Source organism: Lontra canadensis, unplaced genomic scaffold, assembly GCF_010015895.1.
Source record: "Lontra canadensis isolate GAN:19392208 unplaced genomic scaffold, GSC_riverotter_1.0 scaffold31, whole genome shotgun sequence".
NCBI classification, from domain to species: domain Eukaryota; kingdom Metazoa; phylum Chordata; class Mammalia; order Carnivora; family Mustelidae; genus Lontra; species Lontra canadensis.
In genome coordinates, this window is record NW_022631025.1 from 6779904 (window position 1) to 6923574 (window position 143671).

At 44.8% G+C, this 143671-nt stretch overlaps 2 protein-coding genes across 2 annotated transcripts; one reads left to right on the forward strand and one right to left on the reverse strand.

Annotated features, from left to right (window-relative positions):
- Window positions 1-40135: 40135 nt before the first annotated feature.
- PUM3 (pumilio RNA binding family member 3) lies at window positions 40136-87292 on the forward strand. The gene is made up of 18 exons (XM_032866539.1): window positions 40136-40238; window positions 45137-45228; window positions 46593-46811; window positions 49136-49271; window positions 49878-49953; window positions 51613-51706; window positions 51976-52042; window positions 52839-53013; window positions 54198-54301; window positions 55275-55353; window positions 57608-57706; window positions 58557-58610; window positions 62439-62519; window positions 71132-71274; window positions 79282-79504; window positions 80817-80904; window positions 83223-83313; window positions 87153-87292. Exons 2-18 carry the CDS (start codon window positions 45144-45146, stop codon window positions 87283-87285), a joined length of 1947 nt encoding a protein of 648 aa, XP_032722430.1. The 5' UTR covers window positions 40136-40238; window positions 45137-45143; the 3' UTR covers window positions 87286-87292.
- Window positions 87293-129894: 42602 nt separating this feature from the next.
- On the reverse strand, window positions 129895-141797 carry KCNV2 (potassium voltage-gated channel modifier subfamily V member 2). The gene is made up of 2 exons (XM_032866719.1): window positions 140400-141797; window positions 129895-130176 (listed from the first exon to the last, which is right to left on the reverse strand). The coding sequence occupies exons 1-2, from the start codon at window positions 141795-141797 to the stop codon at window positions 129895-129897; spliced, it is 1680 nt and encodes a 559-aa protein (XP_032722610.1).
- Between the last annotated feature and the right edge of the window lie 1874 nt (window positions 141798-143671).

A 143671-nucleotide genomic window follows, 5' to 3' on the forward strand; every position in this document is an offset into this window, starting at 1 on the left:
AAGAAGAATCAAGATCAACTCCCACGGTTTTGGTCTGAGCAGCTGGTTGCTGTTAACTAAGACCAAGAAGAGTAGGCAGGGAGCAAGTCTGGGAGGGAAAACCAGAAGTTCTGTTTTGAGTTTGTGGGGTGGAGATGGCCACTCGATGTCGAAGCAGAGTGATCAGAGGGTGGCTAACTGTGTGCATGGACCCAGGAGGACAGAGTCTGGAGTCGGGGTTGGAGAGTCCTAGAGCATACAGGTGGTAATTAAAGTCCAGACCCAGATGTGGTCCCTTGGTGTGGAGAGGAGAAGAAAACCAAGAGCAAGGAACTCTAATATGTAAAACCTGGAGAAGAAAGGGTCATCAGGAGACACTGAGCAGTTGGCCCCATAAGGTCAGAGCGGTAGAGTGACATGGGACAAGAGAAGAATTTGCTTCGAGGAGGAGGGAGGAACCGTTTGTGTCGAATGTGGCCACCAGGTCAAATAGGATGGGAGCGGAGATTTGGTCACTGGAAAGGATAACATGGACATTGATTAAGGCCACTGCAGTAGTGAAGAGCGAAGGGAGCAGGGACGAAGTGGAGAAAGCTGGTCAAGGTGGCTCTCCCTGGAGTTCAGGTGTGCAGAACAGCAGGACAAGAGGGTGAGAGCTGGGTCCCTGCATCCCGATCTGCCTTGACAACGTGTGCATGACCTCACATCCTCCCTCTCTGATTGGGCTGGAGCCCCATCTTGCTCTTATATGGGCTGAAGTCTTCTCCTGAGTCTTTGCCCCCTCATCTCGGAACCAACTGTCTGCCAGACTGATCTGAGGACACCTTGCTGCCTACTAGAATTTTCACTTAAAGTAAGACTAAACTACATGCCCTGGAAAGACAAAAGAGGAAGAGACCAAAAGAGAAAAGAAAAACCATTTTATCTTTTCACAAAATCAGAAAAGTCCTGTGTGCTTCACAGCGGTCAGCGACAATGCTGTGATGTCTCCAAAAGGCCTGGCCATCAAGATGAGTGGTGATGGTGAGGACATCAAATGCCTCACGTGAACAGCAATGAAAACCAAGGTGACAGATGGTCACAATGCTGAGAATTAGTAAAATTTAATTTTTGAATTGTCAAGACAGTCACGTGGTTCAAAACTCAGAATGTAAAAAGGATGTACAGTGAGGTCTGCATCCAACCCCTGTCCCCCAGCCTTCCCAACCATGTCTGCCAAGTCAACTAAGTTTCTTGCCCTTCTTCCACACACCCGTGCAAATACACCGGCATCCTTCCCTCTCTCCATCTTTTGGCTGAAATGCTGTTGCACCCTACGTACTCTCCTGCATCTACAAAGCCAGAAGTTGGGCAACACGGAAAGAAGTGGATTTTTGCAGCTTCACCTAACAGCTACTGATTCATGCTAAATATTTTTAGGGAATTTTTTTATTAGGTAGTAGGCATGGTAAATGGAATCTAAATTGAGTTCTCATATGTCTGGGAGCATCTGTTGAATGGGGTGAACCTGTGAGGAGGGGGAAGGTTCCCAGGAGAACAAAAATAGGAAATGTGACATTTGTGCCTAAGCATCCTTATACAAGTTCCCAGGGACTTTCACAGAACCTAGTCATCACTGATGTGTCTGCATCCCTCCCTAGCCCTCCCAGCCCTTCCCAGGGGTCCTTGGCAGGCTCTCTCAGAAGTCCATCAGATGCCAAGATCACCACCTGTCCCCTGTCAGATTGGCCTTGAATTGCCCAGGCCTCCCTCGTGGCTGACCATCCTTGCGAGGCTTCCATCAGGATTTACCATGGAACCAGATCTCCTGCTCCTGGTTTGATGTCCCATTGCCAGCTGCGTGTCTGAGCCCCTCTTCTGCCGGGGGCATGTGCCTCTTGAATGTGAACCAATTCTAATACTTGGGTGGGGGGGAAGAGGACCCACTTTTTTAAATTATCATCTGATATGCCAAGTGAAGTAAAGCTCATTTTCAAATGATCCCCAGTTGCCATAATAGCGTCATGCCTGGACGGCTGTCTTCACAGAAGCAAGGAGGGCACCTTGATGTCATATCCCACCTGATAACAGGAATTGTGGTAGGAAATCAACTTGAGATACTTAGAAGAGCTCCTTAGGATCATGTCAATTAACATGTGTACGTTGCTTTCCTGTTTATAAAGCCCTTTTGTATGTGCGCTGTCATAGTATGTTAGGAGTGATGGTAGCTTTAAGGAGGGAACAGGACCCGAACAATTTTCTTTCCTCAGCTTGGAAACAGGAAGGTAACAGACAGGTTCTCACAAAAGGGGAGAGCAAAGGCAGACCACGATGCTAAGCATGATTGAATGAGCATTACCTGTGCCGAAATGTCACTGGCTGGAAATGTCACCTGCTCAAGAGAGATGCTCTGTGGAGGATGGTCCAGCCAAACTGCAGTCCTTGAACATGTCCTTGAACATGTACCAACGTGTTCAAGACTGAGGGCTGCTGAGCAGCTGTTTGGCCAGAAGAGGTTGTTCCTTCTTTCATTGGAGATCCATAGCTTTGGATCAAAATATCATGACCACAGAGAAACCAGAAGAAAAGACACAGTGGGCCGAGGCCTCCCTGCCTAGTCTCTCTTATGACCCCATTCTTGGAGAGAGATGCCTGATGCCCATCCCCCATTTTGCTGCTTCTTCCCCCCTTTCCTGGAAAAGCACTAATCAGTTCCCTGTCCAACCTGCTCTCTCATCCAGTGGTTCGGGAATAATTATCTTCCTAGCTGTTGATGACTCAGTAATGGCTTCATTGATGAGAACTGCATTTCCTGGAGAATTGGTACTCATGGTTCTCTTTGTCTCCGAGGCTGAAATGCACAGTGTGCCCGTACAAACTGGGGAAGAATTCTGCTTGATTAATGCCATGGCAATGAATGCCAGGCAAAATCATGATTCAGCACATCTAGTGACTTTGACTTGCCAATTCTGAATAAATATTTTCTTGCTGGGACTTTCCACAAAGAGTCCTACGGAACTGGCTCGAACACAGCTTTGTGTCTCTGCTCTCCAGCCGCACTGCCGCTGCCTATCAGATTCCCTTGCATACAGCAGGCGCTCGATAGATGTTTACTGAATGGAGGTTTTCTTAGTTGGAATGTGATGAGGCTCCACCGTTGAACTGACGCAGTAGGCTGGGCTTTCGCATGAACTCCTCCCGTAGGAAACCATTGTCCTGGGGAGCAGACAAGAGGGGAATTGTTGAGAGGTCTGATTTCTCCACTCCTTGGGGGTAAGCGTAAGGACATGTGTGGGTGTTGATGGCATGCATGGCTAGAATGTGACCAGCCTGGTTGTGTGTGTGCCCACAGACATTAGGACTTTATTCCAGGTCTGTAGGAAGTTCCCAGCACGTGACTCTTTGCACCAGAAGCTAGCACGAGGACTTCTTTCTCCTCTGACAGTTCTGTCCTCCAGGCTCCCCTTGCTCCGGTATGCTCATCCATCTTAATACAGTCATACCCAGATGCTCCAGGTAAAAACTGACCTTATTTCTTGGAGAAAAACAGACCGGCCATGCTGGGCAGGATGCAAGGTAGAGGTTAGCCCTCCAAAATGAGGACCAGGGACGGACCAGAGAATGGAACAAGAGCAGGAAGACTGTCATTGAGATGAACACTGGCCTAGCAATACTGGTACACATTTGGGGAGCTTTTTTTTTTTTTCTGGAAAGTTCTAATAGTGCATAGTCTGTAATCACCCTAAACCCTAACCTGGCTTAGAGATGAGGAGAGGAGCAAGGATGGGAGACAAGAGGCAGGAAAGGAGAATGAATGCAAGAAGTTTAATTAGAGGGAGAGCAGAGAGGGGATCTAAAAATGGAATCAATCAAAATAGTCAAGATTTATCAATAGCTCTTTTCCTAGGTGGAAATGGATCTATTTACCTTTCTATCTCTGCTTCTCAGCCCATCCATGCATCTAGGATGCCTTTTTCTCAAAGGGTTTACGTTAGTTTTCAAGGCTACGTTGTAGATGATGATATAATATAAACCATGAGAGACTGTGAACTGAGAAGCAAACTGAGGGTTTTGGAGGGGAGGGGGTGGGGATTGGGTGAGCCTGGTGGTGGGTATTAAGGAGGGCATGGATTGCATGGAGCATTGGGTGTGGTGCATAAACAATGAATTTTGGAACACTGGAAAAAAAAATAAAACTAAAAAAAAAAAAACCTAATTGAGCAGAATAACAAAGAAATACTAGGATGAGGACAAAATGGAGCTAGGAGGTGCACTGGCCACACACGCTTGCTGGACTGGATCATGGCCTGTGGCAGAGGGAGATAGTGGTACCCAGAACCACAGAGAGCATCTTACTAAACATAAGGCTCTGGCCTGTGAGATAGGTCTTCCTCTTCAGACCTGCCTCTCTGGCTGTGTATGGCCCAGACAAGCACACCCAGCTGGGCTCTGTGGGTGGCAGGGAGAGGGCAGAGCTAAGTATCTGGGATTCTGAGGGTTGCAGCTGTTAAGACCCAAATGCAAATATTGCTTCACCTGCATAAGACATATGGACCCGCCCAACTAGAGAAAATACACTGTCAGAAGTTATAAAATATTAATTTTTTTTCAGATCTCAAAAACTAGCAAATCTTAAAATCTTTTTTTTTTGAGTTAAGGCAAAAAAACAAAACAAAACAAAACAAAAAAATAACCCAAAGAAACAAACAACAACAACAACAAAAACCTGGAATTTAAAATCACAGTGACAGGGCCTATGAGATTCTTTTCTTGTCTGACATCTCCCTCTACTGACAGGACCTTCTCTCTCTTTTCCCAGGCAACCCAGCAGGGTTGTCTTTTGAAAGTGAGACGCCCATGAAATAGTTTTGTGTCCTTGCTCACAGATTGGAGGGGACAAGGGAGAAGATCATAGGTTCTGCTTGGGACTTGGGGAACTGGGCCATCGGAGTACAGTCAGCAACAGGACATGATGTCCAGAGCTCAGAAGAGGGGCCTCAGACAATGCAAGGAGTGGCAGAGTGGCTGTGGGGAGAGGATGATAGAGGAGAGGAGAAGGGGATGCCCTCCTTTTGAGAGTCTTTCAGACATCAAGGTCAGGGAGATGGGTGGGAGCAAAGCAGCTCGTTCCTCTGAATGAATACTTTCTACACAGAGCCATCCATCTCCGGCTTGTATGATCCCAGTGTTGGGAAGCTCATTCCTTCGTTGTCGAGAATTTTTTTTTTTTTTTACGTTGTTCATTGTGAGAAAGTTACTACTTCAGGTGAGCTGGGATCTGCTCCCCCCACGTACCCCTCATTTTTATCATTCTGCTCTTCTGTGTGATATGGACGCTCACCCCCCACATTTACCCGATGAGGGCTTCCCCGTGAGAATCCCACGACACAAAGCTGGCTACGTGGGTCATTCACCCAATTCAGAGTCTATACCTCCTCTCCCCTCCCCTCTTTCCTCCCTGGAGAGCAGAGGCTGTGTCTTACCCCTCTTCCGCCCCGGCCTCCAGCCTGTCACACCGTTCAGGAAGGCATGGTCTCTTCAGACATCACATCAACTGAGTGAGCTAGACAGCACTACCCACCCACTTACAGATGAGGGACCTGAGGCTCAAGGAGACACGTAACTTGCACGAAGCCCCATAGCACATGTTTGGAGGAGCCCCACTTGGGGTCCACGTCTCCTGGCTCTCAGAGCCGGGGCGCTTAAACCAACGTGATTCTCCCTGTTTTGTCTGTAGACAACACCAGCCATAGGGGAAACAAGAAAAACCCTACATCAGTGTCCACTGCGAGGAACCAAACTGTGATAATACCTACCTGAAAACTGGTCATTTGGGGGCGTGGGGCTTGTAGACGAAACTAGTAACGGTCTCCGGAACCAGGTTTCTTCCCTGTCGACCCTACTGACACTTCGTGATCTCAGCGCCAGCATCCGGCAAACCCTTCTCCTTCCAGCTTTATTCCGTCAGCTAAGCCGTTCCCACAGCACCTGCTACCTGAGCCCACTGGCAGCACCGCCTCCTGCCAGCCCTCCCGGGAAGGCCCCAGCCTCACAGGACTCCTGCTGTCCTACAGGTATTTCCAGCTCCCCGAGTTCTGTTTGGGCTTCCCCCAGAGAGCCGCAGGCTCCTGCCGGCCGTATTTGGGGTGTAACTGGATCTCCACTAACCACTCCTTAACCTTAGGTGATCACTTAACTCCTTGGAGCCTTGTGTTTCTTACTGTTAAAAAGGGAATAAGACCCAATGGTCTGGTGTGATTGAGAAGTGAGTCAGGTGTCCGGTACGGTGCCTGCCGCACACCGGAGCCGCTCAGGTTGCCATCCTCAGCCTGGTGGGAAATGGAAAAATCTGCCATCATTGTTGTCACTGAGGGGGATGAACGATGAGGGGAAAGAGAGGGAGCAAATGGAGAGCAAAGTCAGGGTGAGAACATGTAAAATGCAGTTTCATGGAAGCCACAGAAAGAGTGTTCTTCCGGGTTCCTATTCCCTAGTGGGCGTTCATGAGTCTCTATCTCTGCTGTGACTTCCAAGTCTTGTTCTGTAGAAAAGTGGAGAGAGAGACGGATGCTGGAGAAACCGAGCAAGGGCTTAAGGGAAAAGGCAATTATTGCTATCTGGAAGGGTCGGCAGGAGGAGGAGACGAGCAGCAATCCAAGGGCAGTGGGTTTTGTCAAGTACATGGTGGAGAAGAGCTCCCTGAACCCGAGGCAGAGGGAGCCTCTGAGGGAGGGAATGAGTGAGTGATGCCTGGGGTTTCACGAAATGATTTTGATAATGTTAATATCATTCCGTGTGTCACCCTCATGCCTTTTTGCTAATGGTGGGAGGAAACTTGGGAAGATCATGCAATACTTTTAGCCGCTCCCCACCCCCCCACTTTAAACACGAACATTAGGTCAAAATCCTTCCACCTGCGACCATCGGAGGCTCTCTAAACTGCCAGGCTTTTTCCGAGTGCCCTCCAGCTGCATGGGATCTGAAATAAGGCGTCAGTCAGAAACGACTCGGAAATACGAGTGTTGGGTTGCAAGCTGGTCATCAAGGACTTGGAGATGGGTAAATGTGAGTTAAACATTTGAACCCATCCAGGGGCGCCTCCTGAGATCCATATGCTCACGTTGACTGAGACGGGATGGAAACCCACGTATCTGTTCCCCTCAGCTCCTTACCTAGAGCCAGGGCCCCAGTGCCTGAATGCTCGTGGCTGGGATAATTAGCCGAAGCTTCGCAGGGCTGGGCGGTGAGTACCCAGCTGGCCGCCAACCACCAATCAGGGCTTCTTCCACTTTAATGTGCATGAGAATCCCCCCCTCAACCGGGGGTCTTGCCAAAATGAGGATTCTGCCTCAACTAATGGGGGTGGGCGGATGGGGTTGCTGAGAGTCCATATTTAACCAGCTCCCAGGTGATGCTGATTCTTACGCTGCTGGGCACCAGCACAAAGGACCCTACTTTGAGAAGCAAGCTACAGCGTGTCTGACACCGGTTTGCCCACACCCACCTTTGTGACATATGATGGGGACCTAACGCACTCTTGGTGTCAGTTCAGTTCTGGGACTGGCTTCCTTCCCTGTCCCAACCCACCACCAGTCCCTGCTAGAAAAATGCAATACACGGAAATTGAGTTGCTTAGAATTCTGAGTTCACAGCTTAGAGGTATTTCTTCTCTGTTTGCTTTGGGAGGAAAATGTTTTTTCTTCTTTTTTGGATCCCAGAGTTCTTGACGCTTTTTTCCCCCTCCCTTCATGGTTTGGCACACACCTACCTTTGTTGATTTGGTATTTCCTCTGTGGATAAACTTCCTGGCTTTGGAAAAAGCCTCCTTCTTTTATGAGGCACTTTTAACCTGCAGGATTTCCATTTAGCTTAATTGGCATATTTATGTATTGAGATGGGTACCTAGAGGGCTTGGGCCACAGCACTTTTGTATAAATCGAAAAAAATGAAATGAGCTGTTCTCACAGTTGTGTGCCCCTCAGTCACGGAGTGCGGTAAAAGGCTCATCATTTACAGGCTGCGAGCATTCGGGGAGATCAATAGGCATAATGCAGCCCGGAGTCATTTAGAAAAGCAAAACTCGGGATTTTCAAAGCCCAATTATTTCAGGAGCCATTACTAATTCCCTGTTAAATCCTTCCTGGGCCTCCATTCCCTTGCCATGTTAAGGAATGGCCTTCGAAACTCCTGATGGATTATCCCCCCGAGAGGACGTCGGAGAACCTTCTCCTGATGGCCGGACCGTTTGTAACCTTGGAGGAGTGGACTGTGCCCGGCCAGCCCCTTCCGATCGCAAGCCCCGGCAGCAGACTGGGACTTTTCCGGTCCCTTCTGAAGCCTAGTTCGCTTTGAAGGCAACTGAGGGGATTGATTCTTATTGGGTTCATATACCTATGGCTAATGGCTTATAGATTTTTACATAGTCTGGCCCCGCTAGGCATGGCGGTTAAGTCTCTATTAAGGTTGACAGAGAGGAGAGAAGGTCAAAGGAACTGGGACACGTGCGTGGCTTTCCTTCAAGGCTGAGCGAGAAAGGACTCCTTAACAGAAAAGTCTAGCCACCTGAGAAGTTGAGAAAGAGGAACCGTTTGGGGGGCACTGGAGGAATCCGGCCCCTGAGTGCAAGAACGCGTGCTGCCCCAGAGGGCCGGGTGAGGGCAGCAGCGCAGGGGCCCGGCTTACGCGCATTCGTGGAGACAGATAGAGGGGAACCAGCTGCTCTGGGGGTTCCCAGCATCTGCCAAGATGTCTACGGGGAGTTGGGTGGTGGTCCCAGAATCTGAGAATGTGGGAGGGGGTCTTTGCTGATGTAATTAAGGGTCTCCAGCTGAGACCTTTCTGGATTATCTGCTTGGACCTTAAATGCAAGGACAAGTCTCCTTATAAGAGGTGAAGACACAGACGGGGAGAGGCGAGGAGAAGTTGAAGGCAGAGGTTCAGGGATGTGCTGCAGCCGGTGAGCCCCGAGGACTCTAGGTGAGAGGTGCCAAACCGAGCCTCCCTCAGAACCTCCAGAAGGAGCCAGTCCTGTCGAGAGCTTAATTTTGGACTTCCGGCCTCTAGAACTGTAAGGGAATACATTTCTGTTTTTTTAAGCCACCAAGCCTATGGTGATTCGTTTTCAGCAGCCCTAAGAGACCGACGAAATGACCCATACTAGGGCGGCTGGCTAATTCTTCCACAAGGAACCATGGAGAAACTCAAGAACCAAGAGGAAACATGGGTTCTAGAAACCAGTGTCCACTAAATGTGAGGAAGGAGACTGAAGGTTGTCTTGGGTCAGGGTGGGACAGGTGGGCAGCGGCAGTAACAGCCATGAGGGTAGGTGGAGGTAAGCGGGTGAAATCCGGCACTCCCCTCTCCTCCAGGTCACTGGAGAAAGTGCTGACTGACCCTTCCCATTTTCTCTGCCCAGTAGGGAGACAGACACCAGAGCCTTGCAGGGGTGGGTGGGGAATGAGAGGGGTATTGAGAAATCTTAGAGTGCCCACTCTGCTTCTCCTCCTCAATCCCAGAGCTGTTGCTTACAGCTGGGGTTGGGGGGCTCCCTGCCCCCTGCTGCTTCCCCCAAGTTTTTAAAGATGCCTTCCTAACCAGAGGGGTCACATCATTTGATAGCAAATGGAAAATACCGACCATGGTTCTGGGGTGCCTGCGGCTCCCCCATTGGGCTCAGCATCCTCCTCTCCTCAAACTCGTGGGAACTCCCATGCCCTGTAGATGCCATCCAAAGCAGGAGTGCTGGAACAGGAACTTAAAGTGAACGTGAAAAATTCCTATCATAGCAGAAGATAGATACATGAGACAACAAGAAATAAAAACAAACAACAACAACAAAAACAAACAAAAAACAGGTGAAAACTGGTATTTTGAAGACAGAATATAACAGATGGAATAAATAATACAGCTGAAGAATAGAGCAGTGGGTTCGATTGGGCTGTAACAATAACAAAGACCGACAGTGGGTTGATAACCTCACTGTTCGAAGAACCTGTGGAAATCGACAACAAAACCCCTTAACACTCCAGTTTTTAAAAACATGTGAAGGAGAGGAGCAAAAATTCCCAACAGAAATAGAAAAAAAAGGGCCAAGAAACATGAACAAAATCCAAGCTTACTAGAAATAAAATACATCTAAGATAAAGCAGTAAAATACTGTTTTACTCCCAAATGGTAAAAAGTGTAAAGCAATTACAGTGATCCGTTTTCAGTGTCTTTGATGAGGGTTTAAATGGAGTGATCCCTGGCAGAGTCAAGGGCTTCACGGGTCATACAGACTTTCTTGTCCTACCTGAAGGCAGGGCTTGGGAGGAACTTGGAAAAGAGCATGACTGCACTGGGGCCTGGAGATGAGGCCAAGCATGGAGGCAGGGCGGGCCAGCAGGTAGGTTCTGTTCTTAAGCTGCAGGTTCATAGCTTCCCTGGAGAACAACTTTCACACAGGAATTGAGATCTTCTTGGCTTACTTACGATCTGAGATCTAGACAGAGATGCGAGCAAAGACTTTTGTGACACCTTTTGACTTCTGACCTCTGCTCTGTTAGGGGAAGCTTCCTTCCCTGTTTTCTCTTCTGGCCCTCAAAGGCAAAGTTTCTCCGTCCTCCCATTCTGGGATTTCTTGTAACCTGTTCACTTTGCTCAGGCTTTGCTAAACTGCCCGATGAGGGTTGCCTTCTGGCAGCCATATTGCATGATGAAGCAAGCTTGAGGGGACCAGCCATGGCCCAGGGTGGTGAGGCTGAGGAAGGAAGATGCCTGCATTCCTGGTGGCAGTGACTTGCCTTACCAGCCTTGTCCTGCCTACCTCTAGGTCTTTTTTTTTTTTAAATTGCAGTAAAGTTAACAGTGTTATTATAGTGTCAGGTGTACAATATAGCATCTTAACAATTCTATACGTGAGTCGGTGTTCACCATGATTAGTATACTTTCCATCCCCTTCACTTATTCCACCCATCCCCCCGCCACTTCCCTTCTGGGAACCACTAGTTTGTTCTTTGTATTTAAGAGTCTGTTTTTCTGTTTGTGTCTTTTTTTCTTTGTGTGTTGGTTTTGTTTCTTAAATTCCACATATGAGTGAAATCATACGGGATTTGCCCTTCTCTGACTGACTGATCTGTTAGCGTTGTACTCTGTGGATCCATCCATGTTATGCAGATGGCAAGATTTCATTCTTTTATATGGTTGAATACTATTCCTCTGTGTGTGTATGTGTGTGTGTGTACACCACATCTTCTTTATTCATCTATCGGTGGACACTTGGGCTGCTTCCATAATTGGGCTATTGTAAATAATGGTGCAGTAAACATAGGGATGCATATGTCTTTTCAAATTAGTGCTTTTGTGTTCTTTGGGTAAATACCTAGTAGTGGAGTTACTGGATCATGAGGTGATTCTATTTGTCATTTTTCGAGGAACCTCCATACTGTTTTCCATGGCGGCTGCACAAGTTTGCATTCCCACCAACACTGCATGAGGGTTCCTTTTTCTCCACATCCTCGCCCATACTTGTTGGTTCTTGTGTTTTTTATTTTAGCCTTTCTGACAGATGTAAGGTGAGGTGGTTTCTCATGATTTTGATTTTCATTTTCCTGATCGTGAGTGATATTGAGCATCTTTTCTTGTGTCTGTTGGCCATCTGGCTTGCTTCTTGGAGAAATGTCTGTTCATGTCTTTTGCCCATTTTTAAATTGTATTCTTCATTTTTTTGTTGAGTTGTTCTTTGTTGAATTGTATCAGTTCTTTATATATTTTGGATATAACCCTTTATTAGATATGTCATTTGCAAATATCTTCTCCCATTCAGTAGGTTGTCTTTTAATTTTGTTGATTTTTTTTCCTTTCCTGTGTAGAAGCTTTTTATTTTGATATAGCCCCAATAGTTTATTTTTGCTTTTGTTTCTCTTGCCTTCAGAGACATATCCAGAAAGATGTTACAGCTGATGTCAGGGAAATCAATGCCTATACTCTCTTCTAGGATTTTTATGGTTTCAGGTCTCACATCTAGGTCCTTAATCTATTTTTTTTCAAGATTTTCTTATTTTTCAGAAAGAGAGACAGAGTGTCTGTGTTCACAAGCAGGGGGAGCAGCAGGCAGAGGGAGAAGCAGGCTCCCTGATGAGCAGGGAGCCTGATTCAGGACTCCATCCCAGGACCCTGGGATCATAACCTGAGCTGAAGTCACCTGCTTAACCAACTGAGCAGCCTAGGCATCCTGGTCCTTAATCTATTTTGAGTTTAACTTTGTGTGTGGTGTAAGAAAGTGGTCTGTTTTCATTCTTTTGTATGTAGCTGTCCAGTTTTCCCAACACCTTTGTTGAGGAAACTTTCTTTTTCCCATTGCCTATTCTTGCCTCCCTTGTTGGAAATTAATTGACCATATAATCATGGGTTTATTTCTGGGCTCTCTGTTTTGTTCTATTGATCTGTGTGTCTGTCTGTGCTAATACCATACTGTTTGAATTACTACAGCTTTGTAGTATATCTTTGTAGTATATCTGTATATACTGTATATATATATATATCAAGTATATATCTTGAAATATACCTCCAGTTTTTATCTTTCACTTTTTTTTTTAAAGATTTTATTTATTTATTTGACAGAGAGATCACAAGCAGGCAGAGAGGCAGGCAGAGAGAGAGAGGAGGATGCAGGCTCCCCGCTGAGCAGAGAGCCCGACGCAGGGCTCGATCCCAGGATTCTGAGATCATGACCTGAGCTGAAGGCAGCGGCTTAACCCACTGAGCTACCCAGGCGCCCCTAGTTTTTATCTTTCAAGATTGCTTTGGCTATTTGCAATCTTTCGTGGTTCCATACAAATTTAAGGATTATTTGTTCCAGTTCTTTGAAAATTACTGTTGGTATTTTGATAGGGATTGCATTAAATCTGTAGATTGCTTTGGATATTATGGACATTTTAGCAATATTTATTCTTCCAGTCCATGATCCTGGACTATCTTTCCATTTATTTGTGTCACCTTCAATTTCTTTCATGAATGTTTTCAGAGTATAGTGCAGTGTTTTCAGAGTTTCTTTTGTCAATGTTTTCACCTCCTTGGTTAAATTTTTTCCTAGGTATTTTATTATTTTTGATGGAATTGTAAATAGGATTGTTCTCATAACTTCTCTTTCCGCTACTTCATCATTAGTGTATAGAAATGCACCATCAAACACAATTAAAAGTTGAAGGCTTTTAATAAAGTTTTTGAGCTTAGCTGCACTCGTGAGCGTGCTTGCCATAAATTTCTCTCAGGTTGCAGGTATTTGGGTTACATCCATTTCCTGAAATACTGTGAAACTTACATGAATCATCAAGTAGTTTATTTTCTAGATGGATTTTTCAAATCCAGATGTTCTGTGGCAGCTCCGGAGCAGATGGTCGATGACGCGTGGAGAGGTCTTATCCAAGTAATACACAAGGGTGAGCAGATGTGGGTTTTCACAGTTGAACCGGATAGAACATCTGTAAAATACATTTCCTCCAGTTTTCCACATGTAACCCAACCTCCCCCTAATGACTCTTAGTGGCCTCCATATTTATGTGAGCGAACTGGTAAAAGATGAGCCTGACCAACCTCAGTGGCCAAATATGGGTGGGCTGCCGAAACAGAAGAGGTGAGGCAAGTGGCCCCGGGGAGCGGGGCCTGTGTGATGTGGTTTCCACAACACCAAGAAGATTCTTGCTTCCTCTCAGGCATCTCAGGCTGGAACCTAGACTTTCTTCCATGAATTTTTGTCACTTTACTTAGAACCTTGTTGAGAAGAGACTAGAAGGGAAAGGATTGAATTGCTAAGAATGGGCAGGGAGAATAATTTCATTATTAGAACTTCTTCCAGATGTCTGAGGAATTTGGAACGGACTATTTTTAATCAAAAAGCTGCAGCTCTGAAATTCATGGCTTCTAACCTTCTAACATATCCCTCATAACATCATCGACATACCATTAACCAGATCTTTTCCGTTGGTAGGTCCTCCTCACTCCCACCTCCCGGTTGCTAGGAATGTTTACAGAATCAAGTTCATTAGTGTGTGTTTAAAGCTTCCTTACCAGTTGGCCTAGCAGGGTCTCTTATGCCCCAGAGATTCCCGTCTTGCCTTTTGGGATATTGTCTGAGAAAATAAGATGCTCTCTCTCCATATTCCTTTTCCCTACCAAGATCTCCAGGGGGATGGTCAAGTTGTATATCACTCTGTAGCGTTCTAACAGATTGACTCTCCGCACAGATGCAGACCCTTTCTCCTGCAAATTTTACCCCAGTTTTCCTAATGCTAAGTTATGTCAATGTTCTTATATAGAGACAGCATACAAATGTAGTTAGAGCTTGTGAAATTCCGTTAGATGTCTTTGGTTATTGTTTAGATACAGATATCACTGGGGAAGATAGGAGTTTTGCAGGCAATACAAATATTCTTGAAATGGAGACTCAATAAAAAGTTAGGAGGAATAACAGGAGTGCCCTGGGTGCCTGGAAAGATGAGGCCGAACATCACCAAGGAGGAGAGGGAAGGGCTAGGAGGAGCAAGGGAGGTGACAGGAACCCCCAGAGAGGCTGGCATGGAGTGACAAGGGGGAAGGTACCCTGGCGCCCAGGCACTTTGCTGTTTTATGTTATCTGGTTCCTCAAGTCACACGAACTGTAATGTTGGTCTGAATGATCCACCGAGGGCATTGGTGAGTGAGACGTGAAGGCATTAAAGAGAATTCATCTCATTCCCGCTCTAATAGATATGTAGAAAAAATTATTGTTTCACTGGAAAAGTAGGAGAGGGTAATTCTCTTTTAATTCAAATCTTCTGCATCTAGAAGAAAGCAACAACAGTTGCATAAGTGAGCGTGTTGTTATGAAATGGATTTGGATGGAAATATTTCCTAGGGACAGTGAGTGGGAAGAGGGAGGGAAGAATGAAATGAAGCCAAATACATCTCCGTTTTCATTACTGAAGATTCAGCACAAAAGCAAAGACACAAGACCTGAGGTCCTGGTGCAGGGACAGACAAGTAGATGGTGGCGCAAAATAGAAAACCCAGACACAGATTCATACATAAATTATCACTTAATTTATAACTAAAGAGCCACTGAAAAGTCATAGGGGAAGAATGCCATCTTAAATAAATGGTGTTATAACAATAGAATGTCCTTAAGTGAGAAAAGGAGGAAGGAGGGAAGGAAGGAGGGAAGGAAGGAAAAGCCTTGATTTTTACTTCAAACTGTTCAGAAAAATCAGCTCTAGGGAATTAAAGCTCTAAAAGTGAGAGGCAAAACAATGAATCTTTTATAAGACAATGTAGTAGAATATCTTTGTAATCACAGAGTACGAAAATATTAACCAGAACACGGAAGGTGCCATTGAAGGAACATATTAATAAATTGGACTATATTAAAATTAACACTTTGGTTCACCAAAGGTTACCATTAAAGAACGAAAATGCAAACCGCAGAGTGGAAAAAGATATTTGCAACACATTATTCAGAATATGTGAAGAATTCTTACAGGCAATAAAACAACTCTGTAGAAAACATGAGCAGAAGGCTTAAGCACTTAACAAATGTGGGAATCCAAATAAAAATGTACTCACCTTTGTTAATACAGAGGCCACATAAATCAAAGGCACAATGAGGTGTCATTGCACATGCTCCAGACTGGCTGAATTAAAAAATCTAACAATGTCAATTGTTGGTGAGAGCATGGAGCAGTGCACGAAACTTCACGTGCATCATTGATGGGAACGTGAGTTTGCATTTCCACATCGGAAAATAGTTTGGCACTATTCCATAAACTCGAGTTATGCATCCTCTTGATCTCACAGTCTTACTTCTAGATACCCTAGAAAATGTTTGCATAAGTGCATTAGGAAACCTGTAGACTACCCAGAGCCACAGTAGTCATAATGGCAAAACCAGAAAAAAATGACCACCAGAGTCACTTAATCAAAATGGATAAGTTGTGGAATTTTTGTACAGTGGTATTCCATATAGCAACAAAAATCAAATCACCAACACAACAGGTGTTGGTGACGATGTGGAGAAAGGGGAACCCTCTTGCACTGTGGGTCGGAATGCAAAGTGGTGTGGCCACTCAGGAAAACAGTATGGAGGTGCCTCAAAAGTTGTAAAACAGAGCTACCCTACGACCGAGCAGCTGCACTACTGGGTATTTACCCAAAGATACAAAGTACTGACTCAAAGGGATACAGGCACCCTGACATTTATACCAGCATTATCTACAGTAGCCAAATTATAGTAACAGCCCAAGTGTCCATTGATTAATGAATGATAAAGAAGATGTGAGATATCTCCATAATATTCCATTATACATACATTTATATATACATTTATGTATATAATGGAATATTACTCAGCCTTAGAAAAGAATTAAATCTTGCCATTTGCAACGACATGGATGAAACTAAGAGAGTATTATGCTAAGTGAAATAAGTCAGACAAAGACAAACACCATATGATTTCACTCATATGTAGAATTTAAGAAACAAAACAAAGGAGCAAAGGGGAAAAAAAGAGAGACAAAGCAATACAGATTCTTAACTAGAGAGAACAAACTGATGGTTACCAGAGGGGAAGTAAGGGAGGGATGCAGAAATAGGTGATGGGGAATGAGGAGGACACTTGTCAGGAGACAACAGGAGAGCACTGGGGGACGTATGGAAATGTTGAATCACTGTATTGTCCACCTGAAACTAATATAACACTGAATGTTAATGAACTGGAATTTAAAACAGTCACAAACAATATGAATAATTTTTTTTTTTTTTACGTTGGGCAAAGGAAAGTAGACACAAAATTAATCTTGTCTTCATCCGTTGAGGTTGCTATAACAAAACGCCACAGACCAGATGGCTTATAAGCAACAGAAATTTATTTCTCACAGTCTGGGAGCTGGAGTGCAGATCAGGGAGCCTACACAGCAGGGTTCTGGTGGGATCCCTCTTGGAATTACTTCTTGTTGTCTGCCACATGGCAGAGAGCACACAAGGAGGCCAACTCTTTTGTGACTCTAAGAAGGGCCCTAATCCCATTCAAGAGGCCTCACCTTTGTGTCATCATCTAACCTCAGATGCCCCCGTAAAAGTCCCCACCTTCTGATACCGTCAGGGTTTCAACATAGAAATTCAGAGAGAACACAAACACTCAATCCATTACATTCCCTACGATTCCATTTTTCTGAAGGTCAAGAATGGCAAGAACTAAGAGATGGTGTTGACGGATTCATATTTATTTGGTCAAAGTGAAGAAAAGCGAAGAAGCAAAATAGGGAAGTGATGAAAATAAAGGGGGTGGGGGAGGCAAATGTAGCCCGGAGGGACCTTTCCACTGCTAGAAATGTTATATTTCTTGACACTAACAGTAGTTACTTTACATTCATTCATTAAGCTGCATATTCATTTTTTGTGAATTTTTGTATATGCGTAAAATTTTTTCCAAATAAGTTTAAAAGAAAGGAAAGGAATGGAAAAGACTTACTTCTTCAGGCAGCTCTCTGAATCGGGAGAATGGTGGGGGAATGGCAAATTGATAAATGACCACACTTCCAACAGCGTACCTAATACTTTTGGTGTTTGTTTCCCACTTGTGTTAATACATTGTTTTTCATCATACGTCCCTCCTGGGCAGTAACAACTGTGTCAAGTGATCGTGCATGGAAAGCGTATCTGATTTTCACAGTATTTGTATTTCATACAAAATAGTCAGCACACATCAGTTCTTCTCTTTGCACGAGGAGACATGACTAAGAATGTCCAGAGCAGCATTATTCAGAATGGGAAAAAACTGGAGAAGGCCTCCCTCAAAGTGAAATTGATATAGCCTGTCGTAGTGTGTGTACAGCCACAAAATAAAGGCTATATCCAACAAGCTTGATCAGTCTTTTCTAAAAATGTTGAACAAAAGAGGAAAAATGAAAAAGGATTCATTTTCTATGATCCCATTTTCATCAAGTCTAGATACATGCAACGTCTAAATGATCATGTTCAGAGGTACACACCAACATGGAAAAACTGTGAAGAAAAACCAGGAAGTAATGAGCGTGGGCCAGGCAGAGGAGGGCCTGACGTGCGCTAACACTGTTCTAGACTCAGGAGATAGAGCAAGCCTAGAATCTCCTTCCCTAACAATGCTCAATAATTAGTTTCTAAAACAGGAGCATCTCAGGATTGGAAGGAACCTTACAGATCACTAAGCAAAATAACCCTTCGATTTTTAAAAAATTTTGTTAATTTATCTGACACACAGAGATCACAGGTAGGCAGAGAGGCAGGCAGAGGGAGAGGGGGGAAACAGGCTCCCTGATGAGCCAAGAGCCCAATGCAGGGCTCGATCCCAGGACCCTGAGATCATGACCAGAGCCAAAGGCAGAGGCTTAACCCACTGAGCCACCCAGGTACCCAACCCTTTGATTTTCTTATTTCAATTTTTATTATTGTATTTCAAAACAGGTAAGAGACTTCAATAGAGGGTTGTCAAACTTTTTATGTTGTTGGATATGTATTTTTATTTTTTTTTAAAGATTTATTTATTTGAGAGAGAGAGCCCTGGGAGGCGCATAAGGAGAGGGAGAGAGAGCCTCAAGCAAACTCCATGCTGAGCACAGAGCCTGAATCCCATGACCCTGAGATCATGACCTAAGCTGAACCCAAGCGTCAGATGCTTAACTGATTGCACCACCTGGTGCCCCTAGGTAAAGTCTATTTAAAAACTGGCCACTATTATCATTACCATTGGTTTGTAAAAGATGGCCTTTTGCCCTTACAAAGTAAGATAAAGCAAGAACCAAAAAATATCAGAATAAGTAATAGTCCTTTAAGTGGAGTAAGTTAAGGTTAATGATGCACGTTGCCTCTGTCTTTTCTAGGGACTTTGTACAAATGTTATACTGGCCTCCCACCCATACCTAGACTAGCCTACGGTGCACCCTGACCTCATCTAGCACCCATCTGATACTGGAGCCTTCCTCCCGCAGTCCCTGAGGAGCACTGCTAGAGCCTATCCACGCTTGAAGACCTCGGAGCGTGAGAACTCACTCCTTCCTAATGACATGTCTTCATCTCTGAACGTCTGTGACTATTTGAATGTTCTTCTGTTTGCTGGACCTAATTCCAGTTCGTTCTTTTTCCCTTATCGGTCCTAGCCCAGCAGCGGCGCATCCTGTCCAGACTCCGCTTTCTCGTACCGTCCTCCTCACCATCTCAGCGGTTTATCTCCCTCTGACTCTTGCTCCCCCTCATCTTTCAACGCCCCCAGGCCTTCTGTCTGTAGTTCATATACACATCTCAAGTCCTCAGCAGCCTTGTCATTCCGCTTACAGTGTTCCAATTTGCCCATTCCTTTAAAAACATGGCATTCCAAACTGGGTGCAACTTTCCTGGTAGTCCGCCTCGCCCAACGCAGAGTAAACCCATCCTCTCGCTTACTCGGGATATTAGACGTCACTCAGCCCAGCCTGAAATCACCCGGATCAACCCTCGGGTTCTTGATAACCCACTGGATGAAAACAAGCTCCTGTGCCCGCGTGAGTCTAGAAATTGGCTGGTGATAAAAACAAGGGTAGGATAACAGATCTTAAAATCTGGAAGGTAGGAGAATGGCCGGTGATTTATTTTTAAATGCTCTCAATTCCCCTCATTTGTGCTTAGCCTGCATCTTTCCATTTGTCAGAAAACACATCACCCTGAGTGCTGCCCTCCGGCGCCTTTTAGAGGAGTCGCGCGGGTCCAGTGTGGCTCCTTCTGCAGAGTTACTGAGCCGCCGCCCGTCCCGGGTAACTGCTCACTGGCTCCCCCTCCTGGCACCAGAGTCTGTCACAGCGTCTCCCGGCGGGCTGGCTCTTCTGGGGACACTGAGACTTGGCTTCCCAGTCTGTGATTTGCGGAACCTCCTTTTTCGCCTCTTAGGAAATGTAAATGACGTGGGTTTTTCACGTAGTCTCTTGTGTTACTCACGTTATCCGTTAGGTTCCAAAAGGAACAGCTCAAGTCTCAGCAAACTACACCTGGATTTGCCTGGACAGAGACGCAACACGAATGAAGGTAAGATGATTAAATATCCTTGTCTGTCTTGGCATCATGAGAAAGTACGACAATTTGCAAAGAAATTATCAGTAGTAAAAATGCCAACTTGCATTTGGACTACTAAAAGATTACGTATTTTTTGTGTGTGTATATATATATATATCCCAGCCTGTAATATTTTGCAATGTGTATGTAACTCCTTATGATATACATATATATTCAATTTCATATTTAAAAGAAATTCACACAATAGAAATTCACGAACATTTGACAGAGTATGAAATATAGGATTTCTTTCTTCGTACTTCAAAAAAAGAGGAGAAAAACATTTGTTTTAAATAAATATTTCCTAGCCTATCTAACAAGGCAAAAATTTATTTGCATTACATAAAATGAAGATATTTATGTTCATATCACTTGTAATTATCAAAGCTCATCCTCTATTTTATTCCTTTAATTCTTAAGAAGTCACCTTCTTTCCAGACTGCCATTCCACTCCATTAATAGTACCCTGTACAACTCCCTCAGGGTGTTTTTCTACTTCTAGAGTCTATAAAACACAGTGGCAGGGGAAAAGACTGAAAATCTGAAATGCTGAATTATTTGCATTCCCATTGCATTCCAAACTGGTTCACTCCTTTAACAAATTATGCATCTACAGATAGTGAACATCTACTCTGCACTTAGCTCTGTTCTAGGCACTCGAGAGATCGTCATGAAGAAGCCATTCCTTCCCCTGTGAGGCCTGCATTTTCATGTGGGAAAAGGAAGATCACAAAGTAAATACACAAATAATTTCGAGTAAGGATCAGAGCTATGAGGAAGATAAAGCAGGGTAGAGGATGGAGACTAATGAGGGGATTTGAGGTAGAATGATCTAGAAAAGCTCCTGCTGCCATACTTTCTGTTACTTTAATGAATGGGCTTTGCCGACTTTCATCAGTTACCATGTCCTCCCTCTTCCTCCTCCATCTCTCTCCAGGGAGAGTAGAAGGGGAAGGAAAAGCAAAGGACAAATGACTGAGCGTTATTTCTGGGACAGAGGGAGACTAATCTTTTCTTTGGATAAAGAAATAAGGGGAGGAGCAAAGAGGTCCCCCAAAGTGGCTTTGGCTGCAGTTGCTGAAGGAGAGATAATAAACTCCAGGATGAGAAGATGGTAAAGAAATCTTAGAGCTTCAGAAGTGTGACAAGAGGGACATCTGGGTGGCTCAGTCCATTAAGCGTCCAACTCTTAGTTTTGACTCAGGTCTTGATCCCAAGGTCATGATCTCAGAGGTCCTGAGATTGAGTCCCCCATTGGGCTCTGAGCTCAGCAGAGAATCTGCTTGTCCCTCTCCCTACCCCCGCCTTTCCCCCCACTCTTCTTCTCTTTCTCTCAAATAAATAAATTTTAAAATCTTTAAAAAGAGGTATGACAAGAAAGGATGAGGAGAGGAAGAACTTTAGGGCAGGGTAGCACAGGGAGAGCAGGGAGGGAAAAGGCGTGTTGGATCCCCATCTCAACCGTTCCTTCTTTAACTTGAGCCTGGCTAGCTGGAGTGAAGTTTTGCTTCCTTCAGTTGGCAAATGTGCGCTAGACACATTCAAGAGACATTGAGCCAAAGATTATTAACCTAGGGTCTTGCAGTCCTCAGGAGGTCCCTGGATAGAATTCAAGAGATTCATGGACTGGTTTAAAAAAGAAGAAGGGGGCACCTGGGTGGCTCAGTGGATTAAAACCTCTGCCTTCAGCTCAGGTCATAATCCCAGAGTCCTGGGATCGAGCCCCGCATCGGGCTCTCTTTTCAGCAAGGAGCCTGCTTCCCCTTCTCTCTTTGCCTGCCTCTCTACCTACTTGTGATCTCTGTCTGTCAAATAAATTAAAAAATATATATTTAAAAAAGAAGAAGGAGAGAGAGGAGGGGGCGGGAGGAGGAGGAGGAGACAGGGAAGGAGAAGAAGAAAGGAAGGGGAAATAGTCTTTGCTTTCATTAAATTCTAACTAATATTAAGCAGTTTCATCAAATACGACTGTAGGCCACCAACATCCCATCACGCTTGTTGCAGATAGCTTGGGGTACGTTTTTGTGCATTACTGTGTCAAAAGCACACTGACAGGAAGCCTGCCCCTGGACCTTATTCTTTGCTGCATTAAGAAGCACATATATTATCTCTCACATTTTCTTAGATATTCCGATAACCGCATTGCAGCAGAATTGGCTTCCTTTGCCACCCTGTGCCTTCTGTTTCATGCACTTAAAAGCAGGATGCCGTGGAGAGTTGAGAAGCTGCCAAAGGAGCAAAGAAGCCCCGTATTGGTCCCTATAGAGAGCTTGACTGGGAAGAACAAAATCTTCAAGTCACTCGTGCCAGGGGAGCCTGCAGAACTGCTGAGGAAGCGACAGGACTACGTTCAGCCCTTTGCTGTGGGGCTCCAGGCGCTCGACTTCAGGAGAAATTAATGATCACTTGCTAAGAATCCTGGAAGCCATTCCCTGGGTCTGAGCAGTCGGGCAGTTCAGGGCAAATGGCGCCATCTGGTGGCAGGTGTTCGCCCTCGGACGCGTGCTTGTATTTGTCTCGCAGTTAGGAACGTTCAGGGCGGACGGCTTTGGCCCAGGGGTCAGTATACGGGGCTCTACCCTGTTTCCCTGCATCACGTCTGTCCCGTCCTGCCAGTTCCCACTCTAACAGGTGCAATGCATGGTGTTGGTCGAGGAAGGTTCTGCAGAATCACATCTTAGGTCTCCTCTTTAGAAATGTTCAGGCAGGGCCAGTGATTGGCAGTACTTGAAGTCCCAGTCACACAGGGCTTCAGTAATGGTGAATGAAGGTCTCTCCCCCATCAAGAAAGCATTTTCATTTTCTTATTTGTGATAGCAGCTGGAGCATTTCCAGTGCCAGGTGCACAAGGAGGTCGAAGGGCTGCAGGGGAAGGGGTTTCTGTCTATCCAGAGGCTTCAGGTGGCATTGACCTGAGTGGGTGGACTCTGGCTTTCTGATACATGGACACTGGACTGGCTCCCGTGCTTCGGTCGACTTGTCCTTGAATCATCAGTTTTGATGCCAGAGTCTTTCGTGAAGGCTGGTACTTCTCCGCACCTCCCCCAGCACTTCTCCCGGCTTCCCCTGCTCCCTCCCTGTCTTAGCTCCCATCCTTCCCTCTCAGATTATCAGGACAGTGTCCTATCTGGTCTCTCTTCATCTACCTTTGTCCCCCTAAGTTCATTCTCCACATAGCAGAGCAGATGATCCAGCAAAGACAAAGTCCCATCATCCACTCCTCTGTCCAAAAATCCTTCTCACTCTGAGTAAAGATAAAAGCCTTCACGCTACCCTACAAGAACCTGTAATCAGGCCTGCAGACAACTCTCCGATCCTCTCTCCTACTACACTCACTCTCATCAACAATACTGGCCTCGTGGTAGTTCCTCAAATCAAATGCGTCATGTCTCTGCCTCAGGACATTTGCACTTGCTTTCCCCTCTGCCTAAAACAGGGTACCTTCAGGTGCCAACAAGGTTCATTCTCTCACTCCTCCCACAGGATCAGAGGCGCCCGTGCCCTTTCTTTGTTTCATTTTCCCCTGTAGTATTTATCACCATCTAACGTTTTACATCTTTTACTTATTAACTTTTCATTGTCTTCCTTCTCCTGCTAGAACATGATTTCCATGGCAGCACTGACTATTGTCTCTTTGGTTTATTGCCACATCCCCTGTGTCTAAAAAGTGCCAGTCACCAAGCAGAAAATCCAGTGTCTGTTGGATTGAAGACCCCTGTTTCCTGCCATCAGGGAATCACACTCTGCCTGGAAGACGGACCTTCTTTCATTGCCTGCAGTGGGATCGGTCCCGACCCCTGACCCCAGACTCACCGAAAGCAAACCCCCAAATAGCAGAATGGCCCAAATCTACTTTTCATGTCATATTTGAACCAACCTTGGGACATGAGGGTCACTCAATGAGACATTTTCAGATACTTGGGAAAAGTTACAGTATATGAACGGAGAATGCTCACCTAGGAGGGTTGTGATTTAATTTCTCCTTGGGAGCTTTTTAAATATACCAGTGCTTAGAGCCCCTCCGCTAAGGGATTCTGATGCCATCAGTCTGAGCTGCGGGGGACATGATGGGTAATTTATAAAGCTCCCCACTGATTGTAATGTACAAGCTGGGTTGAGAGAACTAGTTGAGAGAACTAGTTGAGTCGTGGTTTACGACTGACATAACAGAGCCAGACCTTACTGGTGTTTCTTCTCACCACATCCTTGTGACAGGTGGGATGGTGGGTGTTTTTGTTCCCATCTTATAGGAGACCCAAGAGGATGCCTGACTGGGCCAGCCAGGAAGTGTCAGAGCTAGGAATTGAACCCGGTTCTGGCCCCAAATCCAGGACTCTTTCCCTCCGGAGGACAGCAGAAGTCACCTCTACTAGATGTTGTCTACCCATACATAACCTCCCCTTCTCCTGGTGATATTCTTCCAGCTGCGTTTCATTGTCTTCTCCTTTTTTGCCCAGCCTCCAGCACATTCTAGGCTGTCCGCGAGGTAAGTGAGTGAATGAATGAGCGAATGAACAAATGTAACCATTGTGCCCTCGACCCATCGGCTCTCTTGTTCTCGGCAAATTCGTTGTCAAGTCTGTGTGTGTCTGTCCTGCTTCCGAGCTCCGCTGCTGCCCAGTAAAAAGTTAGACCCCAGGCGGTTTTACTCCAGGCACATCAGAGCTCACATTTTCCCCAGGTCAGAGGACCCCTCTTTCGTTTCTTTCTCTCCAGAGCATTTCTGCCGCTGAAAGATTGACTGAAGCTTCAGCATAAAGAAATTAAATTTATGTCTGCTCAGAAATCCCAAAGCAGCAGGCTTGTCATAAGTCGGTCTCGGTGGAATAATTCTCTTTCCCAGCAAGTCAGAGTGGGAAGAATGATCCTCATTAAGATGTTGTCACCGATTGCTTTCCAGATGAACCTAACGGTGCCCCACAAACTGAGAAACACCCGTCACCTTCCAGTCAGTGATGTCAGAGTCATGTTACCAGGTGCGTGACCGGAGCCTGTGATCCGGGCTTTCTCAGCCTGGGCACTGCTGACATTTGCAGCTGGATAATTCTCTGTTGCGGGGGCTCTCCTGGGCACTGTGGGATTGTAGCAGCATCCCAGCTGCCAGATGCCAGGAACATGAGGCTCATTTTGTGTCAGCGTGGCTGGGGCACAGTGCCCAACTCTGGTGTCAAAGACTATCCTGGCTGTTTCTGTGAGCGTGGTTTGGGATGAGATTGCCATTGAAACTGGTGGATTTGGAGTAAAGCAGATGAAGTGGACGGGCCTTCTCCCCTCAGTCAAAAGCCCGAGAAGAACAAAAGACTCATGTCCCCAAAGCAAGAGGGACTTCCGCCAGGAGATAGCCTTTGTACTTGAACTGCACTACCAGCTCTCCCCTAGGTCAGCAGCCTGGTGGCTTTTTGACTACCAATTTTGAACATAGCTGTGTGAGCCAATTCTTTAAAATCAGTCTCTCTATGTGTGTACACACAGATCTTCCTGATTCTGTTTCTCTGGAGAACTCTGACTGATACACCCCCCACAGTAACAACCACAACTGTCTTCAGACATTGCCCCGTGACCCCGGGGCGGGAGATGAGGCTAATGTTCTCTCAGGGCACAGTTTCTAGAGAGGCTGACCTGGATAGAATATTCTAGAACCTACGGGAAGCTGAAATAGCTTCAGGGATGTGTTCTCTCTGTATAATTTGGTTGAAGTTTGTCTCAAGCCCGGCCTGACAGCAGAGGTCTCAGAAAACTCCGGACTCTCTTAAGTTAAAACTAATCAGCCTTAGCCGTGAGCCATCACGCTCTCTCTTCTAGAAAAACTGTATCCTATTTGCCTGAATTCTTCTAAGAAATAGAAAAGGGAATCGCCATTGAATACAGTCCTTGCAAATGTTCTCATTTACAGGGCTCTCTCTCAATTACTTTCTGTTGGACAACACAGTATTGCTGGGAGTAGATGAGCCCTTAACTAGCTCCATTAATGCGGATTGTGAATGCTAATGGAGGGCACCTGAAAGAATTTGTTAAAAAAAAAGGCAAAAAAAAATTATATAGTCATTACTTCTTAAAGTTTAATGTTCTAATTCCTTTCTGAATATGAGTATTGGGTGACTTCCAAAGAGCATCCCTTGATGAGAAGGGTGCTCCCACCGGAAAATGAACAGGGGGACTTCATTAAGTCAAACAGGAGAGTAAGAGCAAACAAGAGCCCCACGTTTGCTAAATGTGGCTTTAAAGGTGTGCCTGTCTCTAAGTGAATGAAGTATGAGCAGGAGACATCTGGCCAAGGCGCCTGTGACCATGAACGTTGAACTAGCAACTTGGCACAGAGGCACTTTGGGGAATTCCCTCCTTGACCAAGGAAGGAGCACTGAGCCTTGAATTTTCAGGCGCATGAAGCCTTTGCTACAGCAGAAGGACCAGGGGTTCAACAGTCCCCTCTTCCTTCTCCCTCTCCTCCCTCTGCTTTTCTACTCTGCCTTTCTTCCCAGCCTCCCTGTCTTCTTCACTCTCATACTCTCTTTGTGGTCCTTGCTTTGTTTCCTCTCCCTCTTTGGTCCTCATGCATCTCGGGTCTGTACCTTTCAAACCCCTTGGGTATTTGTACCCCTTCTTGTTCATGTATCGAATCCTGATGGAGGGAAGAGAAGAATTCAAAAGAGGAGGGGGAACAATTTCTGTTCTGTCACTGGGGGGTGTTGGTGACGAGGAGCCTATGCAGACGGACAGGGTCTGAGAAAAGTCATGCAGATGGTGCTTGCAGCCATAAACTTGGCAAACTGTTACGCACTGCCCCACCCCCACCACATGAATCTCAAAACAGGGCTTCCCGGTGGGTAATTCCAACAAAGCAAACAAAAAAGAGAAGTAGAGGTTATGTCTCAGTTATTCCTTCTGTTGCAGGAGTGAATTTGCTGCAAAAAGTAGCATTTTTTAAATTTTTAAATCAGATTGATTTAGCTACACTCCCACTCACCAGAGGTATTCAAAGTACCCTTGTTCATGGATCATGGGGTCCTCTAGGGCTCATCCTACCTGTAAACTTGAGGAGTGGGACTTTTCTTTTTTTTTTTAAAGATTTTATTTATTTATTTATTTGACAGAGAGAGATCACAAGCAGGCGGAGAGGCAGGCAGAGAGAGGGAGGAAAGCAGGCTCCCTGCTGAGCAGAGAGCCCGATGTGGGACTTGATCCCAGGACCCTGAGATCATGACCTGAGCCAAAGGCAGCGGCCTAACCCACTGAGCCACCCAGGTGCCTAAGGAGTGGGACCTTTAATGTTTAGTTCATTACGATCACCAAGGAAATGCCCAGTCCCCAAGTCCCATGACTTCAGAGAAAGGTCCTTGTGCTCCGCCTCCTTCCCAGCCTCCCTCTGATTCCTTCACATTCCAGGAGCCCCGTCAACCCTGACCCCACCTCCAGCCTTTAGCACCCTCCTCCGCTTCCCTGCCTCATTCTACCCTCCTTACACCTGCAGTGGTTACCTACCATTGCCATTCTGTTCTTCCAGAATCCTGGCTGTTTCTTTCTTTTTCTTTTTCTTTTTCTTCTCCCTTTCCCTTTCCCTTTTCTTTTTCTTTTTTTTCTTTTTCTTCCCTTCTCTTCTCTCTCTGTCTTTTTTTTTAAGTTTTTCTGTCCTGCTAAGGAGCATGGGGGTGAGAAAAAAGGGAAATGCCTCTCATTCCTTTACTTATAACCATGAGAATGAGGTGGAATTAATGCCCCAGGAAATTATTCGCCAGTGCTTCTATTATCTGATTTTCAGACTTTGGTGAGTTTTCTCAAAAGCTCCTGCTTGAAATAGTTGAGCCCACTATTAGCTCGTACTTACCTTATTTCTTTTTCTTTTTAATCTCAGTTATTCTAGGTAATGCTCCTTGATTCGCATTATTTCTTCATCATTTTTTTCTTTTGTTCCTATGAAAAAGGCAGAGTGGCTGAAATGAACGAGTCTGGAATTGGGTCACATGCCTCCCTGCTCTCCCATGAGTGTGTTTATGAGTGTTAGAACGCCCTTCTCCACGTCCTGTACTAATACGTGTCATCTGCAGGTATTTTTAAATTACTCTTATGAGTACGTATTTCCCCAGATGTATTACAAGAAGGCATGTGGGGCCAGGCCGACTTTTCTCCGAGTTTAATTCCAAATCATTAAGTGTCTTGAGTTGTCACCTTATAAGGTAAGAGTCTGTAAGACCAAGCTTGCAATTCCTCCTTTATAAAAGCTCTTAAAACCTGTTCCTTCTTTTTACTCCCTGCCCTGCTATTAGCATATTGGTCTGGACCCGTGTCACTCTCTGTTCAGGGGACTGACATAGTCCTCAGTCACACCTGCCTGTAGCAGATCCTTCCTCCCTCACCTGTTCACTGCACATTCTCCATCCCCACCCGCCACTGCCGCCCCGTGCCAGCGGATGCATCTTGAAGGGTTTCTCCCGAGGCTGCCGGATGACATGTTATTGTCCCTGTGGCGGGCTGAGTAATGGGGATGTTTAGCCGCTGCCCCCAGGAGCAACCCTCAGCCAGTAACTGGTGGGAGCTCGTGTGTAAACACCCAGCTCCTACACCCCTTGGTGGGGAGGAACTACCGAAGTGTGTGTTCTACATTGTCTCCCGGAGTTCCCCAACCAGATGATTCGCCAGTTACCCACAGTGGTAAACAGCTGGACAAGGAACACTTGGCTGGCAGCCTTCTTTTTCTTTCTCTCCTAGTCTCTCTTTCTTCTTAAACACTTTATTTATTTATTTGACATAGGGAGGGAGCGTGCACAAGTAGGGGGAGCAGCAGAGGGAGAGGGAGAGGCAGGCTCCCCGCTGAGCAGGGAGCCCCATGCGGGGCTTGATCCCAGGACCCTGGGATCATGACCTGAGCCCTAGGCAGACGCTTAACTGACTGAGCCACCCAGGCGTCCCTCTCTCCTAGTCTTTTATGGGTATCTCCTGACGTCCCCTCCAAAATTAGTTATTTTCACTTGAATCTTTGCTTTGGGGTTGACTTCAGGAGGAACTCACTCTAAGACACTGTCTGTCATGGCTACCCGGACTAAACTATGTGGGCACACTGTTGTTACATTGAGTTTTCTTAATAAGTTCAAAGAGATTAAAAGAAAAAAAAAAAAACTTCGCAAACATCACCATCTCCACTCAGAAATTACTGGCCACTTCCCTTGGATCAGTACAAATGGTCTTTAGTCTATGGCCTGGGACTCTGTAACACAGCCTTTTTTTACCTGCTGTGATTCCGTTTCCTAGAACTCCCACTCAGAATGGAGATTCCAACTGTTTGGTCTACACTCCCATTCCCAGGAGACCCAGTGTTCATCCTGACCCCCAGGCATTTGCTGGCGCTATTCCCACTGCCTGAACCCTCCCTCTCCCCTCGCCTACATGCCCCCATTTCAGTGTATCCAGACTACCAACAATTACAACCATCATCCCCTTTGTGGACCTTTTTGCTAAACACACCATGACTTGGCACCTTGTCTCTACTTCTTTATTCTGATATATACCCCAGTTTTGTTTATTCCCATCCTGACCTCCCACCTGCACCGTGAGCCCTGCCTAGGGAAGATAAACCATTTTGCATCTTTCAGACCTAGAATGTGGCCCCATAAACACTGGATGAAGAGGCAAAATTCAGACTCTGGCATTTATTAACTGTGTGAAGATGGGATGTGTGTGTGTTTGTGTGTGTGTGTGTGTGTGTATCATATGATACATGTGACATATACATATATATCATATGATACAAATGACGTGTCATATGAAATGTATATATATATATATCACCCCTCTGAACTCCTGTTTTTCTGTTTGTTCTATATTTGTGATCTAACGCCTGTCACATATAGTTGTCATGATAATTTGGGTGACCTAATAAATACTAAAAATGCTCTAGGAACTATCAAGGGGTGTCCAGAAGTTCGTCGGGATTACGTGGTTGGCCAGCAATTCCCCCTGCCACTGTTGAAAGCAGGAATGATGCCGCGGCATTAAGACCAGCGGCTCCCTGGAGATGGAGAATGTGTCTATCAGGAAAAATCAGAAAAATATATATCCTTACATCGAGTTTTCTAGAGCCCATTCTTGGGCAAGAGAATTGGATGATCATATCTACTTCACATACTCATTAATTCTGCCAAGTTTATTGATTTGTTATAAGTCGGGTCATTTTTCTCCACTGCTCATAACCCTAAGGTGGTTCCTCTTTTCACTCAAAGTAAAACCGTAAGTTCTTACAATGGCCCCAAATCCTTTCATTTCCTGCCAAGCACTCCTATTCACCTTCTGACCTTGACTTCTGCGACGCTTTTCCCTTGGCCCACACCAGCCACACTGGCCTCCTCCCTCTTCCTCGAAGACACTGGTCATGTGTGATGATGGCTCCCGCCTTGGGTCCTTTGTTCTAGCTCTTTCCTCTGCCTGGAAGTCTCCCCTCCCAGAAATGTTTGGCAAACTCCCAAGCCTTCCCTCAAATCTCTCTTCCTCAATGGGACCTCCTCTGACTGCTCTATTTACTACCACAATCTGTCCCCCCAAGATGACCCCCCAGTACCCAGCTCTGTTCTTTTCACGGTGGTACTTGTAACATATCCTACAATGTACCCAGCTCTGGTGTGATGCTCTTTGATGTCTGTTGGCAGGGAGTCTTAGTTTTGTTGGCTGATACATCCCTAGTGCCTAGAACAGTGCCTAGGATACAGTAGCCACTGCATAAACCTAGTGGCTGAATTTGTTGCCGTTGAATTTTTACCGTGTGCCAGAGAATACGTTGACTCTGGTCCCTACATTCGGGAATTGATAGTTGGAATTGTTGGAGCCACAACACTTATTTAGCAAATACTCTGCCAAGCAAATACGTGCTAGACCATCTTCTAAGCCCTGGGGTTGTTACAGGAAACAAGACAATTTCCTGGCTCTCATACGGCACATTCTTCTGAAACGATACAGTGATGTTTGAAAGAACAAATATTCATATATGTAAAGTTCTTGGCCCCCGAATTTTAAATTCTTGATTGTTATGTTGGTGTCCCAGTTTTGTAGACAGAGCACCCTGCCTTCTATTTACTAAATTGCAACAAAGACGTATCAAGACAAACCCTGAATTGTACAGCTCCCCAAAACCTAACTTCTACTTTCAATGGTGGGAGGTATTTTTGTTCAATGGTTTATATTATTTTTTGTCCAAGGAGGTTTTTTTGAGGGATTATTGCTTTGAGTTGCTCAATACTAGATGATTCATTGAAGACTATGTGGCAGAAATTAATCTTGTCAAAAAAAAAAAACATAAAAAGAGCAAAGAATTAGTCTTTTCAGACCCTCGTGATGATTCTGGTTTTGGTCCTCGTCTTGCCACTGAACTAATCCCATGACTGAGGCAAGCAGAGAGTCTCCCGTCTCCTGACAAGAACGAGCCTGCTGAGAGCGGTAGGAGGCTTGGTTGGCTGAAAGCCTCCAGCTCTCCTACCCCAGGTCCACCATGGTATACAAACCAAGGCCACCGTCCCCCAGGGCTACTGCCAGCCAGACTCAGAACCTGGCCCCAGGATGCAAGAGCCACAGTCCCGCCCAACTGGGATTCTTCCAATGGCACTTAACTTTGGGGCTGCCCTCCACCTTGGCCGAAACTTTCTCAGCCTTTCTCGGGGTCTCCTCCCATCAATGCCTCCTTCCCACATTGCAGTTGGTGGTTCTCCCACTTGTCCTGTTCCCACGTTCCTTTATATTCCCTGCGGGACTCTCTTGCATGTCTAACTCTGCCTTTGCTTTTGCTTCCCAGGAAACACGAGGTAACATACATGGTACCAGGACGACTCCAGAAAGCTGGCGCTCCGATGGGGTTTGGAGACTGGACTGTTCACCATGGCTGGCAAGGAGCATCACAACCCAAGTGGCATGTGAGGCACAGCTAGTCCTTGGCATGAGATGGTCACTCAGTTGCTTAAAACAACAAACAGAAACTCTCTGATGACCGGGGGGACATCGGGTGGAGTGGAACTGCCGATACATGGTTGAGGCATTTGAAAGTGAAGGGGGTACAATGTATTGAAGGAGAGGGCAGTTGGAGGGTTCCTTGCAGAGGGATAATGAGAAACTGAAAGCAGTTAGGTAGTTAAAGGCTAGTGGGAGAGCCAGAGGCCTCTTTGGTAACTCACAGAGGTGGTCCGTGCCTTCTTAAGAGCTAACGTTCTCTTGTGCAGGAAGACGCTGAGGACACCTCTCCCTACAAGACCACACCTGCTCCCCTCCCCTTTCACTACCCCTTGGATCTGCCTTAGCGGCCCCTTCTGGGAGTTAAATCCCAGGGTAACTGACTGGGGACATGAGGAGAAGCCGGGAGTGGATTCTGAGGGTGCGTGACCAAATGTTGGAAGGTAAAAGTGAACAATAGGGAGACATTGACTTGGAGTCACTCTCTCAGGACATGGGATTTAACACCCTGGCAAGGACCCAGGGAATGAGACGAACACATTACCGTGTGGCTTCCAAAGCCTGGGGAGCAAAGGTGAAATGCCTGAGTTTGCCGTAGCAGATGGTGAAAGAGGATGGGGAAAAAAATAGATGGAGAAGCGGATCAGAAGCAGTTCATGTTCGTTGGAATGAACAGCAATATTCATTTGCAGTTCTGTGCCAGGGCCATGTTCGCTCGCCCACCTCCTGTCTTAATATAGTCCGAAGAGATCTGGACCATCTGGACAACCTGCAGAACATCACATTGATCCATCACGTCAATAAAATAAATTTTAAATTTACACACATGGCTAGTGTGCTAGAGACCTTGGTAAGGAACGTGTGCTCCAGAAGGTAGAGGACAAGCCCTGCAAAGATTCAGGGATGAGCTACTGCAGGAAAGCTTTCAGGAATCCTAAAAGCTGGGACTAAAAAGGAGGCACATGTTTTTAAGGTCAGGGATGTGTCAGGAGGTCCGCTCCACAGTAAGGACACATTATTGTACGTTCCTGCTACAGAATAGAAAGTATGGTGCCTGGTGGGCTTCCTCTGGTTCTGGAAGGCACATATTCCGCATGTAGGAACCCTAGTCCAGTGCATACCCCAGAGGACAGGGAGGGGTGCCAGCTCTAAGGGGGCCCTGGCTCAGGAAGGAGCTGCTCAGCATGTCCAGGCTGTAGTGAACGTGGGTTTCCCACTTAGACCAGATCATCTGACAGACCCTGTGGTGTGAGGGTGTCAGTGGTGAGAAAAAATGCAGTGCTGAGCTCATGGTAACCCATTTAGGAAGGTCGCGTCACAGGAGCTTGGGGTTGTGGCTCAAGGTCATGCCATTGCACATGGCATGCATACACATCTCCAAAAAAGAGCCCCTGGCATGTTACTGAGCCCAATAATGGGAGACTTGACTCTAGCGTACCAATGAGCCTCCATCCGGATCAGTGCGTTACGAGCCAGTTCTTTCTTGTCTGTCATTTGAACAAGCCAGATGGGCCCAGCAATGTAAGAGAGAAATGATAGATCGGGAACTGAGCCCAAATAAGACCAGAGGGCATGAGTTAGTTACGTGAACAGGGCACACAGACCTCCATGTCTCCCGCATGATTGTACCAGCCCCCCACCCCCCTCCCCTCCAGGGTCTGATGTAGCTGACGGGGGAGGAGAAAGCCCAAGCATAGTTTACAGATGAGTTGGCTCCGTTTGTGGTGGAGACTGAAAGTGGACAGCAGCATTACAGCCTTATACAGGCTGGAAGCTGGCAGAGGGCAAATCTTCTTAAAGGGTAGGCAGTGCACCCCGCCATCCACTTTATGGGGTAGAAAACTGGCCCAAGACGGGAATGTACAGAGATTCCTAATCACTGGGCAGCGGCCCAACCAGCTGGTCAGAGCCTGGAAGGAAAAGGACGATGGGAAATAAGGTCCAGGGTGAAAGCATGTGGATGGACGGATGGGTGGGAATAGACACAAAATACGTGCATTTCACACATTAATACCACCAGATGACATCCACCCTGAACACGGAACAACTAGGTGGACAAAATGACAGCCGCTGACGTAAGTTTTCAGCATGGAGTGCCTTGGAACCAGCACGATGGGTGCATGAGTGGAGTGGCCATGCTGTCAGAGATGGAGGCCACGCACGGCCCCAGCGGTATCATTTCCACTCACCGATGCCAGCCCAGCTACGGCTTCCTCTGAGTGTAGAACCTGCCAGCAACAGACCAATGCTGAGCCCCTGATGTGACTTTATTTCCCAAAGAGACCAACAAGCCCACTGGTGGTGAATTGGTGACACTGGCTTCCTTTCCTTCCTAAATGGCCAACAGATTCACTTCATAGGAACAGAGTCCTAGTCCAAGTATGGGCTGGCCTTTCCTGCCCATAGAGCTTCTGCCAGCATCGCTCTCTAAAAGCTTACAAAGTGCCTGGTCCATAGGTACGGAACCCTACATAACATAGCACATGAACGGGGGATGCACTTCAAGTCAAAGAAGACCTGTGATCCACAAGTCATATTACATACTGTACAAGCCAGAGGCAGTCAGCCTGATAGGGTATTGCAGTGGCCTACCGAAGGCACAGCTTAGGCACCACCACAGAGGCCATAATCCACAAACATGGGGGCTCCCCTCCAGAATGCAGAACCCCTGCAAATCCAAGATCTCTCCATGGTGCTGTAAGAAGGACGTGGGTCTGGGAACTAAGGGGTAGAAGGAAGAACAATCCTGCTTACTGTTGTTTTCAGTGAAACTCTGTGGGCGGGGGGATTGTGTTTCCTGCCCTCAAGACTTTGGACTCTGTGGGATTAGAGGCCCTTGTTCCCAGAGGGAGTGCATTCTTGCCACCTGACAGAGCCAGAGTTCCACTGAAGTATGGATGCCATCTGGACCTACTGGATTCCTTGTGTCCAGGACCAATAGTGAGAAGAGGAGTCAGTGTCTTGTCTGGGACTATTGATTCGGATCATTAGGTGGAGGTAAGGCTGCTTTTACACACTGGGGCTGGAGGGATCAGTATAGCCCACGTGACCCACTTAGTGCCTCTCAGCACTCCTCAGCTCCCACTAGAACTGTAAGTGGACCTGTGTAGCAACCCTTACCTTAGAAAGAAATTCCTGGGTTTTTGATCCCCTGAGTAAGGGCTGAGGCACAAGCAGGTAACCCACCAAGACCTGGCAAGTTAGTAGCTGAGGGTGAAGTAAGAACAGAATGGACGGTGTAGAGGAGATGATGAGTATCTCTTGTAGCCCCAAGGAGATTACACTTCACCTATCATCTGTCTCTCGTAGCTTTCCTCCCCTCGGAGAACAGAGCCATGGGAGTGATAAAGGAGCTGCTCCCCTAACACGGATGGAGAAGCATGTCTGTGTGCATGTGTGCAAGGAGTGGACCCTGGCAGCCATGAGAATGAAATGCTCTAACCTCTTTTCAAGAGAGAACATGCTTTGAGAGGTACAGTGAGCTGACAGCCCCCAGAGGCCACAACTTCAGGCTCTCCCACAGCATCCACACTGGGACCATGCTCTCCCTGGTTGCCCAAACAAGGACTGCGCACAGAGGGGTACTAGAGCTACACATTTCAGTTTCCTTTACTGGACAAGCTTTGCTCTGCAGCCCTGTGAGGGCTCAGACCCTCAGAGCTCTGCTACAGTCTGAACATCATCCCACCACATCCTTGGCCTCACCATCTCTCCCTTTATGGGTGTCAGATCAGCACTGTAGTCTGATGTTCTTCCCACTTACTGCTTTCCCCTGTCTTCTCATCCCTTGCAGGCTTTTCCACCAAAAATTTCTTGGCCTCCTAATTCTATCTTGGCATCGGCTTCCTGGAGAGTTCACACTGGCACAATGGGCGTAGTCCAGTCAGTTAATTTTTTTCTGTATCTCAAAAGGAGGAGGAAATGTGGGTAGGTAGAATTAGATCATCGCTGTAATTCCTGATGTAAACTTTCTATAGTTGTAAAAAGTTAAATGGAGGGAACAATTTGGAAATGTATAATTATCAATATGCTTGGTTTTAAGACTTTATTGCTCATAAAGCAAGGAAATCAGAAGCTAAAACCAGTCACTACTGTCCAAAGGAAATACCTCTTATCAAGCCTTTAAACAAAATTTAAACAAAAACTTAAAAACATGTTAATTGTTCTTATTCAACCAAAACCCAAAACTGGTATATGTTGTTTGTGGAGTTTTGTCTTATAAAACCATAGAGCATTGTAGGTGCTCTCTATATAAATGATCATTTGTGAGCTTTATGTGACATTAATTAACCTTGGTTTTTATTTCTCCATCACATGCGGACATGATCTTTCATTAAAAGTGGTGCTTTATACTACAACCAGATAAACATTCATTTCGGTCATGTTTTTTTTCTTCTACTCCTGAGCATAGAATCAAAGAAAGTAAATTAGGGCCAAGATTGATTTTGTGTTTATGAGACAGCAACCAGGACATTATGAATGCACAATTAATGTTTAGACGATATCAGTACACTTTGTAGCAAATTTATGGTATTGAAAAATATAATCTACCCTACTCAGAAGCCGTTCTTTTTTACTAAAAGAAAATGTGTTGGCAATTGCTCCGTTTCCATGGATTTGTGATTCTAATAGGCCCTGAAAATAAAACTCGATCTTTGCCAAAATCTCACTTATGCTTTATATCAATAACATGCCCTTTATCCCTGCTTACACATTTGGGAAACAGAGAAACAACACCAATGAGTTAAAAATCCATTAATTAGAACTCTAAAAAACTGATTTTAGGAAAGGGGAGATGTGTGGGAGCTAACACCTAACACTTTATTTTTATGAAAAAGAAAAAAACTGCACAAACTTATAAGGAGTTGAAAAAAAAAGCAAACATTTTCCAGAATACATTTGAAAGTATATATTTCAAATTTAAACCGTTTTCAATATAACATAATATTAAATAACTAATGGACACATCAAGCAGCAAGAAAGATACAGTTATGTCCAAGACATTCTACCTAAAGAAACAAGTGTATTATACATTTGATTCTTTAATTCTGGTGGCAGAAAAGGAGGGTCAAGAGGGTTACAGGGCTTAATCCTCAGTTAACTAGAAAACCAAATCAACAACTAGAAATCTGTTCTTGAAACAAGTGGCTCTTAATTTTAGCCACATGGTAGTTGGGGGGAACTCTCCAAATCCTGAAAGCCCAGGTCCCACTTCAGATTAATTAAATCAGCATTACGGTTTGGTTTGGTTTGGCTTTGTTTTGTTTACAGGCGATTCTGATGTGTGGCCAAGACTGGGATCTGCAACCTTGAATACTACAATTATTTTAAGTTTTAGCTTATCACAGTTATTTTAAGTTTTAAACCAGATTAGTTTAAATTGCAGATTAAACCCCTACTGTGGGATGGAAGCATATTTGCCAAGGGGCTTTCATTTTCCTGGAGTACTGGAAAAATAATTAAATCCAAATACCATGATTAACATTGTGTGTGATGGGCTTCTGATCCTGAGGGTGGCCATCTAACTCAGTTCCAGGCACTGAAATAGAAGGTAGATCCTGCTGGATCCTTTCTAGGATCAAAGGACTGAGTCCTATTGGGTGGAAAAAGTGAAAAGTGAATTTCATCCCTTTCCCCATTCCCCTAGTCCTAAACTCTGATATGAATCCTGTAACTGAGTACATCTGGCCTCATAAAGCAACAGTGAAATAAGTCAGAGAAAAACTATTACTGTATGCTTTCACTTATATGTGGAATCTAAAAAAATTGAAACTCAGAAAAAACAGATTGGTGGTTGCCAGAGTGAGGGGGACAAGGGAGGCTTGGTGAGGGTGATCAACAGGTACAGATGGGGGAAACAGAAAATAAATAAAAGCAACAAGTGTGAACACTGAAAGTCAACACACTGAGGCTTGCGGAGCCCAGAAACTGTGAAGGAGCTTTGGTCTTTGATGACATCATTGTGTCATTGAACTAGGAAACTAACTACCTTTAGAATTTTTGTTGTGTGAAGAATTACTGCTTAAGCCTCTAATAGCTTGAATTTCCATTACTTGCAGCCTAAAGCATTTCCAATGGCTACAGCTCAGTTCTCTGTGTCTTTCTCCTTTCTAAAGCTATGCATCACTCAACATTTATTCCTGGTTAATAACTACAGTTACTATCTTTGAGTCATGCAGCAACCCCAAAAGGTAAGTGCTACTATTCCCACTTTATCTATGCAGAAACTGGGGTTCATACAAATTAACTATCTTGTCCGTGGTCCTACAGAGCTGGCATTCTAAGCCAGATTCATTTGATTCCAATGCCAATCATCTTAATTACAGGGCTCTAGAAGCTCTTAGCCGTGGAGAAGTCTAGCTGCTCTGATTAAGTTCTATGCTGTATCATTTAAGGACAGCGGTTTATGCTTCTAGGAATACACATATTCCTAATGCTCCACATCGAGACCATTAGGTATTTGAAGAATTAATGGGCTTAACTTGGCTAACTGCAAAATTACAAGATAAGCTTTCTTTGTTACTATTCTGCAAAACAAGGAGACACGTTCAACTCATTCCAAACAAAAACACTCAAGTCGATTCATTTCTTGGCAGCACAAAGGACTTGATCAATTGCATTATTAATAATCATCCAGGGCTTAGGTATGTGATTTTTTTTCTCTCCCTTGTGAAAAGACAAATGAACCATAGGGTTTACATGGATATGTCTGAGAAGATACGGGGTGCTGGCCTTACAAAGGAATATGCATTGTTTCCCTGCTGAGCTGGGAGTCAGCTTGTCCCTCTCCCTCTGCCCCTCCCCCTGCTGTGCTCTCTGTCTCTCAAATAAAATCTTAAAAAAAGAAAGAAAGAAAGGAAGAGAGAGAGAGAGAAAGGAAGGAAGGAAGGAAGGAAGGAAGAGAAAGAAAAAGAAAGAAAGAGAAAGAAAGAAAGAAAGAGAAAGAAAGAAAGAAAGAAAGAAGGAAGGAAAGAAAGAAAGAAAGAAAGAAATGTATCCGTTCCAGGTATGGTGTGGTACGCTGTATCTCTGCTCTCAAGCCTTTACTAGGGAACTGATGGCTTAGGGAAAGCACTCCGGAGGCAGCCATGTTGCCTTTGGAGTCAGGCTCATCCCCCCAACTCTACTGTGTTTCCCCTTATTTCTCTAAAATGAAGGGAGAAGACCTACTTAAGTGAGCTGAAATGCAAACATACTTACAATACTTAAGGCAAACAGTAAGTACTTAGTAAACATCTATGTGCTGAGCGGAGGGATGGGTGCCTGAGAGGTAACGACGGCCCTCGCCTCAGTCTAATGAATTACCAGTCTAAAGCCTTAAGGAACAAGAAACGGTGCCGTCTGTTAGGCAGTAAAATCCGATGCTTGACACACCTGAGATCATGTCCCCAACTCCTCAACTTTTCAGGTGGTCAAAAGACATGTGAGTGTCCAAACCCCCAGAACCTGTGAAAGTGACTTGATTTGGAAAAAGATCTGTGCAGATGTCCTTCAGTAAGGACCTTCAGATGAGATCATCCTGTATTATCCCAATGGGCCTTAAGTCCAGTGGCAAGGATCATCACCAAATTGTGTTCGTTTCTTCACCTGTAAAGTGGGGATAATATCCTAACTGCGGTGTCGTTTCCTGGGGTGGGCCATGGGGTCACTGCAGTCTGGAGAAGCGAGCAGCCCTTAGAAATGACATTCACTCAGCGCTGCCATTCTCATGCACCGCGCTAAGCCCCTTCTGTGAATGACTTAGCGATCTCTGTTTTACTGATCTGGTAACCAAGGCTCGGCGAAATGCAGTAATTTGCCCAAAACCACACAGCTAGCAAGCGGGGTGGGGGGACGACTTCCGAGATTTTATCCTCCACGCTAGACTGCCAGAGAGGATACAAATGAAAGCCCTCTAGCAAAGTCAATTATTTCGGCATTATCTCAGGCGCCACACGACTCTACTTCAAAAACCCACCACTGGCGGAGCTAGCGCCTTCCTTCCCCCGGCCAGGGAACGACAGGGTTAATGACGTCACTTTCAGGGGCCTGCGATACGCGGTTGCCCGACGGATCCGTTCAAGGGCCAAAACTCGCGTGTGGCGCCTATAGATGAGGTCATGGAAGCGGACCAATAGAAATGCTCAATTTCCGTTTTCCTGGCGAATTCCTATCCTTTAACCCCCGCTCCGCTGCGGAAGAAGGAAAAGGCGGGCCCGGAGGCGGAGCAAGTCGAGGAAGCGGAAGCGGCGCCGCGGAGCGTGTCCCCGCGCCGGCCTCGGCCGCACGCCTGCCTGGGCCCCACGTGCGCGGTGAGTGCGGCGGGATCGGCGGCCGCTCCTGGAGGGGTTCGCTCGCCCCTGCCCGGTGCTGCAGGGGACGGTCGCTCCGAGTGGGCAGAGCGGGTGCAGGTGCTCACGCCTGTCACCTGCTGGACAGTGTTCTGTGGCCTTTCCCGTTCTGGGAGTTTGGGGGTTGACGGGAGCTTGGCGACTGCTCTTCCTACGGCTTCGACCTCGCAGTGCTGGGTTGGGCTGAACTCCTTTCGCTTTGTATAGTCCCGGCGGGTGCTGCCTGCGGGCCGCCTCTCTGTCGTGCGTTCGGCAAACCTGCCCTTCGCCCTGTGCGTGCTGGGTGTCGACTTTACAACCTGAATGAATGTTCAGTTGCGAGTTTTCCGCGCTGGGAAGGAAACGAACTGGGGCCTGAGACGAGGATAGGGGAATCTGAAGGGGTCTTTAAGCTGACACCTAAAGCAGGACGAGAGGCAACTCTGAAATCTGGAAGCCCAGGGAAGGCTACTTTAAGCAGAGGCAGTGCCTTGGGCTAAGCTCCTGCGGTGGGAGCTGTGGAAAGGGGACCGGTGTGAGGTAGGGGTACTGATAAAGTTAGAGGGGTAGGGCGGTTCTGTGGGTACCACGATGAGTGGTTGAGATTTTATTTCCATACAGTGGGGAAACAGGCCCGTTTCTCTTCTCATCTGTGGGAAGCATTGGAGGCTTCTAAGGAAGGAAGGAACATGATAGGCACAGGTTCTATTTTGGAATTGTGTATAATTCTGATTATTACTGAGTATATAAGGAAAGTTTTGATGGTTTGGATTAGGGTGGTGGGAGTGCAGGTGCACGTTGGAGAGTTAGAGGTATTTTTAAAGGGATTCGAAAGAACTTATGGAAGGATTGAACATAGCCGACAAGGGAGAGAAAAATGTGAAGGGTAAATCTTGGGTTTCTCCCCGAGCAGTGGAGTTGATGGTGTGCCACCTGCTGAGAAGGGGAAGCATAGGATGGGGTATGACAGATGAGGATGTAGTTGTTTGAGGATGTTTTGCAGTGGAGATACAGTTAAAAATTTCATTCTGGACTTATTAAGAGCTAAGTGCTTGTAAGAGAGGCAGACAGAGGTGTCAGGCAGTTAGAAATGCAGGAGAAGTTCCTAGTGGGAAACAGTTTGGGAGTCCTCAGCATAGAAAGCTGCGGGATTGGACGAGATCACTTAGGGAGAATTGTGGAGAGAGAGGGGAAGACTTGACACATGCCACTGTTCAGAGGTTAGATATCAACTGTGTATCTCTTTCAAAGTACAGTGTTGGTCCTGCTGACGGGGTGGGATCAGTCACCTCCTTCCATGTCCAGGAAGTCTCTGCTGTTTCATCCCAGAAGGCAAAATTAGGCTGTATGGTTTTGAACACTTTATGTATAATTCAGCGATAACACTGAAGTGTGCTGTATTTTAATTTTGTTTGCTTGTATTCCACCACTTTGAATTTGTTTTTCATATATTTTTTTCAATCTAGTAGCTTTCTATCACATAGTGTGTTTGTATGCATGGTATGAAGGACCATGGTGTGAAGTTCTAAGAAGGCCATCCAGGTGTTCCAAAAAAAGAAGGAGAATCATTTGGGAAAGGAGGCATATGGAAGAGAAATTATAAGAAATTGTCATTTAAGCTAGATTCGAAGAATGGGTAGGATTAATATTAATAGAATGGCTTTAAAGTTTGGATCCTGAAAGAGAACTGAGGAAGTTTGGCCCTAAACTTGATTGGCTTTGAATGCCAGTGTGAGTTTGAAGTGTTTCGTGGAGTCAGTGGGAAACTTTTGAAGGTGCTGGAGCAGGAAGATGATGAAATTGGTGACTTTGTGGAAGATTGATCAGGCAGCTGCGTGTGGTCACAGCAGAGGAGATCCACAGCAAAAAACATTGTGAATACGAGATACAGCCTGAATCAGGAATAGAGAGAAGGAAAATAGAAAAATAGAAGGAAAAAAGAGGAGACAGTTGTGAGAGCCACAAGAATGTGATGGTCAGATATGATGGTACAGAGTCCCCAAGCAGATATATTTTGTTAAGTGGAAGAAGCAAGACTCAACAGGCCGTACACAGTTTGGTTTCATTTATATGACATATTTGAAAAGAGGCAAAATAACTTCACTCAACAGGGTGGTAGGGGGGAATTGACCTAAGTAATTTTGAAAAACAGTATTTTGAATTAATATTGTGAGGGAAAGGAAACAAAGCTGTAACTAAACTCCGATTGGTAAGTTTGTTTCCCTTAGCCCTACAGTTGCGCCTTCTGAATCTGCTACACAAATCAATGGTGATCCTGGGAGGCAAGTTTCTCACTGTCAAGACAAATTACAAGTAAAGCAAGAGGGGAAGACTAGAGTAAATTAGAGTTGGATACATTAGGAGAAACTTATTTCATAAAGAAATACAGGGTCCTGTGTCCACATTGGTTAGTGTACAGATGCGCATTACCAGCTCTTTCCAGTGGAAATAGCTAGAAGCAGTGACAGCAAGCACACCTAGCACTCAGATCGTACCGTTCTCAGTAAAGAGAACTGGGTTCCTTGGAGAAATGGCTAATTTCAGGGCTAGTCAGGGAAAATAGAAGATGAACTTAGAACTAGTGCTTCGAAGTAAGGACAAGGAAAATAGGTCATGTCACCAAGACACAGAGCGACCTGGGAGACTTCCCACTGACCAATGCTGGAATGGTTTGAGCAGCAAAGTCACTATAGGATTAGGTTCTGCACCAAGTAGCAAAATATGTGTGAGACTATACTGATGTAAATAACTGATTGAATAAATAAATGGAGAAGCGACAAACTTTCCCTACAGAAAAATTAAAAATACTAGAGGTAGACATAATGAAAGAAGGAGAAAATCACCATGAAAACACCACAGTAATTGCTACAGGCAGGATCCACTGGCGAACACTAAAATCAGAGGGTGACAATTAGGATATTTGCATAATCTCAAAATGTGTCACCCCAAATATTTATCAGTTGCTTCAGTGATTTTAACATACAGATTTTTAGTGAAATTCTTTAGGACTCCCTCCGCCCCCCCCATCCCCCACAAGTGGAGGTTAATTCCCCTCTCCTGGTATGGGCTGAACTTGGTGACTTGCTTCTAATAAGTATGGAAAGGGAGAGATGGTAACTTCACAGTAGAAAAATCTGGCAAACACTGCCTTATCCAAGGGATCGGAGTTAATATCACCAGTGCGGGCACTGTGTGTCTGCGATGCTCTTCAAAAATGTCCATCACACCAGTCTGATGATGAGAGAATCTCAGTCAAACCCCAAATGATTTTTCTGCCAATTCCGTGACCAGTATCAAAAGTATCTCGGTCGTGAGAAAGAAGACCAAGAAACTGTCCCTTGATGACTAAACGCAGTATATCCTGGAACAGAAAAGGACTGGCAAAATCCAGAGTTAATGGTACCAAAGTATTGTACTAATGTCATCTCTTGGGGTGGGATGTTAACTTTAGAGGAAGCTGAGAAGGGTGCTGGAGCTTTCCTTCTGTTTCTCTCTCCAGACTCCTCTGTAAAACTAAAATTATTTCAAAATAAACAGTTAAAAAAAAATGTACAGAGAAAATCTGTAAATGATTGCGTTTTTAGATGAAGACAAGCACAGAAGAACTAAGAAACGCAGGTGTAGTTATGATAAAGCAGCCAAGTGATAAAATGACCCTACGGTTACCAATGACTGAAAGAAAGGGAGTGATTCCGGGGCCATCCGTGGTGAGGAGTTTTAATAGTGAAGCCTACACTAAGCTGCGCTTTCCAGAGAGTTCTTTGGAATCTTACTGGTCCCTTGAGATGTTTCAAGGAAAAGTGAGTAAGCTGGGGTTGGAAAATCTTGCATACTTTAGCCTGTGCTTAGTTTTCCAGGTATTTGAGTATCAAATGAAAAGAATCTGAAAAACCTTTCTTTAAAAAGCCTAGTTAATTATTTTCATTTAATTCACTATTTCTCAAATCTATACTGTCTTTGAACCTTTTTTCCTTATACCCACTAATAATCTTGCCAAAAATTAGTTGTTCTTGGAAAATTTCCAAGTCTTGGGAAATCTTGGAAAATTCTTGTTTTAGAAATATCCATTATTATCTAGGAATTTCTTTAGGGGGTCAACTTTAGAACTTTAGAAATCAGTTGAATGTACAACTTTGGAAGGTAGAGAAATAGCCAGATGGCATTTGCTCTTGATGTAGTCTCTGCTTTCAGGAGCCTTGGTTAATTAAGGGGTTTTCTATTGTGTGCCCTGTGCACGGTGAGGTCTCTATACCCAGAAGTGACTTGTTAGATTTCCTCTAAATGAAATACGAAATATTCCAACATAATCTTACTTTGGAAGCCACTCAAAATTACTGGTCACCTCTAACAAAAATAGCCAATTGAACATTAGAAGTTTTTGTTTTAGCTACACTGGGTTACATAGGGGACTTGTAGGCAGTCTTTGATTCTCTTTCGTTAACTTGAATATTGGTAAGTGCAGCCTATTTTTTTGTTCTGGACTTTTTAGGATGGAAATCAAGAAATCAAATGGTGATATCGTTGGTTTCTCATCACAAAGCTGTCCTAGATTATAGGAAACACAACACTGAATCATAGTTAACATAAATAATGGTCTGTTTTTACCCAGAGCTGTTGTTGAATTATTGTCCCCAAATACATCACACACTAGCCAAGGTGTGTGTGTTCTTAGATTTTGTGTTGCTGTCTTGTTTTTTTCATTTTTAAAATCTTCGAAGCATGGATTGTGTAGTTCCTGGACTCACGGGCCCATGGTGGACGCGGGTGGTTTGTCCTGCATCTATGAAGGCCCTGGACTAATAAGTGTGACCCTGGTTGATGCCACTTCCTGGCTGAGAACAACCCAGTGATCCTTTTGGGGTTTTGTTTTTGTCTTCCAGAACTGCTATGATGGAAGTTAAAGGGAAAAAAAAATTCACAGGAAAAGGTGCAAAGACATCACAAGAAAAAAACAGAGTTCATAAAAACAATGGTAAGAGAGCCATACCAAACCATGCTTCCTATAGGACGTGGCCCTATAGTTGGAGGGAGTGGGTGGTGGGATGAGGAGGTGTAGAGCAGATGCCAGTCTGTTTTCCTGGGTTAGGATTAGGAAAAAGCAGCAGTTAACTGTGTCCCAATTTGCATGTTCCCCATAAAACTAAGACATTTTAGAAATTGCCGGGATAATCAGAGGATGTTATACTCAGGGGAGACCTCTCATCTTAGCTGGGAATGCTGCTGCCACTTTTTCTTTATTAATTTGCTGTGTTCGATAAATTGTGCCTGATTAATGCAGACTACTGGTAAACCAGCTTTCATCGTCAGTGGTTCTAATTGTGCAGTCTCTATTATTCCATCAGGTGTCACTCTTGCAGAGCGGAAAAGTCAGGGACTCGTAAATGGCCTAAATGATTCCTAAGGCATCTTCAGTTTTTTTCTTGAAACAGTCGTAGAGCTTAGCTATTACAGTTTTCTCCTCATTTGTTAGCTACTTCATTTGCAAGCTTGAATTAGCCAATGATTTTTATCAAATAACTGTACTATACGCTTTGAGGAAATTTTTCCAAAACTATCAGTTCTGAGAAAAACTAAGGTCTCTAATTTGATATGATATTTAATAAAATAATAACATCCTTAACATTTTTAAATAAATTAACATCTTTAATTTTAATTTGATATGTGATTTAAAATGGCATTTCTAAGTTTTAGGTGTTCATTTATTTTTAGATTTTGTTGTTATTGAATAATTGAAAATTATGTATGAAGACTTGAACAAGAAGTCATTAAAGTAGAATACAAGATATATAAATAATAATTTATCTTATTAAGTGATGTTAACATGCTTAAAACAGAAATACACCTGACTGACAATAACAGTTAACCAAAGCATTACGGATAGTTTTTATTATGCATTTCTCTAGTTTGTTGATTTTCTATAGTGAATCTATATTATGATTTTATAAATCAGAAATTTATTTGAGAGAGAGAGAGCACCCACATGCAGGTGGTAGGGGAGGGACAAGGGGTTGCAGAGGAAGAGAGAGAGAATCTTAAGCAGGCTCCACGGCTAGCACGGAGCTGGACCCGGGGCTCCGTCTCATGACCCTGAGAGTGTGACCCGAGCCAGAATCAAGAGTCAGACACTCACTCAACTGATTGAGTCACTGAGGTGTCCCTAAACCAGGAATTTTAAATTTTGTTTTAACTTTTTAAAATCCTGTTCTCCATATTCGAGAGTAGGACACAGTAGGTTTCCCTAAAGAGTGTGTTATTTTGTGTAACAAATACAGCCCAGTGAATAAAAGAGATGTCAGCGCAGGATCACTGAACAGTGATGGTGATTATTATCCCTAGATTCTGGCTTGTCAAAGACGTTTCCAAGGAAAGCTGGCAAGGAAGGTGGACCTAAAATCACATCTAAGAACTTCGAGAAATGTGCCGTAAAATCTGGGAAAAAAGGTGTCAAGCAGTTCAGAAATAAGCAGCAAGGGGATAAAACACCAAAGAACAAATTCCAGCAGGCAAATAAATTCAACAGGAAGAGAAAATTCCAGACGGACGGTAAAAGTGATGGTAAGCACTGATTCCTTCGACTTAATCTTTGTGGAAGCCTTGTTGCGCCCGAACTGTGGGGTGGTGGTGGGGTGCTCTAGAGGTCTGGTAGAGACGCCCCATTCTTGTTCCTTGACAGGCTGCATTTGGGGTGGTGAGAATAAGTAAGCCCCAGAAAGCACCTTCCCTGGTCAGAATTGCCTTCTGCTGCCTGGAGTACCTTCCTTCCCAGACCCTTGCTGGACTCTCCGCGCTGTGGAGTTCAGCTGAGCTTGAGCAGCTTTGTGCAGTAGAACATCAGCAAAACATCCCTTTCTGGAGGCCAAATTTTATTAGTTGATTGAATGATTCAACGAACAAATATTTGAGTTTTCTGTGCATTTTGCCAGGAGATGGGAAAGAAAAATTGTAACAACCCATAGGGTTACAGGTGCCACGTCAGCTGGAGCTCTTGGCATGGCATTTTATTTATTTATTTTTTTGAAGATTTTATTTATTTATTTGACAGAGATCACAAGTAGGCAGAGAAGCAGGCAGAGAGAGAGGGGGAAGCAGGCTCCCTGCTGAGCAGAGAGCCCGACACGGGGCTCGATCCCAGAACCCTGGGATTATGACCTGAGCCGAAGGCAGAGGCTTTAACCCACTGAGCCACCCAGGTGCCCCATTGGCATGGCATTTTAAACACACACACACACACACACACACACACACACGTTCTCACGTGAAGACCGGTCATGAGGTAGCCCCGGTTCCTTTTCTGTGGGAGTGATGTTCCTGACATGTCAGGATGGATCTCTGCCTTTATTTTCTCATATTTGCGTGTCGGCACTGAGGGGAATTGGATACTGGAGGTCCCGGAAGCTGTCGTGTGTACTGCAGCCCGCCGTGGCAGATGTCAGGGCACCCAGAAGCTGGTGGAATTAAGTGATCTCGGTCAGGGTCAACCCTTCTGTTATGTTTGGTACACAATGCCCTGATGTGAACAGGAAATACGCCCTCTGTTCGGGCAGTCTCTGGTTACCACTGGGGAACAGATAAGTAAGGGGATTAATGAAGTACGTTGTAGTAAAGCGTATAGCCATTAGAAATTATGTTCTTGAGAAATAATTTAGTTTTGTGGAAGAACGCTTACAGTAGAATAATGTTTCAGTGAAGCAGTGAGATTCTGAATTTTTAAAGATTAATATAAAACATACATAGGGAAGTGGCAGGAAGAAAATAAAATGTTACTACTTCTGTGTAGGTTTTGAGATGATAGGGGAATTTTGTTTTTTGCATTTTCTAGGTTTGTTTATAATGCATGTGTTTTCTAATCTGAGGAGGGAGACGTTTAGAAGGCAGTAATTCCCCAAAGGGTTTCTCGAAGGACACTCAGATAAATAATACCTATTTTATTAAGTTGTTCTTTGTTTAGCCTTAAGTGGGTTTTTTGATTCATTTGGTAAGATACTTAGCTTTTGAAGACCAAAAAGCTCTAATGGAAAGATACTGGACTTCCAGAGCATTACTCTGTAGAAAACTGAGAAATTTGGACTGGGTACTGTCGTGAGTAAGAGGCAGCAGAGCACGAACTTTCGGACTTGTCTCTGGGTTTCAGCCCTGGTTCCACAATTGAGGACTTGTGTGACCTTGGACAAGGAACAGAAGGAACTTCTTAGTGCCTTTGTGAGAAAGGGCATGTTAATAGGGTTGTTGTGAGAATTAAATGATAGATAACAACACTCAGCATACTGAAAATTTTCATACATTTTTCCCTGTTTTAGTTTGGACTGATTTTTGTTTACATTAAGAACTGATTTTGTTTACAGTAAGAACTGATTATACCTAAAGTCTGAGGACTGTAATGTTTTACAGTAGAATTTTTATTTCACAATTGAAAAGGAAGCTTAACATTTTTCAGTTGCTTGTACAATCTTTTTTTTTTTTAAGATTTTATTTATTATTTGATAGATAGAGATCACAAGTAGTCAGAGAGTCAGGCAGGGAGAGGAGAAAGCAGGCTCCCCGCTGAGCAGAGAGCCTGATGCGGGGCTCCATCCTGGACCCCGAGACCATGACCTAAGCCAAAGGCAGAGGCTTTAACCCACTGAGCCACCCAGGTGCACTCTGTTAAGAGTCGATACGTATCTGTTGAATGAATGAGTGGTTGTTTTCAACCAAATTTAGAATGTATAAACTGCTCAGAAAATGAAATAAAAGTCTGAGTTTATAGGAAATGATATTTTTACAACGAATGTTGGTCCTGATAAGCGATTGCCCTGTGTACCTCATTCGTACTGGTTTGTGGTGTTCAGAATGTTAAATGTAATTTCTATAATGACCAGAATAATTTCTCAAATGACTAGAATCAGCGGCCAAGAAACCTAAATGGGACGACTTCAAAAAGCAGAAGAAAGAACTAAAGCAAAGCAGGCAACTCAGTGACAAAACCAACTATGACATTGTTGTTCGGGCGAAACAGATTTGGGAGGTCTTACGAAGGTAATGCTACCTCGTGGCATCATTATTAGTCCTTGGAGAGCACAGAGGGCTGCTGGTGCCCCTCGTGTAGGTAGTGAGCCGTCCTACCTGGACCTGCACAGCGCTGGCGTTATTCAGGGAGCCCTCAGCACTGCGCTAGGCCCCATTGGTGTGGGACGTCTGCGCGTGGCAGGAGTGTGCGGAATGGTGTGGATGGGGTCAGACATGCTTATGGAAATGGATGAGAATGAAAATGGATCGGAAATGCTTTCTGACAGAGTTCTGAGAAAAAGGAGGATAGTTTCTTATCTGCTCAGTTTTGAGATAAATTTAAGTGTTTGGTATCGTGGACACGTCGTTTTATTATTTTCCTTACTTCCGAGGTTCTGGCTGCGAAGATTTAACTTGATGCATAAAATTACACCTTGTGAGATGAGTTCTTGTCTTTGAGAAAATTGCTTTTCTCTGGCTGCTCTGGAATAGTAATTTTAATGTCAGAGGTTTGCTGCCTCCAAAGAGAAAATCACACCTACCTGGGTGAATGTACGCTGGTAGGGTTTTTAGTTTCTCCTGTTTAAAATGATGTCTTTACTTAAGCTCTGTTTCCCCCTTTATTCTCATTTGTAGAAAAGACTGTGACAAAGAAAAGAGAGTGAAATTGATGAGCGATTTGCAGAAGCTGATTCAAGGGAGAATTAAAACTGTAAGTAGGGCAGGCTCACAGTTGCCTGTGTTTACAGTTGAAATCGACTCACTGTCAGGAAGGGCCGCGTGACCATTCGTGATCTGTGAAGTTGTTTTAAATGTATTTGGCCACAGATTTTAAGTACCTGTTACAATATTGACTAAATAAAAAATTTGATAGTTGGGACCTTACTGCGGGGAAATGAGAAAAATATCAAGTATTTGGCTGTTGTCACTTTTTTCAAAAATTTACTTACGGTAAATCAGTGTTCTTTAAAGTTGCCTTGAGGAATTCATTAGTTAGAGAGTCTTTCTCTGAACTCCGTATGCTTCCATATGTTCTAAATTGCTGGTTTTTTGAATATATGATGTTAACAGATGATTACTTCTTTCATCATTGCTTTTACAGACATCATACAGAGATCTTTGAAATACAGATTTGGGAGTTCTAAACTAATTTTCATTGTTGTTCCTAAATTGTATTTTATAATAAACCTCTGTTGATGCTTGTGTATTTGGGTAAATACTTAGCTGACTGTTCACTTGTGAGACAACAGACTTAGTAGCTTTGGGGACCCTGGAGGGGTAGCCTTTGCCAGACCACATACGTAGGTCTAATCAGATGCTGTTTTGCAGTTTGAAGTCTTGAACTATGCAAGTTCCCAGCAATTGCTTTCTTCTTTATTCAGGAAGAAGTCTTTTTAGGCTAGAACTTCTCAGTTCCAGCAGTAGTCTGTTATCCTTGATTCACGAGTATTTTACACTCAACTTTCCCAACTACCCTTTAGTTAATACTGCATGGCCTTGGGAGTGAACGTGGTATTCAGATCCTCACTCTGCAGCTTAAAATGTGTGTGCCTTTGGGCGGTGACAACCTCAGTATCGATTACTGTGTGCTAGGGGTTGTGGTAACCATTGCATACTTTGTCTCCTTTAACTTAATGTCTTTGTCCCTGATGGACATTTGATACATCTGGGATTCAGAGAAGTTAACTTTCATCCCCAGGGTCACAGGGATAGTCTGCTCCTTAACTTCTCATAAACTTGCTTTTCTCATCCATAAAATGGGCATAGCAACAGCACATTCTTTTTTTTTTTTTTTTTAAGATTTTATTTGTTTATTTGACAGAAATCACAAGTAGGCAGAGAGGCAGGCAGAGAGAGAGGGGGAAGCAGGCTCCCTGCTGAGCAGAGAGCCTGATGCGGGGCTCGATCCCAGGACCGTGGGATCATGACCAGAGCTGAAGGCAGAGGCTTAACCCAGTGAGCCTCCCAGGCGCCCCGCAACAGCACATTCTTAAGGTTCCTTTGACATCTAAATGAGGAAAATGTACTTGAAGCATCAATCCTGGTTATATAATAAGTGATCAGTATGTACAAAACAGCCATTTTTTTAAAAACTTTGTTTTATCAAAAATATCTCTGTAAACGTCCCTTAAGGAAATTCTTCTGAAATGCATGGTATGTATGGTAGGTGGCAAAACCGAAGAATGTCATTTCGTACAATTGAAAAGCATTTCTTCTCCCGATCGACCTCGGTTTGATTTTATCCATGAGGACCCTGCCTTTTGACTAGCAAGGAATAATAAGAGCGGTAGCAGTAAGACGTAATACTGTGATAAAGACGCCCATCTTCAGAGAGAATCACTGTAAAGGCCCAAACTGGTCTTCCCTGCAGATCGCGTTTGCGCACGATTCCACCCGTGTGATCCAGTGTTACATTCAGTACGGGACTGAAGAGCAGAGAAAACAGGCATTTGAAGAGCTGCGAGGTATTTCTTTGATGCGGGAGATTAATCGTGATTATTCACACGAAGTCACTGTTTTTCTCTTGAAATACCCAAGACTGCCCTGGAAAATAATTCTTACTGAGGGAAAGCTGTGTGTTCTCTGTAGGACCTTTTTTTGTTTTATTTGTTCATTGCATGAGATAAGTTAGGAGAGTTGTCTGTGTTCCCAGGATTGTGCATTTTGTAGTTCTTTGCTTCTGGGGGACTGTAGTGAGGCTAGCAAATCGTTGTAAATGTATTTTGTTTTTCAGATGACTTGGTCCAGTTGAGTAAAGCTAAGTATTCCAGAAATATTGTGAAGAAATTCCTCATGTATGGGTGAGTTGTTTTATTTATAAGATATATTGTCAGTAGTTTTTTAAAGGTGGGGATACCAGTTGTGCACGTGGTCTGGGATCCTAATAATGGCCTTAGGCAGATGCTTGTGATGTTTCTGGGGTGTGTGGTCTTAGAAGCAGTTATTGAAGTGACGTAAACGACGGCCTGGCCTTCAACACTCTTGTGAGTGTATTTTGATGCCCTGGAAGAGGAGGTGACCAGTATTTAGAAGGTGGAGGGCTGGGAAGGGGAAGGGGAGGAGAATCAGTGGGGTTGGGGGTTAGGGTTAGAAAATGTCAAGACAGGAGGGTTTCCTAAATTAGCAGGAATTGCTACTTGTCCTGACTTCTTTTTTTTTGAGCATAAGGTGCCATAATGTGCTCGCCAATAGTGAACAAAATTTCCAAGTATTTCCGGCTGTAATTGAACAGTATAATACAGGGAAGGGACACCAGGCACGTACTGTGTGCCAGTCCCAGTGCCCTGTGCACCCGAGGTCATGCGGCCCTCACCTCAGCCACATTTTTTGTGTTCTGTGACCAAAGAAGCTGCATCCCAGAGAATTCCAGTAACTTGCTCAGGATCCCTCAGCTGCCCGGCAGAGTCAGGTCTCAGATGCCAGTAGCTGGCTGGCTGCCGCGGAAGCTGGCAAGCTGGAGGTGGCCTTCTGCCTTGCGTTTCTCTGGGGCCCACCACCCGGCATTTTGATGGGTTGGGCTTAGGGCAGTTAGGTTTTGTTGCCGCCCAGCTTTCTTCTCCCGTCACTGAGCTTTTCTCACTGTTGCATTGGGCTTAGGAGTAAGCCACAGATCGCAGCGATCATGAGCAGTTTTAAAGGCCACGTGAGGAAGATGCTGCGGCACGCGGAGGCGTCCGCCATCGTGGAGTACGCCTACAACGACAAGGCCATCTTGGAGCAGAGGAACATGCTGGCCGAGGAGCTCTACGGCAACACGTTTCAGCTTTACAAGGTGACAGCCCAAGACGTTCTGTGAGCGCTCGCTCTTTCTCCGTGTGCTGTGCCTGACTCTGCAGTGCCCTGTTCTCAGAAAGTAGTTTTGCTTTGGCTGGTCCATTAAGACGCTGTCTCCCACCCTTTGTTCTCTTGGACGGTTTTGCTGGTGTGATGACCTAAGTGATCAGATTTCTCTTCCTCCCAGAGCACTATCTCTAAATCCCCTTTAAATTAAACTACATTGTTACTCCCTCCCCAGTGTTCTGTGTAGTGCTTCGGTGTGTCCGTTTTCTGACAGACTGAGGGGGACGACTCTTAATAGGTAGCAAAGCTTAGTACCCGCCCCCGGCTCTGGCCGAAGTGCCTCGGGCTCCCCATCGCTGCCTTCCGTGTGTCTTCATGGTGTGGACTGTGCTTCTCTAGGTTGTATCCAGGGAGGAAAGGGAGCACGGAGAACCAGCCTTGGATATAGTACAGGGATTGAATCAGAACGTGGCCAGGAAGGGGACTAGGACAGTTAAAGGGTCTGTTTCAGACCCTGTCACATAAACACACCCCTCTGTCTCCAGGGATATGGATTATTTCCTGGCTTGCCTCCCCTAGTCAGGTTCAGCTCCTGCTTTGAACTGAGTGCTTTACTGCTTTTGTGACTCCCACAGTAGGAATAGCCTCCTAATTACAAAGCGTATGGTGGCAAGAATTTGTGAGCTGACTACTTGATCTTTTTTTTTTTTTTTAAAGATTTTATTTATTTATATGTCAGAGACAGAGGGAGAGTGAGCGAGCGAGCACAGGCAGACAGAGAGGTAGGCAGAGGCAGAGGGAGAAGCAGGCTCCCTGCCGAGCAAGGAGCCCGATGTGGGACTCGATCCCAGGATGCTGGGATCATGACCCGAGCCGAAGGCAGCCACTCAACCAGCTGAGCCACCCAGGCGTCCCTGACTACTCGATCTTAAGATTAAGCACGTGCTAGCACCTGTCGACTGGTCGGATTGGTCCGCTGTTCGGGCTGGCTCTTGAAATACATTGATGGGTGTATCGAGTCAAAATCAGACAATCGAGTTACTCCATGAGTGTATCTACAGCAGGGCTTTCATTATATAAATAGGGGAAATCTGAAATTTATATTAAGTTTATTTGAAATAATTACGTTGAAGAAACATGATTAAACCTAGAGGGGTTTGACTTTTCTTGTTGTAGTCAGCAGATCATCCAACCCTGGACAGAGTATTAGAGGTACAGCCAGAAAAACTACAGCTTATCATGGATGAAATGAAGCAGATTCTAACTCCAATGGCCCAAAAGTAAGAAACCTGGTTTTGTCTTTTCTTAGCATTTGAAAGAAGGAAATGTTATATAACCCTCGCATAGAAAAGGTAGATGGTTTCCCAAATAGATTGTGCTACTTACATTGGATCCTGAAGCTTAGATGCTCAGGCGTGTGGCCTTCTTGGCATTTGCACCGTACTGGAGTGGTTAAGGTGTAGCCTTTGGGACCCAAACTGCCCAGGTGGGAATCCTGGTGCCCCCCTCACTACCAACTCTGTGACAGCCGGGCAACGTAACCTCAGCTTCCACATCTATAAGATTGGGATGATAGTAGTACCTGTTCCATGGAAGTTTATGGAGATTAGAAGGGTTAATGTTTCCAAAACATTCAGAAACAGTGCTTTGCCCATAAAGGCAGCCGGTGTCTGCTGGCTACTGAGATGGTCCGTGTCAGCCTGACCTCTTCGTGCCACGATGGTCGGCCTCCACTGTACGTCTGCATCGCGCAAGTGTCACGTGGGGAAGCTTGCGTCAGTTCTGGCCTGTTGCGGTTGCTGGTGCTGTTTCATTCTGTTCATGTTTTAATTGGGCTAAAATTATTTTATGACACGAAGCATTATGAAGGGTACTTGACAAAAATAACCGTAAAAAAGCCGGTGCACATAGGGATTTCTAATCACATGTCCGTTGTTGGGTAAAGGCATAGACGTCTTTACTGAAGATGGTAGAGTACTTGGAATGATGATAGGTCTTGGCCGACTAGATACTAGAAATTTGTGTGCTGGTTTTGATTGTAGAGTCTACTAAAAGACTTAGAGTCTGGAAAGTGGTTTTTTTCCTTAATTCCTAGTATATTGCTGAAGGATGTATTCTGTCTTACGACGTTACATTTACTAAGCCATTTCATTGGCTTTGATTATTTTAGGACAACTGAGGCTGCCTCAGTCTCTGTTACTGTATGGAGTGCTAGATCTCACACAGTCTGTCTTCCCTTTTCTCTCTTTTCAGGGAAGCTGTGATTAAGCACTCACTGGTGCACAAAGTATTCCTGGACTTTTTCACCTATGCGCCCCCAAAGCTAAGATCAGTAAGTTCTTGCTGTTGGTTTTTAAAGCAAACATAGAGGAAGAGCCATGTTAAAATGTAAAACACTGCTTTGAAAATTTTGGAAATTTTAAATAGTTGTTTATTAATTTATTTGGGAGAGACAGAGGGAGGGTACCTTAAGCAGGCTCCATGCCCAGCATGGAGCCTAGTGTGGACTCCATCTCATGACCCTGGAATCATGACCTGAGTCAAGATCAAGAGTCAGATGCTTGGCCGACTGAGCCACCCAGGCACCCCTGTTTCCTTATTTAAAGAAGATAAGCCACTAAACATCTTTTGAACAAGCCTACTGATTCCATTTAGATATTTGCCAGAAGACAGTGGAATTGACCATAATTTTATCAATCTTGTTGGATTTTTGTATTTTAATTATTAGCCAGAAACTGTCCTCCAGCTAACCATACTGAAAATTAACTCACAAATAGATGTTCGGCATGCCAGGGGTTTGAAATTCCCCTGTGCTGATAAAAAATCATGTCACCGTTAAAAGGCTAGGGGAGGACACTTCTGTAAAACTAAGTGGACCATGAACACCTGGACCTTATACACTGGAAGGATAAGGAACACAGAGTAAAGATAATTTGTATTGCCCTTCAAGTCATTGGTGGGAATACAAATGAGAACTCATCATTTAGTCCCCTGAACTTCGCTTGCCTCATCTAACCGAACTCATTGCCTGTTTGTCCTCATTGCAGTAGTAAGGGGTAACTGAAATAATGACCCTGACTTCTCGTTAACAAATATGCTGGATTAAACATTCATAGGAATTTTGACCCTCTCAAAATTGACATAGGGAAGGGGTGCCTGGGTGGCTCAGTGGGTTAAAGCCTCTGCCTTCAGCTCAGGTCATGATCTCAGGGTCCTGGGATCGAGTCCCGCATCGGGCTCTCTGCTCAGCAGGGAGCCTGCTTCCCCCTCTCTCTGCCTGCCTCTCTGCCTACTTGTGATCTCTCTCTGTCAAATAAATAAATAAAATCTTAAAAAAAAAAAAAAAAAACAACTGACACGAGAAAAGACCTTCCCGAGAGTAGCTGCTCACCTAAGTGTGTGGTCCCGTGAACATAGCAGCTGCTGCTTCTCTTTTGGGGATTTCTCTCTCTTCTCTGCAGAGCACAGTTTCTGACAGGTCTGGGTTTATTAAGGCAGGACTGTATTTTGGGAAGTGAGAATATGAGCACTTGGGTATATTTAGTGGTAGAAAATATTTTTTTAGTGTTGAATGTATTAATAATACAAAAGTCATTGGGGACTTCGTGTGAGTATACATTAATGAGACACATCTTTCCTGGCCCTGGGGCATTCACTCTCCAGCTGGGTGGCTCTGAATAGATTCCTAAGTTGAGATATGTAAGCTGAGAGCTGTGTCTTTGAGACCCATCCTGGGAAAGGATAACAGTAGTTAAAGATGAAATCACTTGTTCCTTACTGATGAAACTAGGCACACACCTTTCTCTTTCATGGTCTGAGACTTTGTTTTTATTTATTGATTTGAGATAAATTTCTAAATTGGGAACAGACTCAAGTGGGGTCCTGCAGCTTTTGGCTGTCAGAACTCATGTACCTCTGTAGGCCAGACTTCCCAGATATAATTACTAAATTATGTACATTGACAATGAAGAGGGAAGTTTATAAATAAACTGAACTACCTTGTAAGAAATTAATGACTGGGTTTTTACTAAGGGGTCATTGATAAATGAGGACCTAGTCTCATAGACTCATTTTTCTTAGGGAACTATTAAGTGTTTTTATGGTGAATTGTTAAAATGATTTCTAGAAAGAATCCAATGATAAGCTGAAAAAGAGAAACTTTTTTCAAAGTTTAGTGTTTGGTTTTTTGTTCATGTTATATACACTCTCTTCTTAGGAAAGAGCATTTTATTTATTTTATCTGCTTTTATTGTTAAAAACTCCCTTCTTACCACAGTCACTTCCTAGATTTCTTTTTCTTGAAAAATCTTTTGGAATATACTACACATCTACATACCTTTTTGAATAGATAATTGGTAAAACTCCTCAGATATCTTAATAGAAATTGCTACCACTACTTGCTGCTGTTGATGGGGAAAAAAATGTTTAGACAAAAGTTGTTTCTGCATGCTTCTCTACAAAATGAAAACTTAAATTGTTAACTCCCTGTACTCTCTTTCATCCTCCGTGCATAACTGCCCCTCAGTAGACAGATTTTAAAAAGGCAGGAAGAATAAAATAAAGCCCCGGTGGCATTTGTCCCGCAGGAAACGATCGAAGCCATCCGCGAAGCCGTGATCTACCTGGCGCACACACACGATGGCGCTAGAGTGGCCATGCACTGCCTGTGGCACGGCACACCCAAGGTGAGTGGTCCCAGAGGCCTGCCCTCTCCCACGGGCTTTGCCTTGACGTGTGCAGGCAGCCTTGTCTTTGCGTAGTTGCACCTCGGGGCCTCCCAGGAATGGGATTTTCTTAAGGCCTGGTGTTTCTTTGTTGGAATTTTCATTTAAGTATGAAGAGCTGGAGTTGTCTTTATTAGGGAAGGGACCCGTGGAGCATGTCAACAATGTTTATGCCAGGCTGACCTTTATAGAAGTTTCGCTACCTCTCTGGTCCTTCGATTCCTCATGTAATGATCTTCATGGGGGCGGGAGAGGCAGGAGGTCCTAATGAGCAGCTAGGTTGGCTCACGTGGGTGTTCATGCTTGCGGGGAGAAGGTAAAGATCCCTGGTAAATACAGAAGTTTCACAGAGGTGACCCGCACTTCCTTGATAGTGTAATTTTGCCTTTAAAAGAGTTGTACTTTGCCCACTTTTTAAATGAATACAGATTTAATTTCTGTTCAGCAAGTAAGTATAGAGTACTGTCTACACTGTGTTCTCAGGCATGTGTAGGAGTTCGGACGTTGAATGAGTTCTCTCCATTCTCACTGTTTTAAAAGAAGGTAGTTTCACTAAGTTTGTCTTATAGCTAATAATTCTGTACTTCTGTATTTCGGTCTCAGTGCATTGTCACGAACGGGTCTAAGGTTGTAATAGTTCTGAAAGGACTTAAAGCATATTGCCTTTTTTGGGGGGGGGTTCTGGCTCATAACTGTTTTCAGTAGTGAAGAGTATGCCAGACTGGTGGGAATTTTAGTATTATATAAAATTTTTGGCTGTAATTTTTAAGCGATCACTGAAAGCTATAACAAAAGTTAATTCTTTTTTAAGGACAGGAAAGTGATTGTGAAAACAATGAAGACTTATATTGAAAAGGTGGCCAATGTAAGTATAATAAAACCACAGTTTATTAGGTTTCTGTTTGGTTTTGACTTCTCTTTAAGGTTTTTCTTAAGATTTTATTTATTTATTTGATAGAGATCACAAGTAGGCAGAGAGGCAGGCGGGGGGTGGGAGGGGAGAAGCAGGCCCTCTGCTAAGCAGAGAGCCTGAGGTGGGGGGGCTCCATCCCAGGACCCTGAGATCATGACCTGAGCTGAAGCCCAACCCACTGAGCCACCCAGGCGCCCCTCTTTAAGTTATTTTTAATAATAAAATGAAATCACGTCTATTGCAGAAAATTTGAAAACTGCAGAAAATTGCCAAGAAGAAAATTGTTCCTTGTTTTATTACTTTTTCTATGCATACGGTTGTATTTTAATGATACTAAATTTACACTAAATAAGATTTCTCCTTTTTTCATTTAACATCCTCTTGTGACAGTTTTCCATTTTTAGTAGATATTTTTTGAAGGCCTGGTATTTACTTCTTTAATGAATTTGTCCAATTATGTTATTAAACATGGAAATTACTGCCTAGAATAAATTTGTAAAGTCAGCAGAGAAAATTCTAGTTAAGTTTTATAGTTCTTTGGGATCCTTTGGAGATGCTGTAACAGCTCTCCAGGTGAAATTATAGAGGAAACGAAAAGATTTTTCTGAGGGATTAGCTGCCTCTAAAAAAAGTATTTGTATGTATTTAAATACTAAGTGGTTTTCCATAGTATTTCTGGAATATATGTAATAGTAAGCACTTTTTTTATTTTTGAGTTACTTTAAACTTCTAATTTACTGGGGAACTAAAATTGGTTGATAACAACTATTTCCTATGAAAAGTCCAATGAGAGCTGCTAGCATCTGGGGAGTGGCCAGTGCTGCTGCACACACACACCTGAGTTGGTGCTGTGTGACCACATACATACCTGTCATCTTCTGTAGGGCTGGAGACTAGCGAGAGCACGGAAGGCCGTGTGGAAGGCAGCTCACTTTTCTGTAATGAAATGAAAGAAGAGATTCTTTAGGGAGTGGTTTCCAGAGTATGACAAGATTTTATTAGTCATTATTCACCATTAAGTAAATCTTCTGTTTAACATTTTAATTTGAATATTTTAAATTAGAAATAAATAAAAATAGAATGTTAATAGAAAATTTTGGAAAGCATTAATAGTAAAAGACATCATCAAATAAAATTAGATTGTTTTAATTTTACAGTTTAGTGGTAAAAACAGTTTTTGTTTTTACTTTTTGTCTTTGAGACCCTAATCCCAGCCAGGCACCATGAGAAGGAGAGATTAACAGTGCAGTGCCTTTTGCATCTCAAGGAGTTGCCTCTGTAGAGGGGAGAGAAACTAGTAACAGCCCATGGATTCGATTTATGGTTATTTAGAAGCGTTTACATTTCCAAATATTGGGGATTCTTGACATACTCTATATTTCGATCCTTTAAAAATTTTAAAGACTGATTTTGTGGCCCAACATACAGTCTATCTCAGTATCTTGAGGAGAACTTATTTTGTGGAGTTAGTGGGTGTGGTTCTCTGCAAATGTCAATTAAATCAAGTGATTGATAGTGTTGTTCAAAGCATCAGTTTTTTTTTTTTAATTTTTTTTATTTTTAAATATATTTATTTATTTGCAGCAGGAGGGATTACAGTTAGGAAGAGAGGCAGACAGAGAGAGGGGGAAAGGAGGCTCCCTGCTGGGCAGGAAGTCCGATATGGGGCTCGATCCCAGGACCCTGAGATCATGACCCGAGCTGAAGGCAGAGGCTCAACACACTGAGCCACCCAGGTGCCCCCAAAGCATCAGTGTTTTTACTGATTTCTTCACTGGCTAGTTCTCTCAGTTGCTGAAAAATATTAAAAGCTCCAACTGAAATTGTAGGATTGTCTTTTTCTCACTTAATTTTTGTCCCAGCTTCTCTTGTTTTTGCCCAGAGGTTTGCTTTGTGTTTGAGCATCTTTCTGCATGTGGGACTTAAAAAAATCAGAGACCAGTGCTTGTGTACCCTCTGCATCTTGCTCTCTACTTCGTGTTCTCCGCTCAGTCCACCTCGGGGGTCATTTTATTTCAATATATATACATTTTATCTGCCTCATTCTTTTTAATGACCTGATAATGTTTTATTATATGACTTACATAATTCACTTAACCAGTCCCTACTGCTGGGCACTTGAGTAGTTTCTAGTTTTTTGTTATTTTAGACAGTACTTGGGTACTCTTCTGTGCATTTCCAGAAGCACATCTGTAAGGTAAATCCCTAGAGATGAAATTGTTAGATCAGAAAATACATGCACTTTAAATTTTTATAAATATCAGTTGCTCTTTAAAGAAGTTGAAGCATTGTACATTCTCACCAACAATAAAGAAACGTGCCTGCTTTTTCCCAGACCTTTGCCAAGTTAATATATTAGCAGGGGTTTTCCCTTTTGCATGGATGATAGGTGGAAAATGGCATTTCATTGCTTTAATTATTGTCCTTAAAACAAGTATTATTTCATATGCTTTTTTTAAAAAAAATTTATTTATTTACTTGACAGAGAGATCACAAGTAGGCAGAGAGGCAGGCAGAGAGAGAGGGGGAAGCAGGCTCCCTGCTGAGCAGAGAGCCTGATGTGGGGCTTGATCCCAGGACCCTGAGACCATGGCCTGAGCTGAAGGCAGACGCTTAACGCACTGAGCCACCCAGGTGCCCCTATTTCATATGCTTAAAGCCACTTGTCCCTTTTTTTCTGTGAACTGACTCTTTGGGTTCTTCGCCCATTTTTAGTAGAGGGTTGGTCTTTATATGGTAAAGACGTTAGACCTTTGTTATTTTTTTCTGTTTTGTTTCTAATTGAAACATTATTACCTGCCCTGTTCTTTAGACCTGGCTCTAAATGAGTGTTACCAGAAGTCAGATAGCCTTCTCAAGGAAGAAGTTGCCATCCTTATGTAGGATACCAAAAGAATATGCTACCAGCTCTGAAAACACTTTTTTTCCCCTCTTTTGTCATGAGGTAGAAGTTTTTAGACTTTGGAAACAATGTCAGCATCACAGAAGTAATTGTTATTTCAAGAAATGACCATTGTGAAAGTCACAACATACATTTTTTAACCTTGTGCTGCTATACTTTTTAAAAGTGGTTACTTTTATTCTCATAGTATCTAAGTATATTATTTTATTTTACTATTTAGTATTTCTCTTCCGATTATGTAGGATTGTTTTAGAGAAATTAGACAGTATACAAAAGAAAATGAAAAATCATTTATAATCCTTTAACCTAGCAGGGACCATTACATTACAGTGTTTTTCCTTCCCTGATTTTCTTTGTACACGTATTATGTATATTTTGTATTATATCTGAGTTTATTTGCTATATTTTTCATGATTAAAATACTGATATGTATATCTATACATATATATATATGCATACATACGTACGTATATATAGTTTTATATCCTTGGGTGTTGGTTCCCCACCCCCCCAACTTACACTTGCATTTTTTAGTGTAATTTTCAACTTGCATTTTTTAGTGTAATTTTCAAGTAGTTATTTATTAACAGGATACCTATTTTTGAGAGGTGTTATATCCTGGTTAGTTAAGAAAAATGAGACTCGGCTACTTGTTACTGAAGAATGTGCTTTTGTTTTTCTTTTTTTTTTTTTAAATCAACCTAGAATATAATTAACTAGGTCCTGATAAGAGAGGAAGTTCCTTTGAATGGCTTTTATCTGTCTTGGTGTTATATTAGACAGTTGTCAGGCTGGTAACCTTATAAAGTGCCTCCACGGGGAGAATGAAAGGAGGAGCTGTGCGTGTTCTAACCTTCCCTAGCTTCCGTTTCTTACAGGGCCAGTACTCCCATTTGGTCTTACTAGCGGCATTTGATTGTGTCGATGACACTAAGCTTGTGAAGCAGATAATCATATCCGTAAGTAATTCTCATGATCTTAAGCATAAGTTAAATTGATACATCATTTGCAATGATGTCAGTTCAATTTTACACCTGTGTGTGTAAAGATGTTGAAGTGTGCTTTCTACTGGTATTTTTTTTTGTTTTGTTTTCTTTTTTTTTTTTTTCCCCGTTGTCTCAGTTCTGTTTTGTGGCATTTGCTTTTTTTCCTGTGTAAACCACGATCTTGGAACTTGATATTAATATTATTTTGGATTTGCAAGGGACTGGTTACATTAGGATCACATCATGGCTTTTTGACCACATGATTTGTTAAATGAAAAATGAGTCAGCAGTTCTGTATTCAGATGTGATGAGAAGTTCATTGCTGTAGTAGTTCTGCAGTTAATTTTTCAGGGACTCATGGGCGGAGCATCGATGTCCTTTCTCGCCTCCCTTTGGAGAAACTACCTCCGCACAGTTACCTGGCTTATCATTGCCTCGGTGCTGGGTGGGGCTGGAGAAGAAAAACCGATAAAACTCATTCAGTTGTGATACTCCTTAGAACTTTCATGAAAGCTTTTTCAGAGTCCTATTAAAAATTCTTACTAAAATTAACAGACCAGCTTCCTTTTTTCATTTCAGCAGTTCCTTCTGAGTGTGGTACAGTGACCACAGAGTGGTAATAATTAAATGCAGTTCATTTAACCCTAAGCTGGTCCTCAGAAAAACTGTGGTCCTTTGGTAAGAAGAGTAACATCTGCCTTCTTCAATGCTTGCCTCTTTTCCTGACTTCTGAATATGTGATCCTTTCTTCCCTTCCTCTCTTTCTGGTGTGTGGGGGTGGGGGGCGGGGCTTTGTGGTAGAGGCTCCAGGGGTGAGGATCAGCCGTTGCCATGTTGGTAACAGTGACCAAATTTAGAAACGTTCTTAAAACCATATGATCTGTACAGACCTGGATTATTCATCAAGGCATTACACAGACCTTTGCTGGATACACACAGATGGGGCCCTTCGGGAAATCTTAGTGACAAAAGCTACTTTCCCACCATGAGCAGGGAGGAGCCGTGTGGATGTGCAGAAAGAGACTTTACCTGTTGGCACGTGGGGGTGCTGTGGCCTCTCTCTGCAGCCCTTCTGGAAGTGCAGAGCTGGCGTAGTGGGAAAACAGGCCGGCGAGGGCAAGGTTAGGTGCCAGCGGAGGGCCCCAGTGTGTGTGAATTTCTCATGCCCTTGCTGTCATGTTCCGACTTTCCCCTTGACTGTTTTAAGATTGCGATGACTTTCTTTGGGATGGGATTGTGGGAAGAAACAAGTTGGCAAGACTTGCATGTCGCAGACGGAGTATTTTGGCATGTTCCTTGTGACTCTATTACCCTTTTGACTCCAATCAATAATGATTGTTTTTCATTCTGGTGACAGAGATGTGAGGCCATAAATTGGCAAAATGAATAAAGTTGTTTCATGAAAATGGAAACAGGCTGGGCTATAGAAAATTGCTTTGTTTAATATTTTCATAACAACTAAAATTTGCATAAGGGTTCCAAATGGGTTTCAAGAGAAACCAGGATTGGCCACCATTGTCTGCTAGATTAGTTTTTTCCAAGCTGTCGTCCCTCTTCAAGTTGCCGTTGAAACAGTTTTAATTCCTCGTGCTTATCGGTTTGATTCCCACAACTACTTGAGCTACATTCCTTATGCCTTTCTCATACTTAGGGCAGCTTTCCCTGAGAATGGCCTGATGAACTCTCGCTTCTAACTGACGGAAGGCTCAGCAGGTTCTGGGTATCATTAAACTATATAGCTAGTCATAAAATCCGGGAATGCTAATTGCTCTTGTGTTTTTCCCACCACCACAAAACCTGTTGCAGTATTCAGTGCTTTTTAAAAAAAAGTACCCAAGGAAACATAGCGTGGCTAATAAGCATCCTGATCAGGGTAACCAGGCTTCCTGAAATGTCAGGTTGGAATCACAGCCAGGTCAGCTGAGCCCTCATCTTTTCCCACCCACTTGACTTTCCAGAATAAACATGCTTGTAAAATTTGATCCATTTTCCCCTGGAATTGTTGGTATGATGCAGCGGCTTTGACAGCAGCGTTCGTCTGAAAAGGAGAGAAGTACCCTGACCAGTTGCTGTTTGAAAGGAATAAGCATAGCTGTGTCCCTTTAAAATACTACTATTTTCTAAATATACAGAGAGGTACTAAGACTAATACAGCAAACACCCAGCCTCCCACCATCTGAGAAAGAAGTAAAACTTGACACTTGACATTCAAGCCTTCTGTGTACCTGTCCCTGATTGCCCCTCTCCCGCACACCCACTGTAATAAATTTTGTTACGTATTGTTTGCATATACTCCCTTATCCTTCAGCTGCATGTAGATGAATATGGCCGTGTTTGCATGTTTATAGATGCTCTGTAAGCATGTCTTGCATGTTTTCTCCCGCGCCGCGCTTTTTTCTTTTGGTGTTAGGCTGTGAGATTTCATCGGGCTTGGCAAGTCTTTTTTTAGTACAAGGCCAGGTTGTAACTATTCTAGGGGTTGTGAGCCATTCTATGACCTCTGTTGCCTGTCCTTGGTTTTTATGTTCTGTTTGTTTTTAGCGACCCTTTAAAATATGAAAACCATTCTTACCTCACAGGATGTGTGAAAACAAGCCACAGGTTGGATTTGACCCATGAGCCATGGTTTGCCCACCCTGTTCTAAATCACTCTCAGCGCCAAATAGTGTTGTACTATGAGAATACCGTAAATTAGTTTTCCCTTTTTCTGTTGATAGAGACTAGATTTTTGGCAGTTTTTAAAACATTAGAGTTTTCGTTATTTTTTGCTCTTCAAATTTTATGAGCATTCTTGTATGTCTCCTTGTTTTTCTAAGGCATTTACTTAGCACAGTCAGTGGGCTGCCAGATACGCTGCTCATATGTTCATAGAGTCACACGCCGTATTTCCCAACCAGCCACTACAAAACCTGTTGCATCGCGCACTGCTTTTAAAAATAGCCAAGATGGCTTAGTGTTGCTAAGCATTCGGCTCAGAGTAACTGGGTTTCCTGAAATGTCAGGTTGAAATCATAGTCTAATAAACACTCCACCTTCTCTCATTTAAGAAGCAGCACCAGTTCTGTCTCTTGATGGTTTTCTGGTCTCCCAGCCAGCCCTGGTCTCCCCATCCTCACAACTCCTGAGTTTGTCTTTGTCATCTGTGCAGTTAGCAGTTGATGGTGTTGTGCCCCAGGCTCCGGGCAGGTAAAAGGAGGAGGCAGCCAGGTGTGGGGGGTGAGCTGTAGGGGAAGGAGAGGCTGGAGCTGCCTGTCCAGGGTGGTAGCTGCCAGCTTCTGGGAATCTGAACTCCACGGGGATAGATTTTCCTGGTTGTGTTTTTGTTTACTTTTAATTGTGGTAAAACACGTATAATGTAAAATTTGTCATCTTAACCTTTTCCCCCTTTTTTGCACACTTTCTTTTTTTATTGAAGTTAAGTTGGCATACACTGAGTTTCAGGTACACAGCATAGCGATTGGACAATTACATATATTCCTGTGTGCTTACCACGGTAAGTGGCAGTCTCCATGCGTCACCACACAAAGGTATTACAGGATTGCTGACTTCCCTATGCTGTACTTTACAGCCTGTGACTTACTCATTTTGTAACACAAAATAAACATAAAAAATACACTCGTAAATACAGAGAACAGACTGGTGGTTGCAGCAGGTTGGGTATGGGGATTGATAATCGACCTTGGTGAAGGGGATGGAGAGAGAAATTCCCAATATTTTTAGGTTCGGTAGTGTTAAGCTTATGCACACTGTTCTGGAACCAACCTCCAGAACTTTTTCTTCTTGCAGAACTGAAGTGACACTCATTAAACTCCATCTTCCAGTTGTTTGATCACAAGGAGGTGTACTTCTGGATGGAATCACAGTAGTTCTTAAAAGAAAACACTTAACAGGGCTGCCATCCTTGCCTAGTGATCTTCCTTTTATACTTACCCATCCTTTACCTCTTACTGGTATTTTTCACCTTTATTACATTTCCCGTGCCTCTTCCACTAGATTTTGGCTTTGTGAGGTTAAGGCCAGTGTACATCTCTTTCTGGCCCCACACGGAGCCCCGCAGAGAGGTGTGTGGACCGGAGGCTCCGTTCTCGGTATGGTGCGCTGCTTTCTGCATGTCCTTCTGCCACCGAAAGTGCGAGACATGTGCTCTGACCCTGCTTCTGGGGTGCACCCTTTATCGGGACCTTTACTTTTCCGTTTTAAAAGAGGCTCGGCAAAACAAGAAGGCCCGTGAATCTCATAAGGGTCCAACACAGGTAGGTCAGAACTGGGCAAACATGTCTTCGGAGGGAGGGGTTTTATCCTTCCCACACTCTGCTTCGGTCCGCGCGCTTGCTCCAGAGTAAAGCACACAAAGAAGTTACCACAAATGGGTCTTGGGATTTTCTCTGTCAGTTTTATTGAGAAGGGATAGTTGAGTCGAAAACTTTTAAAATTGAACCTTCATTGTTGGGGTTCTCTCTGTCTTGAGGATGCCAAATTCATGACCCCAGCAACTTTACTTATTCTCCCCCAGTTTAAGAGCCTGTAAACTGAGAGGTGTGTTTTTAATATGGACATAATTACTTTATAGCATTTTTCAGTTTGCAGTGCGAATTTTCTCATATGCTCTTGTTAACGACCCACAAGTGAAGCGGTTATATCCTTTCCTTGTACGGATGAGGGAGTTGATAGGCAGAGAGGTTAACTGATTTGCCAAAGGCTACACAGCTTGAACCCAAAGATCGAACCCAGCACACAGCTGTACCATAGCTACCCCTCACCTACTTCTACCTCTTGCAGTAGTCAGTAGTGTTTTGGGAGGATCATCTAGAAATTTCTCTCTGCTTTCTCTGTAATCCACGTTGAAGAGAAATGAATTAGTACTCCTTAATATACAGCCATGCTCATAGTATTTTATTTTTTTCCAAGATGAATGTTTTTGATGGTAGGAAAGCTTGGATGAGAGTGAGATGGGGAGAATTAAATGGTACCACAGTTTTTTAAAATGGGGAGGGGCAGAGGGAGAGCAGGAATCCCAAGCAGGCTCCACACCCAGCACAGAGCTCCACTGGGAGCTCGACATGGGGCTGGACCCCACGCCCCTGAGATGATGACCGGAGCCAAAATCAAGAGTCAGCTTCACCAACTGAGCCCCGCAGGTCCTCTAATGATACCACATTTTTAAGTAAAGGTTTTTTTAGTTTCATATGACAGTTTATAAACATTGCACTCTCTGAAAAACCTTAAATTTAGATTCTGAGTTTCTTAATGACAAACTGAAAGGAAGGAAAAGTTCTGTGAGATTGGGGACTAGTCCTAAGTAATATTTGTGCTTGGGTTTTGTGTGTTATTTTGGAAGCCCTAGCTTATTGTGTTGAGAAACACGTGCGTTTCCCAAACCCTGTGCTAGCCCTTAAGTGTAGCCTCCGCAGAGAAAGTTAATTAGGTTGAAGAGTACATTGTCAGGTTCATGCCTCCTCTTTTCTTCTTCACACCAAAGGAAAAACCATTAATTCGAAATAAAGAGCAGCCATTTATAACTCTTTATTGCATACTCCCCTAGGGTTTTGTTTTGTTGGTTTTATTTTGGTTTTTGATTTTTTTGGTTTTTTGTTTTTCAGAAAAGCATTTGCTGTTGTTTGTGGACTAGAGAGGAAGACAGCATTTTACAAATGTTCAAAAAAATCCCAAGGCAAGCAACACAATTCATTCACTATCACTCCTACTAGAAAGAATAAAGATATCAGCATCTTATTATATAAAACTGTACTTTTAGAATCGCATTACAGCTTCACCAGAAACTATGGATGTAGTTTTAGGCTTCATCAGGGAAACATTCAGTTCAGATCAAGTTAGATACTGCGCATCTAGCCCATTTGGATTGGAGTCTGGAACTGCTCACTGTTACCCCAACAGCTTTCAGAATTTTTCTTTTTAATTCTTCTTCCTCTGACTTTTGTATCCCCTAATACCTCCACCCTCTAATTATCAGAGAAAGGGGGAGCAGGGAAGCAATATAACTTCTGTTCTAAGGTTCTGTTCCATTTATTACTAGCTGATTACAGAGCATTTATACTGGAAAGTGTGCTGGAGAAATTTAAATACTGAGAGTTTTTGTTTTGTTTTACGGTGCCTATTTAGAGGTGGAAGTTGAACAGCTGTTGCATTACCTATTTTGCTTTTTTTATTGAAATTTTGAAATCAAACATGTCTTGATTTTTCTGTTCTATTGAATTGCTATGTTCAGGATGTTTTGGAAAGGGGGGTGGGGGCAGGGACTCTTTCATAAGCACTTGTTTTATTTTCTGTGTGTGGAGTATAAAGGCTACAGCCTTATTGTAAAAATTAATAAAATGAAACAATCATTACCACCATCATTTAAAAAAAAAAAAAAGCATTTGCTTTGAAGATACTATACCCCAGAGTGGTTTTCTTTAGGACAGTAGAGTTAGCGGGGGTGGGTTAATGATCATAGAAATTGGCCTAAGCTAGGTATCATTTTCACTCTTCTTCTTTCAACAAATTAAAGCATCTGTCTTTTTTGAGTTGGTTAAGCCTTAAATTGGAAAAGCCACTCTGAAGGTATCCTCTGTTTGTGGTACTAAATGCTTCATTATAAAAAATACATATTCTGAGCCCACTCTGGGACATATTTACCTTGAAATTACAAAGGCGCTCCCTCCCTCATGATAAGGTATGAACATTTCCATATTCCTTTTCTGACTGAAATTTTAAGTTTTTTGCTTCCTGGGTGGTTGAAATTCATAACCATTTGGATGTGGTTAGATCTTTTGCACCTGTTCTTTGCAGACCTTTATCTTGTACAAAGAGATCTTCATATGTGACCCTAACCATCTTCAAAAGTAAGAATTCAACAGGGTTTAAAATCATGGAAACCCATGGTCTTGGGTCGGCCACGTCCTGGTGAGTGACCTTTACGCATGTACCACAAGTCACTTAACCTAAGCCTCGGGCTTCTTAGTAAAATGGAAGTGACTGTAGTCCCTCTGTCCTGGTGTTGGCAAGAGTGTTTAGGATCATGGGCGTAGTGCTCTCCGCATTGGTCTGGCTCCTCCTTACGAGTTTTAGGAAGCACAATATATTTTTCTTTTTCTTTTTATTTATTTATTTATTTATTTATTTTTTAAGATTTTATTTATTTCTTTGACAGAGACAGATCAGAAGTAGGCAGAGAGGAAGGCAGAGAGAGGAGGAAGCAGGCTCCCTGCTGAGCAGAGAGCCCGATGTGGGACTCGATCCCAGGACCCTGAGATCATGACCTGAGCTAAAGGCAAAGGCTTTAACCCACTGAGCCATCCAGGCGCCCCAGGAAGCACAATTTATTTTTGTGTAGACAGTGAGGGAAGGTTGACATTTTTAAAAGGGAACTGTGGTGTGTGGGTTCTGCAGTTGGATCACCGACCTTGGGGGCACAGATTTGGTCGTATTGGGATGTCCTCCTTGACCAGCTTCATTTTTAGCTCGGCTCCTTGCATTGAGTTATGAATCTCAAATCTCATTGAAGGTAACGGTTATTTAAGAACATAGCCCATCTGAGTAGATTTTCCCATGGAGAATTCCTTTCCGTGGAGTTGGGGGACCAAGACTAGTCAGAGGCCCGCCACTGACACGCTGTGTCCTCTGGCAGGTCCCTTCTCCCCTCCATGGGTCCCTCACTGGTAAACCCGAAGACCTGCACAGAGCTGTTTCGGTGGCCCCAGCCAGTTGTGCAGGACCTGCGCTGCACAAACACGTATGGCTGTGAATACCTGTTAGGCTTGTTGCAAGAATTAGGAATGTTAAAGGGGAAAAAACACGGTTTTTTTCTGTTGCAGATTCTCTGTTAAGAATAGAGGAATTTTTAAACCGTAACTTCGCTGTCTGGAAACATCAGCACATTGACACAGGAGCTTAGCCTGGGTTGGGATGACATTGCCTTTGTTACTTCAATTCAAACAACTAGAAAAGGAGATTATTGTTCTTGGGAAGTTGATTGGAAATGTCATAGAGTGTAACTGTTTGTAACCGCTCCGTGGACTCTCTGCATTCATTCCCCTTCCCCCTGTTTCTGTTTTCAATGCAATCCTTAAACAGCCTTCATTTGCCATGAATAAGCAACTAACTTTAAAAGCCTTTATTCACTTGTTCGATGTAACAGAGTTCCTTTATCTCCCTTCACATACATCTCAGTGGGGAAATTCTAGTAAGAATGTCCTTCATCGATGTCGATTCTACATGTAAAGCAGCTGCAGATTAACTGTATCTGCTCGGTGACCCCAGCAAGCCATGTTCCTAGGAAGAGTGGCCTGAGAACTCTTGGTCATAGTGAAGGAAGAGAACGCTTTTAAAGATTTTTTTTTAAGTCCTTGAGCTCGGTCAGCCATATAAACGGCGTGTTCAGTAATGCTGGTCAGAGTCCAGAAGCCGTTCTGTGTTCTGAGCGTCCGGCTTTGTGCTTTGAGGGTGAAATTTCAAAATCAGCTCCACATTTTCTGCGAAGCACATGGGAGAAAAGTGTCACTCATGGCTCCTTCTGTGCCCTTCGGATTGCAAGCGCACCTTGTCTTAAGCACATACGTTCATTTTTTGTTTCTATAATTTTCCAGGAAATTATTAGTTCTTTGCCCAACATAGTAAATGACAAATACGGAAGGAAGGTCCTGTTGTATTTACTGAGCCCCAGAGACCCTGCACATACGGTGCGAGAGATCATTGAGGTTCTGCAGAAAGGAGACGGCAACGCACACAGGTAAGAGGAGCCGAGTTGCGGGAGTGCTTTGCTCCTCTGCTCTGCCTGCTGCTTAGTTTTGAGGAGCTTGTGTTTCCAGAAACGTGCTCATGCACTCGTACCCTCTATCGTGCTTCTTCTTTAAAACTCAGAAGGTGAGGGCGCCTGGGTGGCTCAGTGGGTTAAGCCTCTGCCTTCGGCTCAGGTCATGATCTCAGGGTCCTGGGATCGAGCCCTGCATCAGGCTCTCTGCTCGACAGGGAGCCTGCTTCCTCCTCTCTCTCTCTCTCTGCTGCCTCTCTGCCTACTTGTGATCTTTCTCTGTCAAATAAATAAATAAAATCTTTAAAAAAACAAAAAAACACCCTTGGAAGGTGAATCCCATTTTTAAGCCTGTAGTTTTGACAGATTCTTAAGGTTTTTATCTGGAAAAGGAAATAAAAGAATCATGCCAAAAGAATACCTCTGAGTGCCTGGCACATAGTAGATGCTCAGTGTATGCGGTGTGGTTTGATTTTGCTCTATTCATTTGTTTAGTTTAAATTATAGCAACTTTTTTAAAGCTTGATTTTTTTTTTTTTTTTATTCCAGTATAGTAACATACAGTGTTGTGTTAGCTGCGGGTGTACGGTGTCGTGATTGAAAGGGTCTAGGATAACTCAGTGCTTGTCTCGTTAAGTGTGCTTTGTAATCCCCTTCCCCTGTTTCACCTATTCCCTACCACCCCTTCCTCTCTGGTAACACTATTTTGTTCTCTAGAGTTGAGAGTCTGGTTTTCAGTTTGTTTCCCTTTTTTCTATGTTGATTTGGTTTCTTAAATTCTACATGTGAACGAAATCATACAGAATTTATCTTTCTCTGACTGACTGATTTCACTTAGCCTTCTACCCTGTAGACCCATCATGTTGTTGCAGATGCCAAGCTCTCATCCTTTTTCTGTGCCCAAATAATACCCCATTATCCACACACCAGCTCTTCTTTATCCAGTCCTCAGTCAGTGGGCACTCGGGCTGCCTTCATAATTTGGTTGTCGTAAATAATGCTGCAGGAAGCATAAGGATGCATGTATCTTTTCAAATTAATGTTTTCATATTGTTCGGGTAAATACCTAATAGTGAAATTACTGGATCATAAGGTATTTCTGTTTGTAATTTTTTGAGGAACGTCCACACTGTTTTCCAGTGGCTGCCCCAGTCTGTATTCCCACCGACAGTGCACGAGGGCTCCTTTTTCACCACATCCTCACCAGCACTTGTAGTTTCTCGTGTTAATGTTCTTGGCAGATATGAGGTGGTATCTCGTGGTTTTGATTTGCTTTTTCCTGATAAGGAGTGATGTCGAGCATCTTTTCTGTCATGTGTCTGTTGGCCATCTGGATGGCTTCTTTGGAGAAATGTCTGTTCATATCTTCTGTCCATTTGTATTTAGATTCTTTGTTTTTCTGGTGTCGAGTTGTGCAAGTTCTTTATATATTTTGGATACTGACCCATTATCAGATGTGTCACTTGAAAATATCTTCTCTCACTCTGTAGCTTGTCTTTTAGTTTTGTTGATTATTTCCTTTGCTGTGCAGAAACTTTTTATTTTCGGTTTATTTTTGCTTTCCTTTCCCTTGCCTCAGGAGACATATCTAGAAAAAAGTTGCTATGGCCGATGTCAGATAAATTATTGCCTGTATTCTCTTCTTGGACTTTTATGATTTCAGGTCTCTCATTTAGGTCCTTAATCTGTTTTGAGTTTATTTTTGTATATGGTGGAAGAAAGTAGTTCAACTTCATTCTTTTGCAAAATGTAGCTGTCCAGTTTCCCAGCAGCTTTGTTCAAAATATCGTCCTTTTCCCATTGCATAGTCTTGCCTCACAATCTTTTTTGAGGATTAATTGACCCTATAATTGTGGGTTTATTTCCAAGCTCTCTGTTCTTTTCCATTGACCTATGTGTCTGTTTTTGTGCCAGTATCTTACTGTTTGGATCACTACAGCTTTGTAGTGTATCTTGAAATCCGGGATTGCAGTATAGCCCGTTGTGCTCTTTTTCAAATTTGTTTTAGCTATTCAGGCTCTTTGGTAATTCCATACAAATTGGAAAATTATTTGTTCAAGTTCTGGGAAAACGCGGTTGGTATTTTGATTGGGATTTCATTAAGTCTGTAGATTGCTTTGGTAGTATGGACATTTTAACAATATTTATTCTTCCAATCCATGAGCACAGAATATCTTTCCATTTGTTTGTGTCACCTTCAATTTCTTTCATTAGTGTTTTATAGTTTTCAGAGTACAGGTCTTTCACTTCCTTGTTTAAGTTGATTCCTAGGTATTTTCTTTGGTGCAATTGCAAGTGGAATTGATACTTAATTTTTCTTTCCGTTACTTCATTATTACTGTATAAAAATGCAGTGGATTTCTATGTATTGATTTTGTGTGCTGCAGCCTTACTGAATTCATTGATCAGGTCTGGTAGTTTTTTGGTGGCGTCTTCATAGTTTATATAGTATCATGTCATCTGCGAATAATGGAAGTTTTTCTTCTTCCTTACTTTTTTGGATTCCTTTTGTTTCGTTATGTTGTCTGATTGCAGTGGCTAGCACTTCCAGTGCTCTATTGAACAAAAGTAGTGAAAGTGGATGTCCTTGTCTGGTTCCTGATCTTAGGGGAAAGCTCACAGTTTTTCATCATTGAAGATGCTGCCAGCTGTGAGTAGATGGGCTTTATTATGTTGAGATATGTTCCCTCTCAACCTGCCTTGTTGAGGGTTTCTATCACGAATGGATGTTGCACTTTCTCAGATTCTTTTTCTGCATTTATCGAAATGCTGTTGTGGTTCTTACCCTTTCTCGTGTTGCTCCAATGCATTATGTTGATTGATTTGTGAATATTGAACCACTCTTGCATCCCAAGAATAGATCCCACTTGATTGTGGTGAATGATTTTCTTTAAATGTATTAATGGGTTTGGTTTGCTGATATTTTGTTGAGGGTTTTTGCACCTGTGTTTGTCAAAGATAATGGCCTGTGATTCTTTTTCTTTTTTGTAGTTGCCTTTATATGATTCGGTATCAGGGTAATGCTGGCCTTCTAGAATGAATTTAGAAGCTTTCCTTCTATTTTTTTGGAATACTTTGAAAAGAATAGTTATTAACTCTTCATTAAATGTTTGGGAGAATTCACTGGTGAAGCCATCTGGTCCTGGGTTTTTGTTTGTTGGAAATTTTTTGATTACTCTTTCAGTGTCATTGCTGGTAGTCAGCCTGTTCACGTTTTCTGTTTCTTCCAGATTTAGTTTTGGGAGGTTTTATGTTTGTAGGAATTTATCCATTTTGTACAGGTGGTCCAGTTTATGGGCATTTAATTTTTCGTAAGATTCTCTTGTAATCCTTTGTATTTCTGTAGTGTGGATGGTTTTTTCCTCCTCTTTAATTTCTGATTTTATTTGAGCTCTCTTTTTGAGGAGTCTGGCTAAAAGTTTATCAATTTGTTCATCTTTTCAAAGAACGAGCTCCTGGTTTCATTGATCTGTTGTTCTTTTCTTTTTTTTTTTTAGTTTCTATTTTGTTTATTTCTGCTCAGGTCTTTATTATTTCCTTCCTTCTGCTGGTTTTGGGTTTCGTTGTTCTTTTTCCAGCTCTCTTTAGGTGTAAGGTTAGGTTGTCTATTTGAGATGTCTCTCGCTTCTTGAGGCAGGCCAGTATTGCTGTGTGTTTACCTCTTAGCACCATTTTTGTTGCATCCCAAAGATTGGGGGGGTGTTGTGTCTTCATTTTCATTGTCTTCTAGCAGTTATTGATTTCCTCTTTGACTTCTTGGTTGACCCATTGTTTAATAGCATATTAGCTATTTAACTTCCATGTGTTTGTGTTCTTTCCAGATCTTTTCTTGTGGTTGATTCCTAGTTTCATAGCATTGCAGTCAGAAAAGATACATAGTGTGACACAATTCTTTTTGAATTTGTTGACTTGTTTTGTGGCCTAATATGTGATCTGTTCTGGAGAATATTCCATATGAACTTGCAAAAAATGTGTATTCTACTGTTTTAGGATAGAATGTTCTGAATATATCTCTTAAATCCCTCTGGTGCAATGTGTCATTCGGAGCCACTGTTCCCTTGTTGATTTTCTGTTCAGATAATCTGTCCCTTGATGTCATTGGGGTATTAGATCCCCTACTGTTTTTGTATTACTGTCGATTGCTTCCTTTATGTCTGTTATGAGCAACTTTAGGTGTTTGGGTGCTCCCGTGTTGGGTGCATGAATATTTACAACTGTTACATCTTCTTGTTGGATTGTCCCCTTAATAATAATGTAGTATCCTCACTTGTCTCTTGTTGCAGTCTTTGTTTTAAAGTCTGTTTTGTTGCTTATAAGTATTGGTACCCAGCTATCTTTTTACTTTCATTTTCATAATGTTTTTCCACCCTTTCACTTGTATTGTGCGTGTCTTAAGGTCTGAAATAATTCTTGTAGGCAATATTTACATGGGTGCTTTTTAATACATTCCATCAGCCTGTGTCTTTTGATTGGAGTGTTTAGTCCATTTACGTTCAAAGTACATATTGAAGGATATGTACGTATTGCCTTTTGTTACTTGTTTTATGGGGTTTTTTTGTTTGTGTGTGTGTGTGGTTCTCAGTTCCTTGCTCTTTTCTTTCACAGTTTGCTGGTTTCGTTCAGTGATGTACTTGGATTCCTTTTTCTTTATTCTTTTCATATCTATTGCTGGTTTTTTAATTGTGGTTATTATTAATAGTAATATCATTAATAGGAATCATAGTAATAATATCATTAGTAATAATCATAGTAATAATATCATTAATAGTATTAACAATAGTAACATCAAGATGTCAGACATCTTCTGCATATAACAGTCTGTGTTAAGTTGATGGTCACTTAAGTTTGAACCCATTCCAAAGTGCTAAATTTGTTAGTGTTCTCCTCATTTTCTCCTCATTTCACCCCCATTTTAGGTATATGGTGTTACACTTTACATCCTTTTATTTTGTGACTAATGACTGATTTTTATATATTTACTTAATTTTATTGCTTTTTTGCTTCCTGCTTTTCTTAATTCTGCTTATGGTCTTTTCTTTCTTCTTAGAGTCCACTTTAACATTTCTTGTAGGCCTGGTTTAATGGTGATGAATTTCTTTAACTTCTGTTTGTCTGGGAAACTCTTTGTCCTTCTGTTCTGAATTATAACTTTGTTGAGTAGTTTTTTTGGTTGCGGGTTTTCCTCTCTGCGCTTTGTATGTATCAAGCCACTCTCTCCTGGCCTGTAAAGTTTCTACTGAAAAATCTGCTGATAGCCTTAGGGGTTGCGCTTGTATATAAATGTTTTCTTTTGCTGCTTTTAAAATTCTCTCTTTATCACTAGATTTTGTCATTTGAATTATTACTTGTCTTGGTGTGGACCTCCTTGGTTTGATTTTGTTGGAGGCTGTCTGTACTCCTGGATTTGGTATCTTTTTTCTTTCCTAGATTTGGGAAATTTTGAGCTGTTATTTCTTCAAATAAGTCTTCTGCCCCCTTTCTCTTCTTTTTGAGGGATTCCTATTATGTGAATATTAGTACACTTGGTGTTATCACTGAGTTCCCTTAAATCTGTTTTCATTTTTTATTTTTTCTCCTGCTTCAGCTTGATTGCTTTCCATTATTCTATCCTCCAGGTCACTGATCTGTTCTGCTTCCTGTAGTCTGCTACTCATTCCGTCTAGTGTATTGTTAATTTTAGTTATATTCTTCATATCTGATCGGTTCCTTTTTGTTTTCTGTCTTTTTGTTGAGGGTCTTACTGAGGTCCTCTACTCTTTTCTCAAGTACAGTGAGTATCTTTATGACCATTACTATAAATTATCAGGCGTATTTCTTATCTTTGTTTCATTTAGGTCTCTTTTGGTTTTATTCTTTCATTTGAGACATATTCCTCTGTCTCCTCATTTTGTCTAACTCTGTGTCTGTTTTTGTGTGTTAAGAAAGTCAGCTGTGTCTCCTGCTCTTGAAGGTAGTGTTTTTACGAAGAAGAAATCCTGGAGCGCTCCACAGTGCAGTGTCCCCTATTTACCAGAAGTTGGCACTTAGGGCTATCTAGTGTGTATGTTGTTTGCACCTAATAGTTGTGGCTGAGCTACTTTTTCCTTCATTGTCATTATGTACAATGGCTCTCTTTCCCTGTTGTGGGCAGTGTTTGGTCCCTGTGTTGTTAGTGGGCCAGTGGGGGCCCACCTTGGACTTGATTTGAGTCAGACCAGGCATTTGCCCGAGATGTAGTAGCACCGAACTGCCCTGTTGTCCCCTGAGCAGCTTTCTTTGGTGGGCGGGGTCTGCAGTTAGACCAGAATCTGTCCCCAGGCACTACTGGAGCTGGACTGGACTGGTGTGTGTGGTTAACTTTCCCTCTTGCCAGGGCAGGAGTTACTTTGGAGTGGGCTGGCCCCTGTCAGCTTGCAGAGCTGCTTTGGATGGTCTCTGCCCAAGGGGGGGGGTATTGGAGGAGGGAGGTCTGCAGGACAAGGCAATGTGGAGCTGAGGTGTGAGCAAGGTTTGTGCTGGCCTGCTGTGGGAGGGGCCCCGAGCGGAGGCCGGCTGGGGAGGGGTTGTGCTGGCAGAAGTGCTCAGGACCAGGGCATGCTATTACCAAAACGGGTGGACAATGTTGTCCAGGCACTGGTTCCTGCAGGTGTCCATGTATTTTGGCTAGAGGACAAAGAAGGGAAATGTCCACTCTTCTTGGTTCCTATGGAAGTCTCCCAAGGATCCCTGACCTTCCATCACAGGCTGTGAGTTTAGTAAACAGATTTCCCTCCTGTTGTGCCCCAGATGCTTTTTAAACTGCTGACTTCTATGCCGTGTCTCCACGGGGCTGTTTGTTGTGCCGTGTCCTTAAGGCGGGAACTCCCCCCTGCCACCCCACAAAAAAGGCAAGGACTCCCATTTTCTCTCACCCTCCCAGTTCTCCCAAGCCAAGCACACTAATTTTTTAAAATTCCAGGCATTAAGCCCCACTGATTGTAAGAACTCATGATATTATGCCCCGCTGAATTAATTAACTTCTTTTTTTTTTTTTTTTTTTTTTGGCCCTGCTGAATTTCAAAGCCAGATATTACAGGGATTTGTCTTCCCCACACAGGCACCCTGTGCATGGGTTACCCGACGTGAGGGTCTGTTTCCCTCCCTTCTCCACACCCACCGTATCCCTCCCTCCTGCAGTCAGTCATGGAGCTCCTTTTAGCTCTCCGACATGCCTCTACCTTTCCTACCCTCTTTGATATGGCCTCTTGTCTACATTTAGCTATGGAGAGTCTGTTCTGCCAATCCCGTGGTCATTCTTGGGGTTAATTACACTGATGTGGGTGTTACCTAGTAGTGTTCATGGGAGGAGGGGTCCTTCTGCTCCACCGTCCTCCCTGGAAGTCGGTTTCTTTCTCTCTTTCTTTCTTTCTTTCTTTCTTTCTTTTTCTTTCTTTTTTTTTTTTTTTTTAAGATTTTATTTATTTATTTGACAGACAAAGATCACAAGTAGGCAGAGAGGCAGGCAGAGAGAGGAGGAACCAGGCTCTCCATGGAGCAGAGAGCCCGACTTGGGTCTCGATCCCAGGACCCTGGGATCATGACCTGAGCTGAAGGCAGAGGCTTTAACCCACTGAGCCACCCAGGCACCCCAGAAGTCGGTTTCTTTATTTTTAAAGCTACTGGCATCACATAATGAAGTATTCTAGAGAGTAGTGTCCATAAAGTGGTCTACTTCTGTCTTACAGTTTGTTGTTGCTGTTGTTTGGGTTTTGGATTGGTTTGAGCTGTTTGTTATTATGTAAGTGCTTGTTCTGTGCCAGGCACAGTTCACATGCCGGGGCATGAAGATGGCAGACGGGTATCCCACCCTTAAATTGCTTATTACCTGCATGCACAACAGAGACAGACAATTACAATAAGTTAGACAAAGACTCTTTTAAGCCCTTAGAGGTTTTTGTGCTAATAAGATCGCTGTATTCCCTTTGCTCTTCATCTTACCTTAACGCCTCATTCACCGTGTTCCCACAGTAAGAAAGATACAGCGATCCGCCGACGTGAGCTCTTAGAGGCCATCTCTCCTGCTTTGTTAAGCTACCTGCAAGGACACGCCCAAGAATTGGTGTTGGATAAGTCTGCGTGTGTGTTGGTGGCCAACATTCTGGGAGCCGCCGTTGGAGACGTTCAACCTGCCATGAATGCCATTGCCAGCTTGGCAGTGGCCGAGCTCCATCCCGGTGGCAAGGATGGAGAGGTAACGTGCTACTGTCAGACGGGTGGAAAGCAGCAGTGTTGCATAACCCCAGTCACTGAGAACGTTGCCGTAGAGAGAATTCGAATGCTAATTGTCTCAACTCTGTGCATGCTGACAGCACAGCTGATCGTTGCGATTTCAAAATACCAGTGCTGTTATAACCCTGTATTTCTTAAAGTCTTCCCCTGACTTCCCCTGACCTACAGAGGAGAAACAGAATCTTGTACTGTGGCTCTCTGATGTTCACGATTGGCCCCAGACTGCCTTTCTAGCATATTCTGTGTTCTTAATTCTATTTTGAATTTGCTTTGGATTTTTGCACCTCTCTGCATTTGCACGTTTCTTCCGTGGGCCTAGATGCTCCCTGTGTTTCCATTTTGCTGTGCTGTCGCTATAGAAGGCCCTGTTCGTCCTCCTGCAAGGTCCCCAGCATCCTTCTCATGGATGTTGTTCCCAATTCCCTCTCTTTCTGATAGTTCCCGCCTGTGTTACTTGGCCCCTGAGTAATTCTGCCTTGCGTCCGCAGTTCATTGATTCATGGACCTGATCTGTGCGAGGCAGGGCCAGCACCGTCCCCCACCCCTCAAAGAAGATCGTAGGCGGGGGAAGACATACGCAGCAGTCCGAAGGGAGAAAGGGGCTCGGCTTGGCTGAGAACAGAAGGCTCAGGGGCTCGGGGTAGGAGATGGGTTGGCCGAGGGAAGAGAGGAGGGCAGAAGGCCGACGGTGCAGGCTTTGTTCTGCATTGGATCGTAAGCTGATGCGTGTGCAGAGCCTGCTGAGTCCTGATGTGGCCCCTGGGGCCTTAGAGAAGCCCTGGATCTGTCCGCCCGGAGCCGCGCAGATGAGCAGGCGGGAAGATGGACGTATAATGAGTTCCCTCTTAGGAGACCGAGTGTCTCCCCTGCTCCATAAGGAGAGATCCTAGGTATGTGGGACCAGCAGTGCCAGCTTTCTGTGCTTCTCTGCTGTCACGTTTTGTCCCAAAGGTTTCTTTGTACCTCAGCACTGCGTACTGCCACCCGGACGGCACTTGGCGTGATCTAAGGTGTGCACTGTGCTGGGGTCATTCAGCTGGGAGCACCTGACGCGGAGCCTCAGAGCTTTTTAGCAGCTCCTTTGAATATCCGTCTGTCAGTGCAGGGATTAGACTAGATCGCTGGTCCCCCGGCTGCTCATGGTCCGTTCTCGGTGACTTGACCTTCGCAGCACTATGGAACTTTCCACGTGACCACGTCCTCACCTGTGCGTGGTAGAGAACACATGGTAGGCCGCGGCGTGGCTGAAAACCGCTTTTATGTTTTCCTTCCAGCTGCACGTCGCAGAGCATCCCGCAGGACACCTCGTTCTGAAGTGGTTAATAGAACAAGATGAGAAGATGAAGAAAAGTGGAAGAGAAGGTAGGCTGTAAAACATGGATTTTCCTGAATCGTCTGTGGAATTTCCTAACCCCCGGCAGCCCTGAACTCGATGCCCGCCGTTTATGTTCACATGAAATTTGTTGAGTGTTTAGAAATGGTGTCTGTGGACAAGAAATGATTCAGTGCTTGCAGATAATGCTTTGGTAAATACTGGAAATTTATGTCCTGGAGTCCTTTGGTTTCCTTTCTCTTTCCTGTCCTCCCTCACTTCCTCTCCTCCCGTGCTACCTCGGTCTTCTGACCTGGTTCTGCCAGGGCCCTAAAAATGCCATTATGTTCCTTGCGGTGGGAGTTGGGGTTGGTGAGACTTGGGAGGGGGGACATTTGTGAGTGTCACTGGGGTACAGTTGAAAAGCAGGATATCTATCTCTAGTTTGGAGGAAGGGAAAAGCAAAAGAAAATAGTCCTCATCAGAATTTTGAACTGAACACCTGTTTGGGCACTGAAATACATGCGACCACAGGCCAGTCTTGGCCTTTGTGGCTTTTCACAACGCTCACAGCTGCTCTGTAGAAATTCCGCTTTCAAGAGAAGGACAGCATCTTTTAATCGAACTGAAAAGTCGCATACCATTCCTTTCTCAGCCCCATCTTTGACCAGACCGTCTGTTACTAAATTCGAACTCCATCCAGCGTTTTAGCCACTAAGGAGATCTCCCCCCACCAAGTTTGAACAGTTTGGGCGTTCTGTCATTGTGTCTGAAAAAATGTGACAGATCATGAATTTATGTCTTGAGGCAAGTTGCAGTTCTGATGGCTGGCGAGGCAATCGATACGCCGTCGAACTGTCACTTCTCACTCTGCCTTGAAGAATAGAGACTTAGGGGTGTTTGCCACTGCAAACTTTCTGTGAAGGAGAAAGCTTCTTGTAACAAATTTTGAACAAAAAATAACATACTGAGTCATTTTTTGTTATTAAGAAGTTGGCGCACAGTTGAGCTGAGTTTCTGTCCGAAACGTTGTCTGGCTTTTAAAATCCAAAGAATTTCCTAGTGATACTTTTCCTTAATTCATTTACACTGACAGCCATGAAACACGCCTGCATGGGCCTCGTGTGTGTATCAGGTGCACGTAACTCTGAACCAGTGCGGCTGTTTCCGTTATCTGTTGCTGTGTAACAGGCCGCCTCAAAGCTTGGTGGCTCTCGAACAACATCCTGTCAGGACGGTGGAGCTTGGTTTTGCTCACAGTCCTCTGGGGCTGCTCTGTTTGGGGTAGGAGTGTCCGTTTGGATGGTGGCTGGCAGTGGCTCAGTCCAGCAGCCTCAGTCCGCAGCCCGTGGTTGGGTTTTAAGAGAAGAAAGCAGTGCGGAGTGCTTTTTTGATTTAGCCTCAGAAGTTATCACACATAACTCTTCCCACACTCTCTTGGCTAAGTCCGTCACAGAGGCCTGCTGGAATTCAGGAGAAGACATTGGTTCCCCCACGGCTGGGCGTGCGGGTGTGCAGCATTCTAGCAGTGCTGTTGTGCTCACGTTTCAAAAACATTGTCTGTCTTGAGAGTTGATTACAGTCCTTCCTTAACGTGTGCCATGAAGAGCTACGTGGCCATAGGCTTCTTGGCTTTTAAAGGGTCCTCACACTTGGGTATCTTTGGGGGAATTATGCATGCTGCATACCCAAGATACTGGCCTTCAAGATAGGCTGCCCATACTTCCATCTGCACCAAGTCCTAGCTTTCAGAGTTTCTCCGTTGTCCAAGAATTGGTTACGCTTAGATGGCACAGTGAGTTAAAGATGATACACCAAGAACTTAGAAATCTGGTAATAACACACGAAATAATAATAAAAGATGAATAATCTTCTTGATGGGGGAATGTCTAGCTTTGTGGAGAGGAATTACCAGGTGTCAGCTGGAACAGTCTCCTGACCACTAGTGTTCCTCGTGGCACCTTCCCAGTGAGCGTTTTTCATGAGGGAGAACTTGATTCCATCCAAGCGTGAGGTACTGCTGTCAAACATTGACTTCCTGAATACCTTTCAGGTCAGGGTTAAATCATTAAAGAGTACAAAGAGATGCAGACGCGAGCAAGTGAGCTTTTTATAAGAGTTCAAGTTTTGTCTTGAGTAATTATAGTAAACATAGCATGAGACTTGGACCAGAGTTGAAAGAAATGGCTGTATTAAAAAGACATTAAATAAATCGGAGCTGGAACTTACAGTGTTAAGGAAGGTTGAGTGAGAACTCTTTTTATTCACTTTTTTATTAAAACATGCTTTTGCAAATTTAAGGGCGTTAGGGACAGAGAGGGGGACATAAATCTTGTATGCCGTCACTGAGTTTCCGTCTGTTTTTCAGCTTGTTTTGCAAAAACACTTGTCGAGCATGTTGGTATGAAGAAACTGAAGGCCTGGGCTAGTGTAAACCGTGGGGCGATTGTCCTGTCTAGGTACGTATGATCTGTGCCTTTCTGCATAGGGCCCTCCTCCTGAATGCCCATTTCCGCAGAAGACGCTTTCTTCACCTTCCTTCTCGGATCCGAGCTTTGTTCTAATTGTTCAGATTCCTCACAGCCACTCAGGGTCTAGACAAGTGTACCAAATAGTGGAAATCAAGCCTACCTCTTCCCATCAGTCCTTACTTACCTGCACCGTTCCGGCTTCAAGGACTGCAAAGTTGTCACAAGGTCTCATTTGGGGATTTCACCCCATTTAGGGTTTCAACCAAATGTGATTGTATTCTCTCTCTCTCTCCTCTCTCTCGCACTCTCAGGAAAGCTCTTTACATTTGATTAATTTGTAGAGATCCCTTTCACTCCCTTCTTTTCCCCCCAAGATTAGGGAGCCCTCCAACACCCAGTTATTATAAATTATTTAAGTCGGAGGACTTGCCAAGCCCATGTGTTCTGGAGCTTTATTCTTGCTATTATTAATTACTTATCTCAAAAATAGACATCCATAGCAACTCGCTCACCTATTGCATTTAGTATTGTTTGTCTTAAAATTAGCATTATGATATAATAAGCCATTAGCTTATCTAATATCATAACTCCTCGCCTGGTCCTCTTTTCTCTAAGCCTGTTGTAACCCACTTCCGCCATCCTGAGAGATGCAGAAGAGACCGCATCACTTTTTGTTTTGTTTTTTTCTCTTTAAAATTTTGTCTTGTTGTTTTACCACCTTTTGATCTCCTTTATCCCTATCCACACCTCCCCTGCCCCCCTCCACGCTCCCACAAACACACATACTTCCTGCCTCTGGCAACTACAGATCTCTTCTCTATATTTATGAGCTTGTTTGGTTTTGATTTTTTGGGTTTTTTTCTTTCTTTTCTTTTTTTTTTTTTTCCCATTAGATTTCACATATAAGAAGGGCACCAGGGTGCCTCATTCGGTTAAGCACCTGCCTTCAGCTCAGATTGTGATCCTGGGGTTTTGGGATCAAGCCCCATGTTAGGTTCCCTGCTCAGTGGGGAGTCTGCTTCTCTCTCTCCCACTGCCTCTCCCCACTCGTGTTCCCTGTCTCTCTCAAATAAATAAATAATATTTAAAAAAAGATTCCACATCTAAGAGACATTATACAGTATTTATATCATTTGATGGTCTTAACTACAGTTAAGGTTTTGACCAAATTGTAATTGCGTTCTTTTTAATGGATTAGACTTGTCCCTCTGAAAACTGTGACAGAGTTGCTTTTTAAACCACGACTCACTTTACATGTAATTTTCTTTCCTGATTTTCAAGTATTCTTAAAAGGATTCTGGAGGCATTTGCTAGTGAAGTCTGCAAGCTGATTGTTTGTTTCTAATTAAAATGGTAGAAAATTGATGATTGGTACATCGAGGCGTGCGTTCCACCTGTTTATTATTCTCTAGACAGAGTCGTGTCAAGTTTATAATTCACAGGTCATTGAGACTTCAGCTTCCCTGCGTTCTGTTGCTGGATGCGAAACCCTTCCATTAACCACATCCATTTAAAATAGATTTGTTTGTTGTGAAGCAATCACTGTCGATTCTTTTTCTCCTTCCCATGTTAGTGAGGTTTGGAGAAAGAGATACCAATCTTAAATTTGAATTTCCCACAGTGTTGCACGTGCAGCACACCTTGCAATTTAATCTACGTTGTTTGTAAATGTTGGGCCTTTATTCGTATATAATTTGACTTGGAACACGCGGGCTCCCAGACACAGTCCTTTGGGGCATTCATTTCTTTGGGCGGATCAGGGTTTCCAACTACATAGGTGGTGCAGATAATTTTTGTTCATTTCTCATTGAAATTAGCCGATTTTCTAGTGGACGTCAAAGAGCCAGAATCCTTTAGCTGAAGCGTGGACTTATTTAATGGGAGGTTTTTTACCAGGCATTTAAGAGTGTTAACACGTACTTCTGACATATCCTTTCATTAACGCTCGATTAACTAAAAATTTCAGCCATGCCACGCAATTAATTTGTAGAGCTCGCTCATCGATCACAGCTCCGTGTGGGTGGATTGCAGACCTTGGAAGGCTGCTGCTGCAGGCTTATTACCGAACACTGCGTAGAGGTGGACCACTAGTCCATACAGTGTTTGAGGTTCTGAAGGGAAGTTGAATTACCAATGACCTAATGCTTGATTAATACAATATCAGTGTTATATGGTTTTAGAATACTGTTACGCGCTCAACTCGTTTGGTGAAATTCTCTGCTGCTTTATATTTTACTTCAAACTCGTGCAGTGTTTTTCCCCCAGAAATCTTTTTTACAATAAGTGAAAAGGCATCCTGGGTATAAAAAAAAAAAAAAAAAAAAAACCCACAAAAAGCACTTTCAGCCTTGTATGCAGCCTGAAAATGCTTCAGGGAAGCAGAATACCTAGCATTTAGATCATTGTGGGCTCTAGGCTTCCTGCCTGGGTTCCAGGCCCAGCTCACTGTAATCTTAGGCAAATTATTCAGCTTCTCTGAAACTTCATTTTCTTGGTTGTAAAACTGGATTCGGGATCATCACAGGTCGTCATTGGGCTGCATGAGACAGTGGAGGTCCTATGCTTAGCATTTTGCATATGCTCAGCAAATAAGGACTTTGTGCTTCAGGTCAGTATAGAAAATAAAAACTACCTAGTGACTCACCAGCCTGTTAAAAGAGACTTTTACCAACTTTCTCGGCTTCCCACGTGGCAGGCTGTGCTTGTTGCTGGTCTCCCACACCTAGCAGGACGCTGCCCGGTGTGCTGGCTCACCGTCCTCTCGGTGCACGTGATGGAAGTTCTTAGCACCAGGGACTTTGGGAAACGGCAAGTGATTTGGTTCTGGGATGTGTTTCAGAGGTCAGCATTAAAACGTGGTCGTGAAGAAGGAGGAAACCAGGAGACTGAGCCCTCCATTCTGCAGCCAGGCCCCTGTTTACAGAGAAAGGGGCCTTCCTGTCACCAGCCTCCAGGACTCCATTCGCTTTTGGGGACAGAGCCTCCATGCAAGGTTTCAGAAAGCAGAGGGGACTTGTTTATTTTAATGGCTCATGTTGAGTAAGCATTGAGTGCTTCCTAAGTATCAGGCTCTGTCTAGGTGCTTTAGGTATGAGATCATTTGAGCCTCAGAAACCTTCTCTGATGGCAGGTGGCTTGTGTTGTTGATCCCGTTTATAGGTCAGGAGACAGTCCTAGAGAATTTAAACAGCATGCCCCTGCCTGTACGGTTACGGAGCGGCAGAGGTCGCTTTCGAGTCTAAGCCGTTAGGCTCCGAGGTAAAGCTGCTTACCCCTTCCCATGTTCTAGCTACAGAGAGGAGGAGGCCGGCTCTTCCCTGCTTCCCTGGCGGGCCCCCCGCCTTTCCTCTGTGCACCCCTCTGCTCCTGCTCATTCGGTCCCTCAGCGCTTCTCAGCCATCTGCTCTGCACGTGTGCTGCTGAGAAATCGCGAAGTAACAGCCAGGGTTTCTGTTCTTGAGCTCACCTGGGTGGGGGAGGGAAGATAGAGTTCATGCCGGAGCTATCTCTAAGGCAGGTGTTTTCCTGAGATGATCAGTCACAGCGGAGGTGGGACCAGTTCTGTACGGGGCGGAGGTGCTCCCACATCGGAGCGACTCGCCCAGCAAGATTAGAAAACGTGTTCTGTTGATGTGGTTTCCCAACATAGGCTACCAGCCCCCATCGTTCAGCTGCTGGATTCAAAAGATGGACTTCTCATTAGAGGACTTGTCTCACAAATCAGTGAACTGTTTATACGTCGCATGGTGATAGTAATTGCAGATGATTAGGGGTTTTTATGAAACATGATTGCTTTTTGTTTGTTAATCTTTGTCTTCTGTCTTCAGCCTTCTCCAGAGTTCCGATCAAGAAGTTGTGCAGAAAGTCAAGGCTGGACTGAAGGGCCTCATTCCCACATTGGAGAAAAACAAGAACGCCAGCAAAGGAGTAGAAATGCTACTTGAAAAACTGGCCGCATAGTGGACACAGTTAAGAACAAGAGAGAATCGTTTTTCCTGTCCTCTTTTCCCAGTGTGGACAAGAAGTGCTCGGGTCTACCTTCCTGGGAATCTGGGTGCTCCGTATATGGTTTTTTTTGGTATAAGAGTCTATTTATAAAACAATTTCTAAAAATTGCTTTTTTTTTTTTTTTTTAAATCCCAGCCATGTCCTCTATCGTACTGAGTAGTGAGGAAATCAGAGGTGAGGTGGTAACGTAAGAGGTCTAACCGTCCCAGACGGTGGGACCAGCCCAGTATGTGCCACGGAGGAGCAGGCGTTGATTGAAGAGAAGACGTCTTCAGAAGCAGTAGTCTGAGAAGGCTTCATGGAGGAGGTGGGGCTTGGGGACCTTGAAGGAAGGAGGGGCGTAGCCAGAAGGAGCCCAGGGTAGTCTGTGGTGGGAGCAGAGGGGAACTTCTGGTAAACTTGGGGCCTTGATGGCTCCAGGGAGAGAAGGTCCTCCGCAGCCAGAGCGGCCCCCTCCCCCGATGCCTTAGGGATGGGGCTCCGGGTTTGTGTTTGCAAGGAAGGGTCTGGAGTAAGGTAAGGCTCCTGGGGGAAATGTGTTGCAAGAAATGAGGGCATCACCAAGGTAGCTGAGTGAAGGTCCAGGTTCTTGGGAGAACCTCCCTGTCTCTGGACCTTCCAGGGGGATCACTCCTTGTGATAAGATGTGCGCCCTTGAGACTGTCCGTGAAATAGTTGAAGCCGTTACAGGGTCCGCGCTCGCAGATACGAGGTTTGCATTTGTTAACAGTGCTGCTGAAGTTTAAGTGTGAGGAAGATGTTGGCATTTGCAGACTGTGCTTGGTGTTAGCAGCCCCGTGTGGAAGGGTTGGTAGACCCCTCGGGGCCCCTGTAGCCGCGCCGGCTTGGACACTGAGCCTGGGAGCTTTTCTCTAAGTAGCCTGCAGGACAGGATGCCCCCTCCGGTCTGTCACTGCGATCCACCTGCCAGAGGACTGCTGGGCCTTACCTGACCGGACCGCGGGGGCCCGAGACGGCCCCCCACATACCAGACGCCGGCATCCCACCTTCCCGCTGTCCTGCTGGGAACGTGGAACCTGCCCAGGGAACCTAAGAGCCCATACTTGTAACTGGCCTTTCGCTGGGATCCTCCCGCCGGGTCTCCGGCTGGAGGCAGGATGGGGTGAGGAGGTGAATGGGGGAAAGGCCACATCAGAGCTTGCTTTTGTTTGACGAATACAGTGTGTGGTGTCCATGTAAAGGGTGCGTTCGGAAAGCGGAGAAAAAGCCCTGCTATTTGTTCCATCCAGGAGACTAAACAAAGTACCATACATCTTTATCAAATTAGAGCGGAACCAAAGCCGCAGCCCTTCCTCCGCCTCGTTCCTCCATACCCTTGCTTTGCCCTGCCCAGAAGTAAGGTCTTCCAGTTCTTTTCAGCTCTGCCTAGTTTTAAAATGCAGATTTGGGTTTTGTTGTGGGTTTTTATTTGTTTAATCTATTAGTTGTAGGCTTTGACTTTTCTCTTATAGGAAAATATAGATTAAGACTTTTCACCATGGGGGCCGGGGGCGGGCAGGGGAGGCGCCTGGGTGGCTCAGTTGGGTGAGCAGCTGCCTTCAGCGCAGGTCATTTTCTCAGGGTCCTGGGATCAGCCTCAGCCTCACATCGGCGGGAGGGCTGCTTTCCAGTCTCCCTCTGCCTCCCTCCCACTCCCGCTCGTCATCTCTTTCCAATAAATAAATAATATCTTTAAGTCAGTGGTGGAGTTTAAGGAGCCTGGCCAGGGAACCTGGGAAATGGTCTTCCTGGGAAAGGTTTCTTAGACCATAGACCCCACCCAGGAAGAGTGCCCCATGGTCCCGGTCAGTCTTGGACGTGCAGACTGGATGCGTGGAGCCGGCGCGCCCTCCGGGGGCTGTGGTAGAAGAGAGCTCCCGATGGCGCCTGAGCCCGAGGTGGGAGGGAAGTCGAGCTGCGGCATAAATAGCCCCGGGAGCTGCTCTACGACAGGCTTTGCGGCTCTGTGAGACGTTTATCAGGCCTTTTTGAATTGGCTCTTCAGAAACTGGCGGCTGAAAGTGTGCCACCCTATCTCTGACTCTCCATTTCCACGCTAACCCGTTGAGTCAGGGGCATTCCCATTTTTCCCGTAGACACCCCTCCCGGAGCCGCTGGCTTTGTGCATGCCCAGAGGAGCTGCTGTGCAACCGCCACCGTCATCCCGGGCCTTCCTCCATTTTGCCTAGAGAAAGCCCGTTTCCAGGATCCCATGCATTTCTTTTTCTTACTTAACACCCTCTTGAAAGAGGCACCATCTCTAAACACTTCCTATGAACGAATGCAAAGGAGATAAAACGTTAAAGGCCACACGTCTTCATTCACACCCTTTCACACCTGGGCACCTAGTTTAGCTGGTTATAGAATTCTGGTTTGAAATCAATTTTGCCTCAGAATTTTAAGGACATTGGTCACCATTTTCTTGGGTGTAGAGTTGCTTTGGAAGCCGAATGCCATCCTTATTCTTAGTTTTGTTTTTGTTTTTTTTTAAATATGTGGCCTTTTGCGGAGGCCAGGGCTTCTGGGGAAGCTGCCTTATCGGGCAGGAAACTGTGCATTGGTGAGTGACACGTGTCTGTTTCCCAGGCTTCACGCTGGGCACTTGGGAGTGTTTGAGAAGACTCAAGCTCTTCCAGTCTGGGAGTTGTATTTGCATTGTTCCTCTGACTTCTTTTTTTTTTTTCCTGTGTTTTTTCCTTCTTTGGAACTCCTGTAAGTGCAATTTTGAGTCTTTGGTTTGATCCTCTAATTTTTCCTTCTTTGGCTTCTTGTTTTGCCCAGAGACGAGTGCTGCGTTTCCTGTTCTTCGTCTGCCAGCCCTTCCGCTCAAGTGTCCTTTTGTGTGTGTGTGTGTGTGTGTGTGTGTGTGCGCACGCGCCTTGGATGAACTCTCTCTTATGTCACGGGATGTTGCATTTTATGTTTATTTTACTTCCCTTTGTTTTACTTCGCTTTATCTCCTTTCTGTTATGTGCTCTTGTGTTTATCTTGGTCTCTTTCCTATGTTTGAGGCTTTGCTAGAGAGATCTTTGGTGCTCTCTTTCCTTCAGATACTGGAAGCCTATGAGAAAGGGGCAGGCCTCTTCTCCCCTGTTGAGGGCTCGCTGCACAGGTGTGGCAGCTGACGTTTGACCAAAGTCCTCCAAACGTCAGGCTCTGTAGGCCCCTCCTGTGGGGCCGTCAGCGCCTCTGGAGGGAAGCCCACCTGGCAGCCCGTGTTCTCGTTGCTCGGCACTGGGTGTGCAGGTGCGAGTTAACCCACTGACTTCTGGGAAGGTGAGTGCCTCTCCCTCATGCGCTCTTGTTCCAGGGCCCCGAACCTGGAGGGATTGAACCAATGCAGTTCCAGAAGATACGCTGTCAGCCTTTTGCCAAGGTACGGAGTGGTGGTGTACCAGTTGGGGCCGTCTCCCTGTTTTCCAGCCCAGGCCTCCTCCCAGAACCCAGAACCTCAACTGCTGGCGTTTCGTGTGTGTCGTGGTGAGAATTCTCTCGCTCCCCGGCATTCACCGTTCCCTGCCCTGCCACTTTCTTCACTGCACTCTGATCTCCCAGATTATTTTTTGTTAGAGCCCATTCACCGAAAGCTTTTCTCTTCCTTACTCTGTTCTTGTGAATTTGGACCATTTTTATTCTTAGCAAAAATCTACACATGGTCTTAACCAAACCAAAATCAACCAGGCTGGCTGGAGGATTTATTTTCCGGGGCAAGAGTCTAATTGGAGAGTGTCTTTAATTTCCAAATACAGCGTTTTGCAGTTTTCAGATTGCATCAACCCCATGCTTTCTCCCGGGGTCAGACCTTGCCTACAAGGAAGAACTTTGTTTTTCCTTTAAGCCTGGGGTGCTGCGCGTTTGCATAATGGAATAAGGACCCTTGCAGGAAATGGCTTCCTGCATGCTTGCTTTCAGAAGATTGGCTCTGACATGAGATAGCACTTGTGTTACTATTTTCAAAGAAGTTTTGAAAAGATTACATCTTAATTACAGCAGGTTAATCACTCAAGTCTTGGAAAGATGAGGGTGTTTGTGTATTTTTAGACTAAGAGCACAAGGTCTCAAAGACAGCGGTTAATACTGAGCCACTAACCATAAACGTTCTATAAAGAACAAAACAAATGTAAAAATCTGTTGCTTGAGCTCTTTGCTCACGTCTGATCTCGCTTAACCTAAGGAAACTAAGTCGGTAATAATCTGCACCTGGTACAGGGTGAATTTTGCTCCTTACAGTTTGTGTGTTGGAATTCTAAACCCCCCTCCCGCCCCCAGGGGTTCCGAAGGTGCCGTATTCGGAGACAGAACCTTTAAAAAGGTTAAGTCAGGTAGAATGAAGACACGGGGTGAAACCCAGTCCAGTATGACCGGTGTCCTTGCAAGGGGATGAGGACACAGCCCACAGGAAGACAGAGAAGGTGTCTTCTCTGGGTAGGGAAGCCTCTGGGTGCAACCCACCTTGCTGACGCCTTGATCTTGGACCTCTGGCCTCCAGTACCGAGAGGAGATAAAGTTGGCCGTTGAAGCACCCATTCCGTGGTATTTATTATGGCCGCCCGAGCCATCAAGCGCTTCTTTTCTCCCCTCAGCTTCAAACCACCACCACTACCAAAGTGCACCAAATTCCCTAACCTTTTCCCCAGTGAGTTCTTAAAGCTTTTAAGCGAGCATTCTTACCCAGAAAGTAGAGCTTGCTCTGTGGGTCCCACGGCTCCCACGACTGTTGTCAACAGGAGCCCGACGGCCGCTCTGCTGCGCATTCGACAGTGTGCCCGCGGACGCCCGCTGCTGTGTGCACATGTGCGGGCCCAGACGGTGCCTGCGAAGAGAGGCTACGTCTCCATTCCCATCCCTACAAAGGGATAGTGTTTGGAATCTTGTATCAAAATGTTTTATCCAGTTTTTAAACATGGATTCATGGCCACTGCCCAGTGGACAGAGCTGCAGAAATGTGGTGAGAAGAAATGTTTCGTTCGTGGTCTCTTATTCCGAGAGGAATTAATTGTGTCTTGAGGGAGAATAATTAGCGCTTCGTTGTGCCCGCTGGGTGACGACCCCTTGAGTGGAAGGTGGAAGGGATCTGGTGGGTTGCGAGAATCCTCTGACTGCGTGCTCTTGGGGGCTGTAATTAAGCATGATGAATAATTCAGATATTTTAAATGACTTCCAGATGCTTGAAAACAGACTTGACTTTCAGATAGAAATCCTCTTGCATTTGGAATGTGTAGCATTGTTATGGATACATCTATCAGTAAAGACGTGGTTGACTGGCTGTGCCTGCCGGACAGCAGTGTGCGGCGGTGGAGAGACCAGGTGTCTTAAAGACGGGTGTGCGACAGCAAGAAAGCCGCGTGGGGGAGAAAGACAAGTTGGGTTCTATTTTTCTTGCCAAGTCGGCGATTCTGCTTCAGCCTTGTTGCTTAATTCCTAAGTCTAGTTCCAGATATCGAGCCGTTGGAATCTGCCGTGTCTGCTTGTGTTAATAACCTTGTGGAAGTAACGTTTTTGTCTGGCATCCCTGGGGCTCCCCTCCCACATTTCACAGTCCTGCCTCTACCAGGTGCACATGACCCGGGTCTGCCAAATCACCACCGTCCCGTTGGCCACAATGACTGGTTAATGGGCACCGATACTCATAAGGTAGCATCTAGTTAAAATCTGGGGTGGGAGTAAAACCAGCCCCTTGAGCCTTCTGGGCCTTTGTGAGAAACTGTGGAAGCTACTGCCTCCACCTCTGGGATCTCAGGCTCCTTAGTCGGCCAGCTGGTGCTGCTGTCCCCCCCACCCCCAATCTTACTCTGTTTCTTCAGTTCTAACAGTGCACATTCTGTTCACAGTTGAACAAACCCAAAAGGATGCATCTTACAGTACAGTTGATGGCATCTTAGTCTGGTCGTTTTTAACAGGCAGCTTGCTTTCCCAGTACTGCATAAAATAATGGTGGGTCTTAGCATCAGGGCCTAGTACAGATGGTTAAATACAGTGTTCCGTCTTTTCCTCTCTCTCTGTGTAAGCCTGATTTTTTCTCTCCCTTTTTTTTTTTTAAACTTTTTTTTTTTTTAAGATTTTATTTATTTATTTGACGGACAGAGATCACAAGTAGGCAGAGAGGCAGGCAGAGAGAGAGGAGGAAGCAGGCTCCCTGCTGAGCAGAGAGTCCGATGCGGGGTTCAATCCTAGGACCCTGAGGTCATGACCTGAGCTGAAGGCAGAGGCTTTAACCCACTGAGCCACCCAGGTGCCCCCTCTCCTATTTTTTTTTAATTAAGATTTTATTTATCTGTTAGTGAGCACGAGGGGTGGGGAGGAGCTGAGCGCAGAGCGCACGTGGGGCTCAATCCCAGGACCCCGAGATCGTGACCTGAGCTGAAGGCAGACACTTAACCCATTGAGCCACGCAGGTGCCCCTGCTTCGCTTCTCTAGTAGCTTTTCACTTCCTTCCAAATTTGTGTTGATTGCTGGACTCCTACAGGTGAACAGAGTTAGGATGAGGTGTCTTCCGCTCCATGTTTGCACACAAAGCACACCCCTTTTGGAAATGAAAATCCAGTAAAATGAGAGGCGGGATGGCATAGGGGCAGGGGCACCCGGCCAGAATCACACTGCGGTTTGAAGCCTGTCTCTCCGCCGGCGTCCTTAGGAGAGAGCCGTAGCGGGCACATTCAGCTGCTTCATTTCCGAGAAAGATGATGCACGCGTCGTGGGTCACTGTGAGCATTAAATGAGCTTATGCATGTGGGCTTTTTTTTTTCTTTTGCCTTAAAACATGTAAAAAATTTTAAATTGACATGTAGTGTTGTATAAGTTTAAAGTGTATATACATGTCAGCTGACAGATGTGTATGTTGCAGTGTGTATGCCACTGTAGCACTAGCTAAGCCCTCTTTCAGTTACTTTTTTGTGGTGAGCAGTATCTCGTCTGTTAGCACATTGGATGCTCATAATACTGTACCGTTGCCCATATCACCGCACCGTATTTTTAGCTCGTTGCAGCTGTATTTGCATTAGCCAAGACACAGAAACCAGCTAAGTGTCCAATATATAAAGATACATACATAAATACACACACAGTATCTTATGCATACGTATGTATACATACACACATTGGAATATCATTCCACCACCGGAGAGAAGAAAATCCTGCCATTTACAACAATGTGAACGGGTCTTGTAAGGCATTAATACCAAATAACATAATGTCAGCAAAGAAATACTGTTACCCTATCACGTGAAATCAGCAACAGCCACCCTTGTAAAAACAAGTAGAATGGTGGTTACGAGGGGCTGGGAGGTTGGGAAGTAGGATCGATGTTGTTTAAATACAGGAACTTGAAACTGGTAGTTAAGTCCTGAAAATGAGCTTATATTTGGTGAAGGACCTACGGCTGGGCCCACTCAGGGTCAGGCTTCCGCACGGGGCAGGTGGGATCATGGTGTTTGGGGATTGCTGGAAAAGCCCCTGTGAGGACTCTGGAAATCAAAGTTCCCATGTTTGACATTTTCAACATTAAACATTTCAGCAACCCTTGGCCTCAAAATGCAGAGTAATACTTGTACTTTTGACTTATATATTGGCTAAGAAATCACATAGGAACTTCCATGAATTCATTACCGTTTTTAGGTTCATATTTTATAATTTAAAACAGCGATGTACAGTAGAAAAGTAGTCAGAGGGGGGCACCTGGCTGGCTCAGTGGGCTAAGCATCTGCCTTTGGCTTGGCTCGAGATCCCAGGGTGCTGGGATGGAGCCCTGTGCAGGCTCCTTGCTCGGCAGGGAGCCTGCTTCTCCCTCTGCCCTTCCCCCTGCTCATGCCTGCTCGCTCTCTCTCAAATTAAATCTTAAAAAAGCAAAAACAAAAAAGGGAAAGCAGTCAAAGGTGTAAGCCATTTTCCAATTTATAGCTAGTGCCTGGGGTGAGAGAGTCTGCAGGGCCCTCAGTCATCTCTTAGGCCCACCAGTTAGGCAGAGGGTAAGAAAGCAGAGTTCAAATCAGCTCCTTTTAAAATGCAAATCACCGTGGTTGGAGCAGCAGCTTTAGCTGTGGCAGTGACCCACGCCTTCCAGTCTATCAGCCTGCCCCGGGAGGAGGCTAAGAGCTAGACAGGTTGGAAAGAGAGTTTGCTTGGGGAAGGAGTAATCCGAGGTCACACAGCAAGGCCACTAGGCTTGGGTAGTAGAGCAGAGACGGGGATTTCAACTTGTCTAGTAGTCTTGGCATCCAGAGTTGGAGTGTAGGTCCATGCCAGGAGACAGCGTGGCTGACTCGAGGAGGTTGTGTAGATCACCTGGGCCCTGTTCGGGTGCGGCCATTTGAGAGCAGGTGATCTCGGTTCTCAGTGTCTCATCCATAACACAGGCCACCTGCCTCCTGTTCCCTCAGTTCACAAAGACTTTAAAACAAGACCCTCTACCAGTGGGAGGGGTTGTGGAGGGCAGTGCCACAGAGGAACAGGCTTGGGGTTTGGTTTCAGAAGAGCAGGCGTTGAGGCTGGGTTTCAGCTCTGACCAAGAACTTGGGTAAGTCACAATCTTTATGAACCATTGTTTGCTTACGTGTAAGAAGAAAGATAGTGGAGAATCTCAGGGGCCCGCGGTCAGAAGCGTGTGAGATTCTGCGTGTTGAAGGTGCAGGTATGAGGTTAGGATTCCCCTGATGAGACATTTCTTGCCTAGTCTTGTGACTGCAGTACACAGAGCCAAAAACTACATTACGTGTAATTATCAAAAGCCTAGAAATAGCACAAAAAGATTTGCCACATTTAAAGACCTACGAGAGCATTCTCTACAAAACCACAGGAGGTTTTGACTTTTTCAGGGAGATGTAACTGTGTTTGACATACTATTTGACTACAGCTCAGTTTCTGGAAAGTTGGGTCATAAAAAGTCGAAATCAACATGCTGCAAACAATTTCTGTCCAAAATGGAGACCACTCAAGAGATGAGTTTTATGGCCATCAGTATTGACTAACTGTGCCAACTTATTCCACTGGTCGTTCACTGAGTATGTATGTGTGTATATGTGTTTTTGTGTTAGAGGGGGAAAATTTTTTCCTTTAGCCTTCTGAGTTCTTTTAAGTTACCCTTCTATGCTGGAGCTCCTGTAGAAAAAGACCGATTAACCGGAGAAAAGCACACAAATTTCCTTAAGTTCTGCATGACATAGGAGCCTTCAGGAGCGAATGAGGACTGAAAGAAGCAGTTAAAGCGGAGCATTTGTATGCTCGGCTCGATGAGAGGAGAGTCCTAGGAAAGTAGACGAGAACAAACGGGACAGCATAGTGAGCTGGGGGGAAGGCGAAGCCTGCTCCGCCAGATTTCTCTTGCTGTCCCTCTGCTTGGGAGGGAAGGTCGCTCCTTTCCCTTCAGATGTCGGAGGGCACCTCTCACCGGAGGGTCTTAGGACTGGCTTCAGGGGGAGATCACTGAGCCCTCTTGTACCTGTAGGTTCTCCGGTTCCTTCCGCTTTCAGGTTCACTGTGTATGTCCTGAGCCCCGTCGCTCTCTCTCGAGCTTTACCACCTTGCTTTTGTAGGAGAGTCGGTGTTTGTACCGTTTGGAAAATGCTTCTGACATCCCAAACTAGCTTCTCTTTCCCATACGGCACTGTAGGTGTCATTATCTGTTATTCGCACCCTTTTAATGCCTAAAACCCTCCGAGACTGATTGACTCTTTCTAAAAGGTATCAGCCAGTTGATGTTTGTTTCCAGATAGGGGAAGCGGGCTCTGCAGGTCTCCCCCGCTCTCCAGAAGTGAGGCAGTCAGTCCTTCTGTAAGCTGAAGTGGGGTAAAACGGAGAAAGCCATTAGCCTTAATGTATATGGAAATTTTTTTCAGTGTTCCCAGATCTCAAATAGCCTCTCTTGGGCTTCTCTGCTACCCTAGGCCCTTTCTTGCTGATGGATGCACAGAGTAGATCCAGATAAGCACACCGGCTCCCGGACGCAGCATAAAGCTAGGGTGGCCTGCCCCTGAGATGGGCTGGCTGTCGCTCCTGGGGACGGGGCTTGGCAGGGCCACGGTCCCTGCTCAGGGGCTGGCTGCTCCCATAGAGGCTCCGTCAGTGCAAAACAGACACTGAACACGTCGAGCTTTTCGCCTTCCCATTTTTTTCCCCCTCCTTAAAGGTGAAAATCCCTCTCATGTTTCTCTCCGTGAGCAAAAGCAGGTGCTGATCTAGATCCTTCAGAAAAACGAAGTGGTGTAGCGTGAACTTGGGAAAAGCGCGGGATACCTGCACTGCCGCTCACCCGTTTTGTTGTCCACCGCGGTCACACACAGCTCTTCTCCGGAACTCTGTTCGATTCGGGTGCCGTTGTGAGTGTGGTTTGTTTTAAAGAGCGCTTCAGAGATCCACAGTCGTGGTTGCAGAAGACGATTAAGAGTTTACACCAGCTGAGCGTTGTAAGGGAGACAGGATAGTTGAGAAGAGCCGGGCCTGCTGAGACTTTCCCCTGCTGATGAGAACACCCGAGTTGGGCGGCCCGACCCCCACAGAATTCACGTGAGAAGTGTTTGAGCCCAGAGAACCTGTGGAAGAAAAGGTACCGCGTGATGGCAGAGTTGACTGTGAGCCCGCAGTGGGGAAGGCTGCAGCGCGGTTCTCTGTGGGAACAAGCTCCTCCACGGGAAAGGTCTCAGGAGAAGTTTAAGTTTCTCAAGGCCCTGCCCAGACTGGAAGCGGGGTCAGCAGGACTGGAAATCCCAGCAAATGAAGAGGTGTGTGCAGCTGTATTTAAGTCCGTCCGCAATAAAAAAGACAAAGCATCTGTGGGGCCTACATGCAAGATGTCCTTGAATCTTTTCTTTTTCCGTGGTGGTGTGATAGCTTCTGTCTATGCTCGATTTATAAATATCAGTTCGTGTTCCTGCGACCCGGGGGCTTCCTGCTTTTTCCCTCTCACTGGTCAAACTGCCCACTGGTGCCATCCCCTGCCTCTTGCCTTCCCCTGGGTGTGCGGGGCAGGGGTGGGGGACCAGTAGGTCCAGGGGAACAGTCTCTAGGAGCTTCCGCGGAAGGACCCGGCCCTCCTCCACCAGGACCGCACAGGGTGGGGGACATTCTGAGTCGTCATAGAAGCAGGCAACCCCTTTGATTCTAAAGTACAATAAATCCTGCCTTTGGGATAAGGTGTGAGAGCGCTCACTACACGATAGTTTGAGGGCTGGCCTAGGACTCAAAGGACTATCATGGTAGAATGACAACATCTGTGGACAGGTATGAATTCTAGTACCCAACTTGCCAGAAACCAGGTGTGTGACCCAGACTGTGCCATTGAAACCTTCTGGATCTTAGCTCTGCCTTCAGGAGGAAGAGGGGCTCCAAACAGACGTTTTCTGGTCGGATCCTTGGAGACTCCAGGTGCCCTGAGATGCCTTGAGAGCTAGAATGTGGTGGGAAGTGGGGGCAGAGCAGATGGGGGGTTCCTGCCCAACTGCCTAGACTCCAGTTGGGGCAACCCCACTTACATCTCTTTAATGTGTACAAATCTGGAGCAAGATTTCCTTTGGTAACAGGGTTTAGCTGTCCCAAAACAATGTGGGGCGCCTGGGTGGCTCAGTCGGTTAAGCACCTGACTCTTGATTTTTGGCTCAGGTCATGATCTCGGTGCACTGGGATTGAGCCCCGAGTCGGGCCCTGCACTGAGCGGGGAGTCTGCTTGAAGAATCTTCCTCTCTCCCTCCACGTCCCCACCCCCACCCTCATGCGCTCCCTCATACTCACACACTCTCCCTAAAAGAAATAATAAATCTTAAAAATAATAAGTTGGGAAACCACCGGTGTAAATCCTCTCCAATGGCTCTTCGAAATGAAGTGCCTGCTTGCCGCCCCGTGGCCGTGTCCCTGCCCCATGCGCTCAGCCTGTGGCGCCCAAAGGGACCTGTGGGGCCAGTGGGGGCTGGAGCATCAGAGTCCCCTGATGGTTGGACAGTCTGGAGCTTGCTATCTAACTTTGTATTCCGAATCTTCAGAGGGAAATCCTCAATTTTACAGGCTTTGGGCCCCACAAACCCTGGGTCCTCCTTCACATAAGGCTTCAGCTTCTTAATGAGCAGATGCCACTGCAGACTTGTCCTAGTGAACTGCACATTCGGTCTTCAGAAGAACAAAGCAGCCATTTGCAGCGGGGTGAGGGTGGCTCTGCAAGCTCAACCTCATTAAAAACTGGCAACACCAGCGCTGTGTTATTCCTGCTAATGAGGAATGGATGTGAAATAACAGTTACGACTTGGCTTTCATCTTCTCCACCAACACTTTTATCAGAGCAGCACAGCTCTGAGGCTAAGAACACACGCTCTGCAGATAAACGGCCTCCGTTGGGATTCTCCACCACTTCCTAGTTGCGTGATGTCAGGGCACATGAGCCCACTTCTTCGAGCTCTAGCTTCTGCATCAACAAAAAGACCATTCCTTGTGGAACTGCAGCGCCTGGACCTATAGGAAGCACTCCTAAGTTTTGGTTTTTCTTATTACATTGTTGAGTGATTATTAAAGCAGAAGCAGCTAGTTTCCCCCAATCAGTCTCTCAGAAACACAGCCCCAATTTTTAGGTAGAGGGTCTGTGCCCAATTCACATTTCAACCCTTCATCACAGTAAAGTTTTTTGCCAGGGAGGGAAAGCCTTGGGAAACATGATTACCCTTCTTTGGTCTTTTCCCCATCCTACTCTTTTCGAGCTTGGATGTGATGGCTGGAACTCCAGCAGCCATGTTGAATCATGTGGACAAGGTTTTTATTTTTGGGATGGAGGAACGGGAGCAGAAAGGAACTTGGGTCCCTGACGACTTCATGGAGTCGCTATTTTAGCCTTGGACTGCCAACTCTCAGGTTGTTTTATCAAGGCAGAGTTCACAAGTCACCGGTATGACTTGTTAAAGAGAGATTTCTGGGCCCCACTCCCAGAATTTCCAATTCCGTAGGCATGCTTTGGAGTCTAAGAGCCTTCATTTTTAGCAAATTTCCAGGTGATGTGGATTATGGTGGTCCCAGGACCTTGTTTTGAAAGCCAGGGTTTTATGTGTTAGGGAAACACACCCTTTGTTGTTTGAACCACTCCTATTTTGGGGTATTCTGTTAAAGAGGTGTCTAATACATTAACTTCAGTAGCTAACTCTCCTTGCTCTAAGTTATAAAGAGCAGCGAACTGATTAAAATTCTCCTCAAAGTGAAACAGAGACATGGGGTGAATTGCAGATTGAATTTGTAGCTTCTGAGCTGTGCATTCATCAAATGAGTCCTGAGAACCTAGTATGTGCTAGGCATATACCAAAACAACTTGAAGAACGGGACAATGATTTAACAACAGGTACCTTCTCCCTGATACTCCTGTGGAATTCAGTTGAGTCAGATTCATTTTAACCAGGGTCTGCAAGAGAGTGATGAGTTAAGCCAACAATGTCCTGTCACTCAATCAGTCTGGAGATGGGGGGAGAGAGAGACACAGACACAGGCCTGTAAGGGTCCTGAGCGACTGCCAGATGCAGTGGTAATCAACCTCACCCACACATTGAAATCACCGAGGAGCTTAAAAATCCTGCTGCCTGGCCCAGTCTCCCTGGAATCTGATTTCTTGGGTCTGTGGTGGAGCCTGGGTATCTGGATCATTGGAAAGTTCCCTTAGTGATTGTCATGTTGGAAACCACGGCTCTAAACTAATCCAGAAAGGTGAGGTGACTGCCCCCAAGTGACACAGAGGGTCAGAGGCAGGTCTCCTGCTACCCAGTGGAGGGCTTTTCAGAGGCTTGGTTGGCCCTCAGGACCTGCCCAAGGCTGCGTGCGCCGCCAGGGTGATTGTTCCTAACCTGTTATTGTCCATGACGCAGGACGTCTGGAGCTGTAAGTACGCATCTGCTCCCGGCTCGGTGACAGAGCTTACGGCAGCTCATCAGTTTCCCTAACAAGATTTTCCTTGGTGACAGCAAAACAAATCATTTTAATTAGCATCAGATAATGAATTTAAATGGCATTGAAGTAATTCCAAAATCTCCCTTAACCGCCCTAAATAACACCATGCAGGAGGTGCTCTACAGGGATTTATTGCTGAGAAATTGCTGTGCTAAGGATACAGCTGAAAGGTTTCCTTGCCTGGGATTGTTCTCGCCAGTTTTACTGTGTACAGACAGTCCAGGTAGCACCAGGCACCAGCCGAGCTGCCAGGGTTCTCTTGCTGGTTTGGTGTCCTTGCCCCATTTCAGGTGCGCACATCTCCTCGCCGGCTTGTCCTTGTGATATGGCCGTGACCCTCGGCTTGGAGCAAGCTGCTCACAACGGGCTCATTCTCAGTCTCCGGAGGAGCCCCCTCCACTCGGAAAGTCCTTCCTTAGGCTCAGTTGAGGCAGTACCCCTGTCACTTGTCCCCTCGGTCCCAGTGCTCTGTGGGAATTCATTCCCTGCCCCTCAGTGCCAGGGGCGCAGGGCAACATCTCTGGGTGCCCCAGGGGGTTTGAATAGATGTGTTTGGGATGAATACTGCTGCTGTTAGCCTCTGACTGGCAGGACCTGGGAAAGAACGCATTGTCCTCGAGGTCCTGAAAGAGCTGGGAGTGGATTGCCCCTCCCCTTCCATTTCTGTGAAATGGGCAGTGGATAGGTTTGATTTCACATTTTTCTGAAAGAAAAAGGGAAAGGAACAACCTTGCCAAACTTGAAGTCATCGGGCCATCGGTATGCCTACCTTGTGAATATGGTGTTAGTGTCTCCCTGGTCCTATTTTGATTTGGAAACCGGGACTCTGCCTTCTTGCTCTAACTGGCCAGACCCCACTGTAGACCATCTGTTCCATCACTAGACCTTAGCCGCTTTATGGTAACGTGAGATGGCAGGAGTTACAGACTCCTAGGTGACCGTCTTCTTGCATCTTTTAAATGTAAATTTCATAAAGTGAGATAGTAAAAGACCATCATCTAATAGCTTTTCTGTGGGCAAAAGTCAAAGTATTAATTTCACTTGCTGTCCACTTTGAAGCAGTATTTTTGGGAATTAAAAGACTGGAGGTACTGTAGTCCTATCCTGTGATTGCTCTGACACCAACTGGTGTACAACTTTGAGGCTAATCACCCAGTTAGAGTTGGGCTCCATGGGTTCAAGGGCATGGTCCCCAACAAGAGTGCCCTTTCTTCAGATGCCAGCCACATGTGGGGAGTCTGTAGACCACTGCGTTTCTAACAACTGGCCACAAATTCAGAGGTTCCCACAGCACCCTCAGGTTTGACAGTTCACAGGAATGGTGCACAAACTCGGGAAAGCACTGGTCTCATGACTACAGTTTTATTACAAAGAATAGACCTTAGGACTAGCCAAATGAAGAGTTGCATAGGGCAAGGCTTGAGAGGGCCTGAACGCAGAGCTTCCTTGCCCTTTCCCAGTGAAATCAGGGCACACCATCATCTATCCATCTGCATGTTCACCAATCAGGAGTCCTATTTCTAGATGCCTAGAGCTCTTATTGGGATTTTCTTATGTAAGCAAGATGTGTGGGGTTATTGGGCATGTGACTTGATCTCAGTCTGCCTTCCCTCCCTGGGTGTTGGGGTGGCTCAAAGCCCCAACCCTCTAATCACCTGTCTTACTGGTGACTGGCCCCATCCTGGCTCATTGCATCTCTTAGCCTAAACTCATGTGTGATCCAAGAGGCTCATGAAAAACAAAAACACTCTGTTATTTGGGAAATTCCAAGATTTTGATTTTCTCCTAGGAACTAGGAATGATGGCTGGTCAGACTTTTTATTAGACAATGGACTGAGTCAACCAAATGAGATTTAGAGGGAGGGAAGAGTGGGGTGCACTGTTGACCATGTCCCCACTATTGCCATCCATCAGCATGTGTCCCAAAGTGGATGTGAAATGGGAGAATTACTTTATTTGGTCACCACTTCTTTCACAAAGTGTTGCGATGCTGGTGTTTAAATGATTGTACCCTTCATTATATTGTGTGTCAGTAAATTCATGTATTTATACATGTGTGTCACATGCACCAACCCCTGATCTATGTTAACATGCACTATAGGGAATTTTCAAGGAGATTGTGGCTAGATGTTCTTTTTGCCTTAACCCCTGATTCGAGAACCCAACTTCCATGTAGAACACTATTCTGTGCAGTGTCCCAAGGCAATTCTTCCATAGCTTTCCAGAAGTTGGGTCATCTGAATCCTGTTTGCGCATTTCTGGTAACAAAGAGCTGCCTGATTTAAGGGTTGATCCGTTCCTTGTTGGACAGCGTTATGGTTAGATAGTAGTTTCTTATGTTGAGCCAGGTCTGCCCCCTGCTCCCCGGACTCTACTCTCTACAGTCACACAGAGGACATTGTTAGAGGAGGCCTTCAAATATTTAAAGACTGATATCCTGTGTGCTAAAATGTCATCTTTTTTTTTTTCCCCCAAAGCAAACATTCTCCGGTTTCTTCAACTATTTTTTGTATGTTCTTCTACATAGACGGTTTTAGGACAACCTCATCAGCCTTCCTGTAGATATTTCCTGTCTCTTGTAAAATGCAGTGCCAAGTACTGAATACAATACTCTGAGTGGTTAATCATTTATAGCATAGCTCTTGTATTTCCTGATATGACATTCTAGTCCATTAATTCAATCATCCTGCAATTACACATTTTTAGCTTTAATTAAAATTTCTCTGCCTTTTCATAGATGAAGTAAATGTACTTGGTAAACACATGTGTCTGGAATGCCTAGCACCCATCTCCCTTTCTGCTGGTAGCATCATCATGATCTTCCTTGGGCCAGCCAGCCACTTCCCCATTCTTAGTCTCCATACTCAGAGATGAGAGCGTAACCCAACTAAGCAATCAGCGCGTTCTGTTCCCCTTGCCAAAGTGACTGGATCTGTTGCTCAAGGTCTTAAAGAGGGTCTCTCTTTCCACTGGGGTTGCCATACTGATAGAAGAACCTTGCGTTACTACTGGATAAAGCCACCATGGTGGAAAGCATAAGAGCAGGATTGCAACAGAGGGAGAGAGGCTGAGTCTTGTGACACCAGGAGTCCAGCTTCTAACTCTGCCTGAAGCCAGATCTAATGTGGACTTGACAGTTTCTTGAAATTGGTTTAAGCAAACAAGCAGAAACCCCAGGGATCTTATTTTTAGTCAAGAGTCTTAACTAATACACCTATTTTCCATTCAGTAGTTCAGAAGTAAATGTTTAACAACCAGTTCTTGCGGGGAAGAGAAAGGAAAGGCCCTAATTTGTAGTTGAAATACCCACCATGAACAATTACAAGCTAACAACATGATGTCAGCAACCTCCTAAGTTTTTAGAAAACTTAGCGATCAGCTCTCACAAGGTAGCTTCAGCGCACTATTGCTTCTGTGCTTGTACTCAAGTTATTAATAGAAAATTGATCAAGACTAAGTCAAAGATTAAGTTCAGAAGCCAACTAGAGAACTTTCCTCTATTGCCCAACCTGACACGGACACAGCAGTCAACACTCTGGGCAAGTCCAACAGGCTCAAATTTAGCTCTTTTTACTAACATCCAGCCCATCTTTCTACTTTGTCCATTATCATGAGAAAGTGTCGGGAATTTTACTAATGACAGGTCTTCTACTTCCTTGGATCCCTGTCCTCTGTCGGTTCAGTCACCATGAGAAATAAAGTCACGGTATCATGACTTGTTCTTTTTTTTTTTTTTTTTTTTTTTTTTAAGATTTATTTGACAGAGATCACAAGTAGGCAGAGCAGGAGGCAGAGAGTCAGGGGGAAGCAGGCTTCCTGCTGAGCAGAGAGCCCGATGCGGGGCTCGATCCCAGGACCCTGAGATCATGACCTGAGCCGAAGGCAGAGGCTTAACCCATTGAGCCACCCAGGCGCCCCTCAACTTGTTCTTAATGACCCATGCTGCCTCCTGAAGATAACTGCTTTCCATTCTAAATGGCAAACCACCTGCTAAATGCTCTGGTAGGATTCTTACTGCTTGCCAGTGGTCTATTGTTTCTGGAATCTGTCCTTCTCCCCCCTTGGAAAACATGAACATTGCCTGTGTCCAGTCATTTCTCACTTTTACAGATTATTTTGGGTATGTGCCATGGGAGAAATCAGAAATGATTAGAGTTGGAATGTTTTCTAACATTTGTCATCTTCATTTTTGTAATTTTGCCAACATCTGTTTTCCTTCCAACAGATCGGCTCTTTCTTAGGGGTTTAGAGGCCTGCCTTATATAAAGAAATTGGTGTTCTCTTCTAATCTGTTCTCCAGTCATGAGATCTACGTCTCTCCCAGTAATGTTTGCTGTAGTCTTTTTGATCAGAAGCGTACTCCCACTGGTTGAACTTTGATTTCTCTCTCCTGTGCTTTACCTCCATGCTCTTCACCGTCTGTTTCGTGTTTATGGATCTCCAGATAAGGCCGCACTCTCTAACCATTTCACGCGACTCCCCTTTCCCTTCCACTAGGTATTTCTTTTGAATGATTCAAATTTCCATCGTCTGTCACCATAAGATGAGATTCTCAACCCACCAAGTTTTCACGATACGCATAAGGCTGTAGTTCTCATCGTGGCTTGAAATTCCATGATCATTCCTACATGTTTTGTGCGTCCATATAAAGACCTCTGAGGTCATCATCACCATAGCTCAACCCATGCTCTGTTTCCTAGTTAGAATTACTGCCATTTCATCTCATCATTTTAATTTTGTATTTTCATCTTTCAGTTGAAGGAACTCTTTCTCAGGTTAGATGTCATGAGCTGGCAAATGCATTCTTGCTGGTTCTCCGATGATGGTGACGTGCCTGTGTGCCTGCCCTGAGCCAGTTTTCTCAGGGCCTTGTTCACAGCCTTCATAGCCAAAATGCTGTTCCTGGACACCATCTATGCAGCTAACCCTTCACCTCCTAAAGCCTCCTTACTCCAGCTGTCAGGGGGCAGGGGCCTGCGTGGGTGGGGCATGAAAGTAAGACCTATGTCACCGAGTCCCTCTGACACCAAACCAGGAAGCAGTAATGGCATAATGGCTGTAACATTCAGAAGGGAATCATTCATTGTTCCTGGGTTCTTGTTCCACACTTGCTGGCAGCTGACTCTGGGACCTTGGACAAGCTCTGGGCTTTGCTTTTCTCATCTGATGGGTGAACAAAGAAAAGTCTGCTCTGCCCATATCTCAGAGTCACATTTAGAGTGAAACGAGAAGATGGACATGGAAGAGATGATGAGTTGAGCATTACACACAGGGGACAGGTGACATCATCAAGGTGTCTTGCAAAGCACAGGCTGTGAAATTGAGCCAGATTTATGGAGTTTCATCATTTCGACCCCTCAGATCAGGAGGTCCTGTTTCTCTGATTGAACATCACAGTGGAAGGAGAAGCGAGATTTACCAGTTTGCTGAACTCATGAATCTTCATCCGATCTTTCGTTGGCATCTCCCCACTGAACACGAAGCAAGGCAGGCTTGGGACTGGTGGGGTGATTTTCACTGTAAACAAGCCTAAATGAAACCGTGCCCACTGATGAGCACTGCAATTGAACTGCTTCCTACCACTTGAAATAAACCTTCTCTCCATTCCTGGCCTCTGGGGACAGCAGCGTCCCCGGAGAGGGAGAGCCAAAAATACTGGCTTGTGTTCATGTTGGTAATTTTTGTTGATAACTTGTAGCTGATAAAATTAATTGCCGTCCCTCTTAGAGGGTTGTCGAGAAGGTGTGTTTAAGATCCACTGGCTACTCACAAAGTCTCAAGGAAGGGAGAGGTGCCAGGTCTGGGCCTGGTCTGTGCTATAATTCCGTACCAATTTGAAATGAAGACTAGGAATCAGGCTTTCACAAGGAACTTACAAGATAAAGTAACTGAAATGACCTTGATTACATGGGAATATTATTTTGTGAGTAATATTCAGAAAGACAAATGACTGTGAAGACAGAAGGCATAGGGAATGTGTTTCCCAGCCCCGCCCCCCAGACCCTTCGTCCTTGCCACCCCTCCCCAGCCCCATGCTTGGCCAAAGGTGCCTCAGCGCCCCTGAACGATGAACCATGGATCTGCCATCAGATCTTCTTGACCCGGATACGTGATTTCACTGGATAGACCACCAACATTTAAAGCACAAAAGCAGTATAACAAACTGGAGAGCATGGAGTTCAATCTAAGCGTCTCTTATGTTAGCAAAAATAAGTTTTAACAATAAAAGTCACCAAAATAAATTACTCTGTCATATACAAATAAATGCAAAAAATGTAGATGTAACCTTTTTTGCCTTGCCTTGGTTTGAGAAATACAGCAAGGTGAAAAAGCTGTTGAGAGAAGCTGGTTTGTGGCCAGGATGGGGCCCTTGGGAAAGGACAGTGATGTCATGAAAGTTCACAGGTGGTCAGCCTTGTAAACTCTGAATTGTAATTCTGTCATTATCTAGTGGATGATTGATTTCTTAGACTGTTAACCAAGCTCCCAGAGCCCAGTGCATAAACCAGAATGTCAACTCACTGATTTGTATTATGAACCTACGACTGTCAAGCAGATCAAAGCTTGTGTAAGGTCAACTAATGAAGATTCATCAAATGTCTGCTGGGCACCAAGTGTTGTAAATACAGCAGTGAACGTGACACACAGGGTCGCTGTCCTTGTGTGGTTAGTCTCTGTTGGTCTGTTCACTTTCTCTCTCTAGGAAAGCAACACCCAAAGTGAATCTGTGATTGGAAAGCTGCTTGGGAGCCCGAAATCAGAGCAGAGGTAGTAAGGTCAGTGACCCAGAACAGCTAGTGGCACCTTGATCGTCCTACTCTCGTAGTCCCAGAGGGTATGTCTGTCCAAATATGGGTCTGTGGGTCCACACCCCTTCCTCTGGAAGATGGTTGCAACAGTATCTGATTTGGGGTCCTGAATCTTTTTTTTATTAACTCCATTGAGAATTTTTCTTTAAAAAAAAAATAAAAATGTTTTAAAATTTCAGAGATAAAGTGATCATCATCGTCCATACTGAGATGAATTGCTTGGCCAATTTATTTTCAGTCTTTTGAAAGAAAGTCATTATATTGGTTTTTTAAAAATAGTGTGCTCAGTAATTCAGAGAAGTGCATAGATATGAATGAACAGCCATCCAAGTGTCCCACCCAGAAATACCCATCACTGGTGTTACTTGAACAACCGCCCATGAACACACACAGTCTGAGAGAAATGGGGGCAGACTGTGTGGAAACAACACTTAAAAATGACGTCCGGCTCAGTGTGTTATTTTTAGATGAGAATAATGAAATGGAAGTTTGCCTAAATTAACAGAATAGAAACAAGTGAAAAAAATTATTCTTAAGTATGAGAGAGTATTTCTTGAAAGATAGTTTTTTAAAAACCAGTTATGAGAAGCACTAAGAATTCAGAGATGTTTTCTAAGTTCATGAGCCAATTTTATACCACGTTGATTGCTTCCCCGTTTGAAACAAAACTTTGGAACATTGATTCTTTCTTCTGTCACCCATTCTCCAAACCCCTGACTTTGTTACATTTGTTGGTTTACGTAGAAACGAATGGATGCTTTTAACACCTGGCTTCGTGATGCTCAGCCGTCTGTTGTGGCCACTCCTGAGCCCTCTGGGATTAGCTGCATGTTTTGTGTGATTCATTAGTTAGTCCCCACTTTTGTCTTTGCATCCTCACTGCTCAGTTCTGGATTTGTTCTTAAGTAGCTGGATACTGGCTCTGTATTGGCTGACATCTTTCATTTATTAAGGTATTTTGTTTGCTGTCTTTGTTTTTTGGAGAATATCTGGGCTGGGTATAATATCACCGAGTTACACTTTCTTTCCCCCCACACTTTGTAAAAACTGCTTTGCTACTTTCCAGCATTAAAATGGAGCTGCTAAGGAGTCTGGAGACAGGTTGAATTTCAACCCTTGCAGGCATTTGTTTTTCTGCCTCTCTGCTTGCCTTCTTTATTTTGTGTATTCAGTAGCTTAAGGGGGAGCTCCATCCAGAATTTCTTTAATTACAGCGTGCCCATGGATCTGAAGATGACTTTTTAATATTTTTTAACCCATCTTCTGTCCATGTTTTGGATTTTCCATTTCAGAAAACCAGTCACTTTGATCTTGGATCACCTTTCTCTTTGTCAGTAGCTTCACTTACTGAAGTAATTCCTTTCTTTGTAATAGGTGCTCATGCTTCGCTCAAGACTTCCCTCTCATTGTCAGTGTGGTGTGGTCCTTTCACTTCCTTGGTATTCCTGATTCATTAGTTCTGTAGTTGGTTTGTTTTATTATCTTATCCCTAATTCTTATAATCTTGCTCTTCATACCCTTTACCCAATTTTTAAAAAAGATTTATTTGACAGAGATCACAAGTAGGCAGAGAGGCAGGCAGGGTGGGGCGGGGGGGAAGCAGACTCCCCGCTGAGCAGAGAGCCCCATGCAGGGCTCCATCCCAGGACCCTGAGACCATGACCTGAGCTGAAGGCAGAGGCTTTAACCCACTGAGCCACCCAGACACCCTGTCCCCTTACCTAATTTTTAGAATCCTGCTTTGGGCTCTGACGCAGGTGAATAAATAAGTAACTTTACAAACATTTATTCACCTGCATAAAGATGAGGAAGTGGATTTACCTCTGGAGCCTCCAGCAGGGACACAGCACTATGTACACTCTGCTCTTAGCCCAGTGAAACCTATGGCAGACTTCTGACCTTGAGCACTGTATGATGATAAGTTTATGCTGTTCTAAGCCACTAAATTTGCATTAACTTCTCAACAGTATTAAGATATTCATATGCCAGGGTCAGTCGGGGAATATCTGACTCTTGATTTCAGCTCAGGTCATGATATCAGGGTGGCGGGATAGAGCCCCATGTTGGGGGTCGGTGCTCAGCCGGGAGTCTGCTCACATCCTTTCCCCACCCCCCCACCTCATTCACACATATGTGCAGTCTTTCTCTCTCTCTAATGAATAAAATCTTTTTTTTTTTTAATTGTGTTATGTTAGTCACCGTAAAATACATCATTAGTTTTTGATGCAGTGTTCCAGGATTCATTGTTTATGTACAACACCCAGTGCTCCATGCAGTATGTGCCCTCCTGAATGCCTGTCACCAGGCTCACCCATCCCCCATCCCCTCCCCTCCAAAACCCTCAGTTTGTTTCCCTGAGTCCACAGTCTCTCATGGTTCATCACCCCCTCTGATTTGCCCCAATTCACTTTTCCTTTCCTTCTCCCAATGTCCTCCATGTTATTCCTTATGCTCCGCAAGTAAGTGAAACCATATGATAATTGACTCTCTCTGCTTGACTTATTCCACTCAGTATAATCTCCTCCAGTCCCGTCCATGTTGATACAGAAGTTGGGTATTCCTCCTTTCTTACAGATCAGTAATATTCCATTGGGTATATGGACCACATCTTCCTTTATCCATTCATCTATCGGGCATCTCGGCTCTTTCCACAGTTTGACTATTGTGGCCATTGCTGCTATGAACATCGGGGTACATATAGCCCTTCTTTTCACTACATTTGTATCTTTGGGATAAATACCCAGTAGTGCAATTGCCAGGTCATAGGGTAGCTCTATTTTTAATTTTTTGGGGAATCTCCACACTGTTTTCCAATAAATAAAATCTTAAAATAAAAGAAAAAAAATTAATATGCCTTTCACTTGTTTCTTTCCAGATTTCACCTTTTTATGTTATTGTCTCTTCGTTTGTAAGTTTTATTACATATTTAAAAAGTACCTTTTCTTATTAGAGAGCTGTTGATTTGTTTTGGTTGGGGTAGCCCTCTTTTTTGCTTATTTATTAAGTTTACTTGGGGAGGGGATATTCATAATGCTATTTGGGTCTGTTCTCTTAACAAGAACCCCTCACAAACTAGATTCAGATATCTTAATATCATAGTCTAGACTACAGAGCTTAACTTTCTCCACTATGAAGTTAATGTGTAGTTCTTCAAATTATCACTCTCTCAAATACCATGGGAGTATTTGATGACTTGAAGTTGAGTGTGAGTGTCCTTGGGAAATCATGTGCACAGGGTGAGATTGGTCTAGGACATGGTGCTTTCGTTTAGATGTAGCAATTTCCACCCCTACTCAAACTAATTTTTAACTATTATTAATATTTAGCTAATTTCTAATTATGCTAAATTTCCAGACTCCATAGGTTTAATTTTTTTTAACAGAAAAAGTTCAGAATGGGAACTTTTTTTTTTTTAAAGATTTTATTCATTTGAGAGAGAGAGAGCTCGTGTGCACAAGTAGGGGAAGGTACAGAGGGAGACTGAGAGAGCGAGAATCTCAGACTCCACGCTATGTGCAGAGGTCATCGCAAGGCTCCATCCCAGGACCCTGAGATCATGACCTGAGACAAAATCAAGAGTTGGACTCTCAACCACCTGAGCTACTCAGGCATCCTTCAAAGTCTTACTCTTAATCTTTCTTTTTTTCCCCCACCTTCCTAGCTCAACAGTATTACAGCCATGGTCAATGATGTTAAACTTTGGGAGTTTAATTTCTCAATTATATTCAATCAGACATGCTCAGCCTGGCAATTTAAAGAAAACTGTGTAGGTGAAATTTACCTGGATACTCGGAGATGGGAGCAGCAATCTGAGAGATGCTTTGCAGTTGGTAGCTCCCTTGAGCAAGTAACCTCCATCTTCTGTCTGAGCCCCAACCCACCCCACAGAAAGCAGTAAAAGTCCTGGGAATTCTGACATATCTTGGACAATTGAGGCACAAAACTGTCCTCTTAGGGCCATTGTCTCTTGAGACAAGAAACATCCGTCTGCCTGATCCGTCTTGAGATGAAAAACTCAAGGGCAACTGGCTAGACCTACTCGGGGAGCTTCACAGGCAGCTGGAAAAATAGATGGGAATTGGAGACGAAGGCTGTATCTGGAAGCGTGGGTAGCAAAATCCCAGAAAGAGAACAAATATGCAGGGCTTCCCATTTGGGCAGCCTGTCCTGGAATCCTTGAAACTTGGAGGCTGACTTCATGTTTATGCAGATGCAAAATTAAAAACCTAGAGAGAGAAAGGGTCTAGACCAAGGTATCCCCACAAGGTCTGGTTGAATGTGACGATTATAACCAGGTTTTCTGTCTCTGGTCCAGTTCTCTCTCTCCCACGGGAACTTTAAAGCAGAAAGCAAGGAAAGTGAGAGAAACAAGAGTTGCTTTATTTTGGTGAAGGGAATAAAATTTGAAAACCCACAGCAAAGTTGCAAGAATCCTACATCCATTCCTTACCCAGAATCACCAATTGTTTATATTTGCTCCATTCTTTCTTTCTTTTACTATATTGATGTGTGTGCATATTATGTATATTTTAGAACTATTTGAGGGTAAATTAGATCTCCCTTTGCCCTTAACTATGTAGGTGGGTCTTTCCTTAGACAAGGACATTTTCACACACAAAGTACGATTCTCAAAACCAGAAAACTTAGCATGACTATAAAACTGTTTCCTCATCCACAGCCCATACTCCAATTTTGTCAGTTGTTCCAGTAATGATCTTGATGGCTCCTTTTTTTTTTCTTTTTTTCCCCCTGGCTCAGGGTCTAGTCCAGGATCACAGACTGCATTTAGTTGTGGTACCTCTTTAGTGTCCTTAATCTGGAATTGTCCTTCAGCATTTCTTTGTCCTTCATTTTTAAAGAGCACAGAAGAGTTACTCCAGCATGCCTTTCCACCTGGGTTTGTGGGATTCAATCCCGAGTTTGCGTCTTGGGTGAGACGAGCTGGGAAGTGAGGCTGTGTCCCGGGGGTATCACCTTCGGTTTGTCCTGCTGCTGGTGTTGCCTTCGATTGGTTAAGGAGGGTCTGTTGTCAACGTCAAAGCTCCTTTTTTCATATTAAATTAATAAATAATTTGATTACGGTGGTGCATGCAGAGACTATGTAAATACTGGGTTTCTCTTCAAACATTTGCTTAGTAGTGTTAGTATCCATTAATTACTTTCTGCTTCTACCATACTCTTAAATTTGAAGTACTCCCTGATGTATTTTTCCTTCTTGATTTCTTTTTTCTTTTTTTTAAAGATTTTATTTATTTATTTGACAGATCACAAGTAGGCAGAGAGGCAGGCAGAGAGAGAGCGGGAAGCAGGCTCCCTGCTGAGCAGAGAGCCCAATGCTGGGCTCGATCCCAAGACCCTGAGATCATGACCTGAGCCGAAGGCAGAGGCTTTAACCCACTGAGCCACCCAGGCACCCCTCCTTCTTGATTTCCTTCTTTTCTTCCTCTTAGTTGTGTCTTCTCTCCACGGGTGACCAAGGATGGAGGCTAGAGACCTTTAATGACAAAGTAAAATTCTCGACTTAGCGTTCCAAAATGAGATCTTGAAAGCCACGGTGGTCAGTTGTAAGAGGCTGGCATTTTTACAGGTAGAGAGACTTGTTGCCGATTCTTCCATCCCTTCTTTTTATTCTTGCATTCTTTTAATGTTAAAAGCTTGGCTTTGATAATGAGTAGCAAAGCCTAACCCCAGTGTAAGAATTCATTCAGGGGTAAATCATCAATTGATATTAAACATCAAGAGGTGTTAAGGGAATAGGAGGTTTTCTTGATGCCAAAAGAATTAGAGCTCAGATTTCTTACAGGTTTCTAAGGGAAAATGGTAACTTTGAAGGACAGATTGTGCAGTTGTCATTTTATCCAAGTAGTCAAACTTAGTATCACTAGTAACAAGACACCCTGACACTCTGTGCCTTCTGATCTGCTGCATTCTCACTGAACTTAAAATGAATGTCCAAATGGATTAATCTGAAGCTGATCTCTAGACTCAGTATCTTTTTTTTTAATTATTGTGTTCAGTTAGCCACTGTATAGAACTGAGGGTCTAGACTTAATTTCTAACTTACCAGCAACACATGGGAGGGAGGAGCAGGTTAAATGATCTTCTAGGAAAGTGATCAGACAAATTCAAAATGTGAGGGTTTGTTTGTTTTTTGTTTTGTTTTTGCAAAAAAAAAAAAGGGGGGGGGGGGACTCTACCCCGGACAGAGATAAGAGAGACCAAAAAAAGTAGTTGTTAAACTTGAAAGGTTTCTGGTTTGCACTTTAAAAAAAAAAAAAATCCATAAAAAAGATTATTGGGGTAATGGGAGAAGTTTTAATATAGGCTTGGTATTAAAGACTTGTTGGAATTATGAAATTATGGAATCAGTGTCAGCTTTCATATTTGTGATAATGATGGGATAGGTTTACACAAGTTTTTTTATGTGCTGACATATTTAGACGTATATTGTGATCACAAGGGGACAGTTCTTTGGGTCACGTGGATTTCTGCACATCTTGGGACAAAAATACCAAAGGCTTTTCAGGTACACTTGTCAGTGTTTGAGTAGTAGACAGCCTTGTTAAATAGAGCATCTCTAAGTCAAAAGGAAAATGTTTTTATCATGTAGTATAAGAAAAATACCTCCTTTGAGGGTAAGAGTCAAGCAGAGTTCCCTGTCCCCCATGATGAGCTTTGGCTTTTTCAACCTGACCCAAATGCACTGTGTGCAGCCCCTGTCCATGCCTCCCTGTGTTACTCCCATGGGACCTGCCAGTTTCCATTTTTGTGCAGTGAACATAGCTGTCCAGCATTTAGTACAGAGACTGTTAGCCCCCACTCTGTTGTAGATGAATTGACCATATACCTTGGGTTCATTTCTGGGATCTTGTTCTGTCCCATTGATCTATTTTTGTGCCTGTTTGGTTTACTGTAGCTTTAGTAGTATACCTTGAACTCATGGAAAGTGGTAGCACCAGCTTTGGTCTTTTTCAAGATTGTTTTGGCTATTTGGGGTCTTTTGTGGTTTCATACACATTTTAGCATTCTAGTTTTCTGAAAAATACTATGGTTTTTGTCCCCCCTCTATATATTTATTTTAGAGAGCGCACGGCGGGGTGGGGCAGAGGGAGAGGGAGAGAGAAACTCAAGCAGACTGCGTGCCGAGTACAGGGCCCAACGCAGGGCTCAGTCTCACCACCCCAAGATCACAGCCTGAGCCGAAACCAAGAGTTGAATGTCAACTGACTGCGCCACCCAGGTGCCCCAATACTGTTGGTATTTTCATAGGGATTGCATTGAATCTATAGATTACCGTGGACCTTTTAACAATATTAATCCTTCTAATCCGTGAGCATGGAATATCTTTCAATTTATTTGTGGTGTCTTCAGTTATTTTCTTCAGTGTCTTACAGTTTTCAGAATATAGATCTTTTACCTCCTTGGTTAAATTTATTCATTGATATTTGATTCTTTTTGATGCAGTTGTAAATGGGGTTATTTTCTTAGTTACTCCTTTTGCTAGTTTGTTATTAGTGTATAGAATGCAACAGATTTCTGTATATTAATTTTGTATCCTGCAACTTCAATGAATTCATTTATTCTAATAGTTTTTGGTAGAGACTTGACAAATATTTTTTCCATGGAGAAATTGTTTAAAAAAACACTTCAGTTATGGAAACTTTGTTTAAAAATTAGGGGAAGCCTAAAAATACTCTACAAAAGGAAAAAGATCTTGAATAAAGCAAAGAATTGCCCATAAAATACAAGACCTCTGTAACTAATATGGAAAATCAATTAAAAATTTGAAAAATGTACTTTTCTTTAGCTTTATAGGAGTCATATGCTATAAAAGATACTGGCCAATTAATAGTTTGGGTACATTTTATATCAAAGGACTTCCAAATTTATGAGAAAATATCAATTTAAAGTGACTCCAAATTCATGATACAGGTATTTTTGAATCTTTCACCTATCAAAGAAGAACTTCTTCCAAAAAAGACTAGCTTGTATTATGATGACTAGTGCTCCAGTTATGGTAGGTCTAAAGTTTGGATTTTTTTGTAATTTTAGAACAAGAGAGAGAGGTTTCCCTTACTGCTTCATTCTGCTAATACTGGCAGTGTAGAATTTTATCTAAGACCTGTGTTCCTGGTAAAGGCTGCCAGTGAAGGATCACCCTGTTCTCGCCTGTTCTGAGCAAAGTTTCACCTCCATCCTTCCTCGGTGACTGTGGTTTCCTTCCTTAGCTGGCAATATATCTCAAGGCCTCGTTCCTTTTCTTTGAAGGGAAAAATATTTATTTTTCTTCAAGGAATAATGGGGAGAGAGGCTTATTCTTTTTCTTGATGAATGAAATGTTACCAAAATATGCTACAAGAAGATCCAAATGTTGAGTACCCATAAGGTAACAATCCATTGTATTTTCATCTCCAGGTCTTTGCATTTCTGTAAACAAGAAGCATCTGCATCCTGTTAGACCTCCAGAAGTTAGCTTCTAGCTCTACAGACTTGCAAAATAGTTAATGAAAGGGACAGACTTCTTCAGAACCAGATAACCCTGGAGAGTTCCTCTAAATACCTAACATTCTTTCAAAAGGACACTTCATCACCTTTTTGCCCATTAAAAAATTCTTCACTATTTTTCCTGACAGATTTAAATTGTATGGATTTAGAATCTGCAAGGCAAGATTCTTGATTCTTGATTCAAGATTCAAGAGCTTGGCAGAGAATGTAGTCATTATCAGCTGTCCACTGTCCAGTGGTCAAGCACGAGAAAATCTTCCCCTCCCCATATACATACTTGGGCATATTTAGAAAAAAAAAAAAAAGCCACTCATTTTTCTTGAAGACAGGTAGTCTAGACTTGAGCTTTGGAGCTAGACAGGCCTATCCAAAGAGAGCGGTATGTCTGGAACACAGTGTCTTGGCCCCTGTAGAAATGTAGCTACTGACTTGTATCCTCCACTCACCCCTAGGGAAGCTGGAAGAAGCTGATACACAAAACTCAAATTCTGTGACTTGCAGAGATGTCTTGTGCTAAATGGCACCCTTGGCCTCCGCCCAACCATTCCATCCTTGGAAGACTTTTAATGCAAACAGGAGACTTCCTCTGTCACACACATTCACAGATTCTGGGGGTAAAGACTTCAGCACCTTTTGGGAGGACACAGTTCAGCCTGTAGTAGACCTCAACTCCTGTTCTCGCAAGACAAGCAGGCCTGTGTGCCGATGGGCATTGCCTTGCCCCGTTGATCCTAGAGTTGGAAGTTGAAATCCGTACCCAGGCCCTAGACAGAGGGATAAAAAAAAAATAAATAAATAAAAATAAATTTGTATTTCTTTTCCTACCCATTCTGTCTTCCTGGTCCTTATCACTCCATCCCATGCCTTTAGGCAGTCTGAACGACCTCAGATCCTAGTGAGACAAAATTGTCCGGCCCTCCTTTGCCCTGTGGCTCCCTGCTTTGGGATCCAAATCCTGCCTGTTCTCAGCACAGCAGAGGTGCAGAGAGGCCTCTGCTTTTCACTGGGTGAGTCCTGGGTGGAGAAGGGACAGGACGCGTGGGGATGCTTCAGGGCACTGATGGCTTCCTGGGAGGAAAGTGACACTTAGGGACAAACAGTCAGAAAATACCTTCCACCATGATTTTACTTGATATTTTTCCTGGAAGTGAGCCTATTAAGAGGAAAGCACACTACCGTTTGTTGACTCGGTATGGTGAGCCAGGCCCTGTTTTGGGATCTATATATCCAAGATCTCACTCTGTTGTCATTATCATATTTGCTGTTCTATAGTTGGCAAAGCATTTTCTTGTCTCACCTTCATTGCATCCTTTTGAGATGGTAGAAAAGGTTCTATTCCCATTTCGGGGATGGGCACGTGACCTAAGTGATGTAGGTAGAACTTAGACCTAGTTCCCAGAAGCAGCCAGACTTTTCCATGGGAGCAGCTAAAAGTTCTGCTCCATAGGAGCTGTTTTATTTCTGCCTTTTTGGGAACTTTTTAGAATCTGCCTCCTTCTAAGGGCCATATAGAAGGCAGCCATGTCTTGGAGCCCCACCCCATCATGATCCTCAGGTGTCGTTTTCTTTCATATACAGGCACACGTAGGAACCTTGTGATCTCATCTGGGGGAAGAAACCATGGCTTTCCTTTGATAAGCTCTCTTGGGGAATCTGCTTTCTTTCCATCAGTGTGGCCCACCCTTTTCCAAGGGACCAGTCCGAGGGCAGGCTCAGCCCAATGCTGTAATAATTCCTAGCTGGACCTTCTGTCTTGAGTCTTTGATATGTTTTCTTTGGGGAGCACAGGGCTGGCACACAGTAGGTACTCGATGCAGAATGATGGTGGTCTGTGCTTGTGTATTATTCTATTGCTGTGTAACAAATTATCCCAAATTTAATAGCTTGAGGCAACATATATGTATTATCTCATAGTTCCTGTGCAGCAGGAATCCAAGCAAGATTAGGGTTCTAGCTTAGGATCTCTTATAACGTTGCTGTCAGGCTGTCACCTAGGCGTGCACCAAGGGCTGGTGGATCTGCTCAGTCCAACGGTGGGATTATTAGTAGGACTCATTTCTTCTCTAGCTTTTGATTGTGTCACCCACATGGGCTTCTCGGTCACTTCCTGAATGTCCTCCCGACATGGCAGTTTGCTTCCTCGAGAGCTGGTGGTTCACAGAGATCCCAAGACGGAAGCTGCGGTCTTCCGTTACCTAAGGTCTGATGCAGCCCAACGTTACTCCTGCTAGAGTCTGTTCATCACCCCGATGAGCCCTGGTACCATGTGGAGGAGACTATGCAAGGGTGTGAAGATCCAGAAGTGGGGTCACTGAGCCATCTCGTAGGGAAATGACCACAATTTGTCTATACAAATACCTTACATTTTTTTCAGAGAACTTCTCATACTTTATCTCATTTTTAAACTTTGCTTTTGGAGTTTTTTGTATTTTTGTTTTTCTTTTTGCATGGATTTATCTTGTTGTCCTAATAAATCAAAAGCCTCTCAAGGAAAGAGAATGCTACATTTCCAGATCGCTGGCTCGTCCCCCAACCCCTACCCTCCCAGCCCACACCAGGAAACAAAACAGAGCAAAGATAGACTAAGCTCATGTGGGTTTGGAAAGAGTGTTCGGTTAATGAGCGAGGCAGGCTGCCTGTGTCCTTGGCCTCAAATTTTGCCTCTGTAATATGGGGGGCCCGAGGAGAAAAGAGAGGAGACCAGATGTTCTCTAGGGACCATTAAAACTGCAAGGGCATTTTCTGAAATGAACGGAACTCTCTGCATTTGACAGATAGGGAAGCAAAGGCAGAGAGTTAGGGCGTTAACACAAGTCACCCAAGGTAGTCTCTGGCGAAGCTGGGAGCAGGGAGCCAAATACCAAGGAGCATGGTACTGGTTAAATCTGGGCCGGCCGGCACTTCACCTGTTGTCATGGTAGTTACTATTACCACCAATTCTACTAGCTCTACTCGCCACAACCACCTCTGCCATTCATTTAGGATCCGTTTCAAGAGTTTGTATTATCCATATGAGTCACAACCATCCTATGTCATAGGAATTCTTCCCATTTTACAGGGGGAAAAAACTAATCTTCAGTGAGTTTTATCTGGATGAGTGATTCTAAGGCACCAAGAAAAGTGTGGAAAGCAAGAGCTTGAAAATCGGAGGCTGGGTTGAGGGCAAACTGAAAAGTAGGCCACCCTAGAGGGAGGATGACTTCATTGCAGCCACCCAGGATGTCTGGCAAGGCAGTGGCCCCACCCCATGCTGAAACAGTAAATGATCTCCAGGGCCACCTGTGGGCAGAGCAACCTTGACTCATAACTATCGAATGGCATCTGGAGCAGGAGGGCTGCTGTGCTCTGAGCCAAGAACAAGATGGAAAGAAATAGGCAGCACGCTTGCTCTACCCATGACAGGGTGCCCTTGACTTCCAGGCTACCAAAACAGCCACCAGTGTGGCGGGGCTGGGGGCAAAATAAAGATTGAAGACTCTATCCCAGCAGTAGTCCCATACCTCTCCATGTCTGCCTTAGGAGCCATCTGGGCCTCTGTCCTCTCCTTGCAGACCCAGGCTGCTTCTGTCCCTCATCCCAGAAAACTCCCCTCCCTTGTTTGGGTTCCTGATAGTGCAGTGTCAACCGCTGACTCCAGGCTCTGCTGCCCTCCAGTTTAGTATGATCCCACCTTACCCCTTCGTGCGCTAAGCCTCCCACAGAAAGGCCCGGGTAGAAGCACCAAAAACAGCTTAAGAAGTTCCTAATTCTCCCTGGGACAGGGGAGCCCAGAACACAGAGGACTGGGGACTCACTTGAGAAATAGGGGTGAAAAGGAGGAAATTGCTTTCTTGTGCTTTGGGGTCTCTTCTAGCAAGGAGAAGGCAAGGCCTTCCAGCTCTTTCCATCGTCCTTCCATGTATTCCTTACAGGAGACCAATGTACCTGGTATCACTCTCCTGATCTTACAGGCAAGAAAGTGAGGCTCAAGGGCGCCTGGGTGGCTCAGTGGGTTAAAGCCTCTGCCTTCGGCTCAGGTCATGATCTCAGGGTCCTGGGATCGAGCCCCGCATCGGGCTCTCTGCTCAACAAGGAGCCTGCTTCCCCCCTTCTCTCTGCCTGCCTCTCTGCCTACTTGTGATCTCGGTCTGTCAAATAAATAAATAAAATCTTAAAAAAAAAAAAAAAGGCTCAGGCAGGTTAAGTAACTAGCCCCAGGTCATGCCCTTGGTGAGAGGCAGAGTCAGGATCTGAACTCAGATATGTGTAACCTGAGCCACAGGCCATGGGCCTGATATCAGTGAGCGCCCATCACATGCTAGACTCTATCTTCTAGATGTACATTGTCTCATTTTAAGCCTTGAAACAACCCTGTGAGGTACGTATTCCTGGGCACTTTATGGATTATGAAACTCGCTCAGCAAGGTTAAGTAACTGGCCCAAGGACACAGAGCTTAGACAGGACAGGAGTCAAGAGGAGTTTGGAATGTAGGGCCTGCCTCCCGCCAGTCTCCAGGGCCAAGAGGAAATTCTAAGCACTGGAGGCTCCAGATCAGATTCTCTCTTGCCCCCACGCCATGCTCCCATCAGTGTGAGCCCGCAGTGGATCCAGGACTTCATGCCCGCCCCCCCACCACCTTCTGTACCCACAGCTCCACCACCACCTGCCCTGAGACCAGCCAGACAGTCTCACTGCAACCTCATCCATGTTTATGAGAGTTACTGTGTGAAGCCTGGGCGTCCGGGATCAGCGCCTGAACTTTTACTCCGACACGCCCTGTTCTGACCCAACTGTTGCCCTTCCCAAGTTCTACAACACTTCCCCTGGGGGCCTTGGAACTAGCGTCAATCGTCAGTAATTCCCTCTGTACCCTTAACCTCCTCTTTGAATTTTGAATGCACTCATTTCCTAAATGTATTCCATGTTTTGTAACGCAGGCACCATTGGGTGGGCCAGTCAGCTATGGGCTATTCTGTGCCATGTACGTTGTTTAGTGTCCGTTGGCCGTTTGCCCATTAAGTACCCGTGGTTCCCTCCGGGGACATGGTGATGCTCACTGGTATCTGGCTTTCCCCTGAGGACCCTGTTCCTTGCAGTCATCTTAAGCGGTGGTGGTGGTGGTTTCCATTCCAACAGCCGTTACCTAGTAGACGTGGGGTAAGATAGGTGTCCTCGTTGCTCCTTTCTGCTGCCTCCAGGTCATTCTGCTCCAAACCAGATTTGCATTGCTAATCTTCAGATCCCTCTCCCTTCTTACTATAACCTTCTAGTGATCTCCGGGCCCTCCCTCGAATTCCTTAAAGAGTAGAACCCAGTTTCCCCTTCATTCTCTTCAACACCACTCTGGTCCAGTTCTTGGTGATGGTGACACCTACACAGATGACCCTTCGAATGTGCTGGTTTCTGGATTCCTTCAATGGTTTTATCTTCTACTTCAGATCTTCAGGCACGTCCTTTTACTCTACAACACGTTGCTAAGGGAACTAAAGCTGTACCTTAAAATCAATTTCCAATGTCGTACATTTTGTTCATCACTTCCTATTTTTCCAGTTCACTGTTGTCTGAACTGCGAAAATTCTACAGCATCAGGACCTATAATCCGTTGATCCTGAGGCTCACGCTAAGTATATGATCTTGGCCCAGTGTTTATATTTGGGGTTTGCTCTGTCCCCCCAAATAGCTGCAGGGTTCACTCCTGCACTCCTTCAAGGCTTTGCCCCAGCATCATGCTTTGCCGCGATCTTTCATTTAAAAGCGACCCTCCCCTGATATTGTTGTTCTCTATGGATTATTTACCTCAATGTACTTATCACTAAAATATCACTTATTTTCCTTCTTTCTTATTTCTGTGGAATGGAAGCTTTATGAGGGCAGGGAATCTAGTTTACTATAGCCCAGTGTCTAGAACAGTGCTTGGCCCATGCATGCTTATCAATGTTTGTTGTTGGAAAAGAGACGCTAGGGCTATAGTAAACTATAGTAAATGCTAGGGCTGCATTTTGAACCCAAGTCAGTTGGACTGGAAAGTTACTCCTTCACATTATTTTGTGTCCTTTCAAGATGAATCACAGTTATGAACTAGACTGTGAGAGCCGTTGAGCCTTTTCTGAGGGCGTGGGTGGGAGCTCAGGGAAGGGAACCCCAGGAAACACTCCAGATATGAGAGATTGGCAGGCAATATATAACCAATTAAAATTTTGAAAAAAGATGGAAATTTAGATGGGTTGCTGATCTCATGAAACCATGGATCAGTCCTGTTGCTCCTCGACTGTGTCCTTGTTCTTTCCCATCTTAATGTCCCTCTCTTCCCCTGTTTTATGTATCTATTTTCCTCCCCACCCTCCCTCTCTCCATCCCTTCCTGCTCTCATTTTCTTCTCACTCCTTGACCCCTTTTCTCCTCTCCTTAGCTTATTCGAAGAACAAAGCAAATTATTTTTTGGAAAGAATTTTAATTTCCAAGGTGTGGGGAAAATGAAATTGTCCCCTTTCCTGAGGTTCCCTTGAGCATCCTGTGCTTTAATGAAATAAATGGCCTGAAGGAAGATGTAGTGAGTTGAGGTCGGTTGGTGGGTCTGTCCGTGTTTGGGTTCTCTCTCTTCCTCCCTATTTGGCCTCAGCTCTAGGGGGACGGGCAGGATAGGGCAAACTTCTCACTGGTCCCTTGCCCTGTGCCATGTCTGAAATAGAAATAAGTGACAGCCCAGAGATTCCAAAGAAATTTGAAGGAAGAGGGAGGGAGAAACTCCTCTTGATAGTGAATTCTGAAGCTGGCAGAAAAACAATTCTTTTCCGCATGCCAAGTTTTAATTTCCATGCCTGAGCTGCCCTAGGGGAGGCCAATTTCTCTCTATCCTCGATGAATTAACCTATAATAGTTGTATTGGGTAAAATCAAGGGATAGGTCTGATGGTGAGTACCCACCCCAACAATGGGAAGTAGAGGTGTCAGGGAAGTGCTCTGCAAACAATGGGTAGTCTTCACTGGGCAGTGTATGGAGCAGGTGGGAAGAACAAGGACTCTGGTTTCAGGCATACTTGAATTCACATCCTCGCTGCATTATTTTCTACCTTTGAAGCCTGGTGGCTTCAAATATGGCTCAACTGCTTTGTGCCTTAGTTTCTTTTTCTGTCAAGTCGAGATACCAGTCCCTGCCTCACTGAGTGGTCGTAAGGACTGGAGATGATGCATAATGGTGACAACCATGATGACGTGATGATTAACGTGAATTTGGATATTTATTATGGGACAGACATTGTGTGAAGTGTGCACGTTAGCTCACATAGAGGGACCAGAATGATGCTTGGCCCATCGTGGGTAATTGATAAATCTTAAGTTGACTTACCATCCAGCCCTTCATAGAAAATGACTTGGGGAGACATGAACATTTAAACACATGAATATTTCAAGTCCCTTCTCTAGAGTAAGATGGAGAAATTTCAGCTTCCCTGGAATATTGATACAAAAAAGAAGTATTCACCAAATGAATGAGTTATGGCTGCAGAAAGAACCAATCCAGAATCTGTGACTTGACCCAAAGAAGGCATAGTTCTTTTAAACTACACATCCAGTGGGGTCAAGCTGGGGTTCTGCTGATCGTAGTTATTCACAGACCTTGGCAGATGGATGTTTTAGCTTAACATGTTTCCACAGTTAGCAACACAGAAAAAAGCAAGACTGGTAACTATGCAGAAGTAAAATGCATCTCTTTTGCTCACATTTGTTTGGCCAAGGCAAGCCACTTGGCCCCATATAAGTTGAATGTGCTGGAAGAATGCAATCTACTATGCTCATATTCAAGGAGAGCTAAAATATTTGTGGTCAGCCCAGTGACCGCCGACACTAATAATCACCACAGAAGGGCATGTTCTGGCCAATGAACATCACTGACATTCTGTTTATAGAAAGTGAATGATGAAAGCTACCATGAACCAAGCACCTACTATAGGATGAGTATTGTTTTGGGTGCTTATCATTCATATAGCAGTTAATCTTCCCCAGAAGGTCTTGATAATCTCCGTATTGTGATGAGGAAACTGGGACTCAGGGAATTTCATTTACCAAGGCTTACTAGTATTAAGGATAGCATGAGCATGGTCTGCAGTTTTTCTGGATTTGTAGGGAAATCCTTCAAAAAGAAGAATGCACTAGAAGGCTACAGAGACGGATTTCTTAATTTTTGGAAATCCGAGCACGTGCTAGGATGGCAAATAGGTCTTGAGTGTCAGCTCTGACAGATCCAAGTTGGCTGCTAGAGAACCATGATGAGAAGATTTCCTAATGGGAAGGAGGGATGTGATTGATTAAGAATGTCTGCTGTGGGCATAGAAAGGGGGTGGCAGCATGGCAAACAAATGTTTACCATCTTTGGGCATTTTTCTTAGCTTCTCTGGGTTTCAGTTCTATCACTTACAAAACAAGGTTAATAAAAACTTACTAAAGTAAAGATAGGAGCCTGGGCAAGATGGTTTCTTGATGTCTTCAGAGGACACCTACACGTCTGTGTGTAGGTGCGTATATTCTCGTTTATCTTATGCACAGTGACCGGTCATGGAGTCATGAAAATCCATTAGTATGTATGTGATGGGGGTGGGGAAGGGAGCTCCACGGGCTGTCATTGAAAACTCCCAAGGAGAGCAGAGCTGGAGGCCTTTGGCAGGAAGCATGAATCATTTATTGGCACTTAAGGATGATAGTCATCACTGCCTTACAAACAACTCTGAGCTGGATAGGCTCCTCGTCTGTACATCCAAGGGCTGTGCTTCTCAGTCTGGAATGATGTCCTGGGAGTCATGAATCCTCAGATTAAAATACCTCATCTTTACAGTAGTGACTGGAAGAATAGAGCAATATATTTTTCTCAAGAGACGCCAATGAGGATTCCAGTGGGAAATAGTTGGCACATTCAAAGGGTTTTTCAGAAAGATAATATTCTATTTACAGAGGTGTGTCAAGGATTAAGGGGACCAACGAGGAATGGTGAGACACTCAGTGACAACAACAAGAGGCCATTAGCACTTTTAGGCCTGAAGGGACAACTGGAGGGGAAGGTGTTCCTGGAAGCTGTGAGTGCTATGGCCGGACAGGAGGGCTGTTTCACTTGCTGGCTGACTGTAGGAACTCAGATGCTGCCCAGAAAACTGGTGCCCACACACACAGGGTGGGGAGTAATGCCCAGAATGTTCTTTCATCTCAACTGCTGATACTCTACTAGAGGACAAGGGAGCCTTGGTGGTACAGATGCAGGATTCAGTCCTCTTGGACGCTGCAGCAAGGGTGAATAACGCATCTAGAAGAACAAATGGAGAAGGCCCAGCATACAAGAAGAGACATGTAAGGTAGAATACTCATGAGCTGTAAAGTCCCATTGGAGTGGAACAGGGAGGGAAGCGAGGGAGGAGTGAGACAGAGGGAACCACCTTCATCTTGATTCAGGGAGTCAGGGCATCTGTCTAAGAGAAGCGAATTTGAAGCTCAACAAAACTTAAACCTACTTTCCTGGACCTAGGCTCTTGGGGAATATGGTCGTTTTCAGGTGATAATTTAATATTTTCCCTTATTTTTAAGAAAGGTGTCTTGTGAACATGTCTGCTTAAATCCTTGAAGCTGAGGTAAAATAAGGGAAGTGTTTTTGATCCAGTTTGGGTTAGAAGTTGAAGGAAATGGTATATGGTCTTGGGCTGACCCAAGTGAGGGAGCCCAGAAGTTCCTTAGGGTGAAGCCTGCGACCCACTTAAATGACAGACGTGGTCCTTCGAGAGCGCTCTCTGTTGTGCACGCTTTGCTGGATTTCTCTCCTTCGCTCTTCAAGAGGCCCTTCCAGGCCACGAGTCAGATTGTCAGCCTCTACTTCCAATGCTGTCCTTATTGTCCTGGAAACCCATTCCAGCTCTGAGCCAGAACAGGGCACTGTCACATTTTCTTCTTTTCCCAGGCCCACTCCCCTCCCTAAAGCCAAACTTCTAGCCTCAGAGTGGATGCCCCCATGAGGGCAGAAGAAAGGTGCATGACTGCATTGCCCAGTATGGCAGACTGTAGCCCCGTGTGACCATTTACAGTTTCCCAGAAGTGAGGGGCACCCGTAGCTCAGTCGGTAGAGCATGTGACTCTTGCTCCTTGGGGCTGTGAGTCTGAGCACCATGCTGGGTAGAGCGGAGACTTAAAATCTGGAAAAAAATTTTTTCAATGAAATGAAATTTAAAAATTTAGCTTCTGAATCACAGTAGCCACATTTCAAGTGCTCAACAGTCCCATGGGCTGCATAGCACGAAACATTCCCAGCATTATAGAAAGTCCCATCAGACAAACTGGTCTAGATCCTTCTCGGGGGCCTTGGATGGGCAGGGGGCTGGAAACAGGATTCAAAAACTGAACTGTCTTCACCTGCAGGGTTCTCTCCTTGGTAACAGGTGATGTCACCCTCTCTGGGTTGGTACCATTTCCTTGTGCAGGCAGAAAATTGCTGGTGATCATTGCAGCTAACAGTTCTTGACATGTGTGCAAATGTTGCTAATACATTGTTGTGTGGTGACCACACAGCCCGACAAAGGCACTATGATCTCCCCTTGAATGATGCAGAAACAGAGGCCCAGAGAAATCAAGTGATCATACAACTACTAGCTTGAACCATAGGGAATCACCAACCCTCAGATGTTTTTGATTCAACCTCCTAGCAAATGACAGAGCCAGGGTTCAAATCCAGATCCAACGATTATGTCAGGGTCAGTGTGGCCAAGCCTCTGTAAGTGACAACCTTGAAACACACTTCCTAGGGCTGCAAAGGGTCCAGTGAAATTTTGGTCCTGTGCCTGGCACACAGTGGGGCTTTTGGAATGTTAGTCTCTTGGGTTTTAACTCCCTTCTGTTCTTGTCGCTGTCTTGGAAGGTAGGAGCACAGCTGTCTGTGCCTAGTGAGATAGGGTGGGGGGTGGCACACTGCCATTTACTGGATCTCTCCGGGGACCTGGAATAGCTCCTCTGCTCCACCAGGCTCCCCTGCCTATATCCCCGGCCAGTCCCCACTTCTTTCCATTCAGGCATTCCTTCCGCCCCGTGCCCAGGGAGGGAATGTGGCAAACATTGGCTCTTCCTATTTCCTGTGCCCTGAACAGACCAGCAGATGTACTTCATCAACAAACCCCTCCACCAGTGACCTCAGAAAGCGCTGGAAGGCTGGAGGTGGACCAGAGGGGCTGCTGCTGTCCTGAGCATGTCAGGCGGCTGTGTAAGCTCTGCTCCAGACCTCCTGCGTGCTGTGACTCTGCTTTCATGTCAAGGCAAGGGGTCAGATTCAAAACTCCTCCCTCTTTTTATTTAGCAAGAAGAGAGAGAAGTGTCCCCTGGCTGAGGGTCTTGCTGTTTTGGTGGGGTTCTAGGACTCGAGGGTAATTTCCATCTCTATGAGGAACTTCCGTATCTCAGAAACAGTAGATTAATGTTGCCTGGATAATAAAAATATGAGATGCCTGGTTAAATTTGAATTGCAGATAAGCACTAGATAGTTTTTTAGTGGAAGTGTAAATGATACAGTATTTGGGACATATTTCTACTAAAAGTACTTATTTATCTGAAATGCAAATTTACCTGGATGTCCTGTAGTTATCTAGCCACCCTCCAAGGATTGGACTTCTGCCCACCCTTCCGACTCCAGGTCATTTATGATGGTGTTAAGGACACTTCGGAATAAGGGGGAGACTTACATCTGGTTTTGTATTCATAGATCTTTGTGAGGTGATTCAGACTCACGGTTCTCAAGATGCGGTCCCTGGACCAGAAATGTCAGCATCACCTGGTACTTGGTAGAAATGCAAATAAATTGCCATGTCCCACCCCAGACCTGTGAATCAGACACTCTGGGTGGTGGGGCTCAGCATTCTGACTATCAAGACCCAGAACCACAAGTTTAGACTCTGAGCAATCAGATAGTCCTGGGCTTAAAACCTAGTTCCACCATTTACTGTGTCAACAGAATGACTTACCCTCTGAGCCTACACATGTCTTCCTAACCAAACTGAAATATAATACCTTATTTAGGGATGTATTAAGGATGAAATGAAGTTACAGATTATGAAGTAAAACCCACAGTGCCTGTCACGGTAAGAATGCACAAAACAATTACTCTCACTTTCCTCGTACAGAGAGGTCCATTGGTGCCCTGAGACAAATTTGATGGACAGCATGGCAAAAGCCCTAGTTACAGGAGTGATCTCCCCTCAGTTCAAACAAAGCTTTAATTTCCAGAAATGCAATTTCCAGCAGTCCCATGGAGGGAGGAAGGAACTAGAAGGAGAGGGGACAGGGCGAGAAAGTACCAGGACCCAGTGGGGATTGGTTTTCTGACCCACAGACCAGCCCAGGGCAGAGAGCCACATGGATTGAATTCCCTTCCTTCAGTGCTTGGTGTCCAAAGGGTAGGGTTTAAAAATATTTTTTTTTCTTTGCCTGGAAAGGTGAGGGAGAGGAGGCCTGAGAGGGGAGGGCGTGTCAGGGTGCCTATCCAGGGAGGGTGATTGGCACGCTTGGGTGTGTTTCACAGGGAGGGTCTGGGGCCGCCTTTGGTCAGTCTAGATGAGGGTTCTCCGCTTTGGCTCCACTGACTTTGTGGGTCAGATGATTCTTCGTTACGGGGCTGTCTGGTACCTGCAGCAGCATCCCAAGTCTCCACCTATGAAATGCCTGTCACCACTCTCCTCCTCCCTCACGGTGGTGACAGTCAAAAACATGTCTAGACGTGGCCAGATGTTCCAGGAGCAAGGGGCTCTGGGGTGCCGTATGCCCCTGGGCTGAGAGCCACCTGTCTGGAGAGTACTAGACAACAACCACTCACAATTTTAACCACTACCATTTATTGAATATTTATTATCTCCAATGCTCATGCTGATCTCACAAGGTAGGTCTTATTACCTACTTTTTACAATTGAAGAAATTGAGGCTGAGACAGTTAAAGCAACTTCCCTAAACCCTACATCTGGTAGGTCCGGGCCTTTAAGCTTGGTCTAACTAAAGCTCATGCTGCAAAAGCCTCTCTTTCTCTCTGAAAAAACAGGAGTTTTATTTCTTCAAGGAAACTCTTCTCATGTCAACTCAAGTTCAGAAATACTTACTGAGAAGCCATGAGAAGATGTTGCTCCTCTCAAGTTTTCGCTACCAGTGTCACTGGGGAGGTCAGACTCCCACAACATGGTTAAAGAACAAAGGAGGCAGTCCCAGTTTGGGCCAAAATGGACATTTCCAGGAGTAGAACTCTGAGCTGGATGCCCTCTGTGTATGACTGTCTCCCGTGTTCTTGTACTGTCCATTCCAATAATACAAAGGAGGACTAAAACCTTGAGGTTCGCGGGGTCTACTAGCCATGTGTCCTTCGGAACATCACCTCGCTTGCCTTGGCTGGGGCTGTAGGAGGCTTCTAGCCAAACACTCCGTCATCTTCTTTCTGGCTCTTTGCAGGAACTCTACCTTTCCCCTTTCCCTTCTCATGGCCGTATACTCATAAGCTTTGAGCTTGCTGTAGTAATCAGAGAACTTGTTGTAGAGGATGGAAATCGGCATCCCGTTGAGGATAATTCCAAAAGCAATGCAGAGGAAGGCAAAAAGCCTGCCCAGGATGGTCTCTGGGTACATGTCTCCATATCCCACAGTGGAGAGGCTCACCTGCATGGCAAAGAAAGTGGGACGGAACTGTTAGCAGTGTGACGGGGGCGAAGACAAGGAGAGAACCAGGCAGAAAAGTGTCCTCTGTCTCCCTGAAGGTACACGTAGGTCAGGTAATGGCTCCCACAGAGCCAGCTTTAGGGGGAACCAGAAGTTTGCCTGCAGGATCTGTGTCATGGAAAGAACACAAGCTGTAGGGCTGGGAGTCCTGGGCTTGGATCCGGACTATTACAAATTTTCTTACACACAATACAGGGGAGATCACAGCTGCTTAAGGGGTTGCGGAGAGCATATAAGCTGCAATGTCTAAAGTTCCTGGGGAGCATGGCTTCAATAAATGTTAGCCTCTGTCTCCCCTCAGAGGGGCCAGCTTTAGGACCAGGGACCCTGGATTTGCCCATATAATAGGTGTACTGGAAAGAGCTCGGTCTTGGAACCAGCCATACGTGGGTCCAAGTCCTAATTCTGACCCTTCGTCGCTGAACACCCAAGAGCAGAATGTTCAGTCTCTGAGCTTTGGTTCCTCATCTAAAATCGGAGAATCATAGCCAACTCTTCATCTTCTCCTGCAGACTAAATAAGAAAAGGAGTATAAAGCACTTAGCCCAGGATCAGGCCCATAAAAGGCAGTGAGCAACCTCCTCTGTGGTGCTTCTCTCATCTTTAAAATGGAGACAATTATAATACTTCTCGGAGTTGTTGTGTCATTCAAATGAGGTATCGTATATGAAGGTGCTCTAATTGCAAATGTCTGGAGAAACACACTCGTTATTTTGCAAAGGGACTTTTCCGTAAGACATCACAGACCAAAAATATGTTCATCCTGCATGAAATTTCTCCCATCACTCTTGCACACTGCCTTGAATTCCACTAATTAGAGATTTATTTAGGTTAACAAGCTTCTGTTTTAAAATGCAGATACCCGTGGGACTAGTTATCAGTCAGTGGAGCCAGAGAAAACCTGGGAAAATCTCTTGGGGCCCATTTTTCTAAGCCTCATGTATTGAGCCTCCCGTCAGCCCCGAGACTAGTGGCTAAATGACTAGAAGGCTTGTAGGCAGGGCTTAGTTGCTTAGTTGGAAAAAAAAAACAAAAACAAAAAAACCTGTGTATTGCACAACTCCAGGGGGCACTGTTTGCTGCATCGATCTGTGGCATTGCCACAGTTTTCTGGCAGATGGTACTAGAATGCACAGTTAGCCTAGTACCAAGGTGGTGTTTGGCTTAGTAAACGCTTCTGTTTTGACGCAAGGGTCGGTTTGAACGTAAGTGTGATTGGTTAGTTAGGATGGAATGGAGAAGCAGGCCAGCTGGGCTAGTCTGGTGTTGCTGATAAGAACCACAGCTCCACCCAGACCATAAAAAAGTGAAAGCTTGACGTCCTCTTGGGGTTGGGGGACATACCACCTCTGACTGCGACGGACCTGTTGAGGGTGGGCTGTCCCTTCCCTCCGGGGAAGAAAACAAGCAAGCACCTAAGAGAGGCAAGATGGCGGAGACCAGCTTAAGGAGACAGATGGCATCCGGGTACATGGCTCTGAATCCCCCTCCCAGCTGTGTGACTTGGGCAGGTCTCCTGCATGCCCTCTGCCTCTGTTTCTCCTTGTGAAATACAGGGAGAATAGCAGTACCTACCCCACAGGGGTGTCAAGGGATTGAAGGAGAGCTTGGTGCAGGGTGTGAGTGATAAGGCTAGTAGTTCTCATGCTTATTAGCCCGATGGGCTGTGGAAACAGATGGGCCCCTGCTTGGATCCTGCTGAACGGGAGGGGATTAGGGTGGGGGGCACTCTGGGTCCAGATTTTGGCACCAAAGGATGATGACAGGCAGTGGTACGGTGATCTCCCTGTGCGTGTGTGTGTGTGTGTCTCTCTCTCTCTCTCTCTCTCTCTCTCTCACTCACTTATCCCTGGCCGTACCCAGAGAAAAAGAGCCTGAGTCAGGTCTCTGTCCACATACACTGAACTGAACCGTGGCTTCCACAGGTCACGAAGCACAGCCCTCCTATCTCTGGATGAATGTTGAATTGCTCCTCTGCTTGCCCTGGAGGAAGCCTACGGGGAATCTGGGAACAGGGATGAGTGACAGGAAGGAGTAGTTCAGGAAGCCTCCACAAAAGGCCGAAGCCACCAAGATGGGAGGCAGGAGGCTAGGAGGATCCAGAGGAAGAGAATTGAGACAAAGAGCCTATTTTAAACTTCTGATCAGTCCCTCACTGGGTTTATTGCATTCCCAACCTCGACTTTTTTTTTTGGCTGAACTTTGGAGAGTCAAAAGCAAAGAGTGTTGTTGGCTTAAGGGAGATGACATACTTGATGCTCATAATATGGTCTAAATATTTTTGTATATCTTGGGTGTTTATTTTTAGAGAAAAGATCTCTTCTGCTAGGAGGCTCTGTGTGATGGGTCCTGAAGAATTTGTTCAAAACGCACAGCTCATCATTGCCTTGTCTGTTCTGTGGACGGTTTGACTCAACCAGTGACGTGGTTCTTGCTCCTTGGCTCCATGAGGAATGCAGAATTCCTTGGCTTTAGGGATCTTTTCTCATGTTCCACAGCCCAAACCCATTTCTCCCTTTATGAACATTAAAAATGGAAAGCCCTGTACTGACACATGTAACCTTGGAGTGCGTTCTCACAGTAGGAGGGGCTGGGTCTGGAAATATGACCAGAATCCCTGCAATCCATCTTAATATCCTGAAAACACTGGCTCGCTTAGCCACTCCTTAAACTGGAAATGTCCCATTCCGTGGAAGGCTTACATATTTTCCCTAGCCTTTGGGTCCCAAAAGCCAGAATGTGACCTTCCCCGAGGAGCTCACCCATTAATCAGCAAATCTTGGCCTCCTAAACATTACAAGGAGGACAAGCATCCAGTTTTTCTCTCCAACTTCAGAATGACTATACTGAAATTTCTCCTTCAGCAAGGAATGTTTGTTTCCTTCATAATGAGCGAGGAATAGATGAAATCTTGGCACCCAGAAATCCATGCACGTAGGAGCCCAGGGAACACAACTGATTTTTCAAAATAATGAACGCCTCTTCTAGCATTCCCAAACAATTTGGGGTGTTGAAGACTTGTGATTTCTGGCTAAAATTATTACATACCTTAATGCATGTTCTTTAAAGGATTTATCTTCAAAGGCTATATGTGCCTATCCATGCTGCTGTGGCTACAAATATTTGAGGAATTTCTCTTTGAATTTTAATCTGCACAGAGGATTCAGTGGCATGACCTTGAAACAAGCAGTCTTAGCCGCCTCAAGGGTTAACTCCAGATGTCAGTCTTAAGCTCAAGGGACCTGACTGTATCTCAAAATATCAAATCCTCCCTCCAAAAGGTGAAGATTTGGCACGATTACAAAGTAGTAAATGGACATATCACAGTCTCCAAAGAGAATTCCTCAGTGGAATTCAAAGAATGTTTTGAGGGGTAGAAGCACTGTTAGAATGAGGTCATGGGTGAGGAGAGGACCTTACGAGAACCAACCTGCCTCATCTGTATGTTAAAGTCCTGATGTGCACGGAAATTGTGCAATTAAGGAGAAGGTAGCAGAAGCTAAGGTAAATGTGGGATCTATTCCTCCAGCCGCGGAAAGGCATGCTGTAATGATGCCATAACCTCACCCACGGTTTACTTGGTACTTTTCCCTGTCCTCTACAGCTCCGTCATGTCCCACAAGTCCTGCCGGCCCACAGGAGGACCACAGTTCTAAAAGGGGACCACTCCAGAGTCAGGAGTCCACAGGAGCAAAAAGTTAGAGTAGTGCCTAAGAGCCTTTGCCCCATTTCATGGCTCCTTTGCTATTTCTGAAGGATCTAAGAGGATGCCGCCTCCCTTACTGCTGTCTGTGTTGGACATGGACCCACTGTCTCTCGGTCCCAAGCGAGACGCCCTCTGTACTCTTTCCTATAGTCCCGCAGCTGGGAGTGTGCAAACTACATTTCCCAGACCTCCTTGCTCGCTGGCTTCTGGTTGTGTTCTGCAAATAAGATAGTGTTGGGACACTGGAGGTGGGTGAGGAGCTAAGCTTCTCTATTCCCACTTCTGCTGGCTGTCACCGCCCTCCAGTAAGCAGATAGCCGTGGCTCAGGCGTCTTTTGGCTCCGAGAACACTGACCTCATGATGTCGTCCAAGGAGTTCCTGTGACAGCCCCTCAGCGGCTCCTTCTCTGTTCTTGTGGGTTCCAGTAACTTGACCTTCTATTTGTTCCTCCAGTTTTAGGGTTAACCACTGTTCCACGCAGGAAGCGATCTCTGGGTTCTCTGTTTCCCCTTACTGCTCTTCCAGCCCTCTAACGTGTGTATCAATAACCCTGCGTCACATTCCTTCTGTTTAAAATATCCCCCCACCTTTTCTTTTCTGTTTTCCTAACTTGGCTGATGCAACTTCTAAATGGGACTTTTTTTTTTTTTTAAGATTTTATTTATTTATTTGACAGAGATTATAAGCAGGCAGAGAGGCAGGCAGAGAGAGAGCCCCACAGAGCAGAGAGCCCTATGTGGGACTCAATCTCCAGACCCTGGGATCATGACCTGAGCCGAAGGCAGAAGCTTTAACCCACTGAGCCACCCAGGCGCCCCCTAAATGGGTCTTCTTAAAGCAAGCCATCGATCCATTAAAATAAAATAACATCTTGGTGATCTCCTAAGTGCCACCTATTTGCAAGGAAATGATAACATGCTTTGGGAAAACAAAGATAGGAGCAAGGTCTCCGTGGCACAATTATCTGCTTGATCAGCTAGAGATAAATCTTCTTTTTGAAAAGTTTTGTTAGTCTTTGCAGGAATGAGTTCATGACATAGTTTTCTCTTTGGTTTCTATAGTTTTAACTCACTCTTGAGGCTCAGAAGGAAATGGCCCATTAAACAGTCTAGTTGCCCTTTTCTGCTTTAAAACAGAGCCACACCGGAGGCCAGTGATGACAGTGTCTTCACAGAGCTAACTGTTTTTGCCGAGCTAGGCCATGCATTTCCTACCCCCAGGCAGCTGGGGTAGGGGGGATGGGAGGGGTAAAGGGGGCGCCCAGCATGACTGGAACTGCCCTGGGTGCGTACCTATTCATCTGGGCGCTCAGAGGCTCTCTCAGGAGAGAAGAGCTGACCCCTTCGTATGTCTTACAGCCTCTCTTTTTCCAGTAGAGAGGGAATCACTTCTGTTTTTATTTTCCCCCAAATGAATCTGAAAGCAAAGGTTATGGCTTCCACGTGATAGAGAGTATCAACTAGACAGATATGATGGCTTCTATTTATGGCGGATGTACTACAGGCTAGCATTTTACATATGTTTGCTATTACATTAGCACTTACAAATGATCTCCATTTGACAGACGAGTAGGACGGGGCTCTTAAATCCTAATGCGGGAGCGTTTGCCGACGTGAATGTCCACAGGGGGTTGTTCAGCTGCAGAAATATTCACCCTGATGAAAATTACTGTATTCCTCTTAAAACCTTGAGCTGAATTACAGAGGAAGGTTTTAAGATCCTTGGCATAGAGAGAGGGAAGATGATGAAAAGCAAGTCGGATTTGGGGGTTGTCTGCAAGGGCAGCGGCTCACGGAAGAGCGGCTTGGAGAACTGGTCTGTAATGAGGCTGAGCGTACAAGGCAGACAGCACGGAAGTCTGGGACACTACCGATCTGTGTGAGGATGTGTTTCCTGATGTGTACATGTGTGAGCAGGAACAGCTTACTACAGTAGAATGATTGTTTATTACCTAATTTTTTTTAATAGAAATATAGCGGACACACAATGTGACATTAATTTCAGGTGAACAATATGGTGATTCAACAGGTCTGCACATTCTGTTACGCGACCATCTGTCACCATACAACCTGATGACAGCACCACTGACTACGTTCTCCATGCTGTCCCTTTCCTCCCCGTCATCTAGAATTCCGTAACTGGAAGCCTGTACCTCGCGCTGCCCTTCACCCATTTTACCCACCCATCCCCCCCTACCATCCTACCTTCTGGCAACCTCTGGTTTGTTTTTTATATTTATGGATATGCTTCTGCTTTTTTGTTTGTTCACTTTATTTTTTTCAGATTCCATATATAAGTGAAATCATGTGGCATTTGTCTTTCTCCGATTTATTTCACGTAGCATAATGTCCTCTGTTGTTGTCCATGTTGTTGCAAATGGCAAGATCCCATTCTTTTGTTATGGTTGAGTAATATCCTGTGTGTGTGTGTGTGTGTGTGTGCGCGCACACACACACACGTGCGCACACATACCTCCTCTTTATCCATTCATCTGCTGATGGACACTTGGGCTGCTTCCATAATTAGGCCATTGTAAATAATGCTGCAGTGAACACAGGGGTGCATGTATCTTTCCAAATTACTGTCTTCATGTTTTTTGGGTAAATACCCAGTAGCAGATTTTCTAGATTGTACAGTATTTCTATTTTTTAATTTTTTTTTTAGGACCCTCCGTACTGTTTTCTACGGTGGCTGCACCTGTTTGCATTCCTTTTAACAGTGCATGAGGGTTCCTTTCTCTCCACATCCTCGCCAACTCTTGTTATTGTCTTTTTCTAGCCATTCTGACAGGTGTGAGGTGATCTCTCATTGCAGTTTTGATTTGCATTTTCCTGATGATGTGTGATGTTGAGCATTTTTTTTTTCATGTGTATGTTGGCCATATGTGCATCTCCTTTGGAAAAATGTCGATTCAGTGGACCTAATTCTATCTTCCAGCATCCAAGTCTCTGCCATTAAACCTTTCAGTGCTTTCCTAGATTGGGTGGGCTAATCTGGTCTGCTCTTGGACTCTGAATTTGGCCTTGTGACTTGGTTTGGCCAAAGGGTTGAGCAAATGACATGAACAGAAACTTATACAGTGCTCACATGGTTGAAACTGCATCCCCTCTCCTGCCCATTGCCATGGCCATGGGTGCATGCCTGCTGGAGGATGGAGGAGATGTGGCCTAGTCCCCCCTTTCATCCCAGCTGTCACCCAGCTGATCATCAGACATATGAGTGACTGGCACCAGCCCAAATGAGAAGGACCTTCTGGTTGAAAACAGCCCAAACTGCTGACTTGCAAACTCGTAAGCTAAATCAGTGCTCGACATTTTAAGTGATTAAGTTTTGGGGTAGTTTGTGATGCATCATTATTATAGCAATAAATAACATAATTTATGAATAGCCGGACACATATTTATCATGGATGTGTGCTCAAAAAAATCTTAATTACGAGGCGTGTGATCAGTAAAATGTGTGGAGACAGCTGTGTCAGCATTCGTTTTGGGATTCCACTTCTTACTCTCATTTCTGTTCAGTCATGTCTGTACAGATGGGTTTCTTCTCACCCTTAAAATTTCAGCTCAGTGTCATTTTCTCCAGGAAGGCCTCTCCGGCCATCCTATTAAAGGTGGATTCCACACCCAACTCTCTCTATCCTGTTATCTCATATGAGACACACCAGTAGCTGAAACTATATATTCTCTTTCTCCATCAGAATGTAAACTGCGTGAGAGAAAGAAAGTCATCTTTTGGGGGGGTTTGTTCTATTGATAACCCAATATCCCTAGTGTTTATATCACCCACTTGGTACCCTGGAATTGATCAAAGAACTCTAGCTCAGTGAATGTGTAAGATGGATTTTGTGATTCTCATGAAGAATTCATCTTCACGTTTTGTGTCTTTCATTTGGCATTTACATAGGGAAACAAGGCGTTCTGTCTGCATCATTTTGGCAACATTCTCTTCTCTTTGCTCTATGAGAATATGGACTCTTGGTATACAATGTGGCATGCCATCAGGAGGATGGGGAAGAACTTTCTTAATCTCTGTTGTCCTGGGGCATAAAGCAGTGTTTGAATGTTCAAGGGGGGATCTGCTCCTGTTATCATAGATTAGTTTAGAAACATAGATTAGTTCATAATGATTTGTACTAGTCTCTGAAATTCTCAGAATGAGATGGACAAAGTCCACTGGTAAAGGTTGAGGTTGGTCAACACTGAAGCGGAAGTGTGCAAATTTTGGCTTGTGAAAATAGTGCCCGATGGAGATAATGTCCACGAAAGAAAACTCACTTTGGCAAAAGCAGTAATCGTTAAAATGTGTTATTGATAAAAATTAAATGGTGATTTTAGTTTTGATTGGAAAACTTATGGAAAAAACTGATTTTGACTAAAACTGTTTTAGTTAACATAAAAAGGGGGTAATTTGAAAGTTTTGAGGGTCATTGTACATTACATAGATCAAGAAATTAAATGGAATCAATAGGCATTCACTTCAAGAAATTTTTTAAAAGAAAAATCCTCACTAGCAATAGAATTCTTATCAATTTTTGTATTAACATACAAAATTTTAAAAAGTTTTCTGGGTTGAAAGTATAGTACAGAATGTCCCCTAGGCCCCACCTACATACACGCTGGTCTTCTAAGATACTTGGTTAAATGGAAACTTGACTCTTAAACTTGGTAATGTGTCATCAGCATGCGGATTTGTTCTTCTCCCTTCCTGCTTTACTCACCTCCAAAGTAAATGTCATTTGCTGGGGACAAAGCATCCTCTATCAGCTCCATCTGTACACATGGTTTATCTACTATGGGGATGACCTTTTGTCACCGGGAATGTGATCGGAGGTGTGGCACTGGGCTAGGTCATGGGGAAGAGCCTAATGTCCTCCCATCACTGAAGAAAGCCCACAAATACTATTTGACATAGGAGTTCTACTTTTCCCTGACGGAAGACTAACTGCATTACAGGGCTCTGTAGCCACCCTTTTTTAGGGACAAGAGAACTTAGGACAGGGAGTAAGAGAGTGAGGTTTCACAATTATTCAGGGTCACAGTTAATTATTAGCAGATCAGGGACTAGAATCTAAATTTAAATCTTCCATCTCACTGAACTACACTGTTAGTAGCCCTGGGTTGGTTCATCTCAGAAATCCACACCAGACTTGAGGTTCTAACTAACAAACCCAGTGTTAATGTTGAAAATAACCAGTTCCTTACATGGGAAAAACTGGTTGAATCTGCTTAATGTTTCTGACAGCATCACAAACCATCTACTTTTAAAAATAGACAAATGACACACCCACTTCTTTCCTATGCACAAATGTCAGCTTATCCATCAGCATGTCCAGTGAGTCAGGGATTTCCAAGGGATTTAGCTTAGCATAGCAGAAATGCAGCTATTTGAGCAAATGGCATATATTACCACAGAGAGGCAAATGCCAAAGAAAACAACAAAAATGACTGAAAAACTGCAAATTAGGCAAGGCACGCCCTAGCCATGAAGCTTGAAAGAGGCAGCTGCTGGGTGTAGGAAGGGCATGGATTTTGTTTGGATGGTTTTAGGTTTGGGTCCTCACTCTGCTACCTTTAGGTGGGTGTCTACACTCAAACCCTCTGCACCTCGACTCCTCCAGCTGTAGAACGGGGCAAGAATACCAGGCCCTAAAGGAACTTCAGCGATCCTGGATCAAGTTTGGGTTGTAGATGCTTCTCTCCACACTCAGGATTGGCTAGCTGGGACCTCAGTTAGGGTGGACACGGGTCAACCAAGTCTCACTTCTTCCCTGCAGAAACTTACTTTCTTTCGAATCTGAAGCCAGTTCCAATTTGTCCTCTTAAAAAAAAAAAATCGTGATCCTAACCATTTCACAGGTTGTGATACTGAAATCAGATAAAATTTACAAACCGGACAACAGGTGTTCCATAAGTGGTGAATAAGAATGAGGAGGATGGATGGGTCCCACATACATAAACAAGGAATCCTTCTTAAAATCAGCCTGTCCAGGGACGTAAGGCTAAATCTAGATTCAGGGGGTGCCTGGGTGGCTCAGTGGGTTAAAGCCTCGGGCTTCAGCTCCGGTCATGATCGCAGGGTCCTGGGATCGAGCCCTGCATCGGGCTCCCTGCTCGGCGGGGAGCCTGCTTCCCTTCCTCTCTCTCTGCCTGCCTCTCTGCCTACTTGTGATCTCGGTCTTTCAAATATATAAATAAAATCTTTAAAAAAAAAATAAATCTAGATTCGGAAGCTCCTGGGACCGAGCTGAATTCAGTTGCTTACGGGACTTTGTCTTTCCAGCTTGGTTCTGTTCGCCGGAGGCAGCAGAGCCCTGGAGGGAGCAGGGGGCCCCTACCCCAGGCAGGGAAAAAGTCGGGGAACAAAGCAAGGCAGGCCGCTGATCGCCCGGGACGGGGCCGACTGGTGTCCTCCAGGCTGGGGAAGGGGGCGGGAAGCCGGAGCGTGGGTACTCACCGCGGCCCACCACCAGGCGTGGGGGATGCTGGTGAAGTTGGTGTTGGGGATGTCGTGCTCCACGGAGTAGACGGCGGCCGAGAAGGTGAAGATGCCCATGGCGATGAAGAGCATGAGGCAGCCCACCTGCTGGTAGCACCGGCGCAGCGTGAAGCCGAAGGCGCGCAGGCCGGTGGAGTGGCGCGCCAGCTTGAGGACGCGCAGGACCCGCAGGAGGCGCATGACGCGCAGCGCCTGGCCCACCTTGCCCACGCGGCCCACCGCCTCGATGTCGTGCTCCCGCGGCGAGCCCTTGCCCTGCCGCTGGTCCTCGCCCGTGATGCCCTCGAGCAGCAGCTGCAGGTAGAGCGGCAGGATGGCCACCAGGTCGACCACGTTGAGGGCGCTGCGCGCGAAGCCCCGCAGGTCGGGCGTGGAGGCGAGGCGCAGCAGGAACTCGAGCGTGAAGAAGGCGATGCACAGCACCTCCACGTGCTCCAGCACCGGCCGCGCGTCGCCGCCGCCCGCGCCCGGCCCCGCCTGCTGCTGCATCTCCTCCACCGTGTTGAGCGCCAGCGCCACGACGGAGACGAGCACGAAGAGGCTGGAGGCCACCCCGACGGCCTTGGCGGCGACGGACGAGAAGGGCTTCTCCATGAGGTTCCAGAGGCGGCGGCGCTGCGGCCCGAAGAAGCGCATGTCGCGGAAGAGCTCCTCGGCCTCCTCCGCCTGCGCCTGCGCGCGCAGCTCGCGCTGCACCTTGAGCTGCTCGCTGAGCTCGTCGCGCCGCTCCTCGAAGCAGATGCGGCAGCAGCGCGGCGTGTGCTTGAGCCGCACGCCCCAGTAGCCCAGCTCCTCCAGGAAGCCGCGCGGGCACAGCTCGTCCAGCACCAGCAGCACCCCGGACGCGTAGAAGTTGTAGACCAGCTGGAAGACGGCCGGGTCGCGGTCGAAGAAGTACTCGTCCGTCCGCTCCTCGTAGTCGTCGCACAGGCCCAGCTGGCGGCTGCGGCTGGAGGACGTGGCCAGGCGGCCCAGGCGCGTCTTGGGGTAGCAGGCCAGCTGGCGGCAGTCCAGGCGGTAGCTCTGGCCGCCCACGTTCACGTTCAGCGTGGACGGCGCGGCGGCGAGGTCGGGGCTGCTGGCTGGCCGGGCGGCCTGGGCCTCGGGCTGCCCAGCCTCCTCGCCTGGGTCGTCCCTCAGGTCGTCGTCCTCCTCGCCGTCCTCGTCCTCCTCGATGTAGTAGTTATAGTTGCCCTCGGTCCACGGCGCGATGCTGGCCTGGGAGCCGGAGCGGGCCCCCACCGAGCAGATGCTCCGGCGGTGCGGGCCGGCCCCGGCCTGGGATGCCTGCTCGCTCTCCGGACTGTTCCAGGGCCTGTAGCCCCAAGACCGCCTCCGCTCGCTCTGCTTCAGCATGGCTGCGGGGAGCGAGCCCGTTGATCCGCCTTCCTGGCAGTCGTGGGGTCTCTGGGCTGGTCCCCGCCGCTGGGAGGACGGGCCTGCACCGGCGCGGACGTGGGGCAGCCTGCGGGGGATGAGGGACCGCCGCAGTCCAGCCCTCCGCGCTGCGCAGATGGCTGTTGACTGCTCCAGTCGTGCTGATAGGGAAGCAGCAAGTGTTAGGAGGGATTTAGAGCCTCTTAGCTCCTTTCCTCCCCCCTCTCCCTGCACTCCCTGACGTCGGGCTTGATTATGTGGTCGTAAATCTGCAGATAATCAGAAGGTGGCAGGGATTATTGCTAATAAAAATGTCGCCAGCCCCTAGGCCTGTCCTTAGGAAGAGCTCAGTGTGCTTGTGCTGGGGTGAAAGCCCCTGATTTAACTCCAGAATCCAGATGCCTGTGTCCTGGCCTCTGCAGGAACGAGGACAGAAATGGCAGCAGAACGCTTAAAGCGGACTTTATCACAAGCCTGTTGTCTTCTTAGCGCGGCCCCAGTTCAGATCACCTAAGACTTCAGTGATCCCCTTCCCGTTCTTTCACGTGATCCTTTCTGGTTTTTTCCACATGGGTGCTACTGAGCACTGCTTTAGAATCCAGTCCTATCGTCTCGGTCCCGGCCTCGATCCCCTTTGTCTCTGTTTCTCTGCCTCTGTTTCCTTCCTCGCTTTGCAGTAATGAGAGCATATTCCTGGATGCAATCCCAGGACCAGTGGGTACACGTTCTCGTAGCCCTAATTAGCTGCTCTGTTAGGGTCACATGTAAAAGTGGCCAGACTTGATTCCAAGGAAAAGCTATCCTTCATTCTTCAAGACATCGCTTTAATTTTTTTTTTTTTTTAAAGTCTCTATGTGGAAAGCAACATGCTAGATGCTGGGGGTAGGAATCCTATAGGGACACAGTGACTCATGGTTTTGTGGGTGATGGAGTTAAGTAAACACAGCAAAAGGGTCAGTAAAAAATACAGGGTAGCAGAGGAGAGGAAGGGATTTGTTCTGAGCAGAGAGTATGTTTTCGAATTCAATTATTTCAAATAGCTAATAATTGTTGATGGCAAAAAATTCAAAGGTGCCAAAGATGCATTCCAGAAGACAGTGTCTCCCTCTCCCAAACCGAACTTGCACTTATCAGGTGTGCCTCTGAGGGTGCAAGCACTGCTGTTGTTCTAGAATACTTTTCGGTCGTTCTTCCAGAAATATCCTAAACATATACAAGCAAAAACCTATCTCCATCTGCCATCTGGATAGCGCTCTAATGTTAACACAGATCACTGTGTTGATCACAGTGGACAGTACATTGTCCACGTTGCTTTTTCCAATTAACTGTGTGTCTCAGAGGTGTTTGCACATCTGAATGTACATGTCCACCTGATTTTGAAGGTAGCCCCGTAGTAGTCTGACAGGGATAAACATTCAGGTTGTTTTATATCTTGGCTCTTGGAATCAACCATGGAACAAATAACCTTGTGTATATATTACTTTATACACGTTCAAGACGGAGGAAGGATTGCCAAGAAAGCTGACCAGAGAGGACAGAACAAACTGGACAGATACCTTGGGAAGACACTGAAAATGATACCATCTTCAACATGCGTGAATGATTCTATTACTTAAAATAATGTCCTGTCCTATAGGAATGTGTGGGTGTCATTTGGAATCCTGGTTCAAACAAAAAGCCTAAAACATTTTTGAGAGTTGGAAATTTGGTGGTATTTAGGAATTCCTATGAATATTTTTAGTTGTGATAATGGTCTTGTAAGGTTAAAGGCTGTGTGTCTCTTAGAGACACATACTGACGTATTTATGGATGGAAGGATACCATACCTGAGCTTTGCTTCAAGAAAATAGGGG

Coding starts and splice junctions, on each gene's coding strand:
- PUM3 (XM_032866539.1), top strand. CDS start 45,144: ATGATGGAAGTTAAAGGGAAAAAAAAATTCACAGGAAAAGGTGCAAAG. Junction 49,272..49,877: donor ATTTGGGAGGTCTTACGAAG/GTAATGCTACCT, acceptor TCTCATTTGTAG/AAAAGACTGTGACAAAGAAA. Junction 52,043..52,838: donor AAGAAATTCCTCATGTATGG/GTGAGTTGTTTT, acceptor CATTGGGCTTAG/GAGTAAGCCACAGATCGCAG.
- KCNV2 (XM_032866719.1), bottom strand. CDS start 141,797: ATGCTGAAGCAGAGCGAGCGGAGGCGGTCTTGGGGCTACAGGCCCTGG. Junction 130,177..140,399: donor ACGCCTGGTGGTGGGCCGCG/GTGAGTACCCAC, acceptor TTTGCCATGCAG/GTGAGCCTCTCCACTGTGGG.